Source organism: Dermacentor andersoni, chromosome 7 (genome assembly GCF_023375885.2).
Source record: "Dermacentor andersoni chromosome 7, qqDerAnde1_hic_scaffold, whole genome shotgun sequence".
NCBI classification, from domain to species: Eukaryota; Metazoa; Arthropoda; class Arachnida; order Ixodida; family Ixodidae; genus Dermacentor; species Dermacentor andersoni.
The window spans coordinates 97,226,508-97,370,686 of NC_092820.1; the positions used below are offsets into that span (position 1 = coordinate 97,226,508).

At 47.5% G+C, this 144,179-nt stretch overlaps 1 long non-coding RNA gene across 1 annotated transcript; it reads left to right on the top strand.

Annotated features, from left to right (window-relative positions):
* The first annotated feature begins 32,573 nt into the window (after positions 1-32,573).
* LOC129385436 (uncharacterized) lies at positions 32,574-107,179 on the top strand. Its single transcript, XR_011895480.1, has 5 exons — positions 32,574-32,712; positions 46,076-46,241; positions 75,232-75,377; positions 75,441-75,532; positions 106,926-107,179. It is a non-coding gene; the product is annotated as an uncharacterized lncRNA (long non-coding RNA).
* The last annotated feature ends 37,000 nt before the right edge of the window (positions 107,180-144,179 follow it).

Here is a 144,179-nt window from a genome sequence, read left to right on the forward strand (position 1 = left end):
TAGTCCAGTCGTTGTGATGGGAGCCTCTCCTCTTGTCCTTTGTGTTTTTGAGTAGTTTTTCCGTTCAAGTTCATGCATTTCTAAGTTTCCGTGAGGCCAGTGTTAACGATGTGGGCATGGCAATCCTTGGTCATGGACATATAGTTATAGGAGATAAGTATGGCTACCTTAATACACTTCCGCGTTTGGTTCCATGGGAGGCGGCCATACCTGCGTGACAATAAAGTGCCTCGAAATATCAGTCTCACGAGTGACCGCAAGATAGAGCGATGAGCAAAACGTGAACAAGGTGAATGCAGGAGCCAACGTTTCGACAAGTAGACTTGTGTGGACAAGCGGACAAGTACACTTGTCGAAACGCTGGCTCCTGCATTCACCTTGTTCACGTTTTGCTCATCGTCTTGAATTTCCATCTCCCGCATTCCCAGTCTTTTCTCCGCAAGATAGAGCGAGCATTTATAAGAGAGCGTCTGCCAGAGCGTGCGAAGAAACGAGGAATTTGCGCACTATGCTGCAGAATACGGCATGCCGGAGAAAAAAACATACGAGACTTTATAAAACTTCTGTTGAAGTATTCAAACTTCAAAGACTAATGGAAGTGCTACGAGGAGGCCACTTCAGCTCATCACAATTTCGCGCACACGGCGAGCATCGGCTGTGTGCCCCATTATGCAGCGTTTGTAAAGAAACCCGTGTCCTCCCCCCCCCCCCCCCCCGCCTTGATTAACAGCTCGGCATTGCTGAGCGCCTATATATGTCCAAGAAGAGGAAAGCTGCGGAAACGTTCCTGCGATACCGCGAGGATAGTGCCCCAACAAAATGGCCACAGTCAAGTTGCGCGCCCATCGCCCTTCCTTTTGGACACTGTGCGCGCCGTACCCTGCTGTAGTCCAGTGACAACAGGCAGCGATCATCGTGGCACGAGTAGCCAGTTGAGTCCGGCGCGTATGCGCCACGCGCACGAGGGATGACGTGAGGAGAACGCCGAAGACATTTCGCGCCCAGTTTCGGAGCGCGACTGACGGGCGTTTCCAGGAGAGTAGGGTCTTTGAGTTGTGGGACTGTTTCACACTTCAAAAATATATCGTTGTTTTAATAACCTGTGTTTCTCAACGTCACCAAATATCAAGAAACATCTGTACCAAGGCTACAACACGCGGATACCCGTATTTAGCTGAACAATTTAGTTGTTCCAGCTCTTCCGGGTAGGAAGCAGGTGTACTTGGGAACGTATCACCTGATGCCGAAGGCATTGCAAAAATGCGTTCTCAAGAGACTGGTTACGTCAATGATAACGACGTCCTCGAGTTTGCAACCAATGGGATCCTTCTTTTACGTATTATTCAAGGAGACATCAGCGTTCAAAAGGGGGGGGGGGGGGAGTGTACATGGAGGTTTAAGGAGTTAGAGAGGGTCTTAGCGAAGGCGACGAACGGGGCAGGAGGTTCGGAAAAAAGAAGATTCCTCACACGATAGTCTACCCCTATTGTGTACATTTACATACTGTAGAATGGCACAGGAGCGCAAAACTTTCGATTACTTCTCACACGAACATTGACCTGCAGTCACTATTATTCCTAGCATTAGATCTAATTTGTTCGTGTTTGTACTAAAAATGTATGTTTACTATGTAGGCTGCTGAAGTGTAAAGCAAGTGCTCATATATAAAATGAATTGGAATACACAATGAAACTCAAGCAGCTACAATGTATTTGATGCGCGACTAATTAGGGGAAGTGCATATGGAATATGTACGGACGTATGTTCTCATGACTGCCACATAAAATAAAGTTCAATCTCATTAGCTGCTCTTCGGCACAAGAACAGAACGCGAGAAGCACTGACGTTTCTCCTGTAATGTCGTTGCCTTCTGGTCTCATATGGAACCATCATTATATCAGCACGCTGTTAAGCTCAGCATCCCTGTCTGCAGAGTTCAAAAACACAAGTAGCGACTGAGTTATAGAAAGAAATGTTACCTTTTTAGGTAAATTCGAATGGCATTCTTTGCCCACTTCACCCGTTTTCAGCCTACCTGTCTGTCTGCCTGTACATCCATCTATCTGTCTGTCTATCTGTCCATCTGTCTATCTGTCTATCTGTCTACCTATCTACCTATCTACCTATCTGTCTGTCTGTCTGTCTGTCTGTGTCTGTCTGTCTGTCTGTCTGTGTCTGTCCGTCTGTCTGCCTGTCTGTCTGTCTGTCTGTCTGTCTGTCTGTCTGTCTGTCTGTCTGTCTGTCTGTCTGTCTGTCTGTCTGTCTGTCTGTCTCTCTGTCTGTCTGTCTGTCCTTCTGTCTATCTGTCTGTACGTTGTCAAACCTACGACGGTATGACAACGTATGCGTAGTAACCTATGTGACAACGACGTAATCACGACATTATTATCAAAATGCTGGAATGTACATGAGTGAATGAGGAGAGCATGGTTTCGGTAAAATGAGGAACAAGAAATTAGGTCGAGGATCATCGAAGGTCTTATTGCAGTCTTGCAGTCGTTGTTGTGCGCCTTTGTACGCGTAGTTCAATTACTGTTACACCATCGTCATTCTGTCTTCCCTGCATCGTCGTCATATAATCATCGTGCCACCTTGGCACGCGATTGCCATGACAAAGCTTATTGTATCACTATATGTGGCGAATATACGAAATCAACGAATGTCTGAGAATTAGCACTACACGTGTTAAAAACTTGACTTCTGGAATAAAGTATGTCCCTGCATTGCTCGATTGCTATTAGCATTCCAGTCGACAGTCATCGCGAGGTTTGTTCTGCCGCAATTCTCTCTCGCAATAAACGACAAAGAGAAATCTCTCTGCGTAATATCGAACACGTAGCCTAAGACAACACTACAATTGTCGGTGCAGGATTTATGCATAAATCTATCTTCGGTATCAAAAAAACGCAAGAATATGCAACTCAAGTTTAAGGTTCCTGACTGAAGATCGTTTCTGGAAAACTTAGACTTTGCAACGAGAGCAGCATGCATGCACACATCGCAATCCAGTTTTTGTATATATCATTCAGCTACACAATATGAAATTGCTAGGTAGACGTCTAAAGACTATTAATTGACACCGGGTACATAACTGACAACCAGACAAACTAACCACCCTATCGCGTTGGCTTCTATTGATTACATGGCGTCGCATTTAGAAACACAAAGCTGGCAGTTCAATTAGCGAATGCATGCGTGCTGTGCATTCACCTTTTAATACTGTTACGCAGCAGTTTGTGCCCCTACCGAAAGGTGTTGTGAGGAGAAAGGGACGATTATTTGACAAAAGCATCGATGAGTGCTATCGGTCGTCCCTGTGGTATAAAGCTACGTATTCTCTCTCTCTCTCTCTCTATATATATATATATATATATATATATATATATATATGCTCTTCACCGTTCTATTTCGCGGAGCTGCTTTGTAACCTCGCCACAACCCAAACCTGGATTTTCGCTGAGGACGTCAGGTTTCTGCTGCTGCCGTGGCTAATGACGTTGCCGCGCCCACTTTATCATCTCCTGCCCACCTGAGCCGGGAACCTTTACTGGCACCGCTGACGTCGACGTCGAAGAATGGGTGGCGCGGTACTCAGGCGTCAGCAACCACAATATGTGAGATGCCCCAGTCATGCTGGCAAATGCATTTTGCTTCCCTGGAATCACGAAGGTATGGTTTGAGACGCACGCATTGAACCTTAGAACTTTCGCGCATGCCACGAGGAGCTGCGCGACCTTTTCCAAAGCCTGTTGGACGCCTGTTTTCACCCAATAAATTGCTAGCATCTCGTGCCCAGACGTCCACGGTATCGGACGTCTGTTACATTCAGGACCTCGTAGTGAGGTCTGCGTCTGCAGGCGTTTGATTGTTATACTACGCTACATACCCGAATACATAGCGGCTGAATCCTCCCGCAGGTGGCCGTGTGTGACATAGCCGTGTCTGGTGAAAGGGGGATGTATTTGGCCGGTGACCGGTATTCGGACCCTTAAGGCACCTCGGAGGGGGCAACACACCTCTATCGCCTCTGCTTCATACAGATGATGCTTCCAGGCTGAGCCACCTGGAGGAAATCTGCAGACACATTTTTCGGCACCCTTCCAAATTTTTATCTTTCTCTTACACTATTTTACCTTTCGGTCTCCTACTTACTTGAGTTCATTTCTAACTTTCAGTGCGGCCAGTGTTAAGCATTCGGGCATGGCCATCTTTGCTCATGGCCGTATTGGTATAGGTGTTACGCATGGCTAGTTGTCTTTAAAACACGTCCAGCTCGGGTTCCATGGTAGGTGATGATATCTCCCTGACAATAAAGTTCCTCGAAGGGTCAGCCTCACGAGTAATCTCAAGGTAGAACGATTGCCAATCCTACCGAATTTACATAGACGGCAGGTGCGGTGATGGACATGCCCGTCGTTTTAACGACTTAATGTTTCAAGCAACGCGGACTCGTACGTTTTCACATAGCGTCAGAAAATGCATGTGGTCTTACTAAAAAGTTTAAAGGAGAGCCCAGAAGTGGTTATCTCTGCACGAAATCTATTTGTGACCTCTGAGAAGCCCGGCGCATAAAGAAGATAACAGCGTCAGAATAAGAAACATTGATCAAGTAGAACAGGGTTTTGAATCATCTTGCAAACCGTTATTGTTTGTATAAAGAAGTCTGTGTGGTCTTGCCTTACCACCACAAAAACTTCACCCCTTTACGCGCTGGCTCTACAAAAGAACCGTTGAGTGATGGATGTGGCTGGCAAATTCTCTGCAAAGCGCACTTCCAACATTGCTCATCAGAGTGACTTCTCGCTTCTCGCTTGTTCAAAAAAGAAAATACCGTTCAGTGCTGTCCAGCAGCAGGAAGCTAATTCTCTTGATGTTAAATACAAAGCCTGTCCTCCATTTCTCTGAAACAGCAGAGACGTATTGTTGTTGCCGTATTTTTTCATGCAAATTGGAGTATACAACGACTAGTTCGCAATCATGTCGCGCAATCTGCAACATTTACATCATGCCAACATTAACCCATATCGAAGATGAAGAAAAAAAGTGCAAGAAATATCAGGTATTAATATAACTTGTTTTTTATCGAACTTCTAGCCTCAGCTGTAGAAAACATTGCTTGTTCTCATATATTGTGAGCACAACGGCTTCGTCTGATCTTTCAAGGATTTCCAGTAATATCTGGTGTTGCAGCTAAAGTATGCATATAAACACAGTGCAAGATACGGTTATGAGAGATTTGGTGCTCGGTAGTGAGACTCGTGACGAAGGAACATCGCATAATTGTAGTTCTATTTTCCACAAACGTTTGTTCTTGATTTATCAGAATTGGCCTAATGTTAGCTGGGATACGTTCTGTAAACTTGTAGCAGGTAACTGTTGGGCGAACACTTATTGCAGAGGTTTACACGAGGTTATGTTTATATATTTGTTTAGAGTCTGTTGATCTATGGAATATTTTTATACTACACACAAAGATTCGACTGCAAGAAATGATAAAAGCTGATGTACATTTGCTTTCAATATGAACTAAATTATGAGCGGCAAGTTTCTGACAACGCCGCGATACATCATTTCATGTTGTAACCGCATTTTATAAGAGATTTATGGTGCGATTTCCCAACATGCCCAATTTTCTTCGAAAATCAAATGCTCCCGTGTGAAACAAGGATTTGTGTATATTATAAAGCAGCCTATTTGAGAGCCGTCTGTACCTTCTAATATTTCTTTTAACTTGCGGTTCAATGCAATCAATTCTAGTTAAACGTGCTACACGGTCGTTCAGCATGATACAGGCATTGCGGCTGTAGACAACTTATTAATCGAGTTAATACATACCAGAAAGAGCAATCAAAGTTTATTTGGCCTTAATGTTTATAGTAACCGAAGAAACAAACGTCCCAATTTTCGATTACTTCTCCGCAAGGCTCTCACTATCACAGAAGGCAGAGCCTCAGTGATTGGGGGCGATTTCAATGTTCAACACGCGGCATGGGGATACAAATTTGAAAACCCCAAAGGTAGGCACCTATGGCTAGACGCACAACAAGGGGGCCTTACCCTCATCACAGACCCAACAACACCTACGAGGCGGGCGTCTAGTGTTAGTGTGGACACTACGCCAGATCTCACCTTTACAACGAACATTAAGGATGCGATATGGATTAACACCCAACCGGATCTAGGCAGCGATCATCACATCGTCGAAATCACTGATGAAGCGGGGCCACGCAAATCTATGGGCAAACAACTCAAAATTGTAGACTGGGACAAACTCAGGCAAGTTCGCAAGAAAAATGATAATACTATCACAGACATCGTGGACTGGAGCACGCAGCTTAAGCACGATGTTAACGCAGCCACACAAGTAATCCCCCAGGAAGCCTAAATGGAACAGGTAGACAGTAAACTCCTACGTATGTGGGAAGCTAAAGAAGGTCTCTTCAGGAGATGGAAAAATCAGAGACACATCCAGACGCTCCAACGTAGGCTGGCCCGGCTTAACAGAGATATAGAAGCATACGCGGAACAGCTCTGTAACCAAAAATGGGAAGCAACATGCGCCAATATGGATAATCAAATAGGAATGTCCAGAACGTGGAACTTCCTCAGGTACCTTTTGAATCCTGAGGAAAGTAAAGCCACGTACAGACAAAACATAAACAAAATCTTACATGCATATGACAAAACTGAAGCAGCTTTTATCGACGAGATAGCCGCAAGGTATTTATCTCTGGCTAAGCCAACAATTCACGCAGAATACACAGGCACCAAAAACAGACAATTAGACGAAGAGATGAGCGAGGTGGAATTGAGAGCAGCTCTACAAATGCTTAACACTACATCCGCGCCGGGATTGGACAGAATAACAAACAAGACGATCTGAAATCTCGATGATGCCTCTCTAGAACAACTTACCAAGTATATGAACGAATGCTGGTAATCCGGTACAATACCACAACAATGGAAAACGGCCCACATGATTCTAATACCTAAACCAGGCAAGCGCCTAAAGTTGGAGAACCTGAGACCCATTTCACTCACGTACTGTGTGGGCAAGCTAATGGGGCACGTTGTCCTAACGAGACTGACCAACTATCTCGAGGATAACAACGTTCTCCCTACTACAATGTTGGGCTTCCGGAGAAATTTGTCCACACAGGATGCAATGCTCCGACTTAAGCATCAAATTATAGATAACACAAGTCTGAACGCCAAAGCTATCCTAGGATTGGACCTAAAGAAAGCTTTTGACAGTGTTACCCGCGAAACAATACTAAACACAATAAATGAGCCAGGCCTAGGCCAGCAAGTATACAGTTATGTACGAGACTTCCTTACCAACAGAAAAGCACGCATGAAGATAGGAGACCCTAATTCCGAAGAATTACAGATTGGAAGCGCAGGTACGCCCCAAGGTTCAGTAATATCACCGATGCTGTTTAACCTGGCTCTTATTGGATTACCAGCAAAGCTACAGAAAATCGATGGCCTCAATCATACCATTTACGCTGACGATATCAACCTCTGGGTGAGCGATGGCAAAGAAGGTCAGGTTGAAAACGCATTCCAACGTGCCATAGAACCAGTTAAACAATACCTAGCAGGAATCAGGCTGGCGTGTTCGGCAGAGAAATCTGAGCTCCTCATTTATGTGCCGTTGTGACGTGGCCGAAAACCACGCAACTTCGAGGAACGAAACAATCCAGAAATTTACCTAACTACGTAAGAAGGTACCCCCATACCAAAGGTTGACGCGATCAGAGTATTGGGCCTCATCATTGAAAGTAACAGCTACAATGGAGAGACCATACGCAAATTAGACAATATAACATCTCAAATCATGCGGCTACCTAAACGAATAGCCAACAAACATAATGTAATGAAAGAAGGCAATCTGATTCAACTAGTCCAAGCGTTCGTAATAAGCACAATAATATACGTGGCACCGTACCTACGATAGTACTCATCAGAAAAATACAAATTAGACTGTTTAATCAGAAAAATATACAAGCAGCAATCGGACTCTCCATCACCACCAGCAACGATAGACTACTGCAAGTAGGTCTCCGCAATACACTGGATGAGCTAATCAAGACACAACGAATAGCACAATACGAACACCTGTCCAAAACTAAAACAGCAAGGCAGTTTGTATCACCTAAGTATAAGGTATCATACCCAACATGGCGTCAAAGTAGATATGCTCAGACACATCAGAGACATGATAACCATCCCTCCAATACCCAAGAATATGCGTCCTACCCACCATCAGGGTAGACGGAAAAGCAGAGCACGCAATATAGAGAAGAAATTCGGTAACAACAAGGATACCACATTTGTAGACGCTGCTAGATACAGACACAAGCGCGCCTACACAGCAGTGGTGATAAATTACAAGGGAAAATGCATGACGAGCGCTACAGTCAACACGCTACATGCAGAAACCGCAGAGAAAATAGCTATTGCGCTAGCCATAGCACAAACTCCAGCGGGTGTAATCATCAGTGATTCCCAGACTGCCATACGAAACTTTTCCAATGGTCGAATCTCCCCAGAGGCACTACGACTCCTAATATTAGCGACTAACCGCGCCAAAAGTGTCGATCTTATCTGGACACCCGCTCACACACTACCAGACGGTAGCAATGAGGTGGCGCACCGCATGGCTCAAGAACTTACGGACCGAGCCTCGGTTAACCCCGCCTCACCGACTACCGATGAATGGGAGTGGGAAGATCGAATGACCAGATTTCACAAAATTACACAACACCATAGTTTGCAGAGACGTACATTCCGGCCGCCGCACTCGTAATTAAGCAATAACCAGTCTGTAGAATGGCGGCAGTTACAGACCAGATCCTATCAGAGTCCAGCTCTTATGCATCTAATACACCCAGATTTATATCCAACGGACAAGTGCATACATTGCAACTATGGAGCCACCCTGGAGCATATCCTATGGGAACGTACGGCTGTAATACAGGCTAACGCTGATGCAGCCTCAAACAGCGACAGCCTCCGTGCGCGTTGGGAGTCTGCGTGGCTCAGCTCGGACCTGCAGCACCAACTCTGGGCCGTCAAGCGAGCCGAGGAAGCTGCCAAAGGCCAACAACACTTGGCTGAAACCTACGCTGTGTCCAGGCCCACACCACCAAATCGCAGGGCACTGAATAAAGTTATTTGAATGAATGAATGAATAAAATCGAAATGACAACTGGCGTACGCACTAAGTCAATGCAGATTGGTGCGGGTGCCTTTATTTACTTTGTATAGAGATTTAATTATAATATGGATAATCATCCTAGCATCAACTTAGCAGCATTCAACAGCACCAACTCTCTTGCAATCACCTAACGGGTTATCGTCGTCCTCTTCGATCTGCCACCGAGAACATGAGGCGCGTCTGCTTCATTCCATTTACCCCGGGTAGGAAATCGAGCCATCTTGGCGACTCAGCAAGCAGAAAAAATGAGAACGTCTTGTTATGTCTTCAGGCGTACAACTTGCACTTCCTCGCGAGCCCAACAACGAAGGTGCGGTGATGGTGCGGCAGGTTCAACAATATAGTTCAAAGGCAAAGGGGCGCCGACAATGCGTCACGGGCCATGGTATTGCGCCCGCTCAAGTAGTTTAGAAGAAAGGCCGTTACTATGAGGCGGTATCCATTCCCAAACAAGGGTGCTGGCAGGGAAGATTGAGAAGGCTTGATGACTGTAACGTTGTGTTATCTGGCGCTCCTGATCCTGGCTGGTCAGGAAAGAAGCCAGCTGGCATCTATCTTCAGCGTAGCAAGCGACTTCTGAAACTGTAGTGCACGAGAGGCGTCAGGAGATAGGGAGGATAGCAGCCAGCCGTTACGAAGGTTCGCGTCTATACGAGAGAAAAAAGTTGCATAACCAGTGCTTGCTTGCGTCGCGGTTGTGTATGAGAACTTAACGACGGGGAATACGGTGACCCGATTGGTGTGGTCGGACGAGATTTACAGCTTCAACAGGTTGACGAGTGTTCGGTTGAAGCACTCTGCGAGACCATTCATTTGCGGGTGATATGCGCTCAATTTCTGGAGAATTATGTTCTATTCACGAAGGACGGATTGTATTACTTTTGACAAGAAGAAACGACCCTTATTGTTCAATAGTTTTCGAGGAGAACCATGGCGTCGGACGTAGTTACGAAGAATGAACATCGCAGCATTGCGCTCGGTTGCCGCGGAAAGGGCCGTGTTCTCAGCGCGTTAAGTCACGTGACCAGCGCCAACAATATTCCAGTGCTTTCTACACCAGCTGTATCGAAGGCAGCTTTAGAGTTCGATGCTGATGCGGTCAAACAGGACGCTGTGGTTGCTGCAGTGCGCCAGGACATGCATTATGGTGTGGCGTTTATTCGTTGCTGGGCAGAGGATGGTCGACTACGTTTGACCATGCACCGACATCATTACCCTCAACAAATGTATTTTGCTTGTGGTTATATTAAAAATGTATCTTTACTCTGTAGGCTGCGGCAGCGTACAGCATCCCCTAATATATCAAGTGTACTTGCAACATACGTTGAGACTCAAGCAGCTATAGTGCATCGGATACGCGACTAAGTAGACAAAGCACATATTGAATTTTGCAAGGCCGAAGTTCTAATGACTGCCACATACAATAAGGTTCAAGCTCATTAGCCGTTCTTCGGCCCTAAACAGAACGCATAAAGTGCTGACATTTCTCTAATAATGCCATTGCCTTCTGGGGTCATATGGGGCCCTTTTGCGCTCAGCACGCTGTTAGGTGCAGGATCCCCATCTGCAAAGTTAGCGCAAACACATATTGACTATGTTAAAGACAGATAAGTTAACTTTTCACAAAATTCGAATAGAATTCCTTGTCCACTTCACCGGTTTAGAGCCTACAAACATACCCACCTTTATGTCTGTCTGTCTGTATGTATGTATGTCTGCCCGTCCGTCTGTCTGTCTGTATGTATGTATGTCTGCCCGTCCGTCTGTCTGTCTGTCTGTATGTATGTATGTCTGCCCGTCCGTCTGTCTGTCTGTCTGTATGTATGTATGTCTGCCCGTCCGTCTGTCTGTCTGTCTGTATGTATGTATGTCTGCCCGTCCGTCTGTCTGTCTGTCTGTCTGTATGTATGTATGTCTGCCCGTCCGTCTGTCTGTCTGTCTGTATGTATGTATGTCTGCCCGTCCGTATGTATGTCTGCCCGTCTGTCTGCCCGTCCGTATGTATGTCTGCCCGTCTGCCCGTCCGTATGTACGTCTGCCCGTCTGTCTGCCCGTCTGTCTGTCTGTCTGTCTGTCTGCCCGTCCGTATGTATGTATGTCTGTCTGCCTGTCTGTCTGTCTGTCTGTCTGTATGTATGTCTGTCTGTATGTATGTATGTCTGTCTGTCTGTCTGTCTGTATGTCTGTCTGTCTGTCTGTATGTATGTCTGTCTGTATGTATGTATGTATGCCCGTCCGTCTGCCCGTCCGTCCGTCTGCCCGTCCGTCCGTCTGCCCGCCCGTCCGTCTGCCCGTCTGTCCGTCTGTCCGTCTGTCTGTCTGTCTGTATGTATGTCTGCCCGTCCGTCTGTCCGTCTGTCCGTCTGTCCGTCTGTCCGTCTGTCCGTCTGTCCGTCTGTCTGTCTGTCTGTCTGTCTGTCTGTCTGTCTGTCTGTCTGTCTGTCTCTCTGTCCGTCCGTCCGTCCGTCTGTCTGTCTGTCTGTCTGTCTGTCTGTCTGTCTGTCTGTCTGTCTGTCTGTTGTCAAACCGACTACGGTAGGACAACGCATGCGTTATAACGTATGTGACAACGACGCAATGACTACAATGAAATGAAAAATGTGTAAATGACGACGGCGTAACAATAACATGCCGTCTTTGCTCTCGCCGACATACCGTCTGGGTCTTGCCGTCATTGCCATTCCAGTATCTTCATTCGGTGGGTTTCTTGCAGTCATAATGCGCTTTCATAGTTCAGTCAGTCTCATACCATGGTCATTGCTTCGTCCCTGTGTCGGCGTCATGTAGTCGTCGTCGTGCCACTCCTCTCATGGGCGAGCTTGGAATGCGATTGCCATAAGAATGCTTACGATATCGGAATATGTGGTATAAAGACGAATCCACGAAAGTCTCAGAAGAACCACTACACGTTTTAAAAAAACGTGACTGGTTTGTCACGTTTTTTAGTACCTCACTACATTGCTCGATTGCTATTAGCACTCCAGTCCACAGTCATCGTGAGGTTTGTTCTGCCGCAGTTTTCTCTCGCACTACACGACAAAAAAAAATTCCTCTGCGTAATATCGAACCCGTAGCCTAACACAGCTCTACAATTTTCGGTGCAGTATTTATGAATAAAACTGTCTTCGGTATTAAACAAATTAGGAAAATGCAACTCCATTTCAACCTTCCTGACCGAAGATTACAAAAAACGCAGTCTTCGCACAAGAGCCGCATGCGAGAACACTTCGTGCTCTAGTTTTTGTAGATATGGTGCGACGACACAATATGAAATTGCTACTCAGATACCTAAACACTAGGAATTGAACCCATGTAGAGAACATGTACACCAGACAAGCTAACCACCATATCACGCTGACTCTTTGTTTATTGCTTATATTGAATCGCATTTAGAAGTACAGCGCAGGGAGTTCAATTAGTGAATGCACCCGTGTTGCGTATTCAGCTTTTCATGTTGTTACGCAGCACTTTCTGCCGGCCCGGAATGACGTTGTAGGGAGAAGACAAATATTATGTGACGCTGGTATGCATCTGTGGTATCGTTTGTCGTTTGCTCTAAAGCTATCTATTCTCTCTCTCTCTTTCTCTGCAGATATATATATATATATATATATATATATATATATATATATTGTGATGAAGGAGCAGCAGTCAAGGACAAGGCCAGTCAGATCGTCTGTTTCATGCCTGCAGTGCAACCAATCGGCCAGTCGGGTCGCCAGTGCTTAGCGCGAGTGTGAACCGTTCGGGCAACCAGCTGTTGCTGCTCTGCGTCACCTGCCTTCTAGGTTACGAACAGACGCTACCATCTGGACTGTTAAATACACGACCCTACAATTCAAGAACATCTACACCCTGAAACTCCGGTCTCGGGCTCTGCCTCCCGTCATGCCTGACTCTCCCCAGCCGACGTCGACGCCGCCCTCTGTTGCCTGCTCTGGCGCTGTCCTGCAACGCTTCCAGCAGTTTTCAGCGGTTGAGTTTTCAGTGGTACGGATGAGCAGCACGTCATTGGCTGGTTGTCTACCTACGAATGGGTGAGCTGGCACAGTTGATGGAACGATACCGCAAAGTTAAATGCCTTCATCTTTTACTTTGCGAGAGTGGCTCACCTGTGGTTTAAAAATCACGAAGCCGACTTTCACTCATGGTCCACGTTCAATACCACCTCCGCTGACGTTTTCGGTCGCCCCGCCGTTCACAAGTTGCGCGCCGAGCAGTGGTATATCGAAGAGGTTGTCAACCTATGCAAACGTGTGGATGCTTCTGTGCCCGAAAATGACAAATTGACGCACATTTTTAAGGGAATCGCCGATGACATTTTCCAAAACGTATATAGCCAAGAGTTCGCTCACCGTAGCAGAGCTCATAAACTTGTTCCAAAGCTACGAGGAGTTGTGGAGGCAGCGCGATTTGACCAGGTGCCCCACAGTGGGTGACGAGGCTCTCTCTTCCACGACACTCTTCTCTGATCGCTCCCCCCTGCTCACACAAATCCAAGCTATCGTGTGGGACGAAGTCGCGCGTCAGCTTTCTCTACTACCCTTTGCTGAGCAACCCCAAAAGCAGCCGCTGCCGCAACAGCCTCCTACCCAGCTCGCCCTCCGCTTCTGCGGGTTATTGAAGACCAAGTTGCTGAGGCTCTATCAATGCAGCATTAGCAGTACCATGTTTCCGCGCCACTTAGTTACGCATTCGTCACCGCGCAGCCTCCTCGTCAACCACTCGTTGCGCTACATCCACGGCCGCTACTACCCGTTCATCATCCCGTTCATCGACCTGCTCCTGCCTTTGCTAATCCTTGGCGCACGCAAGATAACAGGCCCATATGTTATACCTGTGGTATTCCAGGGCATGTTGCACGACTCAGCCGCCGCCGCATGCTGCACTCTGATGGGTTTGTGCAGTCGCCTCCCTACGCCGACGCGCAATCTTTTCACGACACTTATTTTATTCGGCAGTCAAACATGCCACCAGCCGAGCGCCCGGTCCTTACACGCCGTTCACCTTCCCCGTGTCGCCGCTCGTTGTCCCCCGTGTGTCGGCGCCCTTCACCCACGGAAGACGAAAATTTAGCGCCGCAGTTCAGGAGGCAGGAACTGCGTCGCCATCGATCTTTACAAGTCCTCCCTTGTAGCCTTCGAACGTTGTCTGTCTTACTATTGACGGCGTCCCTACCGTTGTGCTATTTGATACTGGAGCAGCCGTGTCTGTCCTGAACGAATGCCTCTCTCGCGCTGTAAGAAAAGTTACGATGCCACTTTCTGGGTTTTCTCTTCACACAGTAAGTGCCCAGCCAGTTCTGCCTTCAGCAGCATGCACAGCTGGATTTAATATTCAGGGCGTTCTCTGTATTGTGGAGTTTATCGTTCTGCAGTCCTGCTCTCACGACGTGATACTTCGGTGCGTCTTTCTTTCGCGAAATAACGCCATCGTCAGTTGTGCACGTGCTGAAGTCGAATTATCGCCTCTGTGTGACGTGCTCCTCGTCGGCGCCACTTCTCTTCCCACTAAGCTAGTCCTTCGGGAAGACATCGCCATACCCCCGTACTCCTCTGCCGTTGTTCGCGTCTTCTTGACGCTGTCTCTGAAGGCGCTGTCCTCTTTACTCCTCCGGAGCTCTTCATGACCCGCAAAGATGTACACCTCTCTTTCACCACGTTTGACAATTCAGTCAGTTTCAGCTCCATCGTCGTCTGCAATTCGCTTCCTACAGCCTGAAGGCTCTTTACGGAGAAGCACTTGGCCGTGCTCAGCCTCTTGATGACATGTTTATAACCGACGTACCGGATGCTTCGTATGCAGAGCTCACTGACTTCTGTGCACTTTCCACTTCAGCTCCGCCATCACCTGAATTATTCACAACTTTTATTGCCGATCACCTTAATTTTGAGCAGCGCTCCCAGCTTATTCACCTGCTTGCCCAGTTCCGTTCTTTTGATGTCGCTCAGCCTACTCTGGGTCGCACGTCAACCGGCAACCACCACATGGACACTCGCTCTAACGTTATCAGCGGTTTCTCATGTTAAACGCATCTTTCTAGACTACAATTTTCAAGCGCGCGCTTTCAAACACATTTAAGCTTCAAACCGGCAGTCATTCCTTCCTTTCTATCAGGTACCGAAAACTCAATGCGGACCATTGTCATCAGCTAGAAAAAAAAATGCTGTCAGGGTGAACCTTCTTTTGCTCCTAGGGAGATGCTTTAGAGAGGCTTTATAAAGTACGTATATTAAATATAATTAAAATATACCTGATGTGTGAAATACTTTACAGATGACTCAAACAGCAATGATAATGTACGCGCTGCCGTCACATAAATAATTTTAAGAAATGAGACTTCCATGTCAGGCTCCATTCTTTGCTGATGAATTCTGTGTCATTTCGTCAGCTCTTCACGGCATCCTTAATAAAGAAAATGACTAATCTGTCATATTTAGTGACTCATTAACCTTTCTTCAAGCTCTCCCATCTAGAGTGCAATCGAGCATCTGAGGAAACTACAAAATGAATACACCTAATGTCACACCAGAGCTTGAAATGTCGCTTATTGCTGGGTTCATAAAGATGTAAGAATCCTCCGCAACGTAAGAGCAGATTTTATGGTAGCTGGCTTCAAATATCTGCAGCTATGCGACGCCTACTTACCTTAGCAAGATTAAAAATGCGCATTAAAAGGAGCAGTTGTCAAACACTAACAAACAGTGGGGTCAGCAAGAACACAACAAGAGAGATAAAACTTTATTAAGTCCGTCATGGTCTCCAGGGATGGCGGGGGTCCCGAGACTAATTCGCATTCGCCCCCTTCCTCAGAGGCCGGCCAGCTCTTGCTTTCTGGCGGCATCTTCGGCCATCCGGATGGCCCAGAGCTGCTCCTCTGGGTGCAAGCTGAGCATCAAGGAGTCCACTGCTCGGCCGAAGTTATGATGCGTATATTGATAGTGCGGGAGGTTTTGGGGGTGAGGCTTTGGGGCATTGCCAGATAATGTGATCGAGGTCAGCGTGGGGAGTGTCGCAGAGTGGGGAGTGTGCATCGGAGTAAATGCAGGTTGCATAGCACAGGGCTCGGGAAATCTTCAGCGTAGAAAGCCTGTTTCACGAGAATGGCGCAGTTGTCGTCCATGACAAAGATTTTACTAAGTAGTCCTGCGTCACCTAAGGATGGGTCACACAAGGTTGGCATAGCTACCTAATCAATTATAAGCCACAACCAACATGCCAGCACTGCGATGAATCTGAATGTGTCACACATTATAATAACATGTCTCTGCTTAGAAAAATGGAGACAAAGTTATTTCAGTTTTCTTACAAACAAAGAATTCCTTTTCATCCCGTCCTATTATTCAGCAATAACACGCTTCTGCGACATGAATATACATTTAATTATTTAAAGCCCACAGGAGCCATAGAGAAACTGTAGCACATTTCATACTCTTGTATTTGTACTTGGCCATTTACACCATCCTAGGGCATTTGAACAAATAGACTACTTCGAGAAACATATGCTTGGCGCATTATAGCCTGCGCAGCTGCTGCCACGACACTCCCAAATCATCATCCCATTCAGGATGTTTCTGGCCCTTGCGCCACTAAACACCCCACATTGATTCAGGATGTTCTTTCTGTTTTACGCAAGGCCGGTAAGAACAAGTGGAGGCAGATAAGGCTGCCCACATGTTAAAGGCCATCGCGGACGATGCATCCAACTTGCGTCTATGCAACAGCTGTGCACTTTTGCAAGAGCTTGCAAGCTGAGTCCATTACAATGGAGTGCTTGTGTTTCCAGAAAGCTAAAAGCAAGCATATCGCACAGAGCTTCGATGGGCTTCCCAATACGGCTGCCACCTACCCCTGAGGTGACCAACCAATGCTACGTCAAAAGACAGCATCACCGATATTGACGCAGGTAATCGGTCGCGAGCTAGAGCCCATGGCTACAAGCACTGACGCTCTACAGGCGCGCGACAGCTTGACAATCTGGCTAGTTCAAGCCGGCGTCCGGCTAGAGATTGCAATTATGAAAATTCCGCACACTGTTCGCCAGCGTTCTATCCATACTGCCTCTTTGCTTGCAGGTACTGTTCTACCCAGTCGAAATTCTACCCAACGTTGCAAGAACCCAGCTCAGAAGCGATCACCGGATGCCACAACTATTTGGTTCGCGTGTTTTGGGATCGGCCACTTCCCCCCCCCCCCCCCCCCCACCGCCACAGTAGCTTGTCCTTTTAACCTCGACCGTATGTTGACCGCCGCTTCGACCGTGAATGTCGGCCGCTGTCCCTCTCGATGAGACCTGCAATATCAACTTTACCACACGGAGGAACACTACCAGCCGTTCGTACTCACCGCGACGCCTGCATTCCAGTTCTGCTCCATTTTGATTGTCCCCTTCCCCCCTTTTTTCGGGCATATTTACGAAAACCAAGCAACGCAGCTCAAGAAGGTGAGGCTGCATTGACGATCCGGATTGCAAAACCACTGTAGAAAGTGGCCCCAGAACAAACCTAAATAGCGTTTTTGTTTAAGTTGTGCATGTTCGCGATCAAGTCTCAGTAATGCACTCAGGTCAGCGTAGTCGTCTCCGGAATTTTCTAACACCTGCCGAGTCGTCTGCCGTCCGAGTAGCCACGGCAGCCCCACAGCAGTGATGGGAATGTGTACCGTCCACGTTACCATTGCCGGCCACCCAACATCCGATCTCTTTAGTGTACTCGCCAAATGCCCTCAAGAAGTTCTTGGAATAGACTACTTGACAATCCCTTCTGCATGAATTGATTGTCCAATCTGTGTTCTTCGCCTTGAGCTGCCTGAGTACTTTGTCAACACTGCCGCAGACTAGTCAACTTCGCTGCGTCATATTTGACCGGCTACAGCCTCATGCTGCGACCTACACACCCTTGTCTCATTTCCCACGTCTTCGTTGTGACCATTATGTGGTATCTCCTCCCCATGACATTCTCCTGACATGACCAATATCCCTGCTCAATGGTGTTTTTCACTGGTATCAGCAATGGGACGTGGCTCCCCCTCCTGAAGTATGGATCGCCTCCGCAGGTTCTTGCTCCTGCTGTAACAGTCGCCAAGCTGCACCCGTTGAATGACTTCGTGGTTTCTGCTTTAACGCCTTATCTATCATCTGACTCTGCTGAATATTTGGCACAACCCACCTTTGGTTAAGACGAGCCTGCCAAAATGACAGCTCCCAACTTGCGTCCTGCCTACGCCGCTGCACTCCGCCGCGTATGACTGTCCTACCAAAATCTATTTTATTTCAGCAGTCATTCGCTACCACAAACCAACGTGGTAAATCATTCGATGAACAGCAGTAGCGCTCCTTCTATGTACAGATGGGCTTATCGCGTGTTAACAGCTGAACGTCTTGTTAAACAAACAGCGGTGGAGAAAATGCTATTCAAAAACATGGCTGAACTCTCGTGAAAAGCGTCGGAATCAGCAGTCGTCCTGTCCAAAAAGAAAGACAATACCTGAATGTTCCGCGTTGATTTTAGTCACCTGACGAAGATTATGAAAAAATATATCCATTTCTGCAAGTAGATGACTTACTAGATGACTTCCACTGCGCCAGTTAGTCGTCTTTGATCCATTTACTTTCGTGCTACTGGGAAATTGCTGTAGATTAGAAGGTCCGCGAGAAGACGGAATTTGTAACCCCATATGGCCTCAACCAATTTAATGTGATGCTTATGGAACTGTGTAATGTCGCTGCTACGTTCTAGTGTATTATTAACTTTATTCTACGTGGTTTTAAATGCTCCATATTACTTGTTAACTTCATGATGTAATTGCTAATCTAGACGTTCGAGAAGCATCCCCATCGACTCTTTACCATATTTACGTTTTTCGGTGGGCAAACCTACAGCTCAATTCCATCAAATGCTGTATGGACGGTCGTGAAACACGAGTACTCGGACATTTGGTCGATGCTGCTGGTATTCAGCATGACCCTGACAAAATACGCGCTGTCAGCCTATTCCCATCTCCTCGTTCGTCCGCGCATGGGCGTAGTTTCCGTGGGCTGGGTTCATACTTTCGACGCTTCATAATGAACTTTGGCGATATCGCTTGTTCACTCATCAATTTCTAGAAGAGGGCCATTAGTTTCTGTTCGCAACGCGAACAAGCTTCGGCATTTTAATGTTTTCTTCACGCCTCATAAATCCACCCGTTTTGGAACATTTTGATAATTTTGCTTTCACGGAAGCTCGCACTGATGGAAGTGGCCAAAGCATGAGCGCTATGTTCTCCCAATATAAAAAGAACGCAAATCGCGTAATCACTTACAGTAGCCGCTTATCCAGCCGCAGAATGGAATTAATTACCGAAGGCCAACGCCTTTCTCTCGTTTGTACCATTGCTATGCTCCGCCCTTACCTGTTGGGCCAACGTTTTTGTCTTCATAGATAACCAGACTTTATGTGGGCCGTCCTCACTCAAAAACCCAAGAGGCCGTCCTGGACGGTGGGCTTTACGCTTACAATAGTACATATCCTCTATTCCCAATCAATCTGGGCGACTACATAAGGATTCCGACTCGCTCTTCCGCTATCCTACCGGTCCACGCGGTGCCGAAGAACTTGAAGCCGATGCCTGGGCTGATCGATCACCGACTTCCTGAACGTCGCCGTTGAGCAGCGTCGCGAGCCGTCTTTATGATCCCATATCCAGCTCCTCACCTCGGAAAATAACGAGCGTTCGTTCCGCCTGTTCCGACTTCAAGATGGCACGTTCTTCCGGCCCAACATTCAACCAGAAGGGGATGATCTGCTCCCATCCTCTGCGTTTTACTGTTCCCAGGAAGTAGTACGATGCCCCACCGCTGGCCATTTTGGTGTCTGCCGCACTTACGATCCAATGCCGCTCGTTGCGACGGGTCATCGTGGCTTGCGAGCTGTCAATGCCGCAAGAAGCCTCATTTGTTTCTTGATGGGTACCTTCATCCGACAGAAATTCCAAGTGAACGTTTTTACCTCGCCGGTTTGGACCTGCTTGGTCCCTTTCCATCTTTATCCTGGTAACAAGTGGCGGGCCGTCCCGGCGGATTATGCCACGCGTTACTCCATTACACCAACTTCTCAATCTAGCTCTGCAACTGATTTCGTCGATTTTCTTCTTCACGAAGTGAGCCTGCATCATGTCGCTCGTCGCTAACTGCTCACTGATCGGGGCCGTTACTGTCTTTGAAACGTTGTTGACGGCCTTCTCCGCTCCTGCGCTACAGCTCAAAAATTACCCATGGCTTAGCATCCCGATTCAAAGTGACGTACTGAGCGCCTCAACCGCACACACCCCACAAGCACTCTTTGTCCGTCTCCATTGACCACAGGGATTGGGATAGAAGTTTCGCATATGTGATGTTTGCTTACAATTCGTCACGCCACAATGTTACCGTGTAGTCCCGCTTTTGTCTGCTCTAACTCTGCGACCGGCTCCAACCTCTAGGCGCTCTGGTCCCTCCCAATGCCAACTCCACTAATTGCTACGCTCACGATGCCATTTTTCCGGACGCCATAGCATATCGCATTGCCCGTGGTTAACTTGACATGTCTCAGACTAAGCAAAACCTCTTTGTGACTATCGCCACGGAGTAGTTACCTTCAGTTCTTGGTGCCTTGTCCCAGTCTTCCGGATTTCACTTCCGGATCTGCCTGGGCCAAAAACTGCAGTTGCGATACCTCTGGCCTTGCCGGGTCCTGTGCCGAATGAACGAACTAACATATGATATGTAACTATTGACTCCGAAGTCTTCTTCATATCCACCAGCGACTGACATAGTACACATTGTCCAACTGAAGTCTTGTAATTCAAACATTGATTAAACAGACTAAAATGAACCGACACATCGCTTCTGCCACCGGTAGCTAACGTTACGCAGTTTGTGACGCTATGGAAAGACGTTGTGAGGAGAAGGGACATATTATGAGTCGCTGGTATATATATATATATATATATATATATATATATATATATATATATATATATATATATATATATATATATATATATATATATATATATATATATTGTTGGGGTTCGTAGCGACCGCCGGTTCTACGATGCACAGAGCAGTTCCCGAGCTCGAGCTTCTGCTGCGCGCTTGATGCTGCCGATGCTGCTGACCCAGTGCGCACGTTGGTTATCTTCCTTACAATGGCCCCGCGGAAATAAAGGAGCCATCCTGGCGACTTAGGTTTCTGGAAGGACAGTAGAATCGTGATACGGCTTGAGACGCTGAACGTGAACGACTTCGCGGTTACGACGTCGCATGTCGGACGGCGGCGTTAGCGGCTCAATCAGGTAATTCACGGGTGATGTTCTCTCGAGAGCGCGGTATGGCCCGTCGTACTTCGGAAGGAGTTTCGAAGCGAGCCCAAGCGTGCGGTGTGGCACTAACAACCAGACGAGAGCGCCCGGGAGAAAATTGGGAGTCGAGTTCTGGGCATCGTGAATGGCTTTTTGATGGTTCTGGTCGTCCGAGGTGAATCGGCGGGCCAGCTGGCGACATTCCTCGGCGTGTCTGGCGGCTTCCGAGATCGGCAGGCATTCGGATGGGTCTGGCCGGTAGGGCAGAATGGTGTCGATTGTGTGCGAAGGATGACGGCCGTAAAGAAGGTAAAATGGTGAGAATCCGGTAGTGGCCTGAGTCGCGGTGTTGTAGGCATAGGTGACAAACGGAAGAGCGAGGTCCCAATTAGAGTGATCAGGTGAAACATACATGGCGAGCATGTCACCAAGAGTTCGATTAAAGCGTTCCGTGGTACCGTTAGTCTGTGGGTGATAAGCAGTGCATTTACGATGAACAATAGCGCATTCAGCAAGCAGTTGTTCGATGACTTCAGATAAGAAGACGCGGCCTCTGTCGCTTAAAAGTTCACGTGGACCTCCATGACGAAGGAGAAAACAGTGAAGTATGAAATTGGTGACCTCTTGCGCTGTAGCATTTGGTAGAGCAGCCGTCTCCGCATAACGGGTTAAGTGGTCTACCGCAACGATTATCCACCTGTTGCCGGTAGGAGTCAACGGAAGTGGCCCGTAGAGATCTATGCCCACGCGATCAAAGGGTTGGGATGGGCCTTGCAGAGGCTGGAGTTCACCGGCAGAGTTGTGTGGTGGCGCTTTACGGCGTTGGCACTCACAACAAGAGCGGACGAACGTTCGAATGAAATTGTACATTCCTCGCCAGTAATAGCGGTGTCGAAGTCTTTCGTAGGTTTTGAAGACTCCGGCGTGGCCACACTGAGGGTCGACGTGGAACGAGGAGCAGAGCTCTGATCGCAAGGTTCTCGGAATGACGAGTAACCAGGTGCGTCCCTCTGGGGCATAGTTGCGTCGATATAGTAGCTGGTCTCGAATCGCAAAATGAGGAACTTGGCGCCGAAGCGTACGTGACGCTGGAACTTTCGATGTATCCGAGAGAAGGTCGAGCAGAGATGCAGTCCAGGGATCATTAAGCTGTGCAGCAGCGATAGTGTTAACGTCCAGAGAGGATAATGTACTCTCGCAGGCGGAGTCGTCACGGGCCTTCGGGGGAAGCGGCGATCGGGATAGCGCGTCAGCATCGGAGTGCTTTCGCCCGGAACGGTAAACCACGCGGATGTCATATTCTTGGATTCGCAATGCCCAGCGGGCAAGGCGGCCGGATGGATCTTTGAGCGTCGACAGGCAACATAGTGCGCGGTGGTCGGTCACTACGTCGAACGATCGGCCGTATAAATATGAGCGAAACTTGCCAAGCGCCCACACAATGGCAAACACTCCTTTTCTGTAGCGCTGTAATTGGTTTCCGCCTTGGTTAACGTGCGACTCGCGTATGCGACGACGTATTCTGTGTGGCCAGGTTGACGCTGAGCCAACACAGCGCCAAGGCCTACACCGCTTGCATCGGTATGGATTTCGGTTAGCGCTTGAGGGTCAAAATGGCGAAGAATGGGTGGCGTCGTGAGAAGATGGCGCAAGGTTGCGAAGGCGTCGTCACACTCTGGAGACCATGATGAGAGATCTCTAGCGCCACCAATTATCTGCGTGAGAGGCGATATAACTTACGCAAAGTTTCGAACGAATCGACGGAAGTAAGAGCAGAGGCCGATAAAACTGCGTAGCTCTTTCATAGTGGTAGGTTTTGGGAATGCAGTAGCAGCACGTAGCTTCTCGGGATCCGGGCGAATGCCCTCCTTTGACACGACATGGCCTAAAATTGTGAGCTGACGAACAGCAAATCTACACTTCTTCGGGTTAAGTTGCAACCCGGCGTTGGTCAAGCAAGTGAGTACGTGCTGGACACGGAGCAGATGCGTTGAGAAATCAGGGGCGAACACCACAATATCGTCAAGATAGCAAAGACAGATTTTCCATTTGAGGCCACGTAGAACATTATCCATTATCCTTTCGAACGTAGCAGGAGCGTTGCAAAGTCCGAAAGGCATGACGGTGAATTCATACAAGCCGTCTGGTGTAACAAAGGCAGTTTTCGGGCGATCGGCCTCTGCCATCGGAACCTGCCAGTAGCCTGACCGCAAATCCAGCGAAGGAAAGAACTCGCCTCCCTGTAAACAGTCCAGAGCATCATCGATGCGTGGTAATGGGTAGACGTCCTTCAGCGTGATCTTGTTCAAGCGTCGAAAATCAACACAGAAGCGGATGGAACCGTCTTTTTTTGGGACGAGGACCACGGGAGAGGCCCATGGGCTTTGGGAAGGTTGAATGACGCCTCGACGGAGCATGTCATCGACCTGGTCTGCAATGACGCGACGTTCCGTAGCGGACACGCGATATGGTCTTTGTCGCAGCGGTGAGTGAGAGCCAGTGTCGATGTAATGCTCGACCGTCGATGCGCGGCCAAGAGATGGTTGCGCAACGTCGAAAGAACGGCGGAAGTGCTGAAGGAGTGCGAGAAGTTGAGATCGCTGCGAATGCGGCAGATCTTCGGCGATGAATGGGCTGAATACACCAGTGCATGTTGAGTCGGGTACGGAGAGGGCACTCAGCTCATGGACGGCAGTAGCAGGCGCTTCGTCGAGGACGGAGACAATTCGTGTTGAATCGACCGACTCGACGTAACCAAGGCATTCGCGGCGGAGCAGTGATAGCGGCGATTGTCCGGCGTGCGCCACGGGTTAGTGACGGCAGTGGTGGTACAGGGTACGGGAGGGGGAGGGCGGTGCACAGGCTGCTGGAAGCGACGCACGGGCACAGTGCTAGGGGCCATTGCAGCAACCGTAGCATAAGTGAGTGGTGTAGTCACGACATCTTGCTGGTGAACAGCCGGCAGCGCTTCCGCGACCTCTTCATGGATCACGTTATGGAGATGAGACGTCCAAGTGCTGGAAGACTCCTGAGTAACGGACACCAGAGATAGCTGTCGTGCAACTTCTTCGCGGACGAAATCCTTGATTTGGGTTATCAGGGAGGCTTGTTCTGGGCCGGTGGTCAGGCTGCAGAGTGACGTCGCATTTTGTGTGGGATGTCGCCTTGTCAGAGCTCGCTGCTTACGCAACTCATCATAGCTCTGGCACAAGCTGATGACGTCGCCAACAGTGCGTGGGTCCTTGGCCAGAAGCATCTGGAACGCGTCATCATCGATTCCCTTCATGACGTGCTTGATCTTTTCCGCTTCCGTCATGGCAGCGTTCACGCGCCTGCACAAATCTAAAACGTCTTCTATATAGCTGGTGAATGTCTCACCCGTGTCCTGTGTGCGTGTACGCAAACGCTGCTCGGCTCGGAGTTTCCTGATGGCGGGTTGGTCAAAGACTTCGGTAATCGAAGTCTTGAACACCGACCACGTTCGGATATCCCTCTCATGATTTCTGAACCAGAGACTGGCCACGCCCGCGAGATAGAATGATACGTAAGCCAGTTTATCTGAGTCATTCCATTTGTTATGAACGCTCACCCGCTCGTAGGACGACAGCCACTCTTCCACGTCGTTGTCGTCGGTTCCGCTGAAGATGGGAGGTTCCCGTTGGCGAACGGTACCAGGGCAAGAGACGGGTGGTGGTGGAAGAGTCTGCTGGTCGGCGTCCGGCATGGCAGAGGGTAGCGTCCGAGAACGGAGTTCCAGGATGGTAGAGTGGAACGCTACCCAGCACGGCTCCACCACTTGTAAAGGAGATTTATTGGGGTTCGTAGCGACCGCCGGTTCTACGATGCACAGAGCAGTTCCCGAGCTCGAGCTTCTGCTGCGCGCTTGATGCTGCCGATGCTGCTGACCCAGTGCGCACTTTGGTTATCTTCCTTACAATATATATATATATATATATATATATATATATATATATATATATATATATATATATCCTCAGCAACCAGCGTTGTTGGCTTAGTGGCTTTGATGTTGGGCTGCTAAGCACGAGGTCGCGGTACCGAATGCCGGCAACGGCGGCCGCATTTCGATGGCGCCGAATACACCGGTGTACTGGTGTAGGTGCACGTTAAAGAACCCCAGGTGGTGCGAATTTCCGGAGTCCCCCACTACTGCGTGCCTCATAATCAGAAAGTGGATATGGCACGTAAAAAGCTGTAAGTTCTTTTTATATATCTTCAGCAAACACTCTGCCCCGTAATATGACGTGAAAGAACAAAGTGGGAAAAGAGAAATATATTGTATAAACGCCTAATGACCAAAATAGTTTGTGAGTTTCCGCAAAATGCGAAGGCGGCCCTACGCTGCAGAGGTAGCAGGCTTGCACAACATCACAAACCGAAATAATATGTCCTAAATAAGTACTATTATGGAAAATTTGAAAGGAAACACAGGAACGCGTAGAAAACACCCTCAGACCCAGCTATGGGAGATATGAAGCGGCGGCCGTCGGAAAATAAGTGGAAAGGGCGACGCTGTTCTAACAACTATTCGCACTCGCGCCGTGCGTCTGCAAAGTGCGGAACGCCGCATAGCCAGCAGACAGTGATACCAGTGTTAGATATTGCGTCACTGGTAACTTTCTGCGCCGAAGCGTTACAAAAGGTAGCATTGTTCCTTACTTCGATATTGATTTATGAAAAATCTTGTAAATCGGGAAAAAATGGGCTGTAGGGGTGAGCTCAAAATAAGTTTATTGGTGCTTTCGGAATATCAAAAAGATATTGAAGCAAATGAAGTAAGGCCTTTCATCCCAGCTTATGCCCGTCCTTTGTTCGTTGGTGGCCTAATAACGCGTCATGCCACCGCCGATTTGAACGACGGCCTCCATTCTTTGGGGCAGAGACGCGTAGAGAGCCTCGATGAATGTGGTATCACGTTCAAGGTGCTTCCGCTCATGTCCTATTTCTAGTTGTCCTATAGTTGGTCGGAGTCCGCCAATTCTAGGGATCTCTTCGAAAGGTTCACTTTCATACGGCCCCAAATGTGATATACAATGTTCATGTCGGCACCCTTCCCGCACCGCTGAAGTCGCATTACCCCTCGCTCTTTTGAAAGGCGGGCCACGTCCTTCGATGTGCGAACGGTAGACAAGTCCTGCTGGAAAAAAATAACACCCAACCGGGTGCTGCCCGTTCAACACATAGGGAATCATCAGGTGCTCGAGCGGAGTGCAATACGCAGCACTGGTGTACCTCCCATCAGATCTCACCAGTGGGCCTAGGCCTTCGTGGGAAATCGTCCCCAGACGTCCACAAGCACGCGTCCGCTGGCGGCCACCTCCTGGATATTCAGCTCACTAAAGCGTGTGTTTTCGGTCCGCCACACTCTCTTTCGTTGGTTCCAGCGGCTCGAGAACGTGAACTCATCAGGGAAAACCACATACTTCCAGTCGCTGCCGCTCCAGCTGCGGTGTTTAGTAGCGAATCTCAGGCGAGCCCCCTTGTTGGCTGCGGTGAGCAGTCGTTTCTGTGTGGCGATGCGACTTCGTAGTCCTGCTTCTCTGAGCCTTCGTCGTACCGTGCCTTCGCTCAAGTTGTCCAGGCCAACAGCAGCTCAAACGTCCTCTAAACTTTGAAATGATTTGTCGTTGACGGCAGCCACGATGCAAAGGTATTGGTCGTTCATTGTTGATGGGGGTCGTCTACCATGCGGCGCATCTTCCACACGTCCTTGGTCTCGCTAAGCCTGGATAATCCGGTTGACCGTTTTCAATGGGCGGCTTGTCCCGAGAGCAATATTGCGCTGCGTACAACCCATTTTAGACATTTCTATTATATCTTCCCGCTGTTTAAGTGGCACTGAGGCATCTTGAGGCTACAAAATCACAGCCGACTTCTCCGCGTGGGCCACTGCAGTGTGCTACATGAATTTTTGTGAACAAAGTTCGTGCAACAATATCGCATGAGAGACAGTTTGTCAATGTGTGCTTTTTCATTTTTATTCATTCTGTTTGCCTCTCGTCATTGGCTTGAGCTCCGCCGCAGTTCAAGGTGCCACTGATTAAAGGGTGCGTCAATTCAAATAAGGAATCGGTTTGAAATACAGGGCAAGCTTGGTCTAAAAGTACTGCCAAGTGGTGGCGCGAAGAAAAAATAACAGAATGGAAGAAAGAAAAGAAAATGAATCGGTGCAAGTAACTGCAACGACTACTGTTTAACCGGCTGTGAGACGATACCATGTTATCGGCGAAATGACGTAAGCCAACAGTTAGTGGAAGAACACTCTCCTCTCTCTCTTTGTTTTTCACAATGCCATCCGCGTATCGGTCTGAGTCTGTTTCTAGGCTGTTTGCAACGCGTTCCTGCCTTCCCTTTCATATTGCTCATAATAGTGCCAGAAGTAACCAATCTTTCCTAACTTACTGTATACATAGGTTGGTTAAAGGTGATTCAACTGTGATTCAATGCAGCTGCCCACCGACTGCCTCAAGTCAAATATGTTTCCCGTGCTCCGTGGTGATTCCAAGAGTTGCGTTTTTGAAAGGTGGAGAGAATGGCCTGAGTGAAGTGCCTCTAGCCTGCTACTCCACACTCGGGAGGGCTTTTGGGGAATTAGTGAGATCGGATGTGAAGAGTATTAACGCGACAGCGTTAAGGAGCTCGTGTCGCAGAAAAGCCGGTGTCGTCGGTGTCGGCGTCGGCGGCGTTGGCAGTGAGCGATAAATCCCGGCAGGCACTTCATGAATAAAAAACAACTTGGAAGGTTGGCTGGGTGGGAATCGAACCAGGGTCTCCGGAGTGTGAGACGGACACGCTACCAGTCAGCCACGAGTTCGATGCTTCAAAGCGGTACAAAGGCACCTCTAGTGAATGCGGTGCTGCCTTAGAAACGAGCTGTAGAAAGCTATACTGTGGTGTATATCGGTAATTATTAACATGTAACTTACAGAAGTCGCAGTTACACGAGTAGCGAAGTGCGTTTCCGCTAGTTCTTCTGCGCTTTCCGCACACGCAGAGCCATCTTGCGGCAAACAATGAAGACCCCTTCCTCTCAATGTACGGCTCTGCCCCGACAGGTGGCGAGCCATGCACGCATTGGGGCTGTGCGGGGACTGGTGCGAGGCGCGTCGCGGCCCAGACTCCCTCTACCCTGACGACGCTTCGCCTTGCTCCCTCACGAGTCGCAGAATCGAGCGTCCTCCTTTCTTTAGATCGCTATCTGTCTATCTCTCTGCCCATGCCGATCACGACGTCTGGCTGGCGTGCATCGTTTCCCCCTCCGAGACACCGAGTTCTTTGGTTCGTTCCGCTTGCTCAGGCGCACGTTTCGTTGCCGCGCCGAACGCTGCATTGCTCGACGCTCACCGCGTCCGATGCGGGGCGCCTCGTAAGTGATCGCTGCGCCGTAGCCCATTGTCTTACATCCCTTGGCGGGTCGACGGGAACGCTGTCGTGTTCCACTCTTGAAGGCGAAGCTTAAGCGTCTTCCAAATTTTTACCGTCTAAACAGGCGTGTGTTAATCGCCCGTTTCATACATTTGTCTTTATTCTCTTGCGAACTGCCATAGTGATACTTTATTATTTAAATTTATTAAGCAGACATAAGGCAGCCCAACGAAGGGATTCACTTGTGTAGTTTCACAAAATTTACAAACATTGTGTACCACTTGAATTGAGTAATCCCGCGTTACTCTTTTGTGCGCCCTGAACTCGAAATACTTATTTTAGTTGTGGCCCTGAAAGTGCACAGTGTAGTCAGACATGTTGAAATTGAAGCAGCACCTAATAACAGTATGGCTGATTTCATTTTTAGCTCGTCATGTGATATATACAACAACATGTTGGTTAGCGGGAGTTTTCCTCATAGCGTAAAAATAGCCATAGTAGTAGCTGTACACAGGTGGCGATTCTTCATTGACCTATATACTCCCACACGAATATGTTCCTTTCTTCAAGAGACGTAGGCGTACCTTTAAAGATCACGGCCTCGCAGAAAAAAAAAGATTTTCCTCTGAAGTATTGTTTGTTACCGGCTGGACGCTAATAATTTGTCTGTCATCCCGATTCGCTTGCATATGCTTTTGCTAACAATTGTAGGTTGGGAAGGTTTTTGAGAATAGGCGATCCACATTATCAAAGTTTTTCTTTTATCAACAGGCAGCGCTTGTTGATGATGCGAAATGTTTTTTTGAAATATTATATCAACAGAATTCGCATTACCTAGCATTAAAACCTCAACTTCATAATTTTGAAAGTATATGGGGACCGGTGGGACCCTTTATTGACGTCAGGAGTGCTTTTTATTATATGATGCATCATTATTTTTCGCAGGTTTCCTCTACGTGACATAAGGTGGTTACTTTACGTATCACTCCTATTGTCTGGCAGGCTTACATTTGTAAACCACAATGGTGCTTGTTTAACGTGCACGGAAATGAAGTTCAGCACACAACAAGGGTTCATTATTGGTTCGCTATGCTTTAGCATTTATTTAAATGATACTATAACTACCTCTGACACCTGAAATTTAGTTTTGTGCTGATGACACCAGTTTGCTTTTCTATGGTCAGTTTAGCTCAATTAGAAGAGCGACAAATCTTTGTGGGAAAAATTTACCTTAATAATCTCTCAATCAGCATCAGCTAATATTTCCTAAACTGAGTACCTTGCGTTTAAGCAGAGAATCAAACCGTCATGACACTTATATTTCTCTCTATATTCTCACTTCTGAAATTGAACGCGCCTCTGTCAATAAATTTGTGTACTTTCTAATATTGATTTAGTTGCACTACTCACGTAAAAAGATACATTTTACTTCTATGCCATAAATCATAGTTTGTACGATCCCGTAGGTGGTACCAATTTGTTTAAACCCTCACTTTTATTATTTGCTAATTATTCTGGATCCCCACTATTCCTCGTTTGGGGTATCAAACAGAAAACAAGCTTATAAGTTTAACCGTCCTTCAAAAACACGCTTTGCACAACAAGGAAAACCTCGGACGACCTGATCGAACAAATGAATCATTTCCTCTGATTAGATCACTAAGTCTTGAACAGTTATGTAATGTGAAGCCCTATACGTGCATTCATGCTGAAATATTAAAAAAAATATTGTGTGTGCATTTGTAGACACCTGCGTACAAAGCACGAAGCAATAGAGAATAGCATATAGCCACTCTCATTTACCCTCTTGCCAGATGCAATTTATGTATAAAGCACCGAAGTACAAGGTACTTAGTTTCTTTTTAAATCTACCTCCGCATTATCCCGCCTACTGTTGAAACGCGTATGTCGTCGTGTTCCTTCAAAAGTGTTGCTAAATGTTATCTGTCGTCCTGCACAGACGAAAGGAATATCTTTGATACATATTATATGGGTACTGTAAGAGTAAAAAACAGGACAGTGAATAAGGAATATTTATGGCGTAGGGCATGCACATCTTCGAAAAAACTGGTGTTTATTAAGGATGCCTCTATGGTTTGTTGGATTTCAATGTTCATTCGTTCTATATTGTACTGTAGTAAGGCACTCCAAAAGACATGCGCTCTCTAATTAGAGACTAGATGAACTTCAGCAGTTTTCATATATAGGTATGACACCTAGTTTTTTGCAGCAGCTCGCATGTTTTTTGCGAACTCCTAAAAATACCTCGAGAGTGCGAAAACAGGCATTGAAGCCACGTGTAGTGCATGTTCCTTGGTGAAATTTCAGCCAGTGCGACAAAGAAAACATTTCGATACTCAACCCAATAACCTGCCGACACAAATTCGTGACATAGTTGAATGAACTTACCTCTCTAATTTACCGTGTAAGCTGGCGCTTCAAAATCATTGGCGCAAGCGTCAGATCGCATTTAGACTATTTTGTTGCGCGAGCTGATAGCGCACCTGTTTACCTCGTGGCAGCTGGTGCTTTCGCGGTATGTGTCACCTTGCATAGCCTTCGATATTGATGCAGTTAACCCTTGTACTACCTCCGTGATCAGCCAAGGTTGCAACAACAGGTTCCCGCACTCCTTTAGTCGTCCTAACAGCGTCTCGCTCTTGACGTCACTGTCAGCCATCGTCGTCACCAACGTCTTATGACTGCACCAGACACGGTGGTGTGTTGTAGGTAGGTCAAGCTAGGACGTGTAAATGGAGCCAGAACGTTGTCGTGGCCTAGGGTTTCTGCTTTGGTGTGCAGCACCTTCGATCCAAGCCAAGTACAAATGGTAGGGCGTATCACGTTGATCAGTTTTCCTCGAAGAAAATGAGAAACACCCTCTAAACACAGTTGAGACAGTAGAAGAATAGGGCATTCTCGTTTACTGGTACAACCTAGTTAACTTTGAAAGGTTTCTTGTTGAAAAAGTTTCGCTGGTTGCACAGTATATCTAACAGGCTCTCGTTCTGGTGTCCGTTTCCTCGTGTGTCGAAAGCGCCACGTATTTAAGTTAAGAGAAAAGTTGTCCATTTAAAGCACGTGCAACTTTGTTGCGTAAGTTATATTAAAGTTGCCTTTAAGCACGAATGCCCTTCCACGTCAAATTCCGCGGAATTATTAGAATATTAGGATATATGTGCAAATATATTAAGATTGTGCGACTCGAAGGATATATCAGCCATAAATACGCAATGAGAGGCATCAGGATAAAACTGACTTGGTACTTTGAACCATTTTCTCTCACAGGTTCAAAGCTTTACTTATGTTTTCAAGTTATTGCGCCGTGCAGATAATTGGACCTTTATTCTGCATATGTTAATTATCAGAGCGAGAACGACCTTTGAAAGATACGACAGATTTAATTACCCGCGCTATCACCAATCTGTTCACCTTTATCACGCAGCGAATATATTGTTTCGTCTCTAGGTATAAAATCAACCTCTAATAAGTAAGATCATCTCATTATTTGAAAATTGCAGGTGTATTGCTATGATGGTCATTAAACATGGAGCGGAATAAATTAAACTGTAAATAATTTAAACTTCTACACGTTATAATTGTGTTCTCCGCTCTGCGATTAAATAAGGCTGCGGGTTTTGACACGGAAACATCAGCCATTTTAGGTGAAACGTAGGCGGAAGAACTTTTCCACGACTTTCTCTTGGGCTCCTGCAGTTGAAAGCGTATTGCCCACAATCAGCTCTTGTCAAGAAAGCATCAACTATTTAAATATCTAAAAGGTACGTTTCCTCTGCAGAACATTACAAAAAATATTGTACTGATGGAGTGCGCTAGATAACGGCGTATTAGGGAAGAATTGGGAGGATGATTTTTTTAAGATAAAAGAGCCGGACCTCCGGCCCCTTGGATATATTTATCCCAGGCAGTTAAAACAGGCCGCGACAATGTAAGATTGGCTATTGCCAAATGTACACAGGTCAATTCATCTTTGGTAAAGTGCAGAGCTGGCTGGATTACATTCACAAGGTAAACAGTTCTCGTATCGTTCTTGCTAACAATCCTAGCTTGAAGAGAAGGTACTATTGGCAGTAAAAATAACAGTGACGGTATGGAGTCATATTCTTTCAGTCGTCAAACATGGTTAAACTGTCATCCATGGTGTCATATATGGCAAGATAACGTTAATGGCCCAATTTGATAGGGGACTGGAACAATTCATTAAAAGTTACAATATGGTCGGTACTGTTTGTTATGGAGACCTGTTATGGAGAACTACTTTTGTTATGGAGACCTGAGGGTCCCAAGTGAATGCATGTATCCCACAAAAACGACAGCGACGGAAGTTCGATTTGGCTGACGTGCATGATGAATACTTTTTTGGTGCTGTTGAAAAGCTGAGATGAAGTTACGGTTACGGTGACGGCATAGCTCTACTTGACAGCCGGCTTCGGACCTTGGGGTACACTCATATAGAACAGAAAGGTATGCACAAAAGTGTCGATGATGTAAGATGGGTGGAAGAAAAAAAGGTAGAGACAAGTAGTAGCTTGAGTGACATTTTCGTGGGCATCTGTGAGAACCGAAAATCCAGGTTCTAACCAAAGTGATCAGATCTAACGTATATATGAACTTAAGACCTACCAAAGATTGGAATCAGGCCCATATTTCCGAATAAAGCGGCAAGTAGTGGGATAAGATTAATTTTATCACTGTGACGAAATGGTAACTAGAGCTTCAAAGACTACACATGAAGACTAACAGCAAGAAAGTGACGTTTTGGCAAAATTTGTTGCACATCAATAGTCTAACATGATCGCCAAACACGCGTCTAGATAGCCACTGAAAGAAAGTTTGTTCAAATCTGCGAAGGATTTCTCAAAGACGTCAATCCTTCAAAAAATAATCAACATAGTGTGACTAACTGTTCTTCTTAAGGTTCAATGTGAACTTTATACAAGAACTGCTTGACAATCTACCATGGGAAGATCTTGTCAGACTCAAGGGTACAATAAGCAACTTATTCAACCACAATGTATAAGACTTACGAAGTGACTATAGTATACGAGTAGTGAATACTTTGCAAACACTCTGTGCACTCATTCGAAGTGACCAAAAAATCCCATGGCGACCATGGTTTTGACCTCATCAGTCTCTTCATTGTAATCGATATACTTTAAAAACGATGCAAAAATAGACTAATTTGATCCGTGACTTGCTGGATGGCGATTACAATCACAGCCTTAAATTGCTAGTTCTACGATTTCTGCTCGTGCTTGCAACAGCTACAGAAACTGTTAGCAATAATACATTGCCAGAGTACGTCATGCTTAACTTTATTTTCGAAGCCATTCATCAGCTGCCTGCAGGCGAGCATTCTTGAGCACATTGTCGCTTTGACGCTGTCCCGGTCTTCATAATCCTTGTAAGCTATAGAATGTATGGGGAACCAGGCCTTAGATTGTGCAGTTTTCTATTGTAGACAATGAAATGGCATTGAATGGCTATGGAATGGTTCTGTCCACTGGAACCACTTCTATGTTCTCATAATTCTTGTTTCAAAAAGATAACTGACAGTTTTTAATCTTCTTTTCCCGCTTTTACCGCTACCATTCTCGTTTTATTTGCTATCAATGGCAAATAAAAAGTACTGAGCACTTTTCGCCCTCTCTTTCTCGTTCTGTAGCTAAACAAAATTGAGGTAAACCAGCTTAAACCTAGTTGCAGAACACTCGGAAATTAACGTCTTGTTTCCGTGCGCCCAGTATGTTGTCTAGTTCAGCTGGAATCATAGTCGTCGACGTCTTTCCTCACAGTGTCCGACATAAATATGCTCGATATTTCTATGATAGAGCGAGCCATGCGAGAAGATAACCTTAAAAAGGTACTAAAGAAAATGTTGAATGCAAAGATAACCACATCATCGACATGAGCGTTCGCGTCACCCATAAAAGTAGTTCCAAAACAAGATAGATCATTGCGTCTTTGTACTGACTTTCTTTTGGTAAATCGACAAAGGGAACTTTTCCCATTTCCCACGCCCCCCGCTGACGAAATCATTGATGAAACTGGTGAATTTATATAGTAATCATCAAATGACCTATGCCGAGAGTATTGGCAGGTGCCCTTCACAGAAGAAACCGAACAATTCACTGCTGTTCTAATGCCCCTTGGAGTCTACGAATGTAATAGGCTCCCTTTCGGTTGGACAAACAGCGCAGCCTGGTTTTAGAAACGGATAAACAAAGTGTTGCTGAGCCTATTTTGTAGTTTGTATGTTGCCTGCTTACTGGACTATTCATGAACGAAAGAAAATCATGACTAGTACGTCACGGAAGTAATCACGGCTTTGAGCGAAGCTGAGCCAAACACCAAGAAAAATGAGTTTTCCTAAAAAACGTCGTATTCAAAGGAAGAATATGAAGAATATGATGGCCGCAACAAAAGCGCGACAGAAGAGTGAGTTGAACGTATACGCCAGCTGGTGAAGCCCATAGCTGTCTGCTTACTGGATGTTTTTCTTGGATTAGCAGAGCACTTCAAAACTTTCATTCCATGGTACGCCACAAAGACTAAATGCCTGACGGTCCTACTGAAAAAGACAGTGCCCTTTGTAAAATCAAAGCAATGCGACGAGACCTATAATTACTTCGTACTAACCATTTTATTGGATCCTGTTCTGGTTTTTTCTGATTTTCAATTTCTGTTGGAACTCTGCATGGAGGCCTGAAATTGCGAAACTACTGTGGTGCTGTATCAGAGACTTGATGGAGCCATGGCATCGTCAGATGAAGGTATTTGATAATAGCCTTATGCATTTTCGAAAGCTGAAGACAATTACCTTTATGCCGAAAAAGAGCCTCTAGCAGTGGTCATCACTCTTAGTTATTTCCGGCCGAACTTGGACCAACGCCATTTCAAGTTATTCACCGATAATCAAGCACTGAGCCACCTTAGGTTTAGCGCAACCGAAGGAACGACTTGTGAGATGGACAGTCGAAATACATCAATTTAATTTCGACGTCGCTTATCGACCTGGTTAAAAACTCCCGGATGCAGAAGGCCTGTCAGGATTCCCCGTGCAGGCAAAGCACCAGCATGAGAGCATACCCTAATTGACTTCTTGGGAAGACACTAATAATATGAAAAAGCGGAAAGATAAATTCATGTTCCCAAATTAAAAGTCCCGAATATTCTAGGAGTTTCTCATGACAGACCCGAGTCAGATGGCTACGGTCCTTTTAATTCTTCCTTTATTTATTAATTTATAGATACTGCGATGCTTTACGATATCTTAGCAGGATGGGAAAATACAAGTACATTCATACAAACTTGTAGTTCAAGCAATCATGCCGACGCTTGAATTGGAGCAAGGCAAAATGACAGAATGAATGAAAGAAGGAGCAAAAAAACTATATGCGGCTGAGTCATGCATGCAGCTGCGCCTGAAAACGGTATAAAGAGTTTAGCGTAACAACTTCATCTGGAAGTTTTTTCCAAATAACTATTGTTCTTGTAAAATAAAACTATTTGAAGCAGTTGGTAGACACTGTTAGTGGGGTTACGTCTGGGGAGTGTTTATGACGAATAGCATAACCAGTTAAAGGTGTTAGGATGGGCCAGGAATAATATGGTAGTGGTCATTTATTAGCTGAAAAAAGAATTTTAATCGCGCAACACGATTTTGCTCTGTAATCGAAAAGAAACCTCTGCACTTAAGGAGATTTTGTTATGGAAGATTGACCGTAAGAATTGTAGATAAATCGGACAGCTTTCTTTTGAACCCTTTCTAACTTTTCAATATTTCTTTTTTAGAGGGGTCCCAAGCGATTATCGCATATTCTAAAGTAGAACGAGCTATTCTACTATATGCCAGGAGGCGGACAGCTGGTGTGGAGAATTTTAGCGACCGTCTGAGGGTGAACAGTTTGCGAAGACAATCAGTCATTACAGTGTCAGTATGTTTTGCCCAGGAAAGATTGCGAGATACACGTATACCGAGATATTTATAGGGAGATACATCGGGGATATAGGTGTTCTGGGCAAAATAGTGGAAGAGAGAAGGCTGTTTCCTTAGTGTTATTCTGATAAAGACGATTCTTTCATAGCTAATAGCCATTTGCCATTGATGGCACCATGCAACTATTTTGCCAAATTCACTATTTACCCTGATCTTATCTTCAGGTGCGTCAATTTTGTCATATAGTATACAGTAACCCGCGTAAACCCTAATTTTTACAGATAGATTATTACCAGTGTCAATTATATAAACCAAGAGTAGTAGAGGACCCAGCACAGATCCCTGGCGAACACCAAAAGTGACAGGTAATGTGTTGGAGGAAGTCTGGTCTATCTTATCGAATCGGAAACGGTTGGTTAGGTACGTTTGTATACATTTCAATAACTTATCGTTTCTAAGTATAACACTTAGTTTGTAAAGTAATGGATGATGGATGTAAAGGAATGGTTTCTGGATAAACCTACTCAATATGTCGAGCAGATTTACATGGGACACTATGAAGATATACGTCAGCAATTATATCGACTTTCCATAATTGCCAACCATACAAGGCGAAATATAGGACACACGGAAACAAGATAGTAATATTCGAGTATTCTGGGACTCCACTCCGGGTGGTTCACCTCGATTTTGGTGAGCTACAGGAAAAGAAGGATGAAGTGAAAAGTACTCAATCCTTTTTTCATTACCATTAATCGATGTACGAGAATGGTGGCGGCAAAAGTGGGGAAATAAAATTCAAAAACTGTAATTGACCTTCTCGAACGCAAGATGCTTGAGAACATAAAAGTGTAAGTAGCCCATAATGGTGGTGCCTTTTAATGCAAACAACTCGCAGAATGGGCTCATAGAAAGGATTGAAACACCGTTTTCCTGCTACATACCACGTGGAGGTAAATGAATTGGCACAGAACGTCATGCCTGACAAAAAACAATACATGCCTACGTAGCCCGATTTCGACAGTGGGTGTAAATGCCCTTCTGAAGCCGCCGTAACCCATCACAAAACTGCTCATGTCACTGCTCTCGACTGTAGTAGATACTTTCCATCCAGTGGAAAAAGTGAGTAGCTTTCTGCCGAAGTTGGACTGACCTTACCGAAGCTTACAGTGCTCAAAGAAAAAAAAAACGATGTCACCAGACAACCATCAACGATACCGCAATGCAGTGCAGTAAGGCTTCAATAGACGTCGTGGAAGTCCTATGCAAGATATTCAGTCAGTTGCCGACAGCCTCAAACGTAGCATAATCCGCCCTTCCTCAAGCCTTTGGTCGTCACCTGTCGTTTTGGTGCGTAAGAAAGACGGCTCAGTGGAATTTTGCGTACACTACCATGCCTTGAACAAAATAGCCCAAAAAGATGTATATCCACTGTCCCGCATCGATGATGTGTTAGTTCATTACAAGGTGCGGAGTATTTCTCCAGCCTTGATCTACGCTCCGAATACTGGCAGATCCCCATGCACAAAGCAGACAAGGTAAAAACTACCTTTGATGGACCTTACGAATTTAACGTAATGCCTTTCGGCCTGTGTAATACTCCCACCACATTTGAGCGGTTGATTGACACTGTACTACGGCGCGTAAAATGGAAGACTTGCTTTGCTACCTTGACGACGACATCATATTTTCTTCGACCTTCCATCAATACTTGCACCGCCTCGACGATGTCGTGACATGCCTCTCAACTGCAGGCCTTCAGCTGAATGCACAGAAGTGCCACTTCGCCAACAAAACCACTTAAGTATACGGAAACCTTGTCAGCAAGGAGGGCCTTCGACCACACCGCCATAAGGCTACCGTTCTCCTACCGAAGAAGCACGCGAGCTGGCGCGCTTCTTCGGCTCTTTGTTTGAACTCTTTTACATGTTCGCTGGCCGGGCTAATATCAGCCAGAGGTAGCATGGCGTCAAGTGCGGACGTGACGTGGCGCCCGTATACAAGGTCAAAAGCGTAAACTATGTAGTCTCCAGTAAAGTAATGTTATACGCGAAGGTCACATAGGGCAAAATCTCGTCCCACGTCGTGTGCTCTACGTCGATATACATGGAGCCAGCGTTCTGTTCAGGCGTTCCGTTAATCTATTGGTTTGAGGGTGATACGCAGTGCTCTTGCGGTGAGAGCAGTGCGTCAGCTGGAGAACGTCCAGCTGACGTCCGGCGAAGGTCGGCTGTAAATGCTGTACCGCTATCGCTGATGACAACAGACGGTGCACCATGTCGTAGGATGATGTGGCGTACAAATAACTTTGACACTTCATACGAGTTTGCTTGCGGAATAGCTTCGGTTTCGGCGTACCGGGTTAAGCAGTTGGTAGCGACGTCTATCCATTTTTTGCGCGAAGAGGTCTCTGGGAATAGCCCAAGTAGATCCATTCCTGTTTGTTGGAATGGTGCTTAAGGAGCGTTCACAGACTGGAGAAAGCCAGCCGGTTTAAGTGGTGGTTTCTTGCGGCACTGACAATTGCGGCAGGTCTTCACGTGCCATTTCACAGAAGAAAAAAGCCGGGGTCAGTAATACTTCTGTCGTATCCTTGCTAACGTGCAACACGACAGGCAGTGCAATAGTGCACAGAAATTTCTGGTGCAACATGAGAAACTATGTTAGCATAGAATCGCAATGGTCACATGTTTTCAATGGTTCTGGCGTTGGAGACATAAAAATTTTCCGTGTATACACGTGCTCTGCTTTGAATGACATGTAATCGCATAAGCGCGGTGGTTCGAGTAACTACGTTATTTTGCACAAAAAAAAATTATCGCAGAGCCTTTACAATGATACCGATGTGCGTCAGGTTATTTTGACGTCGTATTTTGTAAGGAGATACGCCATCCGTGTTACTTTAATTTCGAATAAGGTTTCATGTAAATATTCCATAGTTTTGCTGTCAAAATCAGTTTTTCATGTGCTGAAGTCTTTTACGAGTATAGATTTAGGCAAGAGCCTGGGTCCTGCACTTCGATATTATTTTAGTATGACTGCATTCATTAAATGTAAAAAAAGGTTTCGTTTGAACTTGAACATATATTTTTAATAGCAATGTTGGCATGTGAAACGTTCTACTCCTTGAGCTACGTTACTCTGACATGCAGTTCATATTTGAACAAGAAATGAAACTAAATATTTGTTTGTAAACATTGTTTTACTATTTAACGTTTAAGCTAATAACATTGCGCGAAGTATGGCAAGTTACAAATTATAGTCGGTCAATTTTGAAGTCCCATCCATTTCGAACCGATTATGAACACGAAACCGGTTTTGAATTTGTGCGACCTAGTTCACTGGGGTTCCACAAATTTTTCAGCCTCAATCAATAAGAATATGCGGCGTTAAAAAAGTTAGTAGAAGAACAATCCGCGTATGTCAAAATCGGTGCTTATGTCAAAATTCGGTCGAAGTGGCTACGACTTACTAAGTGAATGGCTTCAATTCGTGCCGGCCAACATATGCGTTAAATTGATTAATTATACAGCTAATCCTTCAAGTTTCGTTATTTAGTTCATTATTTGTATCGGTTACCAGTGTAAGTAATGTATACCACTACGAGTGTTACAGCTAAATTAGTACATTTGTTTTAAATGTCAGAGGAGATGTTTAAAAATGACCGTACAAGCATGCCGCGCAGTTGGTTAACCAGCAGAGCTGAAAAGTGGGGCCTCGTTGCTTATCATTGCGTTAATCCCGGCGGTTCAATAAACGACGGCTTGGTAGGCTGCCGCATCCTCAGTGAGCAGTTGCTGCTTGCACTAAGCTGCATGAGCCTGTACGTGTGACCGGGCTGCAGGACTGGCACGGCGTAGACGAGCTCTTTCCGGTGTCTGCTCGCGGCGCTGCTGATCGAAGGCTGCCTGCCACTTAGGAGTATGCATGACCCGTAGCCTATCCATTTCGTAGGCGCAGAGAAACTGCTGTGCGCGCGCTCGGTTGCGATGGAGAGCCACGACGTCAATACTGCACAGCCAATCGCGCACCTCCCTGTCACTTTTTTTTTCGCGCATGTGCGTGAGGTTGCAATAAAGGAGTTTTTGGCGTACAGGCGACAAGTGAAAGGATGGACGTATCAGCTAGACACAAACAATTTTGCTGTAAAAAGTTTGGTAACCATAATATAAAGCCCCTGTATACATACGTTGCACAAAGCCATAAAATTCAAGTTACACTACAAAATTTAAGTTTTTTTTTTTTGCTTATCGTAAGCAACTATACTTACACATAAGGGAATGACAGACAGCAAAAACCGTGTCCTGGAAATTTTGGGAAGTCTACAATATGTTAAAATCTGTTTTAGCAAGTACTGCCTTCCGAGGTAGGCGGAAATGCATCTTCGTTATAATTGCTGTATATTGTCCACGAAAACATATAACACTGTGACAGGCATCACTACTTCGTGGCATAAAATTGAGCTGTATACCGTTTCGTCCTTACCGTGTTCTTTATCGCGACAGCGTCGTCACATGCATGGTATCTGCCAGCGTGCTACTCTTGGTGGTGTTAAACTTTATTGAAAGGGGGAAGGTAAAGAGGGACGTGGCTGAGGGTTAGGCCTCAAGTAAGGCCCTGGGCCTGCTTGGCCTTTTCCGCCCAGTCCACCAGTTCAAATTGTCGGTCGAAGTCCCCGGAACTGAGCCAGGCTGTCCAGTCAGTCTCGCTGCTGACGGGGGGATGAGAGAACGGTAGCGAGCTGCATTCCCACATTATGTGTGTCAATGTTCCTGTTTCTGAACAGACCCTACATTTGTCGCTTTCCCTGCCCCCTGTGATTTTGTTAATGTATTTTGGATGTGGGTATGTATTTGTCTTAAGTCGCCGAAACGCGACCGATTGCGTTTTGTCGAGTTGCTTGGCCGGTGGTGGGAGCATGCGACGCCTCAAGCGATACCGATGGGCTATTTCATAATAAGTCTCGCAGGGTTCCTCGTGTCTCTCCTCCTCATTCACGCCGTCCGCATCCGCGGACGAGGCTCGGCGCGCGAGATCTCGAGCCAAACTGTGAGCCGACGCGTTGCCGGGCACAGCCGCGTGAGCGGGGGTCCACACGAGGGTTTTCAAGCCGCTTAGGGGGCGTCGTGTGAGGACATGGTACGCCTGTTTGCAAATTCTACCACGGACGAAATTGCCGATGGCCTGCTTGCTGTCGCTGATGATGGTATTCGCTTCCGCATGCATGGCCATGGCAATCGCGGTTTCCTCCGCTTCCACCACTCGGCCAGCCGTGATTGTTGTATGTTCTATCAGTCCTCCGTTGTGATCCGCTACCACCGCGATCATGAGGTCGCCGCGAGGGTGTCTGGCTGCGTCTGTGTAGACCACTCCATCTTGCGAGCCGTAGCGTCGCCAAATGGCTTCACTACGGGCCTGCCGACGGCCCTGATTGAACTCGGGGTCCATGTTGCGGGGTAGAGGTGGGGCATAAATGTGCCCCCTGATCTTTCGCGGAATCGTAATGTACTCTGTAACCTCGGGGATAGCCTCGAGACTGAGCTTCCGGAGGACTGTGCGGCCAGCCGGGGTTAGCGAGAGACGACGGACTTGGGCTGTGTGGTGAGCGTCTCAGAGCTCCTCGATGGTGTTATGCATGCCTAAGGCCTCTAGCCTTGCGGTGGCCGTGTGGTCCGGAAGGCCCAAGGCTGCCTTCGTGCTTCGTCGGATCATGGTGTTTAATTTGGCTAAGTCCGTGGCAGCGAGTTCGACATATGGTGTCGAGTACATGGTTCTGCTGGTTATGTATGCCTGCACAAGTCGAAGCAGATCGCCCTCGCCCATGGCGTGGTGCCGATTAGCCACCCGGCGAATGAGCTGTAGTGTGTAGTTGGTCGCCCTCTGGAGTTTCTTTAACATGAGCCCGCAGCGCAGCGTGTTCTGAAAGTTTAGCCCCAATATTTGGATACTGGGGCGCTCCCGGATGGTAATTTCTCCGACCTTAAGTCCAAGAAAGCGCCTTCTCCGTGGTAATCCCCTGAGACAGCTACTTCTGCCGGGCTTGATCAGGAGGTATTCGGATTTTTCCGGTGAGCACGTCAGGCCCCTCGACTCCGCATAAGCTTCAGGTCCAGGTTGCGTAGGATCTTGTTGGTAACGTGGTCCGAACCCGGCGCCGAGTTCGTCCGCAGCTTGTAGGCGGCTGCCGACACCTCAGCGAACGTAATGTCTTCGTCAATGTGCGCGTTCGGCCGGCCCTGGTAGGCCGCAGGTAACGGTGTCTTGAGTTGCGGGCCGATGTACTTCTCTCGCATCTCGGCCAGGAACGCCCCCGGGTGCTGAGCATGCCTGTGGATTAACTTGGCCATGTTTCTTCTGCCTTCGGCCCTGGTGGTGTCCGGGTCCAGGAGGTGGCGTAGGAGGTGCCACGACCGGGCTGCGCTGAGGCGTCCCCTCATGCGATCACATATTTGGTACCATTGCTGCCGGGTGACCTCGGTCGCTTGATCGGAGATCTCTGCGTCGAGTCGAGTGATTCTTTCTTTTAGGGCTTGGTTATCTTTCCCCTGCGGTCGCCAACGCCGGAACATGCTCGATCTTGCCTGCCACATGTGGAGCAGCCTGCTGTCGACGTTGGAGGCTTCGGGGGCGTCTTCCGGGTCAAGATGTTCCGTCTGCTCTTCCACGTCGGCCAGGAGTTGGCTCGTCCAGGATGAGATATTGGCAATCGATCCCTCAATGGCTCGCATTCTTGTGGACTCGAGGAATTTGTCCCAGTTTGTAACCGAGAAGTGATGCTTCCGCCGACGCTTGCCGCGTGCATAGATTTCCGTGTGAAGGATGCAGTGGTCGCTTGCCAGAGTTTCGCCGGTGTTCGTCCAGGCGTAGTCTTGCGAGTGGACGACGAACGTCAGGTCCGGGTTAGTGTCTACCTGACCTCGGCTGCCGATTCTGGTGCGGGCGGTAGTATCGTTGATTAGCGTGAGGCCCAACTCTTGCGCGGCTTCTGCTAGATGTCTACCCTTGCGGGTGTCGCCAAGCTATCCCCACAGAGTATGACCGGCGTTGAAGTCCCCAAAGATGAGCAGGGGGCAGTCGCGGCTGAATTTGAGGGCCGAGCGAAAAAGCGCATCGAGCTTCGGTTCTGGATGCGGGGCGACGTATACGTTGAGGATGAATAGGCTGGGATCTGACGTGCGCGTCGGGATGATCTCAACGAAAACGTGGGGGATGCCCGAGGGGGGAGAAGTTTCGATGTCGTGGATCGCCATCACCTGTTCTCGGCGAACGAGCGTAGTGACTTTCTTGGAGTTGTTACGGCAATGGAAAGCCCGGTAAAATGAGAGGCCAGCTTCCATGTTGACTTCTTGTAGCGCTATGATATCAGTTTTGTAGGATTCTTGCTGTGCCGTGTTATTAACATGCTGGTGAAGGTTGGCCTTCTTCTTTTTTAATCCGCGGCAGTTCCACTGCAAAACGTGATAGGTGTTATTGGTTGTTACAGAAATGTTGATTGTTGGGGAGTGTGTGGACGGCCAGGTCCAGGCGGGAAGGGTGAAGGACCGCCGCTGCGCTGACGGGTGCCACCTGAGGAACGACCGCGGGGTGAGGGAGAGTCTGCTCCAGCTGGACGGGCGCTAATTTTGGGATGTATTGTGCGATTTGTGCGACCTGTGCGGCTAGCGTGTTGTGGTTCTGTTCGAGTGCCGTCATGCGGTTCTCTAACTGCTGGAAGTGTTCAAAAATCGCAGGGAGGATGGCGTCCATGGCCGCCTTGACCGCGCGTTCAACGTGTTGCTCTACGCGTTTCATTAGGTCTGCGTCCTCAATTGGGGCTGTAGTGGGAGTCCTGTGAATGAGGCTGGATTTTCGTTTGTTCGGTGGACCCTGGGAGTCCATATCGGACTCTTCACTTTCGGTAGTTGTTGGTATGCTAATAGGCACCGAAGTCGGTGAGGGTACTGATAGGGTGCTGGTTGCCGTGCTAGGGTGTCGGTCCCTGTCCATTGGTTGTGGGAAGCAACCCCTCTCGTAGGCGCGGATCTTTGTATCCTGTTGTGCGATCTTTGTCGGCATGTTTTGGATGGTTTGCTGTAGACTCTTAACTGTGTCAAGTGTAACTATTTCGGGGTGCACCTCGCTCCCCCTCCCTGCCACTATGCTTGCCCAGTTTCTTTGGGACGTCACCTGTGATTGGGCTGCTTGTTGGTTTCGTTCCTGATGCTGCTGTTGGCAACGGCCTCCACGGTTGGCTTGGCCCCCCGGCTGCTGCCTCGGGGAGCTCCGCGATCTCGACCGGCCGCAGCGGCTCCGGCTCCGACCTCGGCTCCGGCTCCGACCCCGGCTGGTTGACCGACCGGCCGTGGCGCCGCCGTCACCGGTCGACTCCCCGCCCGCGAAGGAGACTGACGACGAGCGCCTCTCCCTAGAGCGGCTGCGGTGGTCGTCGCCCCGTGGCTGCGGTGATTGAAGCTGCTCTTCCCGCTCTCGAGCCTGCCGATCGCGGCGCTGCCGGATGATGAAAGGGGTCTCAAACTTCTTCCGGCACTCCCGGCTTCCCGTGACGTGGCTCTTGCCGCACAATAGGCAATGTGGCGTGCACTCGTGCCCGTCGGTCGTGTCGGGTGCTCCGCATTCTCTACACTTTTTGGTCGTGCCTCGATTCGGACAGACGTCTTCTCGATGCCCGGTCTGGTAGTAAATCAAGCAGGCTTGTACTCTGCGCCGGAATAAATTGCATCGGTGCCATGCCCCGCCGTACATGACGTAATCAAGAACTTCCTGTCAACTGAAGACTCTTACTGCAGAAAAGCAGTGGTCTGGCAGCTTGCGCTTTGACATTTCACGTAGGGGTCTCAGAACTTCATGTGATGGCCTCCAGCACAACACTGACCCTTGATATCACATATGATCATTTTCGTTATTTCACCAATTTCACGCACGAAGTACCATGCTGCTCTAAAACTAGAAAATTCACTGTGACATAGTAGGCTTGTAATATAATAGCAGCTTATATTTACACTTACATATTCAGGAATGCCACCTAAGTAAATTCATTTGAGCCTGCTGGAAGAAATATTTACTGGTAATAAATATGAGCATTCAATTCTGCAAGCGTTTGTTCCTACAAGCATATCGGGTGAGAAATATGACTGTGCTAGGTTGATAATTTGTCTATATATAACTCTACAAATATTCATTTGCAGCCGCTACTATAAGACTTCAGGTACCGGTACAAGGAGATCAGGAATTGTGAGCTGCAATATGGAAGAACAAGTTCTGAAGGTATCTTTTTGGGCTGCTTTATTTACCAGCCTTATGTGTGGACGAGTCACAGCTGCAAAAAGTCCCACCTTGTTGAATATTGCACAGGTAATTTTTTTTGCTCAATGGTGTGCACGAGTATCTCTATACCATTGTACCTAAACATTGGTATTGATTATATCTCAGAAGCTGGAAAAAAGCACTGGTCATTGCCAGCATGCTTCTTGATTTTGTATTTAATGGGAATTGCATACTAAGGGGTAATTTACAACGGTGACGCAGTGTTTCATAAGTGAGGCAAGCATTGTTCGTGATTTGCAACAGTATAACCCACTGCTACTTGGTGTGCATTCACACTGTTACTCAAGAATCAAGAGGTGAAGTTCTACCAAAATTTTTGAGGTGGTTTAGTTGAAGAATAACCACACATACCGGGATGTACATTTTGATACTACCCAGTTTTATTACGTGAGACGCATGAGCGCTCAATTTTCAGCCTGCAAACTGCTATTGCGCCAGAGATATCATCATTTGCTTCATTTGAAAGTTAGATGCTAAAGCGCTGGATGATTTGTTAGAATTTTTTTCAATGTTATCTTATCGAAGCCTGGGCAGCAAAGAGTCCAAGGAAATTTTCGAACCACTGGCTTTAGTAGATAACCCATCTAGGAACAGCACCTGTAATTACTATGGGGGGGAATCAGAAAATATTTGCCCCTATTTTTCACAAACGAAATCGTAGATACAGGTTATTACAAGTTACGTGCTGTTTTACGTACCTTACACTAGTTTACACTAGTACCTTACAATAGTTTTACGTACCTTATACCAGCTTAGACATCCTTCCCATCGCAGCTGTAAGTTCGAGATACCCCTGCGGTAGAATTCGTCCGCCTGCCTGCGGAACTGCTGTCTTCGCTTCATCGTTGCATGTGAATCGCTGTCCAGCCAGCAACTTGTTCCGGGGACTAAAAACATGGAAATCACTGGGAGCAAGGTCCACAGTGTTTAATGATTGGTCCAGTCATTCCCAGTGAAATGAATGGACCTTGTGGGCGGTTCTGACTGCCACATGTAGCATCGCTTTGTCGCTGTCCGCACCGAGAATTCCTCGGTGTTTTCGCCTGATTGCCGCCGGTAGACGTGGAAGTGTGGAACAATACCTGCTGGCATTGATGGCTGCACCTCATGGCATGAAACAGAGCAGGACCGGTCCTCTGCGATCCTAGAAGACCGCTATCATCACTTTCCCAACAGATGACACTGAAATAAGTTTTTTGTCACAGACGAACACGGATATTTCCACACCGTGCTCTGGTGTTTCGATTCCAGCGTGAGGTATGTGCTAGAGGAGCTTAACTCGACTTCAGTGATAAAAAAGACCGGTGAACTCGTGGGGAAGCGGTAACTGATACTGATATCGACATATGCCACCGGGTGCCCACGGCCCGCAGAGAGGATAAGAACATCGTTGTACGGTTCATATCGCGAACCAAGTGCAACACGTTTCTTGCCAAGTAAAAAAAAAAAGAAACTGTTATCTGAAGATGTGGGATATAAGGGCACAGACATCACTACCATTTAGGTGAATGAGCACGTAACACGACAAAACAAGCAACTTGCTGCTGCCCTTGCGGAAAAGAAAAAGGATGGATGGAAATACGTCTGGGTCAGCGCGGGTAAAATTTTGGCACGGAAAGATGAGCAGACCGATGCCATTCGAATTGCAAACAAAGAAGATATCGTCCGCATCAAATAATCTTAGACGTCAATGTGTTGGTCTGGGTTTTTCATTTAATCAGTATGATGCTCAACTCAGCTTCTTTTAGTACTGAATCGCCCACACTAAAATTCAAACTTCGATATATACACCCATGTTCTTCCTTATTACACTTAAATATCCGTAGCATGAGGAACAAACAAGATGAGCTGGACATTTGGCTAAAGTCCCTGCAAGTTAATTTTGACGCATTCATGTTCACAGAAACATGGTTAAGCAATGATGACCCTTCCCCTTGTTTTACTGATTACGTGCCAGTACGATTAGACAGAACTGGTAGAGGTGGTGGCCTGATTATTTATCTACAAGGAAAGTATGCATATCATGCTGTTGATGAGTGCACAGTTATGAATAGGGATATAGAGTGCCTAATGGTGGAGACGAGCACGTTTTTAATTGCTGATCTGTACAGACCACCGACTGGATACAAGCGGCATTTCCTACAGCATTTAGAAAATGTAATAATCTATTGCATTATTACTAATAAGCAATTCTTTCTCTTGGGAGATGTAAACATCGACACGTTGGCCGACGACTCTTCTGCGCGCGACTTGATGAATCTCTGATCCTCTTATGGGTGCGAAATTGCTATTTCTATGCCAACCCGAATCACTTCACTATGTTCTACTTCTATAGATATACGTGTTTTAAACCTGAATGCATCAGATTTCAAAGCAGGGGCATTATCATGCGACAACAGTGACCATCTGCCTATATTCTTCGCCACACAACACACCCTAACCACGAACTATAAACGCAGCAGGCTTGAACATAGGGTGGTGAATGACTCCTCCTTAAGCTATTTTCATTCTTTAATTGAGCGGGCTGACTGTTCAAATGTGTACTTACAGCAGGATGCAAATTCTGCGTATGAGGCTTTTCTTCGGGTCTTCTTTAGTTGCTACAATGATGCATTTCCACTGAGAAAGAATAAAAAATGGAATCAGAAAATTAAAAAGCCCTGGATTGACACCGCACTACTAAAACGCATCAAGGAGAAAAATAATATGTTCCACAAATTCATAAAATGCAAAGACGGTGACTTGTTCAAAGAACTTAAAAAATATCGCAATCAACTAAACGCTGATATAAAGAAAGCCAAACTTGCATACTATGAAGCAATGTTTGCTAGGATAAGAACGGACTCGGCAAATATCTGGAGACAGCTAAATTACCTTACTGGCAGAAACCCATCACCAGTTAAGGCTGACCAAATATTAATCAATGACTCTATAGGAGGCAAGACGCTAGCAGATGAAATTAACGAGTATTTCATTATTGCAGCCGTACCCCAGCCGTCTATTCAACAAAGTGGGCTCTACTGGCCTTCTCGTCGAGTAAATTCATTCGTTTTGGGTGCCGTTACCGAAAGAGAAAGCAATGGTCTTATAATACGCTTAAATATAATGTCGCAAGTGGATATGATGAAATTAAAGTTGAACCTGTAAAGGGAGTGTCATTAGTTATCAGTCCTGTCCTGCCTATCTAATTAGTCTCACATTTTCTACTGGAGTCTTCCCAGATAAATTAAAACTGGCGAAAGTATTTCCAATACACAAAGGAGGTAGAATTGACGACATTAGGAATTACCGACCAATCTCAGTGATACCGGTGTTTTCAAAGATTTACGAATTGTCAATCAATAACAGGCTGTCAAAATAGCTAACCAAGTATCATAGTGCTACGGAACAATATGTTCGATCATGAAAAGGCGAGGTGTGAAGACGACGACGACGATTAGGAGCTAGCGCGGGCTGTTGCCTGTTGGCCAAGCGCAGCGTATTTTATTGTAAATATACTTGTACATAGCTTTTCGTCTGTGTCTTCCTACGTAACATATCTGGTGGAGGTGGACGTTCCCTGTACCTCGTCACGGAGCTTCGCAGTGGACGGTACGTCGAGCCTTCCTTCATGGCTCGGGGTGACGACAACCCGACTCCGCCGGCTCCGACACCTGCTGCCACTTCGACGACCTACATCACTCTCCCCGCTCCCCGTGATCCTGGCGTATTCTCGGGCAAAGATGGGGACGACGGCGATGACTGGATCAGCCTGTATGAACACGTCAGCCGCAATAGCCGGTGGGACCCTACTATTATGCTCGCCAACGCAGTCTTTTACCTCGGTGGCACACCTCGAGTTTGGTATCGCACGCACGAAGATGAGCTCCCCCGTTGGGATTCACTTAAGACACAGCTTCGAGACTTGTTCGGCAACCCGGACGTATTGACCAGCAGTTTGCCCGTCTGCCCAACACCCCAGCGACATCTTCCTGTGCCGACACTCCACGTACCAACAACACTGCCGATGTTACCAGAATCGTCCGGCGTGAGATCGAGGCCGCCTATGCGGCTGCCTTCGACTCCAGTCCCACGAACACATCTGCAGTCACGGTCTCACTGATCCAGACAGTTGCCCGCCAAGAAATCCAAAACATGGGTCTTCACACCATCTGCTCAGCCCATCGTCCTGATACCCGCCCGGCTTCTTCGATTCCGCCCCGTCCCGCATCTTCTTACCAACCACGTTTCCGCAACCCATCTGACGACACCCATCTGCTGACGACAAGCCCATTTGTTTCCACTGCCATCGAATCGGGCACATTTATCGGCACTGTCGCAGTCACTGGAGTTCCACGACCCGGTCTACTTATACTGTCTACTCTCGCCCCCCAGGTGGCCCTTCTCGTCCCTATGCCGCACGCTCCGATAACGCCGCCGCTGATTCTTCTGCACCGAACCGCTCCTGTTCTCGTTCGCCTTCGCCCCAACGACGAGAATCTCGCTCTCCCCAGCTCCGTCGCTCCTATTCGCCGACTCCCTTCGGACGCCGCTCCCAGCCGGAAAACTAGACGATGCAGCGCCTCGAGGTGACGCTGCATTGCTCCCTACGCCGCCAAATCCTCTACTGACGTTGCCCACTCATCTGAACCTTCTTGACGTGCAAGTCGACGGTGTTTCTGTGTCGGCACTCATAGACACTGGGGCGCATTTGTCCGTAATGAGCGCTGACCTTCCTAACAGGCTCAAGAAAATTATCACGCCCGCCACGACGCCTGTCGTCCGTGTCGCCGATGGTGGAACAGCCCCCGTATTTGGTATGTGTACCACCCGCGTCTCTTTCGCCGATCGCTCAACAATCGTGCTATTCGCAGTCATCGCCCACTGTCCCCACGACATCATCCTCGGCTTAGACTTCCTCTCCGCACATTCTGCTCTCATCGATTGTTCCGCCAGTACTCTCCGCCTTGACCTGCCTGTTCTGCATCCTGCTGAACCACACCCCAGTCGCCTCAGTTCCGTCGACTTCGTTCGCTTGCCACCTTCGGCACTGACCTACGTTGACCTAGTGTCATCCCCCCTAGTTTTATCTATTACGGCGAATTGCGTCTGCCTGCCAGTGGTCAACTTTGGCTTGACGACACAAGTGCTGCCACGCGGGATGTCTCTGGCCCAGCTTTGCTCATTCGAGGATCACTCAGTAGCATCCATTGCAGTAGACGACACTTCATCCGATATTCTTCTACCATCGCAGTCAGCAAATTGTACCATCGCTGACTTACAGAAAATGATTGCGACCGACTTGCCGTCCGAGCACGCTCGTGAACTCTACCGCGTTTTGTTTTCGTACCACCATATTTTTGACTTTAACGATCATCCTTTGGCCCAAACTACAGCTGTCAAACATCGCATTATTACCGGCGATGCCCCTCCTATTCATCGCCGCCCGTATCGAGTGTCTCCAGCTGAGCGTCAAGTTATTCACGCAGAAGTTCGCAAAATGCTTGCCAAGAACATTATTGAACCATCATATAGTCCATGGGCGTCACCTGTTGTACTGGTCAAAAAGAAGGATGGCTCATGGCGCTTTTGCGTGGACTATCGGCACCTTAACAGGGTTACCAAAAAGGACGTGTATCCCCTACCTCGGATTGATGACGCCCTTGACTGCCTCCACGGTGATCGCTATTTCTCCTCTATTGACCTTCGCTCCGGCTACTGGCAGATTGCCGTGGACGATCTCGACCGCGAGAAGACTGCTTTTGTAACACCCGGCGGTCTTTATCAATTCAAAGTGATGCCGTTCGGTCTGTGTAACGCCCCTGCCACTTTTGAACGCGTGATGGACTCCCTTCTTCACGGTTTCAAATGGTCCACTTGCCTGTGCTACTTGGACGACGTTATCGTATTCTTCCCAACGTTCGCTACGCACCTCGAGCGCCTCTCAGCAGTCCTGGACGTTTTTCGTCGAGCCGGTCTGCAACTCAACGCATCGAAGTGTCAATTCGGCCGTCGCCAGATTACCGTCCTTGGACATCTCGTTGATGCGAACGGAGTGCAACCGGACCCAGGCAAGATCCATGCTGTTGCGCACTTCCCTGTTCCGAAGTGTGTCAAGGATGTGCGCAGCTTCATCGGCCTTTGTTCATACTTCCGCCGTTTCGTGAGAAATTTCGCCGCCATAGCACGACCACTAACCGAGCTTTTGAAAAAAGACACCCCTTTCCAGTGGGGCGATAACGAGGCCTCTGCATTCTGACATCTAATCGACATTCTCACAACGCCTCCCGTTCCGGCCCATTTCGATCCTTCTGCGCCTACCGAAGTCCGTACTGATTCCAGCGGTCACGGAATTGGCACGGTACTGGCACAACGCCAGCGTGGCCACGACCGTGTTATCGCTTACGCGAGCAGGCTCCTCTTACCCGCGGAGCGCAACTATTCCATCACTGAGCGTGAGTGTCTGGCCCTATTTTGGGCGGTTGTGAAATTCCGCCCATACTTATATGGCTGACCCTTTTCCGCTGTCACAGACCATCACGCGCTTTGCTGGTTATGCTCACTGAAAGATCCTACAGGAAGACTTGGTCGCTGGGCCTTACGCCTCCAAGAATATTCGTATACTGTCACCTATAAATCTGGCCGACTACACAAGGACGCTGACTGCCTGTCTCGCTACCCGGTCGACGAGCCTGACGACGCCGACAGTAGTAGCGCCAACGGCATTTTCTCTGTGTCTGCCTTCGCTAACATCGCCGATGAGCAGTACCGAGACCTATCGCTGCGAGCACTTGTCGAGCGTCTGCGCTCTGCACCTACCGACGCATCTGTTCGCCGATATGTCCTCCAGGGCGGCATGCTGTATCCAAGGAACTTCCTCCCTGACGGCTCTGATCTTCTTCTTGTCGTGCCAAAACAGCTACGACAGACTGTGCTCTTTGATATGCATGACGCACCCACTGCAGGACATCTTGGGGTAACCCGCACGTACGACCGCGTCCGCCGCCGCTTCTATTGGCCTGGTCTCGCTCACTCCGTTCGACTCTATGTTGCTGCCTGTGATCCCTGCCAGCGCCGGAAAACACCTCAGGTGCTACCTGCCGGTCATCTCCAGCCGATCACCGTCCCTTTGGAACCATTCTTTCGTGTTGGATCAGACCTGCTCGGTCCCTTTCCCACGTCATCCTCTTGGAACAAATGGGTAGCCGTGGCGACTGATTACTGATTACGACTGATTCGACCGTGGTCGAAACTTCCTCTCGAAAGTTACCGCTGACATTGTGCGTTCCTGCTCCATTCAACACAATCTGACTACGTCATACCATCCTCAAACCAATGGCCTGACAGAGCGGTTAAACCGTACTCTTACCGATATGCTGTCGAAGTACGTTTCGAAAGACCACCACGGCTGGGACATTGCCCTTCCTTACGTAACATTCTTCCCGGCACGACACCGCCGGATTTTCTCCATTTTACCTACTGTACGGTCGCGAACCTACCTTGCCCCTAGACACGGCACTTGCTCCTGCTGCGATCTCAACAAGCGAGTATGCGCGCGACGCCATCGCCCTCGCCGACCATGCACGCCAGCTTGCCCGTGCTCGACTGACGGCCTCACAAACCACTCAGCAGTGTCAGTACAACGCCCGCCATCGCGACGTACAGTTTTCGCCTGGTGCGCTCGTGCTCCTGTGGTCGCCCTCTCGTCACGTCGGACTTTCCGAGAAGCTCCTTTCGCAATACACAGGGCCCTACCGCGTGCTGCGCCAGGTGACGCCTGTGATTTACGAAATTGCTCCTGTGGGTTCAACCTCGTCCTCTCCTCTGGCTTCTAGTGATGTCGTGCATGTCAGTAGGCTCAAGGCCTACTACACTGCTTCCGAGTCCGATCTTTAGACGCTCCGGGACGGCGCTTTTGCAGCCGGGGGTAGTGCTACGGAACAATATGTGCGATCACGAAAAGGCGAGGTGTGAAGACGACGACGACGATTAGAAGCTAGCGCGGGCTGTTGCCTCTTGGTCAAGCGCAGCGTATTTTATTGTAAATATACTTGTAGATAGCTTTTCGTCTGCGTCTTCCCACGTAACAATATAATATCACCCTCACAGTATGGTTTTGAGAAAAATAAGACAACTCAGGACGCTCTTGCCGTCAAGCAGCAAATAATCAGAAATTTTGAAGATCAGCTCTTCACCTTAGGAATATTTCTCGATCTTCGCAAAGCTTTTGATTCTGTTGACCACGAAATCTTAGCTATAAAATTAGATTGCTATAGAATTCCAGGTATCACATTGTACCTTATCAAGAGCTACTTATCGTTTCGGCGTCAGTTTGTTAAAATAGACTGTAGTTCTTCAAAACAGCTTGACATTAAACTAGGTGGCCCGCAAGGTTCGATATTAGGCCCGTTACTTTTCCCCTTATATGGAATGACATTACGGAACTACAAAGAACACCCACAATAACCATGTTCTCAGATGACACTAGTTTATTCTTCACAGGTAGAACACTGCATGACATTGAACAATAGGCCAATTGGTCTTTAAATGATTTAGTCACATGATTGCAACGAAACAAACTTCAAGTGAATGCAGTAAAAACAAAGTACATGGTATTTAAGCCAATCAATAAGCATACAAAAATGATTAACTTACAGTACAGAGGACATAACTTAGAACAAGTAAGTGTACAAAAGTTCCTTGGAGTATGGTTTAGTGAAGAGTTGTCTTGGACCCCTCATTTCAATCATCTGCTCTCCGAACTCGCGAAGTCTGTTGGATGTATTAGAAAAATAGCTCCTCTTCTACCTCTTTGGCTAAAGCAATCACTATATTACTCCCTGTTCTATTCTAAACTTTTGTATGGCATTCTGGTGTGGGGGACAACGACAAAATGGAACTATGGTAGGCTACAACTGCTGCAAAATCGTGTCCTCCGGATTTTTGTGAAACACCGTCCCTATTAGTTTGTGGCCGACGCAACCACTTTTTTCCAGATTCGATGTTTTACGTGCAGATAAAGTCTATTTATGGATACTGGCACAGCGAATATATAAAAAGAAACTCCTCAGTATTTACACACCTGTCTTGGCGCAATATGATATCCGTAACCCCAAACAAAGAAATAAAAAGTCAGAACAAATTATGGAAAACAAAATCTGGAATATAAGGTAATAGACACGCTAAATAACTGTGCTTCTATTTTGGATTTTCGCCTACCCAGAAAAACGTTCAAACGTGAACTGCGGTCAAATTTGTGTTCCGTTGATTTTGTTTTCCGTTGAAATTGTTAAGTAACAACGATAAATGTAAATTTCCGTTTCAATTGTTGACTTCCTTCTAAGTATTTTTGTGATATGAGCGAATCTTCAATGTGATCTTTAAAAATAAACTGTCCATAGTGCTTAAGTACAGCCACATTGTATAGGATGTATGATGTATATATGATGTAGGATGTATGCGTGTACTCTTTGCAACGCCGCTTCTCGTTTTTTACCAGCTCTCTGCTGTACTGCTGTAAACTGCTCCTTTTGTTACGGGGGCAGAGACCTCGTCAGGCAATCATGTCATTAGTCTCTGCCACCCGCAGGATGATGTGATTTTCCTGCAAATGAAAACTGACGGTCTGACTGACTGACCGACTGACAAATGCAGTATCAACATTTCATCGCCAGAAACAACACAGTCCAGGGAACTTTCACCCTCATCGGCGTACCGTTGCGGACGATTGAGTGAAGCAATCATTCTCTTGCCTCTCATAATGTCATCCAACTGCTTAGACACCCCCGACATGAAACCATTTGCTATGCTAAGGACCAGTGAACGATACTACAATACTCCCATACAAAATATCAAGCACCAGTGAACTGTCCTTCAGCTGCCCACGTGGATCAGCTTTTACTAGTGCATCCAAGAGGTAAGTGTCATCAGACAGCGACGCATGCGGTCTGCCCGAACGGTCACTGTCGCGCAAGTCTTCGCGGCCTTTTGTGAACTCACTGTACCACTACATCATACTTCTGAAAGTGAGACATATTTACCCATAAGTTGGTTGCATTTCCACGGTAAATTTAAAGGCATTTCTTTTCACGCTCCACAAAGAACGAATCAGACTTCATAACTCGCTTACCATGGACGTTTGACGTACACCTGCCATCTTCCACAACTGACAGCAGCGCCGGGCCGAGGAGATATTGGCATATGTGGCCAGGATGGTACAAGATAGGTCCACGGTTGGGAATGGATACGCTAGCTTTTCACATACAGCCGCAATTTGGCTAAAAAAAGAAACTAGGGCATGGACTTTTTGACTCAACCTCTTACTTTGCTTACAGCGATTCATAGCAAAACATAAAGCCAATAAAACTATCAGTTACAAACCAACAGGATAATACTGGTAATCGGTGACTTGATTCATTCGCAGATTACGGCGATCACTTGAATGGGCGCAGTCGTCATCGTCATCGTCTTCATCGTCATCATCATCATCATCATCGTCATATTTACGACCACTGCAGGGCAAAGGCCTCTCCGATACTTCCAACTACCCCAGTCATGTGCTAATTGTGACCACGTTGTCCCGGCAAGCTTCTTAACAACATGCGCCCACCTAACTTTCTGCCGCCCCTTGCTACGCTTCCCTTCCCTTGGAATCCAGTTTATCAGCCGTTCTGATTACATGTCCTGCCCATGCCCATTTCTTTTTCTTGATTTCAACTAAGATGTCAATAACTCGCGTTTGCTCTCTGACCCAATCTGCACTTTTCTTATCCCTTAACGTTAAACCGTTCATTCTTCTTTCCATAGCTCGTTGCGTCGTCCTCAATTTAAGTAGAACCCTTTTCGTAAGCCTCAAGGTTTCTGCCCCGTACGTGAGTGCTGGTAACACACAGCTGTTATACATTGTTCTCTTGAGGGATAATGGCAACCTGCTGTTCATGGTCGTTGTATTCCAGTGAAAAAGATAATAGCACTTGCATTGTTGTTAGCCACTATTTCCGCAAAAATACCTTACAAGACGGTCATCTCGTCTTGCGTACGGGGCACCAGTGGCGCAGAAGCGAAGTTTTTGCGAAATCTTATACATACTATACCGACACTCTGTGTTACTGTCTCTCAGCTCTCTTTACTGCACTAAGCTAGTTCCCGATGGCTACGAACTCACTGTCGCTCAAAACAGACAACTCCCTTATGCCAGTGCCTCAATGACATCTTAGCAGGGCCATTGTAATTCTTTCAATGCATCGTCCCCCTCGCTGGCGTGCCAGAATAGTAGCACCGTGGGGTTCGAAGGCGTTCCACATCTGAGCTACCCCACTCTGCCATGGTTGCATGTCCGTTCGTATGTTTTCACAATAAATGGTTTTCTTGTACGTCTGATACGTCTAAGGGTCCGCACGCACTGTTGTTGGCTCAATGACGGTCGTTCAGCTCCCCTTGTCAATGTTGAATGGAGAACGTTTGAGTCTCGGTATTGGTACAATATAGCTTGTTCGTCGCTCCTCGCAAAATGCTTTATTCAAAACTCTGCATTTTCATATTTCATAAGGGTTGCTTTAGTTGCCTTCATATGAAGCTATCATTGAATGAAACCAAGAGAAAGCTGTTTATTATGGGACATGTATGCAAAAGTGGAAGCAAAATGAGTGTAGATGAAAATGCGACTGGTTTCATATGGAAGTTGAAGCCTCCGCTCTCACATTATCTGTGGGATGCCCTACCAATAGAGTTACGGCGGCTGCTGTTTTCCCATCGGCTTCATTAGTATGTTTACTGGAGGCAGAATTTGGAGAGTATTGAACATGACGATGGGTGCAGAACACCGTTTCAACCGCTGGCGTCACGTAGTACGCGCACCTAAAATGGGCAACTGACTAATGAGCCCGTTTATGCAAATTTATAAAATAAATACTACAGGAGCCGATATTCTCACTTTGTATTCAGCGAGCGAACCGCTGGGAATAGAAAACTGGATGAGTTCCCGGTATCAAGGGAAATTTCGTGAAGTCAAAGATGGGAAAAAGGGGATCGTGGAGGTCTATTGTTTGGTAATCACAAGCGCATCAAGTCGACAATGATTTCAAAAAGAGATATGGGGAAACACATGTTTATTGCTATTATTTAAAAGCTAGAAATGACAATCTAAAAGCAAGTCAGAGTAACGAATAAGAATTTGCTTATCTTCGCAATCACTGACCTACCTATGCCGCTGTAGCGACATAGTTTCGCATTGTAAGAAATTCAATTACATCGTCTGGCCCCCACATGGCGGTCATTGCCCTCTGCGCTTTCTTGGATGGGAGGTGGCTGCCGCACAGGTGTGCTCCCACTGCCCCTCTGCAAACCTGATTTTGCTCTGGAATAAAGCCAGGGGTCTCTTCGTTCTCAACCTGTCAAATCGTGTATTACCTTCGCGAAACGGTGCTCCCATCAAGTCATGACCTAGGACGCTTACGTGTCTTTTTTTGAACACTGCCATGGAACACCGCCACTGCCTACTCTGCTGGCAGAGAAGACGGCACGATTACGTCTCCTGTCTTCGCTGCAGAGCTTCAGCTTCCCAGCTATTGGCGCAAGAATGCTCGAGTTTGGTTTGTGCAAGTACAGGCCGGTTTTCAATTTCGGCGCATCACCTCACAGATATCAGGGTACATGCGCGTGGTCATCGCGCTACCCTACCCTGCGACATCGCTGGTGCCATATTCCGCCGAGACGAGTCTTCATCAGCTGGCTGCACTCGCTGACCGCATATGCGACTGCTCGTCTTTGCCACAGCTACCTGTGGCCAATGCGAGAGTCTCAGAACCAGTAAACTAACTCTCGCAACTAGAGGAAATAGTCAACCGCCTAACCAGTGCACAGGAGAACATGATGATGAATGGCAACACTGGTGACCAACTACGGCGCCACTATTTGCCGGCACAGTCTCCCAGCGCACCTAGAGACTCGCCGCGGCAGTTGTACTGGTGTCGCCGTCGCTTTCACGGAGAAGCAAGTCGCACACCCAGCCCTCTTTGTGGACGCGAAACATGCCGGCCAATCGCTAACTGCAGCATGCGAAATCGGCCCTCGCACAAGAAGCCTATTCTTTGTAGTCGACTGATTCACCGGCACCCGCCTTCTCACCGACAATAGAGCAGATCTGTCTGTCGTTCCAGCCACCGCCACAGATCGCCAACATGTCATGTCCACACCCACACTGTACGCAGCAAATAACATTGCCATTGCATGACATGTGCTCCAGTCAATAACTCTGTGCATCGGACTGCGGTGCTTGAACAGATGGGTGTTTGTGATTGCGGACGTACGTTTTGCCATATTGGGAGCGGAATTATTCAGCCACTTCAGCCTAGATGTGAGTCTTCATGATCTGGGCCTAAGGATAAAGTCACATCCCTCGATGTACTTGGTCTGCAGTCTAGCCTCACCTCATCTGCCATTTTACGTTTCGGCGGGTCTCAACCTACGACGAAATATATGCTGAGTGCCCTTAACTCACGAAACCCCAAAACAATGTGCTGCCGGTGAAGCTCAAGGTGACCAATCATTTCACCACCACAGGCCCACGTGTCGCCACAAGGCCGCGGAGGCTAGCTGGACGAAGGTTGCAATTTGCCCGCTGTGAGTTCCAACACATGCTTCAGCTTGGTGTTATTCGTCCTTCCTGCAATCGCTGAACTTCATTTCCCCAGTCTGGTTCCAAAGCAGGATAGTGGCGATTGGCGGCCTCAGTGATTACGTAGCTTTGAATGCCCTCACTACTTCAGATCAATATCCCTTTCCCCACATGCATTACTTCAGCGCTCATCTCGCAGGAACCAAAATATACAGCAAAATCGATTTGATGGGTACGTACCACCAAATGCCTGTTGAACCCAGCGATATTCCAAAGACGGAAATCACTACTCCATCTGGTCTACTTTAGTTTGTCAGTATATCATGCGGTTTTAATAATGCGGCACAAACTTTTCAGAGGTTCTAGAACAAGGTTACGCGCAGAATTTGGTTCTTTTTTGTCTACATTGACGACAGTCTGGTTGCAAGTGCCACGCACAAAGAGCCCAAAGAACGCCTTCGCATTTAATAAGAGTGACAGGATGAACACGGCCTAGTCCTAATGCCCCAGAAATGCATTTTGGGAGTTGAAGCTCTCGATTTTCTGTGCCATCGCATTTCACCGCAAGGGATCAAGCCACTGGAATCACGGGTGGAGCAATCAAGGAATTACCCTTTCCAACGTCCTTCCGGAAGTTGAGCCAGTTTCTGGTAATCATAAGTTTTTACACGCGCTTCATATCATCATCTGCACAAGCATTTCACCCGCTTACGGACCTGCTGCGTCGTGACTCTATGAAATCCCCTACGTTCTACTTATCCTCAGAGCAATAACACCCTTTCCAGGAAGTCAAAACGCGGTTAACTATTGCGGTCCTGCTGATTCACCCGTTGACCGATGCCTCAACTCACGTTATGGCAGACCCACTGACCACTGCAGTCGGTACAGTACTACAGCAGTACGATGGCGCCCACTACTGGCACAGGCTTCTGAAAGCGCCTCACACGTACGGAAGCTCGCTACAGCACCTTCGGGAGAGAGGTGTTAGCCATCTATTGCGCTGTCAAACATTGCTGCTTTTTTTTTTGATGGCTATAGCTTTTGCATTCTGACCGACTACAATCCGTTCACCTTCGTTTTCAAGTACCTCGTACTCAGAACGTGAGCTTCGGCAACTTTCAATTAATTCTGAATTGTCTATGCACATCCACCATATATCAAGGACTCAAAATCAGGCAGCTGACGCACTGTCGTTGATTGGTACTATGCCTGCTGGCCCTTTGATTTCCACGATGTAGCCTCCGCCCAGCTAAACGACCTCGAGCTGCGCCAATTGCGGGTAAAAAGCTCATCGCTCCAGCTTGCTAAGGTGCCCCTTCCTTACACAACAACATCGGTCACTTGCGATACATCGCAACGAGCTGCTCGCCTGTTCCTGTCCCATCAGTTTCGGCGGCCAGTATTCGATTCACATCATGAACTAAGACATTCAGGCATCAGAGCTACACAGAGGCTCACCCAGGTTCACTTTGTTTGGCGAGGGATGAATAAAGACGTGCGAAGCTGGGCCAGAAGATACCAAGCCTGTCAAGCTGCGAAAGGACCCCGGCACACGTGTTCATCGGTGCAGCCGTTTCGACCGCCATAAAGCCGTTTTGATCATGTGCGTTTAGACTTAGTGGGACCTCTTCCGCTTTGAGAAGGTTTCAGAAACCTCCTCGCGTGTGTCTACCGCTTCTCAAGGTGGCCTGAGGCGATGCATCTAGATGTTATCACGGCCGAAACAACATTTGTTGCTACGTGGGTGTCGCGGTACGGTTGCCCTTTGCGAATAACTACTGACCGAAACTGACAACCCCAAAACTCGATTTTTTCTTTTCTTTGGAGGCTGCTCGTCAGGGGCCTTTATAACATCACGGCTTAGCACCCACATAGCAAGGGCATGGTCGAGCGTCTCCACCAAGAACTGAACGCGCCATTGACTGCCACGCTCGACAGACAACAATAGGTAGATAGGCCACCGATAGTACTACTGGGGCTGCGAATGCCAATTAAGGATGACCGATGAGTCAGCGCAGCCAAGATGCTTTATGGGTCAGCGATCCGCGCTGCAGGCCAGTTTTTCGCCACCTACCAAGGCACTCCGCGATTGGCCGCGCAGAACATAGCGAGGATACATTCATGGCTCGACCAGCTTCGACCTACACCCCCACGTATCGCCGTGGGAAGCTTGTGTTTAGTTTCTCGACCGTGGGCACAACCACGCACGTCTTTCTCCGGCGCTACTCTAACCAGTCAATGTGGAGTCATTCCTATGAAAGACCCTTTCAAGTGGTTTCGCGTTCGCAGAACACCTTGAAGATTGACGTACGCGGAAAAGGAGATACAGTGTCGTGTAACCCCGCAAAAGCAGCCTATCTTGAACATTACCTCTTCATTCCTTCCGTCATTCATACCTAAGCCTCGAGCATTCTAGGGAGGGAGCCCATCGTTCCGCCGTCCGTCGCTATAAGTTATCGCCCACTTCTGGAAAATTCAATTACCGCGCTTGGCCTCCCCTGCTCTTTCTGGAATTGCGGTGGCTGCCCGACAGGGGCACCCCCACAGACACTCGGCCAACCTGCTTTTACTTCGGAATTTAGAGCCTCCGCTAAACCGAGCTCCGATGACTGCCGTGCTATTCTGGTAGTTCGCAATACGTTTTGCAGAGCAGTATTCACCGCTGCAAGTAACTAGTTCTTGCTGTAATTTCGTAATCTCCGGATGCCGTTCGAGATGTTGTGTGGACTTGGTACAGATTCATAAATGCATTGCGTCGACAAATATTTGACAAATTTCGTGTACTGCCATTTTACAAAAAATTAAAGTGTCATATTGTGCACTAACATCAGTAAATCAGCACGTGAAAAACAAGAACATTAGAATTTATGTATGCTATCGAAATTTAGGTAGGGAAGCCTAGGTCTGAAATCTTCTTTTCTGAAATAAAGTTCATTCCTCCTCCCAGTTATAAAATGTGGACTTCGTTTGGCAAAGCGAGGGCCTTTGCTGCGCAACCAACTTGGCAGATCGATAAACAATGAAAAGAAAGCAACTAGTTACATGCCTAAGAAGACAACTTTCCTTCCACAACTCCTAGGTGACAACATTTAAAGTGCAGCACATCAAGAACTACTTGCCTACAACCCCTGGGCCATATGTTAAAATATTAGCTTGATGTACCTGCGTTTTTCAGATGTTTGCAGCAATTTTATGTTTCAGCTAAAGTTTGCTCTGCCAACAAACTAATCTGTAAAGCGGTTTTCAGGATTAGTGGTGATATTGTGATGTGCCAAGAAAGGTGCCTAGCTGTAAGACGCAATTTTTTGGCTGCAGTAGTCTCCAGGGCCAAACTTCTTAGTATTCCGGTTCTTTGAAGCACAACTTGTTTTTGTGGTGCAGGCGTACTTTTTGTTTGCATGGTCTTCAATATTTGCGGACTATATCTATACAGTAAGTAAATTTTCTCAGTGTCTTCTACATAACTAGGGCACTGTCGCAATTCGGTTCTCTTTTACTACGCTGACTTGGTATTGCCGAGTGCTTGGTATATCTTTTGGGAACATTAAGTGTATTTATGTTTGCTGACCGAAGCATGGTTGCTAGGCAAAGTTCAGCCCAGGCCCTACTCGACGCGCAATTTCGTAGCGCTCACTCACCTTTGTCTGCCTCTTCCGCATCCTGGTGAAAATTAATTCATTATTTACTCCTGCTCCGCGTGCGTCACGAACTTGATCATAACAGACCCAACATGACAAGTGTATTTCGAGTGTAGACCATTGGACTGTAAAGGCACTAATGATGTAGTAAGTATTAAGGTAGTAAGGAAACAGTAAATGTTCCGCAGACCATGCATTTACGCTGAACCGTCACGAAAGCTGGCGGTTCTAGATCAGTAGTATGAATGTCCTAAAGAAAAAGATATCTGGCGAGTTTTGAATATCTGCAGTACAGAATGCCGTGGCAGGTTGATGTAGCGCTACGCTACTAAAGATGACATCACGGATTCGATCGAGCCTCGCGGTGGGCGCATTTGCGCAGGCGCCAAATGCGGAAGAGCTCGTGTCCCTCCTCGGGTAAAGGCGACGTACAATGCGAACGACAACGACTTACCAACTAGCCCAAGCAAACACGCTTGTTTTTCTTTGGGTGTTGGTCACACGAAGTTGGTCAAGGTAAAGTTAAGGTCAAACGCTTGCAAGCGAGCAATTATGACTTGTTGGAATCAGTGGCCAAAGTGTTAAATATACACACTGAACTTAAAAGCGATCTTGAATTGTTGACCAAACGCGTACACGAGGTTGGAGGTAAACTTGAGTCACTTTCCTCACAGAAACCAATCGTCAATTGGTCTCTGTGAGAGCAATAAACAAGCCAAGACGTTAATCTAAGAAAAACGGTAAATCAAATCCAGGATTTAGAATCAAAGTTTGCATGACGATTGTCGCCACAGTCTTGCAGCAGCAGCGAGCATGATATATCGATGATGCGCGACAAAATAGACGATTTCAAAACCGCTCAAGGCGCTATAGTCTTCTCTTTTATGGCGAACCAGATACGGGTGAATCCAGAGACTGGGAAACCTCCGAGCAAATAGTAACAAAATTTGGCGAAAACCAATTAGGAATATCAACAGCTTCAATCGCACGGGCGCATCGCCTTGGACGATTTTCAAGTGAACGCACTCGACCAAATATTGTGAAATTTTTCAACAATAAAGAAATCAAAACAGGCTACAAGCTGAAAGATACTGACTTTGGCATTTCTCGTGATTACTCCTAGCCGGTTCGCGAAAGTAGAAGTAAATTAAGGCAATCCGCAAAAACAATAAACAAAGAAAAAGACTGTGTCGGGCTTGTCTATATCAAACTAAACATTACCAAGCAAGTGTACGTATGGGACACTCGAGCAAATTTTGCGGAGCTTGTTCCTCCTTGTGTGTCTAGTTTGATACGCCGCTGGCCTTTTACCTTCACCTAAGCATCCACAAACAGCACAAACATGAACAAATAATACAATTAGTAGTGAGGACAGTTGTTGCTTTTTATACACTAACATTACAAGCGTTATTTCTAAATATGTCGCAATATTTTCACTTATCGACTAAAAATCGGCAACAGCAACAGCATAAACTGAAAGTTGGTTGAACGATGCTGTTTCTAATGAAAGCATATTTATTTGTGAAACTGATTTTAATATATTTCGTTGCGTAAGGAAAAATCACCGAGCTGGCGCTGTCCTCCTCGCAATGGACAAACAGTATATTGTAGTTCCCGTGTTTATTAGCACTGTCCTTGAATGCCAAGTAACGTGTTTTAAGCTAAGATCAAATAAAGTTATGGCTGGTGTCTTTTATCACCCACCGGACGTCACTCATGGGTTCACAACAGAATTTCATTGCATTTTATCCAACTTACCCATCGGTTTACACATTCTATTGTAATTATTTTAGGTTAATTTATTTTTTCTGACATAGCATGATCTACATAATCAACTAATAGCCGAAAGCAAGAGTCCGATGAGTTCCTCCAGTTTTCTCTAGATTTCAGTTGAGCCCAGGTAATTTCAAGCCCGACACAATGCTCTGCACACTCTCCTAATATTCTTGATTTGATCCTAACTAACAATCCAGATATATGTTCTGAAATACCTCATATTAGAGGTCTATCTGATCATGATCTCTTAACTGGTCACTTCGTTCCTTCACCTATCAAAGGCAAACTATCAGCAAGCAGATTAGGTGCTACAAAAGAAGCCGAAGGGAGCGGATGCACTGCACGTCGGCTCCGTCTTTCGTAAATGATTTCCCAGTGTTTTTGCAAAATATCTCTGCAATTTTGCACCATCATCTCCCACAAGTTATCCTGACTCTTCCGATATTCGTCTTCAAGGTGGGAACTGCTTTTTCGCCGCTTTATTGGGCCATTTCTGCCGAGCCGCTGCGCCGCCGAGCTAAGCTTCCTGCTAAGCTTTGTGCTCCGGCCGCTACGTGAGCCGCAGTTACGGCTGCGCGTCAACTTTCTCCAGGCCGCCATGGAAATACAAGTTGAAGGAACTGATATCTCACCCAGCGAGACTTCCGAAGAAGCAGGATGGTGCACCATTGGCCCGCGCGAACGACCTTCTCCTTGGGGCCAGTGAGCTAACCGTAATATTGCATCAGCCCCCGAAACCGGCGTTGTAGGCACGAACAAGGCGCAGCGAGGCCCGCGCGCTCACAAGCAGCAAGTTCAGAAGGCAGGGAATATGCCCACCCTTCCACGTGATCACCACAAAGTAGTTATCAGGCCACGGGGCGGCTTGAACGTTGCAGCAGTAGGGGTCCTCCGCTTCGCTTCGCCCATGGAAGACATTGTCTTGGCCATGGAAGGCTCCACCGCCATGGAAGACATTGTCTGCCCAAATATGCAGCAAAACATCATCCTTGTGAGTACCAACGTGGGTGTACTACGGGGTGCTATGATCAGGTGTACCTTGTACAGAAAGCAGATTCACGTGTGCCACCAGTGCGGACGCGTCAGCCATCGCATGGACGTCTGCCCGAACTCCCAAGACCGTGTGTGCAAAGGCTGCGGAGCCTCGAGCCCAGACCCCAATCACACATCCTCGCCAAGGTGTCACCTTTGTGGGGGAGTGCATCCCACTACGGACAAGACCTGCAAGGCTCAATTCAAGACTCCCTATCTTGTTAAGAAACGACGCGGGGACTGACAGAGGGCAGCGGCGGAGGCCGCCCTCGAGCTACAGCAACAGAACTAAGACGAACATTTCCCACGTGCCCACAGCCTCCATCCCACCGGCAGAGCAGGTCTCGGGGCCGGGTGCGCAGCAAAACCCCCGGACCAAGCCGTGGCCGTTCGAGCTCTCGGCGTCCGATGAAAGCCGGCCAGCAAGATTCGGACCTACCTGGCAAGGTGAGCTGGGCAGATGCGGTTAAGGGGTCGCTGAGACGCAAGGCTCAAGGAGCTACTGCCTCAGAACCCAGTAATAAGAGGGACCTTAGGGATGTGGCATTAGAAGCAGTGCAGCGCGAAAACGCACAGTTACGTGCGATCGTGCTAACATGAACCCAAGAAATTCGAGAGATTAACCAGTTGATGGCGCAGACATCTATACCTAAACCTGCTTTAGTCCCGACTCCCGTCACGAACGTTAACGACAGTGCGGCGCCGCCCAGAAAGAAACGCGCGGCGGCCAGTTCCGAGTCTCAACAGCTCGAGGACCTCGAATTAGCAGTAAGCGATTGGCGCAAAGCACAAGTCACGATAAATGACTAGCGGAAAGAACAAGAAGAAGCGAGGAAGCTTCACTCTGAAATTCAAACCGGGATCCGCAACATCGGCGTTGCGGTCGATAACCTCACTGCTCGAACAGACAGGGTTGAACCCCACCCACTATGGTGGGCTTCCGGTCACACCTCTCCCCTGAAGACGTCCTGCTCCAGCTTTACCACCAGATTATCAATGACCCAACTACTGGCAACCGGGCCATCATCGGCCTAGATCTGGAAAAGGCATTTGACAATGTAGCACATGCAGCAATCCTGAGCCGCATAAACAAGCTCAACTTGGGTGAGCGAAGCTACAACTACGTCAGAGACTTCATGTCGTGCCGCACAGTCCCCCTCGCGGTCGGCAGCATGACATCCGACGAACATGCACTAGGAAGCACCGGCACTCCTCAAGGGTCGGTCATATCCCCACTCCTTTTCAACCTCGTGATGCTGGGTCTCCCGGCCTACCTCGACGAGATCGATGGCCTCCATCACGCCTTGTGTGCAGATGACATCACCCTGTGGGTCAACAAGGGCAGTGACGGTCAGATACAATGCACCTTACAAGCAGTGGTCTCTGCAGTCAATCCCTACCTCCAAGACACAGGTCTCCGACTATCTCGACTGAAATCGGAGCTGCTCGTCTAGTGCCCGCGCCGCCGGCCCAAGCCTACAGCCGAATCGCACCAATGTGACGACATAATCCTCTATACGCAAGACGGCTCCTGCATTCCTCGAGTCCCGAAGATACGCATAATAGGCATGCATATAACAGCGAACGTGTCAAACATAGAAGCTATTCGCAAAATCGAAGGCAAGGTTACAGCGGCTACCCGCCTGATCAAACATATTACGCACACGGGCATCAAGCACACGGGCATGAAGGAGGGCAGTGTCATGCGCCTCATATACTCTTTCGCAATCAGTCGCATCACTTATGTGGCTGCCTTCCACAACTGGACTATCACCGAAAGGGAGAAAATCAACACCCTTATACGCAAGATTTACCAGATCGCCCTTGGCCTACCAGAGTCCACAAGCACTGCTCGTCTGCTACAGCTGGGGGTATAAAACACGCTTGAGGAAATTGTGGATGCGCAAAGAACCTCTCAAATCGAACGCATGTCTTTGATAGCCACGGGCCGGTACCATCCCGCAGAAACTCGGCTTCGACTACCACGTCCAACACGGCCAGGAACAGGTCATTCCACCCGACCTCAACAACACGCTGATTTTCGCCCCTATCCCTCGAAACATGCACACCAAATTTAATCGGGGCCGACGCCAGGCCCGTGCCAAGGCACTGCTGCGCTCCATGGGTGGAAAAGGCGTACGCGCTTTGTAGACGCCGCAGAATACACACGAGAACACCGGTTCACAGCGGTAGTCATAGATGTTAGCTCCCGGCTTACGCACGCGTGTAGGGTCGCAACGCAGCACCCCGAAACAGCGGAAGAGGTAGCGATTGCGCTTGCGCTTACCGACCCCCCGTGTGAGGTAGTTTTTAGCGACTCACAATCCGCAGTTCGCAACTACGGCGGGGGCGCATTTCCTCCAGAGCTCTCCCCATTCTAAGGAAAGCTGGTCGACAGCACTTCGATAACACCTCGATCATGTGGTTTCTAGCGCACGTCGCCACTCCCACTGATGAGGGCCCCCCTAACTTGAAGGAGGTAGCACACCGCTCTGCGCGAGAACTGACCCGCCGCGCGGAATCGGAGACCGCCTCTTCGAGTTCGCAACTCCTGGTTCAAAACACGCGAGAACGCTTGGTCACGTACAATAACATCAGTAAGCCCTACCAGCTAGGCAGGCGGTTGCTGCCCCCACCTCACCCCATGCTGAAACGTCGCCAGGCAGTCGTCTGGCGACAATTGCAAACACAAACCTTCCCCAGTCCGGTGCGATTTCAGCACATTTTCCCCGCGCAATACCCGATTGCTCTTTGCAAATTATGTCAGGAAATTAGAGCGACGCTGTCACGCATGTTGTGGGAATGTCGTGCTACATTAGCTACAATGGCAGTAGCTCCGGAGGCACTTGCGTCGAAGTGAGCCGCCACTCTGAGCAGCTCCAACCTGAAGACACAAGAGTGGGCTGTCCAGCAAGCCCGAGAGGCGGCGACGAGGCAAGGCCTCGAAATTCCCTCATGGGAGACCTGAGCCCGGGTCGTCAAATTTGCCGGATTCAAAATAAAGTTGTTTCCATTCATTCATTAAAAATGAGCTATCGCTTCTTTCTGTCGACTTTCAGAGAGGTTACTTGTCGCGGTCAGTAAAGGAAAACTGGTTTCTAAATAAAAATTCACTCACTAATCTCACAGATAAATTCATCCCGATCATTTCCATAAAATTTGATAACACTGGTCCTTGGTTTTCGCAGAACCTTCGTCACCTAGATAACAAGAAAAAAGGACTATTCAAAGAAGCTGACAAAATAAAACATCTGAATCCTGTTGTTGGTACTAACCATGCTGCAAATAACAATGTTTACTCAAAGCCGCGCAAAGACCATTCTATAAACGGGACCTATTATCGATGTTAACAACTAACCCTGGGCGTTTTTGGCGTGTCATTAATTCCAAGCATAATCCTGACATCGTTCTTACTGATCATGACGGCGGAGCGATAACTGAGACTGATTGTTCCCAACTACGGAACAAAACATTTTCATCGGTATTCGCGCGTTAATGTTTAAAGCCGTTAGACACCCTAACTCGCACTGATTCGTTTATGCCGGAAATAATAATTACCAATTTTTTCATTGGTTCTCTCCTTGCTAATAAAATTTCATCTTGTGCTGACAATACTGGCCTAAACAAAACAGTTCTGCAAAATATAGTCCCAAGTCACTTCCCAATATTGTCCGCCTTAGTTTCACAATCACTATCAACAGCCATTTCCCCCCACGATTGTAAGGTGGCTAAGGTAGTGCCTTCTTCAAGTCTGGGTATCGTTCTTCACTGCTTAACTCTCGACCAATTTCTTTAACAAGTACCATTTGTAAGTTAGCCGAACATATTTTACACTCCTAGGTTATTAACTACCTTGAAAAACATAATCTCATATTTAAGCAACAGCACGGTTTTAGCCGAGGTTATTCATGTGACACTCAGCTCGCTGGCTTCATTCACGACATACATTCATCAATAGAAACCGGATTTCTCGTGCATGCCTATTCTTAGGTTTTTCAAACGCATTTGACCGTGTCCCTAATCGTCGACTTATTCACAAGCTTACACAGCTGAACATCGACCCTACTGTTGTCACATGCATAAAAGATTTTATTTCTAACAGGATGCAATTCACATCGGTTATCAATCACAATTCATCTCTAGTCCCCGTAACATCTGGTGTACCACAGGGAAGTGTGCTTGCGCCTCTACTTATCCAAATTTATAATAATGATCTACCTGACTGCATACAATCCAATTTCAGATTATTTGCTGATGACTGGGCCATATATCGTAATATTCACTCTAACTGTGATCATTACATCTTCAGTCTGACGTAAACGCCCTCAACGCATGGTGTTTAACCTGACTAATGCCTCTAAATCTTGCAAGAACTAAATTCATGTATGACTAATCAGACACTTAGAAATTCAACATCTTAGATGTTAAACGGCAGCCTTGTTGAACAAGTTTCCAGCTACAAATATCTTAGCGCACACCTAACTCCTAACTTGACATGGAATAATCACATTAACCATATTCTCGCAACTGCAAACCGTTCGCTCAATTCACCTGCAAACCGTTTACTCCTTAAACGTAACCTTAATCATGCTCAAGTACACGTACGCAAATTGCCATAGGCAACCCTAATACGCCCTTAAATAGAGCACGCTTCAGTCCTATCGAATCTCCATCAGACATACCTAATAAGTGACTTAAAAGCCCTGAAATAACGCGCTGTACGCTTCATCGTTTCAGATCATACACGACAAACCAGTGTAACAGCATTAAAAATAGCGCCGAGCTTGAAGCCTTGTCCCTTAGTCGTAACAACTCTCGTTTAACACTGTTCCATAAGCTTTACTATCACGTATCTCTTCATAACTAGTTCATGTGTCCACCTTCAGCTATTTTTGCACGTCGGGATCATTCTTGCAAATTAAAATGCATGATGTGTCGTTCTCTCGCAGTTGGTCAATCATCTGTACCTCGCGTATACAGGGTGGCCAGTTTTTCTAGAAAGAGAGAGAGAGAAAGAATAAATGGTTATTGAGCTCTTAGTAAAAGTTGGTGTGCGCTGGCATCATTCTTCAACAAATCTGCTGTTACCTGATTCTCCCCAGCTGCTTTTCCCCTTTGTATAGCTCCCAAGGCTTTCTTCTTCCAGCGTTACTTGTGGGATTTCAAATCCCACTAGACTATTCCCTCTTCCATTATCGTCACGGGTGCCACTGGTACTGTATAGATCTGTATAGAACTTTGATTCAGTCGACACCTTAGCAGTCATGCAGGCATTACGTAATTTGGGTGTAGACGAGCCGTGTGTAAAAATACTGAAAGATATATAAAGCGGCTCCACAACCACCTTAGTCGTCCACAAAGAAAACAACAGAATCCCAGTAAAAAAGAGCGTCGCGCAGGGAGATACGATCTCTCCAATGCTGCTCACAGCGTGTGTACAGAAGTTATTGAGAGACCTGGATTGGGAAGAATTGGGCATAAGAGTTAATGGAGAGCACCTTAATGACTTGCGATTCGCTGATGATATTGCCTTGCTTAGCAACTCAGGGGACCAATCGCAATGAATGCTCACTAACCTGGAGAGGCAAAGCAGAAGGGTGGGCCTAAAAATTATTCTGCAGAAAACTAAAGTAATGTTTAGCAGTCTCGAAGAGAACAGCAGTTTACGATAGATAGCTAAGCAGTGGAAGTGGTAAGGGAATACATCTACTTAGGATAGGTAGTGACCGCGGGTACGGATCATAAGACTGAAATAACCAGAAGAATAAGAATGGGCTGGGGTGCGTTTTGCGGGCATTCTCTGATCATGAAGCGCAGGTTGCCATTAAACCTCAAGAGAAAGTGTATAACTGCTTTGTCTTACCACTACTCACCTACGGGGCAGAAACCTGGAGGCTTACTTAAAGGGCTCGATATAAATTGAGGACGACGCAATTAACCATGGAAAGAATGATGAATGCAACGTTAACGGAGGGATAGCAAGAGAGTACGTTGGGTGAGGGAACAAACGGGAGTTTTTGACATCTTATTTCAAATCAGGAAAAATAATTGGGCATGGGCAGGGCATGTAATGAGGTGGGAAAATAACCGATGGTCAATAATGGTTACGGAATCGATTCGAAAAGAAGGGAAGCGTTGCAGGGGGCCGTAGCAAATTATGTGGGCGGTTGAGATTAAGAAGTTTGCAGCGAAACATGGCCATAATTGGCACATGACCGCTGCAGTTGGAGAAGTATGGGAGAGGCCTTTGCCCTGCAGTGGGCGTAGCCATGCTGAAGATGATGATATACCTGGCACCGCGATAGAGTGGAATAATCTACCATCGCACATTTGCACGGAAGAAAATGGCTCGAAATTTACAGACGCTCTGCGCCGTACCATGCATACCTCATATATAACGTTTCAATCTCTCATTTGTAAACTGAACTTTTTTTAATGCGCCGACAACCAGTATCCGTGACGTGGTCATAGTTTGTGCCATCATTTAAAGTTGCTGCAATGATAGCTATATTTATTTCTTTTTGTGGCTTCTGTTTTTACGACGATGCCGTGTAACTAAATTTACGCCAGTTTTTTCTGTTGTATTTTCATTTATGCACTGTTATTTGCCTCAGCGATGTAACCTTTGCCTTATGTAATACACTTCCCAGAAGGCCTAGAGGGTTATTGTGAAACAAATAAATATATAAATAAAGAAGTCTCGCCTGCTGCAATGTACCTTACATTCTCGTAATCGTTGCTACAGCTAAATCTTTACAATTTATATTCATAGCGAATAGCATCCTTTACCTATTTCAGCCATGTTAAACCTATCTATCTATCTATCTATCTATCTATCTATCTATCTATCTATCTATCTATCTATCTATCTATCTATCTATCTATCTATCTATCTATCTATCTATCTATCTATCTATCTATCTATCTATCTATCTATCTATCTATCTATCTATCTATCTATCTATCTATCTATCTATCTATCTATCTATCTATCTATCTATCTATCTATCTATGCGCTCACGCTAACCCAGCAGCCCCAGTTAACCCACTTGAGCCACTAGGTCTATGCTCCCGGTCGTGATACACTCATGGTCATTCCGTTGTCATTATTCAAGCTACGGGATACGTAATTCTCGTCATCCTGTGGTCATCACGTTTTCTGCTTTGAACTAGTCGCCAAGTTCTGAATAGATTGGGCTACAATGTACGGGCTGATGGACGTGATGGCGTCATGGTGGTTCCATCTCCTTTGTTCTAACTTTGTGATCTGACGCTCGTCATGCCGTCGTCATGACGCCATGGTTGTCACACAGAAATCATCACAGTGTCGTATCATTATGATCACTTCAGTAGCGCCATCCAATTGTCACGACGCCGTCGTCACAGCGTTTCTTCATTCCACTGACATCAATATTTCTTCGTCATTGCATTGTGATAATACTGTCATGAATAAATGGTAATTATTTCACCCTTGTCATGTCGTCCTTGTCACTTAGTTGTTATAATGCCTCCGTTGTCAGACCATAATAAATGGGAGCAGGTGATTGATTTGTGCGCCTTTGTAAACGTATGAGAAACGTTTCTGTAGGATTTATTTGAGGATTTAGAAGATATACTCATCGACAAACATAACATAGATAATATTGATATAGCAGAACAAACACGTTGCGACTATCCTTAAGAATGACAGCTCTAACTATTTATCACCAGCCCATAAAGCTATCTAAGTTTTATTTTCTAGTTATTCGGCAAGAGACATTCAGAATAAGCATCATCAATGAAAAGAAAGCGATATTTTACGAAGAGTTTTATAGAAAGTGGAGGAAAACACTGCAGAGAACTGGAAGCCGAAATCCGCACAAGCCAATAACGGCTTTGCTATCGATTCTGCAAACAGCTCAAGTCCTAAATCACCCCAAAGTTGATGTGTCATGTCCCCGCAGGAGTGTCTCCATGGGAAAGAGTTTGGCGTGTTGCGACAACATGGACACCAGCACACGAGGGTCGGAACCTCTCGCGCTTATCCGTGTGCAGGTTAGGAGTGTCCGGGGAAAAGCGAATCCTCGGGGTTGAGCCGATGGCGGGAGTTTATAGTTTGATGGTTCTCCGGCCCAAGCAACGCAGTGCTTTGACCTCTGCTTCCTGTAGACGGCACTGCGGGATTGATGCACCCGGGAGAAATCGGTAGTCGCCATTTCCGCTCTCTCTCATCTCTCTGCCGCCTTCCTCTTTCTCCAGCCTTTTAAATCTTTCCTGTCTTCTCCTCACTTCCCTTACCTTCGAATTTCCGAGGCAGCAAGGGGGTAACCTCGTGCTTAGGATCCAACCTTGAGCATGCTATATTGGGTTATAGTAGTTATGTACAGCTTGCGTCTGCGACTCCACCGGGCCTCGTAGCGTCATCGTGTTGCGCTCGGTGGTGGACTGTGTGCATCGCTACTGAGTGAAAACGTGATTTTATTAAGGTATATGTAGATAATGTCTCATTTGTTACTGCTGCCAACGGAAGTGGCGATATACTGTATACACCCCATACATGGGTACGCAACCAAGCGCCGAATTCCTGGGCGGAATAACGCATGTATAAATATGCCTAAACTAGAATAATGTAAATAAAGGTTGTTACGTACATAGTCCAAGCTTATCACAACCATCAAATTGCGCAAAGCAATTTTAGCCATATCCGTTTATTTGATTATTGCTAGACTGTAAATACGTAGTAAATACGTATTACGTAGTAAATACGTAGTAAAAAGGCTGTAAATGCGTAGATATTTCAATTTTAATCTCCCTTCTCATCATAAACTGCATCAAGACCACTAGCTATAGATAGCACATGGTTTGCATTATAATATTCAGGGAAACTTTGTGGTTATGGTATGACAAAGAGCATACCCTGCAACAATAGTGGCACCTAACTGTACTACCACTCACTCTATTTTCTTTTGACAGTGCTCAATTTTTTTTTCGATTGCAGTTCTACAATAATCAGGGAGCATTATGGATACTTCAGTCGCAAACGACAAGTGGGCCACGAGGCATTTCATGTTTGGTGTACAGTATTACGGATGCCTCTAAAGAATCGTTCAAGTTTAAGCAGTTCTTTTATGACAATGGCCAAAGGTGAGATAAGAAAAGCTAATTACAAATATTGGTGACAAAATTTAATTTCTTCATACAAATCAGAACTGAATGGAACATGGAAGGAAAATTTGTGAAATCGCCGGCGGGTAGGAGCAGTAATATTTTCGATACACTGACGGTTGCCCCGCCTGAAGGTAAGTACTTACGAAAGTCATTGTGCTCACTGACTGAAGTCTAGGAAGATGTCCGTCGTTTCGGAGGAAAGTTTTTTTAATTTCGATAGAACATAGGTTGTTTCGGGTAGAGTGACATGGTCATATTTGCACTGCTTAGATCAAACCAGCATTTTTGTAAATGGAATAAAGCATACAGAGTCACTAAGCTTTTTAACAGATTACCTGAGGAGTCAGACATAGGTATAGCAAAAGTCGCTGGGAACAGGTGGTGATCCAACGAACAGTGATGTTCACTGGAAGATGAAGGCTTGAAGTGATGAGCAGTGGTGGAACGTTTCGAGAATTAGTAAATGGGTGATGTTTATTGACGCATGGGCCAGGTATGGCCAAAGAGCGCCATGCTAATGTTATGAGTTCGCAGTGGACTGATGAGTTCTGTGAAGTTCATGTAACGTAGCTTTAAAGGGGCCTAAAATTGTTGCTGTAAATTGCATAAAATCAAGGTGTACTAAGATAATGGCAATGACTAGTGAAGTTTACAATGAGGATTAAAATGCATTGTGAAATAATGATGCAATATACGAAATACGTTAGATGCTAAAATTGCCTGGAGCACAACTGCCTCCCCAGAGCCCTTCAAACACAAGGGTCTACAGGCACATGCTACATAAAACAACTATCATGGCGGCATCCTCTGGAAAGTGGATGCGCTACGAACTAAATGAGCTATAACATGTATCACAACATAAACGAAGAAGGCGAGGACTGCTCTGATCTTAAAAAGCGGTTCTTCAACAAGAAACATAGCCGGATGAAGAGGGACACAATAGCGGTATCAAGAAGAAAATGTTTTCTCCTGTCTCTTTTGTCTTCCTGACACTCAAGGAAGATGTGGAGGACGGCCAGTCTGTCTCCACGTCTACAACGGGTTGGAGGCTCGTTAGCAGTCAAGAGAAACCTTTGGAGAAGAGAAGGTGTCTTGTGAAGAGCAAAGTAAAAGAGATTTATTTAGAAGGCAGCCACAGGGGGGCGGGGGGAGGGAGCTGCCGTGTTTTCCGTGCGCAGTTGCTGCTTGCACTAGGCTGCACGAACCTTTTCTTGTACACGGGCTGCAGCATCGGCATAGCGTAGACGAGCTCGTTCCCGATTCTTCTGGTGGCTTTGCTAATCGAAAGAGCTGCCTATTCATCAGGAGTACGTTTGATGCGTGGCCTACCTATTTCGTAGCTAGAGAGTGGCTGCTGTGCGCGCGCTAGGCTATGACAGAGAGCAACGACGTGGCTACTGACGGAGTCAATCGCGTGGCTCCATTTGTCCTTTTATTACCGCCATGCGCATGGGGTTGCACTGGAGGAGCTTTCGGCGTATAGTCAACGGACGGGCGGACGAATTCGCTAGCCATAAACAGCGTAGCTGTGACGAAACTCATTTTGTATACAAAGTGTGATAACACTTTACCTGAGCGCAAATAACTGCCTTCGTGATTGCTGGCTCCCGCTATTTTATCATGCTCACATCAATCACGAGCTGTAAAGCCGACTTCGTCTGCCTTTCTGAAGCTTTTGATTAACAATGCGCGTTTATAGTCAATTGGGAGAAACTTATCGATAAAGTAGTCGCAATTATATCGCAGACCGTACTGCAATATTACTAAAAATAGCTGTTAACTAAGTAGAATCATTTTTCACGACACCGAGCAATTACTCTCTAAATCTAGACAGAAAATTACTAGACGGCAATAGTGCCCAACGTTAGCCAAGACAAAGAATGGGGGCCGTTCCTGTTGGCATGTGCCACTATTCAATAACCACCTTTTACGCCAACTAGGGAATGTGCCGCTCAATGTGTGTCGTGGGGCTACTGGTTATGTACCACTCATTATGCTGCTCTTCAGTGAACTGGTTTAACACCAACGTGGCAACTAGGTAATGTGGTCGTCTGTGTATGTGCGGTTTAAAATGGGGATGGATCCCGAACGTGGTGTGGTTTAAACCTGTGAGCTGCTCACACACGCATGTACCGCTTAGCACGTGTCGCTCTTCTAGGAACGTGTTTGACGGCCACTTAAATATGTGCGTGTAGGTGATGGGTAGTTGATGCTCTTGAATGAATCTGTTTGTTGCCATATCGAATGACTGGCTATCCCAACAGTAAACGCAGTACTTTGTACAGCGCATCAATTCACCACTAGGGGCAGAAATATTACCCGATTATCGATCAACAGCTATGCGATTCATTATATCCATTTCCACCAAACTGTGACTGCTGTGCATTACGTAGATGTTACCTCAGGTTGAGTGTGTGTCATTTTTTAAGCAATAATTTCTAATTTCTCCTCCTATTGCACGGGCGCCACGTTGAAGTTTTTACGGCTGCGGTAGTAAAGAGCAGCCAGCACCATGGTCTACTAAGAGCGTAGTAGCGATCAGATAGTATGATAAGTAGTACCGTAGGATTAGTAGCGATCATATAACAAGGGCGCCGGTGAGAACGCACATATGTCATCCCGAATGAATCATCACAAACAGCCTACAAATATACCCTTCTTACATATAAATGTTATGAGGACTGGAATATTCAGCGTTGATATCATTGACATAACAGTTGCTCAGATGGTCGGGCATCTGGAAAACATGATTGTATGCAACAGTGCAGCAATTTATAGCAGTAGTATATGCTACGGTACTTCAATTCAGATTCCGCACCAGAAATGGTCATATGCTTCGCGAATCCTATTTCATTCACAGCCTTAACACTGCCGAGCCTGTGAAAAAAAGCGAAGGCAGGGTACCAGCTTAACCATAAAAATCTGAAGAAAAACTCAGTGCCACTCCACTTTGTGAGAAGGATGACCCGCGAAACTGTGTTTGTGGGCAAGTTAATGGCGAAATGCTCCCGCGCCTCTGGTTGGCCCGGCATTTCACTATCTTCAGGATTGGCGCGCGTATGCGGAGTGCTTAACGCCTGCTTCACTGCCTCCACAGGTCACCCGGTAATCAACTATCTTGGGGATCGGCCTCGCATGGGGAGTGCTTAACGCCTGTTTCACTTTCGCCGCAGCTCGCCCGGAATTCCACCATCTTCGGGACCCGGGCACGTATGCGGAGTGCTTAACGTCTGCTTCACCACCTTCACAAGTCCCCCAGTATTGCACTAACTTCGGGATCCGCCTCGCATGGGGAGTGTTTAATGCCCGCTTCACCTTCCCCGGTGGTCGCCCGGCATTCCACAAGCTTCGGGATCGGGGCACGTATGCGGAGTGCTTAACGTCTGCTTCACCACCTCCGCAGGTCACCCTGTATTGCACTATCTTCGGCATCCGCCTCGCATTTGGAGTGCTTAACGCCTGTATCACCTTCGCCGCAGGTCGCCCGCCACTCCACAATCTTCGGGATCGGGGCACGTATGCGGAGTGCTTACCGCCTGCTTCACCGCCTCCGCAGGTCACCCGGTAATAAACTATCTTCAGGATCGGCCTCGTATGCGGAGTGCTTAACGCACTCAAGTGCAATATGGGGAGTGCCTAACGCCTGCTTCACTTTCGCCGCAGGTCGCCCGGTATTGCACTATATTCGGGATTTTGTGTCTACAAACGAACACGATTCTGCGGGAACTGGCCATTAAGAGGTTCGCTGCAATGCGCCGGTTAGATAACTGTTAGATCATTGGGGTCACAGAATGAGTATCAAAAGAAGGGATACGCCGTCGACGACAGCAGAAGACAAGTTGGAGTGATGAAATCAGGAATGTTGCCGGTTGGCGCAGGACAGAGGTAATTGGAGATCGCACGGAGAGAGAGGCCTTTTTCCTGCAGTGGACATAAAACAGGCTGACGATGATGATGGTGATAATGATGTAAAAAGCGTTGCGTGATGTTATTTATTTTTTGAGCCGTCGCGATGAACTGCCAGTACGTGACGAGGTAAGTAAAGGAACGATACAAAATACTGAATGCATGTCTGAAATTTATCTTTTCTTCTGAAACACAATTATTATTGCGTGCGCGCGTTGCAGTAACTGATATTTTTAGGCCTGCAGTTTGATTCTACGTTTAGTGCTCTGGTTTTCTTGTGTTGTAACATTCTTTAAATAAAGTACTGTCCTAATTAGTGCATGTGTATATTCTATCGTCATGGTCATGGCGGCGTGTAGCACTTATTGCAAATTTCTGGTACTGCTGCTTACCGTTGCCTAATGTTACTGAGATAGCACTTCAATGATGGGATAGATGCTTTCGCGCCAGTATAGCAGGTATGGCCACGATTGTCCTGTAAAGATGTCGGTGCGTATGCGTGCGCTGCAGGGGAGGATTACCAGGCGTTCTGGTACACCCGTTGCGATCGCCTGTAAAACCGACGAAGCCATGAGGATGAACAATCATGCTCCGCCCGCTCAGCTCTGCAGTAGTCAGGGCAGCATTTGGAACTCTGGTGCTGCCGTGAACACTATGCGCACAAACATTGTCTTCCCAGCAATAACTTTCGACATACTTTCGTCAATCTAGGTAAGCGCTTTGATGGTTAAATTGGGTTTATTGGCGCAAAAGTAACATAGGCTTTGCTGCGCCAGAATTATTTTGAATTCAACTGGTGCCACGAGCACTGTGCACACGCCCACTATCCTTCCTGATCAACAACTTTCGACATACCACACCTTAGGGAATACACTGGTGTGAGCGAAGTAGACCGCAAACTCCACGCTAAGCTGCATTAATTTTATCTTCAAGTTCTAACAAACTGCGACGATTTTCGCTGAATCATAACATGTACCTCACAGAGGTGAAAAGCCTGTAAGTCTGCTACCGGCATCACTAAATTAAAAAAAAAAATATTCAATTACATATCAAGACCAATACTATAATATGAGACACGCCTTAGTGGGGGACTATCGGTGAACGTAGACCAACTGGGATACATCCCCCTCAGTGAATTCATTCTAAACGGACGTTCTTTCATTTCGTCCCCATTAAAACGCTGTCCCCGAAGCCATGATTCAATCGCACGTCCTCTGGCTGAGCAGCGCAACGCCAGAGCCGCTACGCCACTGCGGTGGTATGTGGTCGGCATTCCTCAATAATACTGCTCCTTGAGATGCATTCACCGCCACTTAAGCATTGTTATATTTCGCAAGATCGCTAGCTGTACAGAGGTGCTGCCGATTTTTTTGGCAGTACAACGGACCAACAACAAAAGTTGTTTTTTTCACAAAAAGAGACATTTGTTGTGCAGGAAATAGAAAACTCTAGCTAAGAAATAGTGTTACTCATTGCAGTACAAAACGAGCAACACCCTACACGAAAAAATGAAACTGTATACATATATTATATATATATATATATACAGAGAAAGAGAGAGAGAGAGAACTTGAGCGATTCCCCAAGGTCAACAAAACAAGTATTTCACTTCAACAGTTTCGACCAGTGGACCGATCTTTATCAGATTGAAGATCAGTCCACTGGTCGAAACTGTTGAAATAAAATGCTTGTTCTGTTGGCCTTGTAGCATCGCTCAAGCTCGTTACTTTTCAAAGGTAGCCTGACAGTGACAGTGACAAGAACTTTATTAGAGTACCCTGAGGAACTCGATTCGGGGGAACCAAAGGCTCCCCGATCAAGTTGGTGGTTCCGCCCACGACGGGACAGGGAAGTGGTGACTCTCCGCGACATAGCGGGCCCTCTGGACGGCCTGTAGTTTGTTTGTGAAAATTGAGCTCTTCAGCAAGGCGTCCCACTTGGGCTTGTTATGAAAGTCAGAGCCCGCGTTGTACGGGCACAGCGAGAGCATGTGGTCGAAGGAGCAGCACGCGTGTCCGCGTTTGGAGCACGATTGCGGGAAGTTCGGGTCTATCCAACTAAGCGCTCTCGGGGTGAGGTAGGATCTCGTCTGCAAACGCCTGAAAGTAACAGCCTGAGCCCTGTTCAGTTTGGGGCTGGCGTGATGGAATTTCCTCCTGCTGTGTCTGTAATGTGACGTAATCTCGTGAAAGGTCGTAGGATTATCTTTGAAGGGGCAATCCTGCGGGAGTGCTGGACCGTTAGCTCGGGCGCGGTTCGTGAATTCGCGCGGCAGGCAGTTGGCCCGCTCGTTAGGGTTGGAAACCGCTTGGTTCGTTACATCGTTCACGTGCGCCGGGAACCACGCTATGGTTTGACCTCCAGTGTCTTCTCGCGTAGTAATACGAAAGGATGTGTTGACGATGTCGACTGCGTGTTTGCAAACTAGAGCAGACGAGAAAGCCCTGACCGCCGTGCGCGAGTCGGAGAAAATGGTCGCCGGGCCTTTTGCGGCTTGAAGAGCCAAGGCTATCGCGGTTTCCTCCATCTCGTTCGCGTGTTTAGCGTAGATTGATGCGGCGCTGATAAGTGTTCCGCGCGCGTCAACGACCGTGATTGCAAACCTGTCTTCGCTGCCATATTTGGCGGTGTCGACGAACAATGCATCAGCCCCGTAAGGATCGATTCGTCGAAGGATGGTTCAAGCCCGCGCTCTTCTGCGACCTTCGTTATATATTGGATGGATGTTCCTCGGTACGGGCTCAACCTTAATACCTTCACGGGCTAATTTAGACAGGGGGTGCCTGTCGAGCGGTGCCTGTGTAGGGAGTTGACCAGCTACATCAAGAATTTTGATTCCCGGCTTAGTTGACGAAAGCCTGAAGATCTGTGCAATAAACTGGGCTTCAATGAATTCGTCTGTGGTATTGTGAATTCCGAGTTCAAGTAGTTTTACTGTGCTAGCGGGTTGTGCAATACCGAGTATTCTTTTGACGCTGGACCTGATGAGCGTGTCGAGTTTGTTCTTTTTAATTTTGCTCCATTTGAGATATGGTGCCATGTAAGTAATGTGACGGATGAGGATAGCTTGGAAGACCCAGAGTAGGTTGTCCTCTTTGAGGTTGTCCTCCCCCCCTTTTGCTTGCGATTCTAGTTATGAGTCTTAGTATATTTTTCGCCTGCGCACCTAGCTTGTTTAGAGCTTGGGCATTACAGCCTTTGGCGTTGACTAAAAGTCCTAAAATTTTGATGGAGTTCACCCCCGGAATGGGATGCCCTTCTCGTGTTGTAATTTCGACTGGCAGCGTTTCCAGAGGCTCGAGGTTCCTAACGCCCTGCACCGACTGTCTGTAGAGGAATAGTCCGGATTTGGTTGGTGAAAGCTTGAGACCCGTGCATGTAAGAAATTCGTCCATTACATCTATGGCCGCCTGGAGATATTGCTCTAGATCAGCCAGAGATCCCCCCGGGGACCAGATTGTGATATCGTCTGCATAGATTGCGTGGCCTATTTTTGGGAGTGCGGCCAGCCTTTCGGAGAGTTTATGCATGGCGATATTAAATAGTGGCGGGGATAGGACCGAGCCCTCAGAGGTTCCGCTGTTGCCCAGTTTGTAAGGACCGCCCGAGATCGTGCCCAGTCGAAGAAACGCTTTCCTTTCCGACAGGAATGAGAGAGTGAAATTAAAGAATTTCCGCCCTAGGTTGAGATGGGAAATTTCGTTCAAGATGTGTTCGTGAGCCACCTTATCAAAGGCCTTAGGGAGGTCGAGTGCAAAGATACCTCGTACGTCCCGCGTCTCGTTATCGAATATAGATCTTTTCAGAAGGAGCATTGCGTCCTGTGTGGAGAGTTCCTTTCTAAAACCTATTAGATTATGCCTAAATAGTTCGTGGTTTTCTACGTGTTCAACGAATCGGTTGTGTATTGCATGTTATGCCACTTTCCAAATGCACGATGTTAGAGAGATGGGACGCAGTTTATTTATGTGCGGAGGTTTCCCCTGTTTGGGGACGAGCATGGTCTTGGCGGTGCGCCATTCCGACGGGACTTGCCCCGAGCTCCACACCTCGTTTATCTCTGCCGTTAGAATTTCGATGGCCTTATCGTCCAGGTCCCGGAGGAGCTTGTTGGTGACCCCGTCTGGCCCCGGGGCCAATCTACCATTTAGGTTGAAGAGTACGTCTCTGATTTCTGAAATCGTAAGAAGGTTGGTGTAATTTTGGCCTGTCTAGCCCCGTGTAAACCGCTCTCGCGCTTATGCCTTGCGAATCTCCTTCCTTGACGGGTAGGTAAGCTCGCACCATCTCGTTGACAATTACATCGTTTGTGGGGCCCGAGGTGACCTGCTTATGTATGAGCCTATCGACGGCGAGATTTACTGCATTCCGGGACTGTTTGTCGTTTAGGAGGCTTGTAACCAGATTCCATTTACTACGTCTTCTCATGCGGCCGTCCGTTTTGTTGCACGTTTCGTCCCCCTGTTGCAGGGCCAGTTGCTTGGAATAGCACTCTAGTTCCTTGTTTAGTGACGTTAGTCTTGCTCGTAGCCGGCGATTTAATTTCTGTATTTTCCACCACTCTCCAAGAGTGTGTCTAGCCTCCAGGAGATACGCTAACCGCGAGGCCATTTTGGGGACTTCAAGTTCTGCGCTAATTTCTTGGGTCGCGTTCTTGACGGCCTGTTTAAGTTTGGTACTTAGTTCTTTGAAGGATTCGCTTGAGGGGGCCGTTTCTGCTCGAAATTTCCGGAAAACATCCCAATCGACGTATTCGTATTTGACCGGAGGTTTGGGTTTGACCTGCATCGCGATATTGAGAACGTAGTGGTCACTACCCAAGTCCTCCTGGAGATTATCCCACGCGCCCTCGATATTTCGGAAGAATGTGAGGTCTGGCGTTGTGTCTCGACTGACGGAATTACCCCTTCTATTGGGAAACCTAGGATCTGTAACAAGCGTGAGGTTAAAATCGGCTGCACATCCGGCTAAGTGTGTCCCCTTCTTGCTGGTAAAGCCATATCCCCATTCCGTGTTCGGAGCGTTAAAGTCCCCCGCAATTAAGAGGGGCGCGTCTCTGCCTGCCCAGATTGCGGAATGGAATAGCGCATTAAAGTCTTTGTTCTCATCTGCAGGCGAACTGTAGACGTTAAGAATAAAGACATTCGCGTTGCTCGATCTACTGGGCACGAGCTCGATCAGTTGTGCTTCTAGTCCACTACGATATTTTGCAACAGTGTGATCCACAAAGGAGACGCTCTTTTTAACTAAGGCGGCGATGCCTCTCCCCGTTTCGCCTTTGTACGCTACTGCGCGATACCCCGACAGAGTAAGCTCCGTCTCCGCGAGCGTCTCCTGCAGTAAAATGGCTTGTGGCTTGTCTGGAAGCTAGCGCAGTTGCACTGCCAAATTTGAACGGTATTATTATTTGTGATAGCCATCTTGTTTACTGTGAAAATTTAGAAATCTTCGGCGGCCCCGTCAGGATTTGATCCGGTCGGGAGCGGTTCATTATGTCTTGTTTGTCTACTTTTGGGCTGAGCCTTAGGTCTTTTTAATAACGTTACTCTCTACTCTGTGGCGGAGAGCATTTCCATAAACCTACTCAGGGTCTTTTCCAGTTTACCCTCGTTTTTGACGGGGGAAGCCGAAGTGGCGGACTGAGTGTCGTTGACCTCGGTTATGTCGCCCTTTTCTTCCTCTTTTGTGCTGCTAAAAGGTTCCGGGTTGAGCGCCTTGCGTTTCGACTGTCCGGCTAACGGGCCTGGGTAACTGTTGTTAACCTGATGCCGCTTTATAAATTTTCCTTTCGTGCTGTTAAAGGATTCCTTAAGCTCTGCGAGGTCGCGTCTAAGTTCCCTATTTTCCGCTTTGAGCGCTTGGATACGGGGATCGATTCTATGCTCTGGCTGTGCCTCACCTGTCGTTTCTTTGCTTGATGCGTTCTTCTTCCCAGACGGCTGTGTCGCTCCCTTGACCTTATCGGCCCACGTGGCCCGCTTGACGGACTGGGAGCGAGACCGGGATCTTGATCTGGAGGAGCGTTCTCCTTGCCTCGGTTTGGTTTCTCTCCTTCTCGAGCGTGAGTGCCCTCCGGATAGAGATCGGTACCTAGGATGGAAGCGCTCCGCGCAGCTGGTGCAGCCAACGAGAAGTCACCAATTGCATCGGTGACGTCAGATTCTTCGTCCAGCTGTGCCTTCCTTGCTCTTTGTCGGCGTCTTCGGCGTCGGCGTCGTACGATTTATGGGATTTCATAGCGCTTTTTGCAAGTTCGGTCACCGGTGACTTAGGGCCCGCCGCACGCCTCGTACTTGGGGGTGCATTGATGTTCTTCTCCGTCGTCCGCTTTTGCTTTTTCGCAACCGCAACATTTACTTCTCTCTTCCTCGCTGCTGATGCAAACGTCGGCACGGTGGCCTACGTGGCCGCAAGCATGGGAAACCTCGACTTGGCGTCGGTATAAAGATCATGGCAACAACGCCGTGCCGCCGATTACGTGGTTGGGCACACGTATCCCTTTGAATAAAATCACGACTACATGCGAGTTCTTGATTCGTCTGGCTTCTAGTGCCGTGGGATTTCTTTCGTTCACAATCAAGTTTCTAAGCGTGCCTTCATCGTTACAGGTGTCGATGTGCGTTATTACGTCTTTGCACGTATCTTCGGGGGCGGCGACGTACGCCGAGATTGCGTAGGTGCCGTACTTACTATGGATTTTATTTAGTCTCACATAGGCCCTCGTATTAGAGGCGTGCGGAGTGCTGATGATTAAAATATGCTGTACCTTCTTTGGGCACATGGTGTCTTCCTTCATTTGATGCTCAGGCAGGGCCGGCGCCATGGCCAGGGCTTGATTGAGCCAGCAGTACTACGTCGGCTTTTGATACGTCGAGGCCTCCCTTGGGGCGCACGATAACCTTGATCTGTTCCTTCGGGAGCTTCGTAAGTCGCGAAGCTGCCATTACTTGTGACAACAGACTTTTAGCCGGTCCCTTGGAAGTGCAGTAGCCAGCCGGCTTGTTTACGGAACCACGTTGGCCATCTCGTAATGGCGGCCTCTTCGTCTCCTGCTTTTTACGGTTGCTGATGGCGGTGATCCACCCCGCACCATTGAGATCTTCCTGGGTTACGTCCATACCTTTCACAGTTACGACTTCGGGCATGGCGCCGCTTTCGATGAACGCACGTGTCGTCGTTTCGGTCGCGCACAGAGATGGGAAAACGCAAGCGCGGGACTGCCTGCACAGGCAGGCCTGCTTGCACCACCGCGCCGAGAGCAGGCTGTCTCCGTTAGGGCTAGCTCCCTCGTCGGCGTGATAGTAGAGCAAAAGCCTCGGGAGGTGACGAAAAGTCCACCCGCCGATAAAACTCTGGCATCGGCGGACTCCTTCAAACTTGGCGGTTCCGATGAGGTATATATATCCAGGTCTATACGATGAGGTATATATATATATATACATTAGTCATATCTTAAGAAGCCAACAAACAATGACACCAAGGACAACATAGGGGAAATTACTTGTGCTTAATACATGAAATAAAGAAACGATAAATTAAGGGAAATTAAAGTGGATGAAAAAACAACTTGCCGCAGGTGGGGACCGAACCTATAACCTTCGCATTTCGCGTGCGATGCTCTACCAATTGAGCTACCGCGGCGCCGTTTTCCCATCCACTTTCTTGGGTATTAATGTGTACTAGCAGAGCATCGGTAGAGCATCGCATGCGAAATGCGAAGGTTGTGGGTTCGGTTCCCACCTGCGGCAAGTTGTTTTCTCATCCACTTTAATTTCCCTTAATTTATCGTTTCTTTATTTCATTTATTAAGCACAAGTAATTTCCCTATGTTGTTCTTGGTGTGATTGTTTGTTGGCTGCTTATGATATGACTAATAAGAATCGGGCTCCTAGGTTAATTCCCTTTCTTCTCGTTTATATATATATATATATATATATATATATATATATATATATATATATATATATATATATATATATATATATATATATATATATATATATATATATATATATATATATATTATGGATGCGCCATCTGCATTTAAACTTGTTCACAGTATGTTTACTAACCGTCGCTAATTGCTCAAAAGGGTCGAGCGGTTATAGTTTTTGTTTTTTAATTACGCTGGCAGAGTATAAGAGAGAGACTGTGCCGTCTGATAAACTGAAGGTGTCGAAAGTAACCCCATTTCTTCATGTCTAGTTTGCGGAATATGTTTTTTTTTTTTTGGCGATTTCTGCTAGATGGCCCATATAAGTTTCGTCGCTTTGTGAAACTCAATAAAACCGGTAATTGTATAAAGTAAAGACTGCTAGTATTACATTTTTACAGAACAGGTCACCAGCTATGCATATCAAAGGCCTGTTTCGAAGAAGGGGTACTATGGAGAGATTAATCTTACGTGTACAAAGATGATTAAAGTGTTATTAACCAGCAGCCTAACTTTAACAGGAATAGTAGCGGCCAGGCGTTAAATAGCGACTGCTGAAGATGTTTTTGATATGATAGCCTCAACATGATCATCGGAAGTAAATTGCTTCCAAAATATGACGCCAAGGATTTCGACAGGATCTACAAGCTCTACAATATCACGGCTTAAGAACACAATGAATGGCCTGTATATTACCTTCCCTTTTGCAAAGTATAATATTCTTTTGATTTTCTTACAAATATCCTTCAGACTATTTCCTTTCCTCCACCTATTTGATGTATGTTTCTTACCTAGTGTGTACTATTTCTTGCACAACGAATGCCTCTTTTCGTGTAAAAAGCAACTTTTCTTGCTGGTGGGTTGTACTCTGTCCAGCTTACAACCTTTCCAAATGTAACAATGCTTAAGTGGCGTTGAATGTATCTAAAGAAATGTACTAGTGTTGACGAACGCGACCACATACCGCTGCAATGGTGTAGAGGCTCCGGCGTAGCGCTGCTAATCCAAAGGACATGCGATCCAATCCTGGCTTACCGCGTTTCAATGGGGACGAAACGAAAGAACACCCGTTTACCATGAATGGGATGAGGGTAAAGAACCTCAGTTGGTCTAAGTTAACCCAGCGCAACCCACTACGACGGGTCTCAGTTTACCATATTGGTCTTGTAGGTAAGTGCATAGATTTTTTTTTAATTTAGAGGCGCCGCTAGGAAACTTACAGGCTTGTGACTCTGTGAGGTACTTGTTATGATTGAGCGAAAATCGTCGCACTTTGTTAGGACTTGAGATTAAGATTAAAGCAGCTTAGCGTGCAGTTAGGTATCTACTCCACTCACACCAGTCTATTCACGAAGGTGCGGTATGTCCAAAGTTGTTCATCAGGAAGGATAATGGGTGTGCGCGCAGTGCTCGTGGCGCCAGTTGAATTGAAAATTATTCTTGTGCAGCAATGGCTATGTTTCTGTTGCACCAATACACCGAATTTAACCATTAAATGGCTTATCTGTATTCACGACGGTGTTGTATGTCGAAATATGCTGCTGCGAAGACAATGTTTGTGCGCATAGTTCCGTCTCGTTCGAAAAGACTTCTCCGATGCATGAGACAGGCAGCCGAGACCGTGAACTGTTTAATGTAACTCCCTACAGACGCGAATCGGGAATTCGCGGCAAGTGCTGAAATTAGTCATTTTCTAATTTTCTTTCTTTTCCACACTACTTGTAAGTGCTGTTAAATTCCGCCGACAATATATCGTGCATCTTGACGCGTTCATGGCCGCTTACGTATGGGACACTCCGAAATCATAATGTTAGAACCATCGAGAAATACTGTGCTCTGCCAGCTGCAGCGATCATCAACAACCCGTACAACGCGGATAGTTGAAGGATATTTTCAGGCGTCTGAGATATACTAAATTGACTTAAACTGACTCTACCGTCATGCATCGGGCTGACATTCTCATGAGAGCCCCCCTCCCCCCCAAAAAAACTTGCAGTGCTAAAGGAACAGAAAAAGTGATGAGAAGGTTTCCAGTAGCCTTCAAATAATAATAACTAAACATATGATCGGCTCCCAGCTTTCCGCCGAGCATCGCCCGATGGTTGGCGCGCTATCAATTTTGCTTGGGATTCCGCTTCATCTGACAACACTTCACTTCGACCTTACAACAACGCGCATGTTGTTCATTTGATAGAAGCCTCACATCATGTTTTTTTTCCTTCCATTCTCAAAGCGTCTCGCTGCTTCTTTAGTCGCGGCCCGCTTAGACGTTCTGAAATCCATAATCTCTAATTGAATGTGGCTCACGTACATTTTTATTTGTTCATAGCTTCATTTATAAAGCCTAAGCTATTCCTCATCTAGCGTATGCCCTTCTTTATGCTCCTTGCGAGACTTTCGTGTATTTAATAGATCTCTTATGGATCTCGCAGCAGTCGCGGAAACTGTGAAAGTATTACCACTAGTACTTAAAAACTTCACCAAAGCTAGAAAGTACACGAAGGCCCTTAGAAAAATGTGAGATCGCCGCGACTGCGGCCAAGTGTGGCTGCGACGGCTTCTTCGTGGGTTTTTCATTTCTCAGCCACGGATCCACGCATGCGCAGCGCACGAGGCAGACCTCGATATCACTTGTGAAGCGCTTGGTTTGATGATTGCCTTCGTGTCAAGCAGCCGCAGAGATTACGCCGCAGGCTGATATGTGTTGTCCCCTTCCTGTCAGAGTACAAAAAGGCGCTGATAAAATTGCGATCGCCATTACTACAGCTGACAAATTTGGGTTTCAAAGCATGTGTTCTTCATATTGTGATGTGATGCACTGGTTCTGTGAATGTTTATCGCTTATCTAACTTCTTATGACCACGCGCATTTTAAAGACACCTGCAGATTCCCGAATTATTACTGCCGAAAAGGCTTGTCTGCCAACGAACATGTTGAGAAAATACAAGTTTGCAAAAGTTATTCGGTGTTTTAGGCATCGTGATGCTTATGAATGGTGGGTTTGACGTTGGTAGTCTGCACAGTGGATTATGGATGACGCCTTCAAGGAGGGTACGCGCATAAATTTCACAACTTCGCGTTTTTCACCGTCCGTCCACTGCATGTTAGAACAGCGGTTTTGGATTTCACTCCATCACGATGCAGCCCTGATGGCCCAAATCACATTTTGCACCTCGTGCTCATCAGCTCAACGCAACAGCCACATAGATACCGTAGAACGTTTATATATATATATATATATATATATATATATATATATATATATATATATATATATATATATATATATATATATGAAGACACACACCATGAACAACATTGTATTGATTTTTTGTATTGCTCTCCGAGTGGTTAACCAAGGGGGTCTGATTTTTAGTATTCATATTGACTCGTGTACTTGTTTGTCTTTATCGGGCGACACGTTTCACCACCTAAAATGTTACCGCACCGCGCAAGACGCACCTGCACGTATCAGAAGTTTCTGGAATGCTATCGATACTTCAATCCGCTGTCTGTGACCGAACTTTGGGTAATCTGACTGCATGTATGCGCGATGCGAATAATAAAGAACTTTGTGGAAGGCACGTGGGTCCCAGCGATTACTCTTGAACGTTCGACGACTGATGTATAAAAGCAGACGCGTTTGACCCACTGATCAGATTTTCGAAGATCGCCGACCGGGTTCGCCGCTATCGTTGTGCTATAAGTGTAGCCTGTATTTGTGGGCACAGGTCAGCCCAATCAAAGTTAGTTTTGTCTTTCACAGTATTGCTACTCTAAGAAGAGCAGCTGCAGGCGTGGGGTAGACGTAGAGCATCCGCCTCGCGTGCTAGAGGTCCGCGGTTCGAATCACGGTGCCGCGCAATTTTCCACTATATTAAAAAGAATCAGCGTTTAGATAATAAAATTGCATAAACAGGCCAGGAGTGCGGCCTGATCCCGGTGACTAGAACCGGTAACTCACTCCCTCACCAGAGCAGGATTGGCCACCCTGGTGCTGCACTTGGCCACGCCCTCCAATATGAACAAGACAATCAATACCTGACCCTCAGTGATGGCGGTCAGACCTGTGACGCAGCAGAGGGTTCTAAGGTTCTCTCTTTCCGGACAGGCTCCCATTGGAATCTGATCCTGGCAGCGTTTAACGCTAGGACGTCATCTAGTGAGGCGAGTCTAACAGTGCTATTGCAGGAATCAGGGAACAGTAAATGCGATATAATAGGGCTCATTGAGGTCAGCAGGACAAAAGAAGCATATACAGTGCTAAAAAGCAGGCACGTTCTTTGCTACCGGGGCTTAGCGGAAAGACAAGAACTAGGAGTTGGATTACTGAGGATAGAGCTGGCAACCTACAGGAATTCCAAAGCATCATAGTATTGTTGTCTATTGCATTACTTGAGAACAAGATAATATTGCCTAAATGATGTCTGTAGCATTACAGTCTTCTTGTGAAACTTAATAAGAGGTACAAATTGAAGGTCGTACGGGTCATCGTCCCCACAAACAGTCATGATGACCTGGCAATCGAAAGCCGCTATGAAGGCGCAGTATCGGCCCTGGGTAAAGTCAAAACAACATACACTATACTGATGGGTGACTTCAATACCAGTGTAGGCAAGAAGCAGGCTGGAGACAGGTCAGTGGAGGAATATAGCATAGGGTATGGGAATAGCCGGGGAGAGTTATTCGTAGAGTTTGCAGAACGGAATAATTTGCGGATGATGAATACCTTCTTGCGCAAGTGGGATAACCGAAAGTGGACGGGATGGATGGATGGATGAACGGGTGTTATGAGCGTCCCCTTTTGAACGGGGTGGTGTGTTGCACCAACAAGCGCCGCCATGCAAGGAGCCTGAATGGCGACACTACAAATGAAATGCTGTCATCATAGAAGATGTGGGGGTGCTTGGCAAGGTGCACTGCAGTGACCCTAGAATGGTAAGATGTCAAATTAGCCTAGACTTGAGGAGCGAAAGGAAGAAACTGGTACATAAGAAGCCGATCAATGAGTTAGCGGTAAGAGGGAAAATATAGGATTTCCGGATGAAGCAACAGAACACGTGTTCGGCTTTACCTCAGGAAGACAACCTTAGCGTTAAAACAATGAACGACGATCTTACAGGCACCGTTAAGGATGGTGCGAAAGAAGTCGGTGGTAACTTCGTTAGGCAGGATGCCAGTAAGCTATCACAGGAGAAGAAGGATCTGATTAAGAAACGCCAATGTATGAAAGCTTTTAATCCTACAGTTGGAATAGAACTTGCAGAACTTTCGAAGTTAATCAACAAGCGTAAGACAGCTGACATAAGGAAGTATAATATGGATAGAATGGAGCATGTGCTAAGGAAAGGAGGAAGGCTAAAAACAATGAAGAAGAAACTAGGCATAGGCAAGAATCATATGTATGCGTTAAGAGAAAAAGCCGGCAATATCGTTACTGATATGGATTAGATAATTCAAGTGGCTGAGGAGTTGTATATAGATTTATACAGTACTAGTGGCACCCACGAAGATAACGTAAGATGGAATAGTCTAGAGGAATTTGACATCCCCCAAGTAACGCCTCAAGAAGTAAAGAAAGCCTTCGTTGCTATGCAAAGGTGGAAGGCAGCTGGGAAGGATCAGGTTACAACAGATTTGTTGATGGAAGACGGACAGATTGAGAAATGTTGGCCACCCTGTATACGCAATGGCTCATGACCTCGAACGTACCGGAATCTGGGAAGAACGCCAACATAATCGTAATCCATAAGAAAGGAGATCCCAAAGACTTCAAAAATTACAGACCGATCTGCTTACTGTCCGTTGTCTACAAAGTATTTCTAAGGTAATCGCAAATAGAATCACGAACACCTTAGACTTCTGTCAACCAAAGGACCAGGCGGGATTTCGTAACGGCTAATTAACAATATACCATATTTACACTATCATTCAGGTGAAAGAGAAATGTGCGGAGTATAATCAACCCTTATATAAAGCTTTCATTGGTTACGAGAAAGCGTTTGGTTCAGTCGAAACCCCACCAGCCATGCAGGCATTACGGAATCAGGGTGTAGACGATCCGTATGTACAAATACTGAAAGATATCTACATCGGCTCCACAGCCACCGCAGTCTTCCCTAAGGAAAGCAACAAAATCCCAATAATAAATGCGTCAGGCTGGGAGATACGATCTCTCCAATGCTATTCACAGCGTTTTTACAAGAGGTATTCAGAGACTTCTATTTGGAAGAATTGGAGATAAGTGTTATTGGAGAAACCCTTAGTAAGTTGCAATTCACTGATGATGTTGCCTTGCTTAGTAACTGAGGTGACCAACTGCAATGCATGCTAACTGACCTGGACAGCCAAAGCAGAAGGGTCGGTCTAAATGCTAATCTGCAGAAAACTAAAGTAATGTTTAACAGTCTCAGAAAAGAACAGCAGTGTATGATAGGTAGCGAGGCACTATAGGGGATAAGGGTATAGATCTACTTAGGGCAGGTAGTGACCCCTGTTCTGGATCATGAGAATAAATAATCAGAAGAATAAGAATAGGCGGGGGTGCGTTTGGCAGGCATTCTCAGATCATGAACAGCAGGTAGCCATTACACCTCAAGAGAAAACTTTATAACAGATGTGTCTTACCAGTGTTCACCAATGGTGCAGAAAGCTGAAGGCGTATGAAGAGGGTTCTACTTAAATTGAGGAGGACGCAGCGAGGTGTGGAAAAAGAATGATGGGTGTAGCGTTAAGGGTATGAGATGAGAGCAGATTGGGTGAGGGAACAAACGCGAAGTAATACATCTTAGTTGCAACCAAGAAAAAGAAGTGGGCATTGGCAGGGCATGTAATGAGTAGGGAAAATAACCGGGGGTCAGTAACGGTTAAGGACTGGATTCCAAGAGAATGGAAGCGTAGCAGGGGTCGGAAGAAAGTTAGATGGACCGATGAGATTAGGAGTTTTGCAGGGACAGCATGGCCACAATTAGCACATGACTGGGGTAGTTGGCGAAGTGTGTAAGAGGCCTTTGTCCTGCAATGGGGGTAGCAAGGCTGATGATGACGATAAAGAGATAACAAAGAAAGAAAGATAACAAAGAAAGATAACAAGAAAGAAAGAAAGAAAGAAAGAAAGAAAGAAAGAAAGAAAGGAAAACACAGGCGAAATTATTTCTACCTAATAATTCAAATAAAGAAATTCTAGAATAATTGAGTAGAAAGTGGATCAAACAACAACTTCAGCAGGTGGGGAGTGATCCCACGTGTGATCCCATCCGTGGCCCGCGTAGCTCTATTGGTAGAGCATCGGATGTGTACTGCGAAGGCGCGGGATCATTCGCCCTGCGCCATGTACTTTGTTCATTCGATTTCAATTCGTATAATTTATAATCTCTTTATTTCATTGAGTAAGTACAGATAATTGTCGTTGTGTGGTCCTTGGGGTCTTTGTTGGCTTCTTATGATATATATATTGTCACGTGGTGGTGACGTAGAAGAACACAGTAGCAATACTGTGAACGAGAAAACTAACTTTTATTGGGCGAACTTGTGCCCACAAAAGAGGCTACACTTATAGCACAACGAAAGCGGCGAACACAGTCGGCGATCGTCGGAAATCTGATCAGCGGGTCAAGCGCGTCGGCTTTTATACAGAATCGTCGAATGTTCCACACTAATCGTTGGGACCCGCGTGCCTTCCACAAAGTTCTACACCATTCGCGTTAGGCGAATAAATCAGATAACGCAAGGTTCGGCGACAACAGACTGCGGATAGAAGCATCGATAACATTCCAGAAACTTCGGATACATGCAAGCGTGTCCCGCGCTCTGCGATAAGATCTGTTAGGCGGCGAAACGTGGTCGCCCGATAAATATAAGTACACGTGTCAATACCCCCCTCTAAAGAAGCATCGTCCCGATGCTGCAAATGTAAGAGAGCGAAACACAAAAGGACACTTATTAAACATAAGTAACAAAACAACGAAACGAAATCAAGTCCAAAGGTCAGTTACGCGAAGTCCCAAAGTTCGTCAACGCGGGTGGTACGGCTTGAGTCGCACAACGTGGACAATTTCAGGTCGTGAGCGACGCCGCTGTGACAGCGAAATGCCGTCTGGCACGACCTCATAGTAAAGTGCGCCAATACGTCGGATGATCTTGTACAGTCCGAAATAGCGACGCAAGAGCTTCTCGCTCAGTCCTCCTCGGCGTATAGGGGTCCAAACCCAAACACGGTCACCGGGCTGGTACTCGATAAAGCGTCGTCGGAGGTTGTAGCGTCGGCTGTCGGTCCTCTGCTGGTTCTTGATCCGCAGGCGGGCGAGCTGTCGGGCTTCTTCGGTGCGCTGGAGATAGCTAGCGACGGCAAGATTTTCCTCGTCAGTGAGGTGCGGCAGCATGGCGTCGAGCGTCGTCGTCGGATTCCTGCCGTAAACCAGCTTAAATGGCGTGATCTGTATTGTTTCTTGCACCGCCGTGTTGTAAGCGAATGTTACGTACGGCAGGACGGCATCCCAGGTCTTGTGTTCGACGTCGACGTACATTGCTAGCATGCCGGCGAGGGTATTGTTCAGGCGCTCCGTGAGACCATTCGTCTGCGGATGGTAGGCAGTTGTCCTCCTGTGACTTGTCTGGCTGTGTTGCAGAATGGCTTGGGTGAGCTCTGCTGTAAAAGCCGTTCCTCTGTCGGTGATGAGGACTTCTGGGGCGCCATGTCGCAGCAGGATGTGCTCGACGAAAAATTTCACCACTTCGGCTGCGCTGCCTTTCGGTAGAGCTTTAGTTTCAGCGAAGCGGGTGAGGTAGTCCGTCGCCACGACGATCCACTTATTTCCGGATGTTGACGTCGGAAACGGCCCCAACAAATCCATCCCAATCTGCTGGAATGGTCGACGAGGAGGTTCGATCGGCTGTAGTAATCCTGCTGGCCTTGTCGGTGGTGTCTTGCGCCGCTGACAGTCTCGGCATGTCTTGACGTAACGGGCGATGTCGGCGGTGAGACGCGGCCAGTAATACATTTCCTGTATTCTCGACAGCGTCCGGGAGAATCCGAGGTGCCCAGCGGTTGGGTCGTCGTGTAGGGCGTGCAGTACTTCTGGACGCAGCGCTGACGGTACAACAAGAAGGTAGCTGGCGCGGACTGGTGAGAAGTTCTTCTTCACGAGCAGGTTGTTTTGTAGCGTGAACGAAGACAACCCGCGCTTAAATGCCCTAGGGACAACGTCGGTGTTCCCTTCCAAGTACTCGACGAGGCCTTTTAACTCCGGGTCTGCTCGCTGCTGTTTAGTGAAGCCTTCCGCGCTTATTATTCCAAGGAAGGCGTCGTCGTCCTCGTCGTCTTGCGGTGGGGGATCGATGGGGGCACGTGATAAGCAGTCGGCGTCGGAGTGTTTTCTTCCGGACTTGTATATTACCGTGACGTCATATTCTTGTAGTCTGAGGCTCCACCGGGCCAGCCGTCCTGAAGGGTCCTTTAAGTTAGCTAGCCAACACAACGCGTGATGGTCGCTGACGACATTGAATGGCCTGCCATAGTGGTAAGGGCGGAATTTTGCTGTAGCCCAAATGATGGCGAGGCATTCCTTGTCAGTCGTAGAATAATTACCTTCCGCTTTTGACAGCGACCGACTAGCATAAGATATCACCCGTTCAAGTCCGTCTTTCCTCTGTACTAGGACGGCACCGAGGCCTAGGCTACTGGCGTCAGTGTGGATTTCAGTATCGGCGTCCTCGTCGAAGTGTGCAAGTACCGGCGGCGACTGCATGCGTCGTTTGAGTTCTTGAAATGCGTCGGCCTGCGGCGTTTCCCACTTGAACTCGACATCACATTTCGTTAGATCTGTTAGCGGCTCCGCGATGCGTGAAAAGCCCTTGACAAAGCGCCTATAGTAGGCACACATGCCAAGGAATCTGCGCACTGCCTTCTTGTCGATTGGCTGCGGGAACTTTGCGATGGTAGCTGTCTTCTGCGGTTCGGGGCGTACTCCAGATTTGCTGATGACGTGGCCTAGGAATAGAAGCTCATCGTAAGCGAAGCGACACTTTTCCGGCTTCAGAGTGAGCCCTGATGACTTGATGGCCTCTAATACTGTCGCAAGCCGCTTAAGGTGATCGTTGAAATTTCCGGCGAAGACGACGACGTCATCCAAGTAAACAAGAAGAGTCTGGCACCTAAATCCTGCTAAAACCGTGTCCATCACGCGCTGAAACGTTGCAGGCGCCGAGCACAGTCCAAATGGCATAACCTTGAATTCATAGAGGCCGTCTTGGGTGATGAAGGCGGTCTTTTCGCGATCCCTTTCGTCGACTTCTATTTGCCAGTAGCCAGACTTGAGGTCCATCGATGAGAAGTATTTAGCATTGCAGAGTCGATCCAATGCGTCGTCTATCCGTGGGAGGGGGTATACGTCTTTCTTAGTGATTTTGTTCAGTCGACGATAATCGACGCAGAAACGAAGGGTTCCGTCCTTTTTCTTCACTAAAACAACTGGAGACGCCCACGGGCTTTTCGACGGCTGGATGATGTCGTCGCGCAGCATTTCGTCGACTTGTTGTCTTATAGCTTCGCGTTCTCGCGTCGAAACTCGGTAAGGGCTCTGGCGTAGTGGTCGAGCGCACTCTTCGGTTATTATGCGATGCTTTGCGACTGGTGTTTGTCGAATCCTCGATGACGTCGAGAAGCAGTCTTTGTATCGTCGAAGCAGACTTCTGAGCTGTTGCTGCTTAATCACGGGGAGACTTGGATTTATGTCGAAGTCTGGCTGGGGAACTACGGTCGTCGGGGTAGATGCAACAGAATCCTAGAGGACAAAGGCATCGCTGGTTTCCTGAATTTCCTCGATGTATGCGATCGTCGTGCCCTTGTTGATGTGCTTGAACTCCTGGCTGAAGTTTGTCAGCAACACTTTCGTGTTTCCTCCGTGCAGTCGAGCGATCCCTCTTGCGACGCAAATTTCACGGTTGAGCAGCAGATGTTGGTCGCCCTCGATGACGCCTTCTACGTCAGCGGGTGTTTGGGTGCCGACGGAAATAACGCTGCAGCGCGGCGGGATGCTCACTTGATCTTCGAGCACACTCAAGGCGTGGTGACTACGACAGCTCTCCGGCGGTATCACTTGATCTTGCGACAGCGTTATCGATTTCGACTTCAGGTCGATGACTGCGCCATGTTGATTCAGGAAGTCCATGCCGAGAATGACGTCTCGTGAACACTGTTGGAGGATAAGGAAGGTAGCAGGGTAAGTCCGGTCATGAACGGTAATTCTTGCCGTGCAGATCCCAGTCGCCGTAATCAGGTGTCCTCCAGCGGTCCGAATTTGAGGGCCTTGCCATGCAGTCTTAACTTTCCTCAACTGGGCGGCGATGGGTCCACTCATGACGGAGTAATCGGCTCCTGTGTCTACTAAGGCGGTGACTGCGTGGCCGTCGAGAAGCACGTCGAGGTCGGTGGTTCTTTGTCTTGCGTTACAGTTAGGTCTTGGCGTCGGATCACGGCTGCGTCGTGTTGAACTGAAGCTGGAACGTCGCGTCGTCAGGTCGTCTTTCGTCGCCGTATTCTTTGCTTCCAGACTTCGTCGGGACGGCGGCGTGTCGTTATGTCGTCGAGGTGGTTTCTTCGGCGTCTTCGTCGGCGGCGGAGGATCTTCGTCAGTTCGACGAACAGCAACCGCACCTCCATCGGTTGCTGCTTTTAGTTTTCCGGATATGGGCTCGCTGACCGGCCCCGGGCTGGGCCAGTGTATGGTCGGCGCTGCGGCGACAGGTAGCGGCCTGGTGATGGCGAACGCGACGGTCGTCGAGAGCTCCACTGAGTAGCGGCGAGGTAGTCGGCGATATCGCGAGGGCGTTCACCTTGCTGCGGGCGCGGAGCGTTGACGGCGAAACCTCGCAGTTCCATCTCCCGGTATGGGCATCGTCGGTAGACGTGACCCGCTTCTCCGCAGTGGTAGCAGAGCGGGCGGTGGTCAGGAGCGCGCCAAACGTCTGTCTTCCTCGGGTAGCTGCGCTGGCCGACGGGGGGGCGTGCTGGCGGCGGCGGTGGTGGTCGACGGAATTGCGGCGTTACGGGGCCCTGGCGCGGTGGTGGAGGGGGACCCTGACGGCGGGCGACGGCGGCGTAAGTCATCGCTTCTGGCTGGGGCTGCGGTACTTGTGGTTGCACCTCAGCAACACCAAGCGATCGGCGCACCTCTTCTTTCCCGATGTCGGCGATCGAGGCCACTTGAGGCTGCGACGATGGCAAGACCTTGCGCAGTTCTTCGCGCACAATGGCCCTGATGGTCTCGCACAGATCGTCCGTGGCCAGTGATTGAATTCCGGCGTAGCTTGTCGGCTTGGTGCGTCGGTCGAATTGCCGGTTCCGCAATTCCAGTGTCTTCTCGATGCTCGTCGCCTCACGAAGAAACTCGTCGACGGTCTTCGGTGGGCTTCTTACCATTCCGGCGAAAAGTTCCTGCTTTACACCACGCATCAGTAGGCGTACTTTCTTCTCCTCGGACATTTCTGGGTCGGCGTGGCAGAACAGACGGCTCATTTCCTCTGTGAAGATCGCGATCGTCTCATTTGGCAGCTGCGTTCTGGTCTCCAGTAGAGCTTGGGCTCGCTCTTTTCGCACGACGCTTGTAAATGTTTGCAGGAAGCCGCTTCGGAAGAGGTCCCACGTCGTCAAGGTGGCTTCTCGATTCTCGAACCACCTCCTGGCGGCGTCCTCCAATGCGAAATAGACATGTCGTAGCTTGTCGTCGCTTGCCCAGTTGTTAAACGTAGCGACCCTCTCATACGTTTCCAGCCAGCTTTCCGGGTCCTCAAATGTGGAACCGCGGAACGTCGGTGGTACCCTGGGCTGCTGCAGCACGATGGGGGACGCTGGGGCTGCCATTGGGGTTGCCTTGGCCGCAATCTTCTTGGTCTTCTCAGGTAGAAGTCCGTGCTCCGGAGGCAGCTGTTGAAGACGGCGGCTAGCTCGATGGTCCGGGAGTACGTTGGTGTTCTTTTTTGCGGTCCGGGCTTGAATTACGGCTTGTCGGGGGCGTCCGGTACATGAACGTAAAGCACCTCCACCAGATGTCACGTGGTGGTGACGTTGAAGAACACAGTAGCAATACTGTGAACGAGAAAACTAACTTTTATTGGGCGAACTTGTGCCCACAAAACAGGCTACACTTATAGCACAACGAAAGCGGCGAACACAGTCGGCGATCGTCCAAATCTGATCAGCGGGTCAAGCGCGTCGGCTTTTATACAGAATCGTCGAATGTTCCAGACTAATCGTTGGGACCCGCGTGCCTTCCACAAAGTTCTACACCATTCGCGTTAGGCGAATAAATCAGATAACACAAGGTTCGGCGACAACAGACTGCGGATAGAAGCATCGATAACTTTCCAGAAACTTCGGATACATGCAAGCGCGTCCCGCGCTGTGCGATAAGATTTGTTAGGCGGCGAAACGTGGTCGCCCGAGAAATATAAGTACACGTGTCAATATATATATATATATATATATATATATATATATATATATATATATATATGCACGTTTTTGCTCTTTATGAGTTTATACAATATAAGCCTGCTAAAATTCTACAGGAGGAAGTCCTCAAGTCAAAGACCGCACAGGAATTTCCTGTACTTTCTAAACCACGAGATTGAAAGGAGAGCAGCAGTGATAACCTGGAAATGCGTAGTAAGCAGAAGAGATACTCAAAAACGAGAAAATATATACGCAATAGCACAAAAGCGGTAACAGTATTATGATTCAGAACTTGCTGTAGGAACACAGACAAGAAGAAAGAAGGTATTTAAGAGAACATATGTAGTACACTAGAACCTTAGACACAGAGTACTTAAACGGAGGGAGAAAGAAATTCGGGGACAAAGAAAAATAACCATTGTGAGTCACAATGACATGAATCTCGGTGAGAAGGACGTAAAAGAAGAGATAGGGCAAATTACATGCTTCATTGGAACGTAGAGATGATAAATAACAGCAAATTAAGGCGGACGAAGAAAGAACCGGTTCGTGCAGCACCGGCGACCGGTGTGTGTGTGTGTGTGTGTGTGTGTGTGTGTGTGTGTGTGCGTGCGTGCGTGCGTGTGCGTGTGCGTGCGTGTGCGTGCGTGTGCGTGCGTGTGCGTGCGTGTGCGTGCGTGTGCGTGCGTGTGCGTGCGTGTGCGTGCGTGTGCGTGTGCGTGTGTGTGTGTGTGTGTGTGTGTGCGTGTGTGCGTGTGTGCGTGTGTGTGTGTGTGTGTGTGTACATTCATTTTTCTTCGTTTATTCTTCGGGCATTCCACATCAACATTGTAATTCACTGTCTGCTTTCTTTTGGTCATTGTATGTCGGTGTCACACAATTGTGAGTAACAAATATCTGGTCGTTCAGTTCACATCCTTCTTGTTCGTTACAAGCTGAGGATCTGGACAATGGCGACGTTCATGCCTTCAGGTAGCATACTAGAGTGTATGGGCCGGTCGGGTTGTGCGACAATAACATGTCACGCGAGGCCTTGCGGTAGAAAGAATGTTGCACACCCTACGCCAATGCCGTCAATTGTGGTGTTGTCTAGAATTTGCTGGCGTCGATCTAGTGCACATATATTGCTAAAAGAACTGTGGAAGAGAAAACGGCACCGAACTAGCTCATTCGCTAACAGCTTCCTGCGCATAATTCAAAGGCCTAGGTTGGTATCCGACCGGTAGGCACTTATTTTCTTGGGCAATTTCATTTTCATTTATGCACCATGTCTACATTTCAATTAAAACATGTCAGTCAGCCTAAGCATTCTTTTGGGTCTTTGACTATTGTCTTCAATAAATTACCTCATATGAGTACATATATGTTATGGTGAACTAGCGCTGACAGTTTCTTTGCTAACAGTGGAAACAAGCAACGTAATTTACACTGGGAACAGTTTTCAACAGCATGGACATTTACTTCGTGTCAGCTAATTGACCACTCATATTCAGGCACATCTGCGAATCTCCTGGCTTAATTGGTCAGGGACAATCTAGAACGCAGGTGCCTATGCGTTTCTAGTAATACGTGTGGCCAAGGATGCGAGTTGGCTAATCGCGCCTGGACAAAGAAAACGTTCATGACGGCACTCTTTGGCTATTTTCTCAAAGGTTAGTCTACTTTCTTGACCTCTCTACTGGATGGGAGCAATATTCTGTAGTTTAATTCAAATTAGCATAGTGCATTTCGTCGAACACTAGTAGCACATGCGTACAAATGGTTTATAGAATTAAAGGGCCTAATTTTTCTAATTTGAATAATGAGTATGCGAGCCAATCTATTATATGAAACAACCAATTTCATTACACCATCGTGCCATCAGTATGCTACCATTTTTGCTAAGGCTTATAATTCGTTCCGCTTCGTCTTCTATAGGTCAGTTTCCCTTCAGCGAGTATCTGCTTTACAGGAGTGATGACGAGAATTGTGGCGTGTTCTACATAAGAAACAGCGCTGCTCGTACGTACACATATTATCGTACAATAATATTATTCGGAATACGACTGTGAAACGACAAAATATCGATATTAGGTACGTCAAAAAAGCCTAAGATAGAGGAGACAGTAATTGTTTCAAGTGAAAGTGAACGTAGAAAAAATTGGCGAATATATTGTAGAGCTAGCATCCCCTACGCATTATCCCACCAGAAAGCTGAAATAGGTATTCAGTAATGCTTATCTGGGCACTTTTATAAACTGTGATCGGAAATAAACAAAGGTGCTTTCTTTAATACCCTGTGAAAATAACATCTTGGAAAATTTTAGGAGAAATACTACAGCACGTTACTGTTTGTAAATGGCGACAAATTTTTCACGTCATTCCCACGTGGCCGCAACGGTACATGAATGCGCATAGAAACAAGTAGTAAAGTGCGTTATGGGTGCTTTCAAAGTCGCCAGCATGTACTGCTTAATACATGGAAATTTCAATTTAGCGAGTTTTTCACGATCTGGAAACGTAAGGTGAAGGCATGGCACCAATTCGCATTACATGAGTGTTGTACCAAAAATAATAATGGAGATAAATGTACAATTATCAAACCTAGATTTTGGTAGAGGCAGTGTCACGTAATGTGTTTTGAAGGAAAAACAACGCGTGTTCTTTGCGTTTGAATTGTGCGTGCATTTTGCTTTCTCATAGTTACAGATCTTTCAGCTGAATTATTTAGCGAGGTATACTACACGCAGGAGTATCCAAAACACCTAATAACTAATTAACAAAGTTTGACTAAAGACTTTCTTAATAATTACTTTCCAGCACTCATTGCAATTAACGAGTTGTATCCGATTAGTTTACAAGGAAGGAATTTCCTGAATGACCCTAGTTTCAAGGTATGGGCGGTCAAATTCGCAGTAAGAATGATACGGTTGTTCCACTTACTTTATTATAAAACGCTCTGTTTTGCTCTAAAGCATAGAAGTAACTGGAACGCCAATGCATTTCGTCCAAGAGTTTCGGACATATCATGTCGAAACTGCTACAATCCTGGAAATACATTTATGTTTAATGAACCTCATCAGTTATTATTAGTAATTTCAATATGTACCGGAAAATCATTAATTAAAGAGGTAGTTGGTTCTCGTCGTTTAGTTGAAAAAGTCGCCGTTTCGTCTGGAAGGCGATGCACAGTTTGCGATGGCAATTAGTAGATCGCTATAAAAAGTAAGGCTAGGAGTTTCATGGCCCGTATAACTTGTGAAAATTCGCTAACCAAATTATCAGTGAGATAATATGTTAGCGCGGCCGAATGACGACGTACAAAGAAAGAGACAAGCAGAGGGAGCACTGTCTCTCTGCGTCTCTTGCTTTCTATGTCCTTATTCTATTGCAACTACGCATACTAGCATGGATTCAAACCAACTAACCTACAAAAGGATAGAAAGTTGGGCGAGTTGGTACAGTAACATGACCTTGGATTGTAGCGCCAAGTCACACGGACACAGACGTCGCGTCTGCTTCTATGCTTCTAGTCTGTGTCCGTGTCACTTCGAGCTACAATCCAAAAACGACTAACCTGCCAGAGTGTTTAAAATAAATTAACAACCACGTTGTCGTGCGCGCACAGATAAGCCAGAGCACATCTCGCTCGATGAAGCCAGAAACTCGCTGCCAAAATGCTGGAGTGAAGATTCACGCCCGCAGGAGCGATCTACTTATTTATTTATTTATTGTAATACTTTCAAGGCCCGGGGGCATTCCACAGAGGAGTGGTGATTATTACAAATCAATTCGTGAACAATATTCTTGAAGTTTGTGGCGTCAGAAATGGCAGTGATGGAGGCAGGGAGGCGGTTCCAGTCATTCGTCGTTCTTGGTGAAAAGGAATCAAAATAAGCGTTGGTGCGACAAGTTGGACCTTCAACCTTAGAATGATGATCCGTGCGTGACGATATGTATGATGGCGGGGAGATTAGTTCATCCTTAAGTGTTTCGTTAGAGTAATAAATCTTGTGAAAAAGGCATAGGCGAAAGTATTTACGACGTAGCTCTAGGTTAGGCAAGTCAAGGGTTAGTTTCATTGATGAGACACTTGCATGACGAGAACAATTCGAAAGAATAAAACGAGCAGCTCGGTTTTGAATGGATTCGATGGTGTTTTTTAGCTTTAGAGCAGAAGGGTCGAAAATGGAGCATGCATATTAAAGTTTAGGCCTCACTAAGGATTTGTACAGAAATAACTTGACAGCTGCAGTTGCCGATGGAAAATTACGCCGTAAAAACCCAAGCATGCGATTAGCGCTACCGTAAATGTAATTTATATTAATGTTCCATGTAAGATTGTGTGTAATGTAGATACTAAGATATTTGTATGATGATACATTTTCTACAGGTATGTTGTTGATATTGTACATAGGAAGGGTAGTATTTCTTAGAACACGGGACACACGCATCGCCTTACATTTATTAGAAATGAGCTTCATTTGGGATCTAGCACACCATTATGCTACTATGCCAATGTCTGATTGAAGAGTATCGCAGTCGCCAGAGTAAGAAATGACACGATGGAGAACACAGTCATCGGCGAATAACTTAATTGATGATTTAATTTGGTCTGGGAGGTCAATAATATGAAATTAAAAATAACAATGGTCCTAGAACCGAGCCTTGCGGTACACCGGAGGTTACTCGACCATTGGAAGAGAAGTATTCGTTAGCATAAACAAATTGGAAACGGTTAGACAAAAAACACTCGATCCAAGCAAGCACGTTAGGATCAATGTTGAGGTTACATAATTTAGTTAAAAGTAATTCGTGTGAAACAGTATCCAATGCTTTGGCGAAGTCTAAAAAAATGCAGTCAATAATAACGTTAGCATCCATCGCCTGGAATAAACCATTAGTGAATGACAAAGGCTAAGTTTCGCAGGAATAGTGTTTTCTAAATCCGTGTTGGTAGGGGGTGAAAAATAAGTTTGACTCGCGAAATGAAACCAGGTGTAAAACGTGCTCCATTAATTTGCAGGGAACGCTGGTTAGGGATATAGGTCTGTAATTAAGTGGGGAGTACCGACTGCCAGACTTATGTACGGGAATCACCATCCCTGCCTTCCCATCATTCGGAAAGATGGTGGTTTGAAGTGACTGAACAAAGATTTCGCTCAGAATTATAGATGAATAAGTAATTGTTCCTTTAAGAAATTTCGTGTTGATGCCATCTATTCCACTGCATGCAGAAACTTTTGAGGTCTGTATCAACTTTACAAGTTGATAGAGACCTCATACATACATACAGAAGTTATCGAGTTAAACTTCGCGAATTTCTCCCTTGGAAGTGAACGAAATGGCGAAAGGACAGCGCATACGACGCTAGCGTCACGACGCACACTCTGCAAATATGGTACATCGCTCTGAAGTCAAGGCCCCCTGGAACGCCAATGCATTTCGTTGGACACTTTGAAGATTATTATCCCGGCACTAGTGCTGGTCAGAGAATTCGTTTGAAGTGAATACACCACGCCAATTCAACGGCTATAACTCGTAGAATAATATTTGTTGGTTAAAATAATTTAAAAAATCTTATTCGATTAAGTACATTACTTATGCAAATGAACATTTTTATTTCCCGTAGCATCAATGGCCCCCTCATTGAGTAATTTAGATCATGGATTGCAATTGTGCTGCTTGCCATAGGGAATCGTTAAAACAATTGGTGCAGCTATTGATAAAAAACAAAAAAACATCCTGTATTTTTTTCCTCGCCGGACGAGTTTTCGTCGAACACTTGACTATACCCTATGTGTGTGTGCGTGTGTTCTTAGGTGTGTATACATCGAACACAGGTTGGTTATTTGGTATAAAGTGGTGTATTATTGAATAATAATAGGTAAGTGGTAATTGCTATTTAAGGTGAAAAAGCTGGTCCCACGAAAAAAGAAGCTGCTTACACGTGAGAACAAGGGATGTCTATTTGGGACATGCGTTTAACGTTGATGGTGTCTAAAATGGCTTCAATATCTGGGTGCTTCACCTTTCGGTTTTGAAGATGCCTCATTTTTTGACAATGATTGCTTCATTGAAAAGATTTGCACTTTTAGCGGGATTCTAATGAAAAGTCTCAGAAGAAGTCGTGTTGATTTTTAGAGTTTAGAAATATTTACCTGGGTAATAATTACCCTTTTCATTCGCACTGTAGCCAAAACATTTTCATTATCATTGATCGGACACTCTAATTTCATATTTTTCTCTTCTTCAGATGTATATTACCAACTGCGTCTGCGAAATTCATCGGTCGAGAACGTGCCCATGGATTGCGCAAAATACTTCCTTCAAGCTTTGCCACAAGGAAGCACGATAACGACATTTTACAGTAATTTATGTCAGGATATTTTTAAAATGTTGAAATGATTGTAATTCTTCGTAAAGAGCTACTCAATTCGAGTTTGAGTAAGCCGTAAATACTTCCGCAGCCTCTCGGAAGGTTCAATAAAGAAATACATATTGCCTTTATCTGACGTGCTCATCTTCACAGCATTACGTGACCTATATAATAAATTTATCAATAAGCGTCTAATAGAATGAAACAGTTACAATAGTGTCACGTGGTAGTGACTGTGGAGGACACAGCAAGAAAACTGTGCATGGCGAAACTAACTTTATTGGGCGAACCTGTGCCCAGAAAAACAGGCTACACTCAATGCTCAACGAAAACGGCTAACACATTCAGCGATCGTCGAAAAATCTGAGCAGCGGGTCAAGCGCGTCGACTTTTATACGGCAGGTGTCCAACATTACAGACTAATCGCTGGGACCCGCGTGTTTTCCACAATGTTCTACACCAATCGTGTTACGCGATGAAATCAGATAACACAAGGTTCGGCGACAATAGACAGCGGATAGAAGCATCGATAACATTGCAGAAAGTTCCGATACATGCAGGCGCGTCCCGCGCGGTGCGATAACATTTGTTAGGCGGCGAAACGTGGTCACCCGATAAAGATAGGCAAGTGCAGGTGCCAATGCCGCCAATCATAAAGAAAGCATCGACTCGATGCTGCAAACAACCGAAAGTAATGAAGAAATACACCCGTAGCAAAGGAACAACAAAACAACGAAGTTCGTCAGCGTGCGTAAAAGGGTTTCCACGCAGCATGTGAACAACTTCAGGTCGTGCGCGGCACCGCTGTTAATGCGAAATGCCGTCTGGCATGACCTCATAGTTCAGTGCGTCAATACGTCGAATGACCTTGTAGGGTCCGAAATAGCGTCGCAGTAGTTTCTCACTGTGTCCTCGTCGGCATATTGGGATGCAAACCCAAACACGGTCGCCGGGCTTGTACTGCACTTAGCGTCGTTGGAGGTTGTAGCGTCGGCTGTCGGTACGCTGCTAGTTCCTCATCCGTAGGTGGGCAAGCTGTCGGGCTTCTTCGGCGCGCTGGAGATAGCTAGTGGCGTCAAGATTTTCCTCGTCAGTGACGGGCGGCAGCATGGCGTCGAGCTTCGTCGTCGGGTTCCTGCCGTAAACCAGCTTAAATGACGTGATATGTGTTGTTTCTTGCGCCGCTGTGTTGTAAACGATTGTTACGTACGGCAGGACCGCATCCCACGTCTTGTACTCGACGTCGACGTACATTGCTACCATTTACAGAAGACAACGACGTCATCCAAGTATCAAGACATGTCTGCCACTTTAATCCTGCTAGCACCTTGTCCATTACGCGCTGAAACGTTGCAGGCGCCGACTGCAGTCCAAATGACATAACTTTGAGATCGTAGAGGCCGTCTAGCGTGATAAAGGCGGCCTTTTCACGATCTCTCTCGTCCACTTCTATTTGCGAGTAGCTAGACTTGACGTCCATCGACGAGAAGTATTTAGCGTTGCAGAGCCGATCCAATGCGTTGCCTATCCGTGGAAGGGGGTATACGTCGTTCTTCGTGATCTTGTTCAGTCAACGATAATCGACGCAGAAACGTAGGGTTTCGTCCTTTTCTTCACCAGGACAACAGGAGATGCCCACGGGCTTATCGACGGTTGGATGATGTCGTCGCGGAGCATTTAGTCGACGAACCTCGGTAAGGGCTCTGTCGGAGTGGTTGAGCGCACTCTTCGGTTATTATGCGATGCTTTGCAACTGGTGTTTGTCGAATCCTCGAGGACGGCGAAAAGCTGTCTTTGTATCTTCGGAGAAGACTTCTGAGCTGTTATTGCTTGCTCATAGGGAGACTTGGATTTACGTCGAAGTCTGGTTGCGGGACCATGGTCGGCGGGGTAGATGCAGCAGAATCTGACAGGACAACGGCATTGCTCGTTTCTACAAATTCCTTGACGTACGCGATTGTCGTGCCCTTGCTGATGTGCTTGAACTCTTGGCTGGAGTTGGTTAGCATTACTTCCGTTTTCCCTCCGTAGAGATCGAGCCATCCGTCTTGCGACGAAAATTTCATGGTCGAGTAGCAGATACTGGTCACCCACGATGACGCCTTCTACGTCAGCGGGTGTTTCAGTGCCGACGGAAATAACAATGCTCGAGCGCGGCGGTAAGCTCACTTGATCTGTGAGCACACTCAATGTGTGGTCACCACGAGAGCCCTCCAGTGGTATCGCTTGGTCTTGCAACAGCGTCATCAAATCATATTCGACTTCAGGTCGATGATTGCGCTGCGTTGTTTCGGAAGTCCACGCCAAGAATGACGTCTCGTCAACACTGTTGGGGGATAACGTAGACGGCAGGGTATGTCCGGTCATGAACAGTAATTCTTGCCGTGCAGATTCCAGTCAGCGTAATGAGGTGTCCTCCATCGGTCGGAACTTGAGGGCCTTCCCAGGCAGTCTTAACCGTCTTGAACTGGGCGGCGATGGTTCTACTCATGGCGGAGTAATTGGCTACTGTGTCTACTAAGGCGGTGACTGCGTGGCCGTCGAGAAGCACTTCGAGGTCGCTGGTCTTTTGTCTTGCGTTACAATTTGGACTTGGTGTCGGATCACGGCTGCATCGCGTTTACCTGTGGCTGGTACGTGGCGTCGTCAAGTTGCCTTTCGTCGGCGTATTCTTTGCTTCTGGACTTCGTCGGGATGGCGGCGTGTCTTTGTTAAGTTGTCGAGGTAGTCTCTTCGGCGTCTTCGTCAGCGGCGGATGATCTTCAGTTCGACGAACAGCAACCGCACATCCATCGGCTGTTGCTTTTAGTTTTCCGGATATGGGCTCGCAGAGCGGCCCCGGGCTGGGCCAGTGTATGGTCGGCGCTGCGGCGACAGGTAGTGGCCTGGTGATGGCTAACAGTCGTCGAGGGCTCCACTCAGTGGCGGCGAGGTAGTCGGCGATATCACGAGGTCGTTCGTGAAGCTGTGGTCTAGGCGCGTTAACGGCGAACCCTCGGAGTCCCATCTCCCTGCATGGGCATTGACGGTAGATGTGCCCGGCTTCTCCGCAGTGATAGCCAACCGAACGGTGGTCGGGGGCGCGCCGAACGTCAGCTTTCCTTGGAATGCTGTGTAGGGTGACGGTTTGGCGTGCTGGCGGCGGGGGTGGTGGTGGACGAGGGAACTGTGTCGTCACTGGGCCCTGCCGTGGACGCGGATGGCGAGCGTGACGGCGGGCTACAGCGGCCCCTCAAGGACGGCGTCGGCAATTGAAGCCCCTTCAGGCTATGATGAAGGGAACAGCTTCTGTAGATCCTCCCACACGACAGCGCAGATAGTCGCGCGCCGATCGTCGCTGGCAAGTGACTGAACTCCGGCGTAGTTTGTCGAGTTCGTGCGGCTGTGGAATTGCCGGTTCCACAGTTCCGGTACCTTCTCGATGCTGGTGGCCTCGCGAAGGAACGCGTCCACGGTCTTCGGTGGGCTGCGCACCATTGCGGCGAAAACTTCCTCCTTTACACTACGCATCAATAGGCGGACTTTCTTCTCCTGGGACATTTCCTGGTCGGCGCGCCGGAATAGGCGGCTCATTTCTTTTGTAAAAATCGTGGTGGTCTCATTAGGCAGCTGCACTCGGGTTTCTAGTAGTGCTTGGGCTCGTTCTAGGCGCACAACGCTTGTGAATGTCTGTAGGAAGCCGCTTCGGAACAGGTCCCACGTCGTTAAGGCGGCTTCTCGGTTCTCGAACCACGTCGCAGTTCCAGTTGTTAATGCAGCGAGCCTCTCATACGTCTTAAGCCAGGTTTCCGGGTCCTCGAATGTTGAACTGCGGAATGCCGGAAGCTCCCTGGGCTGCTGCAGCACGATGGGGGACGCTCGGGCTGCCATTGGTGTTGACTGGGCACGAGCTTCCTGGTCGTCTCAGGGAGAAGTCTGTGCTCCGGGGGCAGTCCTTGCATCCTGTAGCTACCTCGCTGGTTCTTGGCGACGTTGGTGTTGTCTTCTGCGCTCGGGCTTGGGTCACGGCTGTCTGGAGGCGTCCGGTACATGAACGCAGTCCGCCTCCACTAGATGTCACGTGGTACTGACGGTTGAGGACACAGCAAGAAAACTGTGAATGGTGAAACTAACTTTATTGGGCGAACCTGTGCCCAGAAAAACAGGCTACACTCAATGCTCAACGAAAACGGCGAACACAGTCGGCGATCGTCGAAAAATCTGATCAGCGGGTCAAGCGCGTCGGCTTTTATACAGCAGTCGTCAAATGTTCCCGACTAATCTCTAAACCCGCGTGTCTTTCACAAAGTTCTAGACCATTCGCGTCACGCGGTGAAGTCAGATAACACAAGGTTCGGCGACAACAGACGGCGGATGGAAGCATCGATAACGTTCCAGAAACTTCCGATACATGCAGGCGCATCCCACGCTGTGCGATATTATTTGTTAGGCGGCGAAACGTGGTCGCCGATAAAGGTAGGCAAGTGCACGTTTCAATAATATTTTGCAGGATGATGCACAAATTTGACACTATAAAAGTGTAACTTAAGAATAATATTTTTTAATGGGCAACCTTGCACGAAGCAATTTACGAATCGCGGTTGAAGAGCGGTGCTAGAGGCATTTCCAATGACGTCAACTACTTACATGCAATTCCTGAAAACTTACGGCAGTTGCAATCTCATGAAAAGTATTGGTGTGGTAACTATAGAATAGAATATTGGATAATCATGGAAAAAGAGCATTTGCTCTTAGTCGTAAGCAACATTTGCTTTTCCTGGGACAGCACTAACGGTTTAAAAACGTAAGATAAGATATCGCAGGCTTCAGTGGCTCTTAGTGGTATGTTATAATATTCTAAATTCAGGGCGCTTTTTTATTGCGATAACAACTATATCGACACTCCAGGCGCATTAATGCCCTCGTAGTGAAGTTATGCATGAAGTTCAAGGGCCATAACACCGTCGTCACTAGTCGTCTAATGTATGTGCGATCAAGTTTTCACCCTCTCTTTTTCCCAGGCGCCATCTCCCGCGCTTGGACCGAAGACCGACTCAGTCGCCGTTAACAGCATCTACTTTTGATCCTAAAACCCAGCCTTCGATTAAAACGCCACTTGACAGACCATTGCAAATAATGATAGCACGTAGGTAGTGTGGTTGTGCGCTCTTCTGGGTAGTCATCAGAAGGAAGTAAACAATTTATATAGCGTTAATTCTCTACATTCTCTGTTTCTCACTTTTTCTCTAACCGTTCGAGCACTATTCTGTGTTATCAATAACGATGATACACAGAACTGACCTGCAAAGAAACTCCGCTATTCCTGTGCTTTTCTGACGAGCTTGAAGCAGAATATGTTCCACCTTCGGTTGGAGGTATGCGCAGTTATGCTCGCCTGAGTTAATCAGAATGTGGTGAACGGTTGGATTACAAAATAATTTGACCTATGTCGCCTAGTTTTAGCGCACAAATAATTATTAATATATGAAACCGTGAGAAATTTAGACCAATATGACAACAACCGTCAAGACAACTGCATATTTGCTTCGATGGCATGCACTGAAACCCATGTTAGCGGCAAAGAAAACACACACAAAAAAAGTGCCCACATTGGCGTATCCGTTGCGAACGCAGTTGTTGGCAATGTGTTTCCCTTATGTGTGTGCCCTCTTAGAAGCAAATGTGTCCTTTAAAACACATTTGACCACGCATGTCCAACTTGTATATAGGGGGTTTTTGCGAATTTATATTGTCACGTGATGGTGACGTTAAGAACACAGTGGCAATACTGTGAAAGGCAAAACTAGATTTTATTGGGCGAACCTGTGCCCACAAAAGAGGCTACACTTATAGCACAACGAAAGCGGCGAACACAGTCGGCGATCGTCGAAAATCTGATCAGCGGGTCAAGTGCGTCGGCTTTTATACAGCAGTCATCGAATGTTCCAGATTATTCGTTGGGACGCGCATGCCTTCCACAAAGTTCGACAACATTCGAGTCACGCGATGAAATCAGATAACATAAGGTTCGGCGACAACAAACAGCGGATAGAAGCATCGATAACTTTCCAGAAACTTCGGATACATGCAGGCGCGTCCCACGCTGTGCGATTACATTTGTTAAGCGGCGAAACGTGGTTGCCCGATAAAGATAAGTACACGTGTCAATACCCCCCTCTTAAGAAGCATCGTCCCGATGCTACAAATATAAGAGAGCGAAACACAAAAGGACACTTATTAAACATAAGTAACAAAACGAAAAGAAACAAGGTCCAAAGGTCACTTACGCGAAGCCCCCAAGTTCATTAACGCTGGTAGTACGGCTTGAGTCGCACAACGTGGACTATTTCAGGTCGTGAGCGGCGCCGCTGTGATAGCGAAATGCCGTCTGGCACGACCTCATAGTCCAGTGCGCAAATACGTCGGATGATCTTGTACGGTCCGAAATAGCGACGCAAAAGCTTCTCGCTCAGTCCTCGTCGGCGTATAGGGGTCCAAACCCAAACGCGGTCACCGGGCTGGTACTCGACAAAGCGTCGTCGGAGGTTGTAGTGTCGGCTGTCGGTCCTCTGCTGGTTCTTGATCCGCAGGCGGGCGAGCTGTCGGGCTTCTTCGGCTCGCTGGAGATAGGTAGCGACGTCAAGATTTTCGTCGTCAGTGACGTGCGGCAGCATGGCGTCGAGCGTCGTCGTCGGGTTCCTGCCGTAAACCAGCTTAATGGCGTGATCTGTGTTGTTTCTTGCAGCGCCGTGTTGTAAGCGAAGGTTACATACGGCAGGACCGCGTCCCACGTCTTGTGCTCAACGTCGACGTATATCGCTAGCATGTCGGCGAGGGTCTTGTTCAGGCGCTCCGTGAGACCATTCGTTTGCGGATGGTAGGCAGTTGTCCTCCTGTGGCTTGTCTGGCTATATTGCAGAATGGCTTGGGTGAGCTCTGCTGTAAAAGCCGTTCCTCTGTCGGTGATGAGGACTTTTGGGGCACCATGTCGCAGCAGGATGTTCTCGACGAAAAATTTCGCCACTTCGGCTGCGCTGCCTTTCGGTAGAGCTTTAGTTTCAGCGAAGCGGGTGAAATAGTCCGTCGCCACGACGATCCACTTATTCCCGGATGTTGACGACGGAAACGGCCCCAACAAATCCATCCCAATCTGCTGGAATGGTTGACGAGGAGGTTCGATCGGCTGTAGTAACCCTGCTGGCCTTGTCGGCAGTGTCTTGCGTCGTTGACAGTCTTGGCATGTCTTGACGTAACGAGCGACGTCGGCGGTCAGACGCGGCCAGTAATACCTTTCCTGTATCCTCGACAGCGTCCGGGAGAATCCTAGGTGCCCAGCGGTAGGATCGTCGTGTAAGGCGTGCAGTACTTCTGGACGCAGCGCCGACGGAACAACAAGAAGGTAGCTGGCGCAGACTGGTGAGAAGTTCTTCACGAGTAGGTTGTTCTGAAGCGTGAACGCAGATAATCCACGCTTAAATACCCTAGGGACAGCGTCGGTGTGCCCTTCCAAATACTCCACTAGGGCTTTTAGCTCCGGGTCCCCTCGTTGTTGTTCGGCGAAGTCTTCCGCGCTTATTATTCCAAGGAAGGCGTCGTCATCCTCGTCATCTTGCGGCGGCGGGTCAATGGGGGCGCGTGATAGGCAATCGGCATCTGAGTGTTTTCGTCCGGACTTGTATGTTACAGTGATGTCGTATTCTTGTAGTCTCGGGCTCCCCCGTGCCAGCCGTCCTGAAGGGTCCTTTAAGTTAGCTAGCCAACACAACGCGTGATGGTCGCTGACCACATTGAATGGCCTGCCATAGAGGTAAGGGCGAAATTTCGCTGTAGCCCAAACGACGGCGAGGCATTCCTTCTCGGTTGTAGAATAATTGCCTTCCGCTTTTGACAACGACCGGCTAGCGTAAGCTATCACGTGTTCATGTCCATCTTTTCTCTGGACTAGGACGGCACCGAGGCCTAGGCTACTGGCGTCAGTGTGTATTTCGGTATCGGCGTGCTCGTCGAAGTGCGCAAGTACGGGCGACGACTGCATGCGTCGTTTGAGTTCTTGAAATGCGTCGGGCTGCGGCGTGTCCCACTTGAACTCGACGTAACATTTAGTTAGCTTTGTCAGCGGCTCAGCGACGCGTGAAAAGTCCTTGACAAATCGCCTGTAGTAGGCGCACATGCCAAGAAATCTACGCACTGCCTTCTTGTTGATGGGCTGCGGGAACCTTGCAATGGCAGCTGTCTTCTGCGGGTCGGGGCGGACTCCAGACTTGCTGATAACGTGGCCTAGGAAGAGAAGCTCATCGTAAGCGAAGCGGCACTTTTCTGGCTTCAGAGTGAGCCCAGATGACATGATGGCATCTAGTACTGTTGCAAGCCGCCTAAGGTGATCGTCGAAATTTCCGGCGAAGACAACGACGTCATCCAAGTAAACGAGACAGGTCTGCCACTTCAGTCCTGCTAAAACCGTGTCCATCACGCGTTGGAACGTTGCAGGCGCCCAGCACAGTCCAAATGGCATAACCTTGAACTCGTAGAGGCCGTCTGGGGTGATGAAGGCGGTCTTTTCGCGATCTCTTTCGTCGACTTCTATTTGCCAATAGCCTGACTTAAGGTCCATCGACGAGAAGTACTTAGCGTTGCAGAGCCGATCCAATGCGTCGTCTATCCGTGGAAGAGGGTATACGTCCTTCTTCGTGATCTTGTTCAGACGACGATAATCGACGCAGAAACGTAGGGTTCCGTCCTTTTTCTTCACCAGAACAACAGGGGATGCCCACGGGCTTTTCGACGGCTGGATGATGTCGTCGCGCAGCATTTCGTCGACTTGTTCTCTTATAGCTTCACGTTCTCGCGGTGAAACTCGGTAAAGGCTCTGGTGCAGTGGTCGAGTGCACTCCTCGGTGATTATGCGATGCTTGGAGACTGGTGTTTGTCGAATCCTCGATGACGTCGAAAAGCAGCCTTTGTATCGTCGGAGCAGACTTCTGAGCTGCTGTTGCTTAATCACGGGGAGAACTGGATTAATGTCGTAGTCTGGTTCGGGAACCATGGCCGTCGGGGTAGATGCGGCGGAATCTGAGAGGACAAACGCGTTGCTGGTTTTCAGAATTTCCTCGATGTACGCGATCGTCGTGCCCTTGTTGATGTGCTTGAACTCCCGGCTGAAGTTTGTCAGCAACACTTCAGTTTTCCCTCTATGCAGTCGAGCGATCCCTCTTGCGACGCAAATTTCACGATCTAGCAGTAGACGTTGGTCGCCTTCGATGACGCCTTCTACGTCAGCAGGTGTTTCGGTGCTGACCGAAATAACAATGCTGGAGCGAGGCGGGATGCTCACTTGATCTTCGAGCACACTCAAGGCGTGGTGACTACGAGGGCTCTCCGGCGGCATCGCTTCATCTTCCTACAGCCTTATTGACTTCGACTTCAGGTCGATGATTGCGCCGTGTTTGTCCAGGAAGTCCATACCGAGAATGACGTCTCGTGAACACTGTTGGAGGATAACGAAGGTGGCAGGGTAAGTCCGGTCATGAATGGTTATTCTTGCCGTGCAGATTCCACTCGGCGTGATGAGGTGTCCTCCAGCGGTCCGAATTTGAGGGCCTTCCCATGCGGTCTTAACTTTCTTCAACTGGGAGGCGATGTGTCCACTCATTACGGAATAATCAGCCCCTGTGTTCACTAAGGCGGTAACTGCGTGGCCGTCCAGAAGCACCTCGAGGTCGGTGGTTCTTTGTCTGGCGTTGCAGTTAGGTCTTGGCGTCGGATCACGGCTGCGTCGCGTTGACCTGTGGCTGGTATGTGACGTCGTCAGGTCGTCTTTCGTCGTCGCATTCTTTCTTTCCAGACTTCGTCGGGACGGCGGCGTGTCGTTATGTCGTCGAGGTAGTTTGTTCGGCGTCTTCGTCGGCGGCGGAGGGTCTTCGTCAGTTCGACGGACAGCAACCGCACCTCCATCGGTTGCTGCTTTTAGTTTTCCGGATATGGGCTCGCTGACCGGCCCCGGGCTGGGCCAGTGAATGGTCGGCGCTGCGGCGACAGGTAGCGGCCTGGTGATGGCGAACTCGACGGTCGTCGAGAGCTCCACTGAGTAGCCGCGAGGTAGTCAGCGATATCGCGAGGGCGTTCACCTTGCTGCGGGCGCGGAGCGTTGACGGCGAAACCTCGCTGTCCCATCTCCCGGTATGGACATCGTCGGTAGACGTGACCCGCTTCTACGCAGTGGTAGCACAGCGGGCGGTGGTCAGGAGCGCGCCATACGTCTGTCTTCCTCGGGTAGCTGCGCTGAGCGACGAGTGGGCGTGCTAGCGGCGGGGGTGGTCGACGGAATTGCGGCGTTACAGGACCCTGGCGCGGTCGCGGAGGAGGACCTTGACGGCGTGCGACGGTGGCGTAGGTCATCGCTTCTGGCTGGGGTTGCGGTAATTGAGGTTGCACCTCCGGAACACCAAGCGACCGCTGAACCTCATCTTTGACGATGTCAGCGATCGAGGCCACTTGAGGCTGCGACGACGGGAAGATCTTCTGAAGCTCCTCTCCTACGACTGCCCTGATAGCCTCGCGCAGGTCGTCGGAGGCCAGCGATTGAACGCCGGCATAGTGTGTAGAGTTGGTGCGGCGGTCGAATTGCCGGTTTCGCATCTTGAGTGTCTTCTCGATGCTAGTGGCTTCGCGAAGAAACTCGTCGACGGTCTTCGGTGGGCTTCGTACCATACCGGCGAAAAGTTCCTCCTTTACACCACGCATCAGTAGCCGGACTTTCTTTTCCTCGCACATTTCCGGGTCGGCGTGGCGGAATAGGCGGCTCATTTCTTCCGTAAAGATGGCCACGTTCTCGTTTGGTAGCTGCACTCGGGCGTCCAGCATAGCTTCAACCCTTTCATTGCGCACGACGCTTGTAAAGGTGCGCAGGAAGAAGCTACGGAACAGGTCCCACGTTGTCAAGGTCGATTCCCTGTTCTCAAACCAAGTTCTGGCGGCGTCTTCTAAGGCGAAGTAGACATGCCGCAGCTTGTCGTCGGAGTCCCAGTTGTTGAACGTCGGGATGCGTTCGTAGGTCTCCAGCCATGATTCCGGGTCTTCAGTCGCTGCTCCATGGAAGGTTGGTGGGTCCCGAGGTTGTTGTAGGATAACGGGGGACGCAGGGGCAGCCATTGGGGTTGTTTTGACCACGATCTTCTTTGTCGACTCAGGTAGAAGTCCGTGCTCTGGGGGCAGTCCTTGCAGTCTGCGGCTAGCACGCTGGTCTTGGGCGATGTTGGTTTTGTCCTCGGGCTTCAGGCTTGGATCGCGGCTTTGCGGGGGCGTTCGGTACATGAACGCACTAGCACCTCCACCAGATGTCACGTGGTGGTGACGTTAAGAACACAGTGGCAATACTGTGAAAGGCAAAACTAGATTTTATTGGGCGAACCTGTGCCCACAAAAGAGGCTACACTTATAGCACAACGAAAGCGGCGAACACAGTCGGCGATCGTCGAAAATCTGATCAGCGGGTCAAGTGCGTCGGCTTTTATACAGCAGTCATCGAATGTTCCAGATTAATCGTTGGGACGCGCATGCCTTCCACAAAGTTCGACAACATTCGAGTCACGCGATGAAATCAGATAACATAAGGTTCGGCGACAACAAACAGCGGATAGAGGCATCGATAACTTTCCAGAAACTTCGGATACATGCAGGCGCGTCCCACGCTGTGCGATTACATTTGTTAAGCGGCGAAACGTGGTTGCCCGATAAAGATAAGTACACGTGTCAATATGAGCAGCTAATATATCAACCACGGAAGCCGCTACGGAACAGGTCCCACGTTGTCAAGGTCGATTCCCTGTTCTCAAACCAAGTTCTGGCGTCACCACCAGATGTCACGTGGTGGTGACGTTAAGAACACAGTGGCGATACTGTGAAAGGCAAAACTAGATTTTATTGGGCGAACCTGTGCCCACAAAAGAGGCTACACTTATAGCACAACGAAAGCGGCGAACACAGTCGGCGATCGCCGAAAATCTGATCAGCGGGTCAAGTGCGTCGGCTTTTATACAGCAGTCATCGAATGTTCCAGATTAATCGTTGGGACGCGCATGCCTTCCACAAAATTCGACAACATTCGAGTCACGCGATGAAATCAGATAAGATAAGGTTCGGCGACAACAAACTGCGGATAGAAGCATCGATAACTTTCCAGAAACTTCGGATACATGCAGGCGCGTCCCACGCTGTGCGATTACATTTGTTAAGCGGCGAAACGTGGTTGTCCGATAAAGATAAGTACACGTGTCAATATGAGCAGCTAATATATCAACCACGGAGGAATAATTGTTGTGAAGGTGCCTGTTCATTGCCGAAATTCTCACCCTCAAGAAAGAATAAATAAAAATCAGCACGAGCATGTTTGTTAAAAGCTAGGCAAGAATTCACGAAACCCGATTACGGAGAAGTCTCTGCTTAAGAAAATTGGAGATATGTAAATGTATATTTAAGCAATGAAACAAAAAAACCACAAAATAAGAACGTTCCGAAATATTTCAAAAGAATGGTATTTAAAAACTTGTTCGCAATAAATGGGTCTGTTCTCAAGCAATACTGGAATATTTGGTGGTATCCTGAATTTCTAAGGTACCCCCCGAGGAGCAGTTTATAATAACGGTGATTCAAATTTGTTTACTCTTAAAGAAAATAGAAATTTGAAAAATTATGTTTTCTATGCTCCAGTGAAACAAGACTCGTGTAGACATAGGAAGCCTGTTCTTTTGTATTACCTAGTGTCCGCAAGCCTTCTCCACGCTCTCGCATACCGTAGCCTAGACACCATGGGACCTTTAAATCATGAGCCCTACCAGCTGCTTTTCTTCCTGCCTGTCCTGCAGTTCTGTCCTGCAGCAATTCCAGTGGCATAAGCGGGTTTTGTGCATTGGCTGAGTTAGCGAAGTCATGTGTATAATCAGAAATGTTGCAAGCAGTGTGTCCTACGTAAGGACATTAGACTGTATGACGCTGACTCTCTAGCTTGAAGCAGGGCATCCTCCAGAAGAAGTGCTTGAGATATTTAGTTTGAAATTTCAGCGTATTTAGCGCCAAAAAGCTGTCTCATGGTTTGGAGACGTCACCGCAGCTGTTTAGTTGCATTGCCCAGACCTTGAGAGGGATGTTTTGGATAAGCATAGCATGTGAAATTGTAGGTGTGCAAAGGCATAGCTTAATAAAAAAAAAATCCTTCCAGACATTGTTGACAATTAGTTCTGGTTCCTGGCAAATAGATCACAAAAAAGCAACCAAACTTGAAACAAATTCGCTTAAGGTATGAGGGCACTCTGGAAGTAGCAGTTTTCTTGAAAAAATTGCGCTTTTCACCATCATGCGTTTTTTCTTCAAGCCCGCACACTAATGTGTATATAGCGAGAAATTGTGCCTCCAACTTGTGCAAACCATATGATACAGGTTAATTTAAAGCGTACACGTTACCATTCAATTTAACTTGTTTAGTTTAGTTAACTCTCTTTAAAATAATATCTGCATAAAGTCTTATTTTTTACTCGCTTCTACAATATGATTAAAAGAACGTAATGCCTTAAGGAATTTTGCAAGTGCTTACTTTAAAATTTGCATGAGGGCGCTTCAATGACCGGATTTGGCGAAAGTGTAAACAAGCCTCACATTGTAGGATAGCAGGAATTGAAATCGTATGGAAGCATTTCCTGAAGCATCAATCCATCAAAGGAAGAGATGTTTGAGGTATTGGTGGCAAATAAGTTATGAAGACATTGATACGGCTCAAGTCGTTACTGGAACAGGTAACCACACAATATTGAGGTATGGATTTTGATGAATAAAAAAAAAGATCGAGTAAAGGTAACCAAACACCTATAGTGCGAGTTTCCGTAAAAACTCAATAAATCAGGCAGTATCGACGACTATTTGTGGCAGCCCCACTTCAAAAAAGCACTCGTGAAATGCATAATCGTAGTCATTGGGGATTGGTTCTAGAAAAACGTCTCTGTGTGCCTGACAATCCTCACATTTGCCTCCTTTTAATATTTCTTCAACTTTAACAACAACACAAACGCAATTTTCGATCCTTTATGGCAAATCATACCGGAATAGTGAAAACGAATCTGAGCTTGTGTTCTTTCTAGATCAATCCAAGAGGACAGCGTTTTATTGGTCTTGTGTTACAGCCCTGCGGGTGAAGAGCCGATGCTTGCGTCAGCGGTTGCTCGAATTTGACGTCAGCAGATTGGAACAAAAACATATAAGGAATAGCTTGAAGTTATAGGGCCCGTGGTGTGTCGCGACATTTTTTTGCCGCCGTCGCACTTCCACGCAGAGATTCGCCCAGAGAACCCGTATGGTGCAAGAGCTGAGGGGTAGGCGCCAGCTAGAGAGACCCGCAATGGTACCAGGAGCATTCGCCTGAGCACGGTCTAGACGGAGGATGGGGAACTATATGAGCGTCGTGAAGATCAGCAAAGGTACCGCACGGAGGGGCAGCCATCAACATAGTTGTAGGAGGAAGGTTCGTTTAAGGAAAAGGAAGGTTTTTACCCGTCAAACGAAAAAGGTGGTCGTATGGTGGTCTTTTCAGGTACCAGCCCTGCTTTCTCGGCCATCGAAGAGCATGAAACAGGAGCTGGCAACACTGGCTATGCCGGAAGAGCATGACACGCGTGCTGCCAATGCTGGACCTCTTGCAGTACTAGCTCGCAGATCAAACCGGCGTGTCAAGGCGCCAGACTCCTTCTAGAGCTCTCCTTGAAGGGACGAAATTGATATAACGCCTGTAATTCATGCATCCCACGAGCGCGTGCGTCAGTACAGGAGTGACATCATGGAACGCCAGAGTTGACTACTTAAACGACTAACTCATGTAACCTGCCTTCATTCCTGTTTCAGCCTCTGTTAGTTCAAACCCTTTATTAACGTCCCATAAAATGCCTGAAAATTTTTATTTCCGCCTGCATGGGCAAGACACATTCAAAATACTTCCACAGAGGCGCTTAACATTGCTTACGTGTCGGAATTAGAAAGCATTGCAGTCGCTTTAGGCAAATAATTTTGCTTAGGTATTCACCCATATGTCGTCGTGCACGCCGTAAACTTGCACGACATTCCTTTTTCTGTTCCTTTGCCTCGTCTTCTGCGGCGTGCTTCCGAGGGCAACCACGTTTCACAGATGAAGCTCAGGTAGACGCTCCGCCGTAGATCAATGTAGACACAGCCCATCTACAGTCCACAGAGCAAGTGACGCGCGGGAGGCAGCGACGTGACGTGTGCAATGACACAAACTTTATCCACTCCTGTTTTAGCGCCAAGAGTGCATCGCAGTAGACACAGGACCGACGAAATTCGAAGACGAGGTGACATGTGGGATGCAGTGACGGAGGCAGTGACGTGTTGTGTGCCACACCAGGTACAGCTTCATGTTGAATACCAATAATAGATGCCGATCAAGTTTCTCGGCCCTTTATGCAGCAATCCTATTCCAATGGCAAAATGAGAGCGTGGGTTGTGTGTTCCAATGGAAGATTGGAACGAGCCACTTATTTCGGATCACTCTGCGGAGGAAAAATATTTGCTTCGCCGATGGACTGCAAAACCGCGTGACGTATTTCCGTCATTCGCCTCTGCTTCATCTCACGCTCGCCTCTTTCCGGTCGCGGGCAGCTATCAAGGACATGGAAAAGATGGACACTATGTAGAGCCGTGCGCTTTTGATCCTACTCCTGGATCGGGACAGCTCCGACTCGGAAACTGTCAGCTCCAAGTCCAGTGATGATTCTTGCAAAACGGTAGAATAACAAACGCACGGAAAGCTGGTACGCTGGCTAGAGCCACCGTAATGCTGGGATAAATCATATCATAGTGATGATGGTGATCAGGCTTACCCGATCCCCGTCTATCTAGTTTAACTCCCTGTCACTTGAGTTCCCTGTACAAAGAGCACCCGTAGAAGCGCACGAGAAGCCCTCCCCCCCACAAGGATACGTGCCTGGTTGGCACCCAGGTGGAGCGGCTGGACAAGCTGTCAGCGCTCTGGCCCTCAACCCGAGAGAAAAAGAACACCTGTACGTCGCACCTCTGTCTCAAGGGGTCCAGAGGCTTCTGCTGGAGCTGGCGGCAGCAAGTAGGCGTTAGAGTACACAAAGGTCTCCATATCGATGCCGAAGGACCGGTTTCTTTTCAAGAAAACGGCACCTTCTCGAAGCAGCAATAACGAGGAGTGCCCACAGGGCGCTGAGATTATGGAAGTTTGCCTTTCGGACACAGATGAAACGGAAGAGCCTAAATCTGGGAAGCAAACGAAACATTCTGCTATACCCCCTAGAAAACAGAAAAGGGGTAGACTTCCGGTTCCTGCCCCTCCAAAGGGCACGGGAGCTCAACGGCTATTCCGCAATCTTTGTGCTCATTTACATGTCATATTTGTGAAGTGCTGAATAATCCAAACTATCAAATATAGCTGACATTGTACAGGGGAACTGCCGCGGCTCAGGAACAAATCTTCACGACATTTCTCATCTTTGAGAAGATGCTGAGGCTTCTGTCAAGTGTTTGCGAAAAAGTAATTTGAATTGTTGCCATAACAACATCTGCGTCAATAGAGCATGTTTCGCAAATATAGAGAATAGTCCGCAGTCGCGTGCAGAAAAGTCGCTATACTGATCACTCAAGGAATCTCAGTGCGCAAAGTGAAGCTTCAAACCAACATAGAAGCGGTTACGGTAAACGAATACAAAGAAAACAAAATAAATTACAGTATGCTCTGCGGACTTACCACGAGGTAAGAATATCACAACAAACGAGCTAAAAAACCTTGTAAAAATACTTCCGGTACTTCCTTTTATCGTGTGATTTTATTGCCCATAACAGAATGTGAGGCTGAACCCACAGCGATGCGACAGGAAGACTAGTGAAAAAATTTTTGACCACTCTAATGTGTACCCTTTTAACGGTGGAAAGCGGATATATATTATAGTACAATACAAAATATTCTTCAAGCCCTATTCTCTCTTGCGGCACACCATCACTTGCTGCGTTTTTTTTCTTGGGACTTAAGAAAAAGCCCACGTGGCAGCGACCACGACGATAGAGTGCTTAAACCAAATGATGCGCCTCGAACAATGAAATACGAAGACAGAGACGGAAGTTGGGTAAAGCAGGCTTGTATCTTTTCGTTTAGAAAGCTTTGAAATAAGGATTGACAATATCATCGCACTAGATATTATTACGGGGTTAAAAACACTCAGACGTATATTTACACAATATTTACAATGATTATAGCAGCTGACAAGATGGTAGACAGCGCGCGATGACCAGAACATCGTCTTTTTCCGACGATGATTAAAACAGCTTCTACGTCAGCGTGTCACATGACCCCCAGCGGCTGAAGCACCGGCTCGGTGCTGGTTACGGGCCAGACTTTTGCGTTCGGTGATAGAATAATTGCTCTCCGCAGAGGAAAGAAAGCAGCTGGCGTAGGCAATAACACGTACGTGTCCTTGTTTTTTCTGTGCCAAGATAGTTTCAACACCGTGGCCACTGGCATCGGTACGGACTTCTGTTGGAGCTGATCCATGAAAGTGAGCGAGAATAGGCGGGTATGTAGGCAGCCCAATCAGCTCAGTGAAAGCACCAGCTTGCTCAGGGCCCCAAATGAATTCAGTATCTTTCTTGAGCAGCTGATTGAGAGGGCGCGCAACATTCGCAAAATTTAGGATGAACCGACGGAAGTAGGAGCAAAGGCCGAAGAAGCTGAGAACATCCTTGGCACATGTTGGCACGGGAAAGTCTTTGACTGTACGTATTTGATCGTGATCAGGGTGTACACAAGAAGAATCCACGAGAGGCCCGAGCACAGACATTTCACGACGACCGAAGTGGCACTTGGACAAATTTAGTTGTAGCCCCGCCTGACGAAAAACAGATAGGATCGTCGACAGGCGTTCGAGCTGTGTCGCAAAAGTCGGCGAAATAACGATCACGTCGTCCAGGCAACAGAGGCAGATGGACCACTTGAAACCATGTAGGAAGGTGTCCATCATTAGTTCAAATGTGGCCGGGGCAATACATAAACCGAAAGGCATCACTTTGAACTGATACAGGCCATCAGGTGTAATAAAAGCTGTCTTCTCGTGGTTCATTTCATTGACGGCAATTCCCCAGTAGCAGGAGCGAAGGTCTATTGACGAAAAATACTGTGCTCCATGCAGGCAATCCAAGGCATCGTCAATGCGTGGTAGCGGATAGACGTCTTTCTTTGTTACCTTGTTGAGGTGTGGATAATTGACGCAAGATTGCCAGCTGTTGTGCTTCTTTTTAATTAGTACAACAGGGGATGCCCATGGGCTTCAAGAAGGTTCGATGATGTCTCGAGAAAGCATCTTGTCAACTTCGTGTTGGATGATATGTCGCTCAGTAAGACGCAGTAGGGTCGTCGATGGATCGAGCTCGCATCACCGGTGTTTAGTCGATGTTTTGCGTTAGATGTTTGTCCTAGACGGGGTTCTCCAAGGTCTAATATGTACCAGTATGAGGCAAGGAGGCAACGTAGTTCTTGAGCACGCTGGGGAGGAAGCTCGGGAGCAATCATTTTTGTTAGGGCATTCAAGTCTGAAGGGACAGGGGGCGGAGCAACAGCTGAACAGGAGGAGCTGTCACAAGTTAAAGCAGAAATATGGTAGTGTCTGGATGGCGTTATTTGCGCTCGCTGTGTTCTAAGTTTCGTTTGTAGAGGACATTTCCTCGCAGACAGAGCAAGGACGGGCCTCTAGAGAAAATACGCAGGAGTTTATTGTCGAGTCTCTCCAGTCACTGTATAAGTGGCAACAATTCCGGGTCATCTCGTTGTTGTTTGGCGATTTTTGACGCGCCAAGGATGCGAAGGAACGGGAAGTCTTCTTCTTCTGACACAGTTGCCTCGACTGGTGCACGCGACAAGCAGTCGGCATCGGTTTGTTTGCTCTCGGACCTGTATACGACAGTAATTTCATACTCTTGCAGTCTAACGCTCGATCTTGCTAGTCCTCATGATGGAACCTTGAGATTCGCCAGCCAGCAAAGCGAATGGTGATAGCTCACTGCTCTGAATGGCCTACCATAGAGGTAGGCTCGAAATTTACATATTGCCCAAACAACTTCAAGACACTGTTTCTTGTTTGCCGAGTAGTTTGCCTTTGTTTTCAAAAGCTAACGGCTCACATAAGCTATGCCTTTCTCCTGGTCGTAAGAGGAATGAAAAGGGGGAAAAAAGGGGGGGATATGCAAAGAAATCACGATTTCTTTGGACTCTGCACTTGTGTGCAGAGTCCAAAGTTCACAAGCGGAAGGCACGACGTGTTGTCCGAAATGGTAAAGACGGTGTGAGAAAAAGCGACGTTATGGGAGAGCAGGACATCCGGATTAGGAGATGTGATGTAGTCACCGTCTGGTACAGCTGGAACGGGGGAGACACCTATGTAGGTAACGGCATGGTGAGGGAGGCGAATCTGCTCTGTGGAACATAGCCCTATCGAAGCAATATCGGGAGGGTCAATAGCCGCAGGTAGAGCGAGTTGCACAACAACAGCAGAACAGTTTATCAAAGCGGAATGTGTAGACAGAAAGTCAAGGCCCAGGATGAGGTCGTGAGGGCAGTGCTCTAGTACATAAAATAAAACAGAAGTATGATGTCCGGCGAAACTCACGCGATCCGTACACATGCCAATAACGGCTGGTGTTCCACCGTTGGCGACTTGGACCTTAGGCGCAGGGGCAGGATTGAGGACTTTCTTGAGACGATATCCGAATCTGACCGCTCATCACAGATACGTGCGCGCCAGTGGCAATCAGAGCCGCAACAGGTACACCATCCACATTCACGTTGATGAAGTTCCGATGTGTGGGCAAGGTCAAAAAAGGGTTTTTGCGTCGGGTCGGTTTGGCAGCATCACCTGCAGGTGCTGCACCCGTTAGTTTTCCGGAAGGGTACGCCAGAAGGAGCTAGGGTACAGTGATCGGCCAGATGGGGGCGATCGGGAGAAGCGGCGACGTGGCGAAGGAGAGTGGCTAGAGCGGGTAGGAAGAGAAGTGTCGCCAAAATTTGCTGGCTGGGTTTGTGGGGCGAACCGAGGAGCAGCATGAGGGCCGTGGGATGGGTGGTAGGACCAGGGGGTCGAATTCCACGAAGACCGGCAGTGACGTGAAATATGGCCGATACGGCCACAAGTGAAGCATATAGGCCTGTCATCTGGAGTACGCCATTCAGACGGGTTTCAATACCGTGTTGGGGCGTTCAGGTGGTGGGTGCGTATGACAGTGCTGGATGGAGTGTAGTCAGGCCGATTAACTGAGCAGACGTTGGTCAAGCCAACGTTGGCCAATTCTTGGCGCACGACGGAGTGTATCAATGAGACGGTCGCCAGGCGATTGTCGGGGCCATACGTTGGCGGCGTGACAGGAGATGTGGCTTCTATTTCACATCGGATGACATGGCGGATGTCGTCAGAGCGATTGGGTGTGGGCGTACTGCGGAGTTCTTCGCAGGTGGACGTAGCAGCCGTGTTGGGAAGGCGGGAAAATGGCTGGGCAGTGCGGCGACTCTTGGCTTCTTCAAACCGCCAGCGTTAGGTAATGATGGCTACAGTGTGTTAATTCTTGAAGACAAGGAGATGGAAGGCATCATCTGCAATGCCCTTAATGACATGTGCAACCTTATCAGGTTCAGACATCTTCGGATCCACTTTGCGGCATAGAGCGAGCACGTCCGGGATGTACGTGAGATAGGATTCAGTGCACATCTGGACACGCAAAGCGAGGTCTTTTTGGGCGGCAAGCTGACGTCGAACAGGCTTGCCAAACAAATCTTTGAGTTTCTGTTTGCAAATGTCCCATCTGGTTAGTTCCTCCTCGTGGGTCTGAAACCAGACGCGTGCCGTGCCCACGAGGTAAAATATCAAATTAGCGAGCATGATGGTCTGGTGCCAATGGTACCTCGCGCTCATCCGCTTATATAATTGAAGCCAGTCTTCAACATCAGTGTCGTCGGTGCCAGAAAAGGTTCCTGTGTCGCGGGGTTGTGCTAGAATAACGGTGGGCTAGAATAACGACGGGCCCAAAGCATCCTCGCCTTGAGCTGGCATTGCAGATGCAGCCAAGGAGCGCCCGCTGCGTAAATCCGTCTTGATAATGATCCCCCAACCTTCACCAAAAATGTTACGGGGTTAAAAACAGTCAGACATGTATTTACAGAATATTTACAATTATTATAGCAGCTGAAAAGATGGTAGACAGCCCGCGAAGACCAGAACATCGTGTTCTTCCCACGATAATTAAAACATCTTCTTCGTCAGCGTGTCACAATATTGATAGCTTACGTGATGCGATAACTAAACAAGTTTAAGAAGCAGCTGGAAACATCTGTGCCGCTTTCACAGGGGAACCTTCCACGTAGATCAAAGCCGTGACGGAACGGCGCATCTGATCAAGCTCCAAGGAAAGAAAATTGTGCACTGTCTCGACTAAACAGATGCAAACATTCCAAAATTTGTTTAACCAAAATTATTTAAACACAAGCGCAGTTAGGCTGTGATGGAAAGTTGTATAAGAAAAACATAATCATGGATGAAATACGTGAGCTCTGTAAACTGTCGTACAAGAAGTCAAATATTCTGGGAAAAGCGACAAAAGTTGACGGAGTTCATCGACAACACACACTCCATATATTTCATGAGAAAACGGATCATAAAGAACCAGTAGATATACTTGGAGAGCGCTTTGCTGGAACATCGAGTGTTGCTCACTACAGTCCTGAGTTTCTTACCATAAAGTGCCCTGCGGACTTTAAAAATCTTCAGATATCATTGATTACTACGAAGCCGTATTACTGGCATTCTACAAAAACGAACCTCTTCGATACGACGAGTTTAAGGAAGAGCCATTCAGCCAGCCGGGAGAGCATACACTATGAAATGTTGGGACACCTATACAATACTGCACCTCTCCAACATGTTGTAGACGAAAAGCTATATTCCAGAAGCCTAGAAGAAGGTGATAATTAAACCATTTCAAAAACATGGGAAAGAACGCTCTGAGCCGTACAGCTATTGTCCCTTACCTTAACCACCTCTTTAGGATAAACATTTGAAAGATTGGTCAACAAGTGGCTTGTGCTTTTTTGGGAAGTAACGGGTTAAACGAACAGTTCGATGTGTGCATTTAGAAACAATTGCAGTTCAACCAACCAATTAGTCAGGTTAGAAACAAGAATCCGTGAATCTTTCATCCAAATGAAACACTGCGTCAGTGTTTTCTTTGACTTCTCAAACACCTATGGTGCGACGTGTAGAGATGTAGTGTTAAGTCACATGCACAAATATAGGACGATGAGCAAAACGTGAACAAGGTGAATGCAGGAGCCAACGTGTCGACAAGTGGACTTATCTTCTTCAAGGCGACCTACGCTTTCCTCGCCATAGTACGTATAGGTGGGGTTCTTCTAAAGGGGAGAGGGTGTGAGGCAGGAGGGTGCGGAAACGAGGGAAGGTGTATTAGCGTGTCGAATTGAGAGTAAAGGAACGCTGTGCACAAGGTGAAAGCCAGGACCTCCCCCCCCCCCCCCCCCCCCGGTCTGTCAGCGCACGCGTCTTAGCCGGCGTGCAAAGGGCGTCTGACACGCAGGCTTTAAAAAATAATAAGAGGAATGGAAAGGGGGAAAAAGGAGGGGATACGCCAAGAAATCGTGATTTCTTTGCATATCCCCCCCTTTTTTCCCCCTTTTCATTCCTCTTACGACCAGGAGAAAGTCATAGCTTATGTGAGCCGTTAGCTTTTGAAAACAAAGGCAAACTACTCGGCAAACAAGAAACAGTGTCTTGAAGTTGTTTGGGCAATATGTAAATTTCGAGCCTACCTCTATGGTAGGCCATTCAGAGCAGTGAGCTATCACCATTCGCTTTGCTGGCTGGCGAATCTCAAGGTTCCATCATGAGGACTAGCAAGATCGAGCGTTAGACTGCAAGAGTATGAAATTACTGTCGTATACAGGTCCGAGAGTAAACAAACCGATGCCGACTGCTTTTCGCGTGCACCAGTCGAGGCAACTGTGTCAGAAGAAGAAGACTTCCCGTTCCTTCGCATCCTTGGCGCGTCAAAAATCGCCAAACAACAACGAGATGACCCGGAATTGTTGCCACTTATACAGTGACTGGAGAGACTCGACAATAAACTCCTGCGTATTTTCTCTAGAGGCCCGTCCTTGCTCTGTCTGCGAGGAAATGTCCTCTACAAACGAAACTTAGAACACAGCGAGCGAAAGTTTTTGCATTTAGCACCCATGGTTATCCGAGAAGAAATTTTTCATGCATGTCACGATGAACTGACATCTGAACACATGAGCTTCAGCCGTACATTCGACAGAATTCATCTAAAATACTACCGGGTTATGTTAGTAATATCAGTGCCGCACTACGTCAAAGCTTGTTGCGAATGTCAAAGGCGCGAGACTCTATCTATAGAGCCGGCAGGCTCTTCCCTAGCCAATGGATCCACCAACATCCCCGTATCAACAAGTCGGCATGAACCTCCTTGGACCCTTCTAAGCGTCTTCTTTAGGCAAAAAGTGGATATTTATAGCTACGGACTATGTGACCCGTTACTCAGAACTGATTCCCTGTACAGTGCTAACGCCAGTCGAAGATGAAAAATTTTTGTGAAGAATATCGTGCTCAGGCATGGCGCTCTCACCCTCGTTATTACTGATCTTGGAACAGCCTTTACTGCATACCTAATGCAATGCTTGATGCGAATGACTCATACTGATCAGAGAACTGCGGCGTACAACCCTCACAGAAACGGTATAGCTGAACACCTCAACACAACACTGAGTGACATGCCTTCAACGTATGTCGATGCTCAACATAGGCTGTGAGATGAAATTTTGCCGTTTATCACCTTTGCATATAACACGACCGTCAAGAAACAACACCAATCACGCCGTTTGATCTTGTATTCGTCCGCACAGTAACCACAACTTTGGGTGCTATGTTACCGTTAGCTGAAGAAAACAACAAGCCATTCGACGTAGGTGATTCCTTGCGAAGAGCTGAGGAAGCGCGACTGATGACAAGGTAACAAATACATTGATAGCAAAGCACCGACTCCAACCGGTACAACCATCGACGTAGTGAAGTACATTAGCAGCCAGGTGAGAAGGTACGTATGGGGACCCCAGTGCGACGCAGTGGACTGTCTGAAAAGATTCTCAGCCGATTCTCGGGCCCTTACAAGATACAAGACGTCGCATCTCTAAGAAAGTTGTACGTGTTCTCCGCATGCAACACTGCCGCGAGCGGTCATAATACAAGAACAAAAACGACAGGAATCCCTACTGTTTCTCAAACATCGGGTCGGTGCCTTACAGGAACACTAAAGGTAAATACTACGTCGACGTGGACTGTTTGAATACCATTCCAGAAACCTCAGAACGCTTGTTTCTTGCCAAGGAGAGACTTAGTTTGCGAGAAACATTGCATCTGAATGGTCCGAATATCTCTTTCGAGATTCAAATATGCCGCCTACCAATCGAGGGAGTGGTGACATTGCATGCGCCATCACCGCCCTTTGCTGCCGTCGGGGAGTCAAACAGCGCCCGACAGACGGCGGCACCCAGCCACGACAGAGAGGCGGATTCGCCGTTGCAGCTCCTTTTCGGTCTTCGGTAAAGTGGCGCAGACCGTTCGGGCATCCCGCGACAACGCATGCAAGTTGAAACCTCTGCTACTTGCAGTTTGTCCGAGTTTCGCGAGCCAGCAAAACCAGTGTAGAACTACGCGTTAACTACTGAAACGCGAAAGCGTGAGCGGCGCGGAGTGGAGCGATTACAAAACGTTTCGACAGCCTGAGTGGTTGTTGAGGGAAATTTAAATGAGTTATTTTTTCTATAAGTGAAACAGAACGGGACAAGTATCATTTTATATCACCTTGTATTACAATACAATGATGTTTTGTGGAACGAGTGGTTGGTACTAGCGACGCAGTTTAACTGAGGAGTTCTTTCGTCACCGGGCAAGTACTTGAATGTCCCGGGTGAGTCTCTAATCATGTCTTGCATTTACCTCTATTTCTCGATTATTAAGGCTCTCTTCACGATAGTATTGACGCCTTAGAGATTCTCGAGCACATATCTATAACTTTAGCTTGGCTTAATATGTGCCTTTAGTGTGCCTTTGAGGTTGGGGATAATGCCACAACAACTTGGCCACAGTCACGTAGCGCGCCTATCGCCCTTCGTAATGGACACTGCGCGCGCCGTACCATGGTGTAGTTCAGCGACAACAGGCAGCAAACATCGTGGCACGAGTAGCCGGTTGGGCGTGGCTTGCATGAGCCACGTGCACGAGGGATGACGCGAGGAGAAAGTAGAAGACAGTTCGAGTCCATTTTTGGAACGCGACTGAGGGGCGTTTTCAGGACGGTAGGGAGTTGTGGGCGCAGCTGCGCCCTTAATAAATATGGTTCTTTAAATAACCTGTGTTCCTCAACGTCGCTACAATATAAAGAACCATCCAGACCGCCACCACAACACACGGATACCCCAGATATAGCTGACCGATTTAGTTGTCAGGAATGTTCTTCCGGGTTCGCAGCAGGTGTACATGGAAAGGTATCGCGTGGTGCCGAATGCAATGCAAAAATGCGTTCTCAATGGAGTGGTTAGGTCAAGAATGAAGACGCGCTCACACTTGCAACCAATGGGCACGACTTTATGTGTCATGTAAGGAGGGATAAGTCTTCAAATAGGGGGAGTGTATGTGGACGTTTAAAGAAGTTAGAGCGGGTCTTAGCGAAGGCGACGAAGGGACAGGAAGTTCGGAGTAAGGAAGATCACCGACACGATAGCTTAGCCCTAATAATAATATTTGGGGTTTTACGTGCCAAAACCACTTTCTGATTATGAGGCACGCCGTAGTGGAGGACTCCGGAAATTTCGACCACCTGGGGTTCTTTAACGTGCACCTAAATCTAAGCACACGGGTGTTTTCGCATTTCGCCCCCATCGAAATGCAGCCGCCGTGGCCGGGATTCGATCCCGCGACCTCGTGCTCAGCAGCCCAACACCATAGCCACTGAGCAACCACGGCGGGTTATAGCTTAGCCCTATTGTGCATTATTACATACTGTACAATGGCACCGGAGCGCCAAACTTCCGATACATTCTTACGCCCACATCAAAATGCAGCCAATATCATTCCTCTCATTAGATCTATTTTGCTCGTGTTTATACTAAAAATGCCTGTTTACTCTGTAGGCTGCTAAGTGTACAGGAACCCCTAATATATCAAGTCAATTGCAACATACAGTGAAATCCAAGCAGCTACAATGGCTCTGATGTGCGACTAATGAGGCGAACAGCATATTGAATTTGCACGGACGAATGCTTCCATGACTGCCACATACATTAAAGTTCAAGCTCATTAGGTGGTCTTTGGCTCAAAAACAGAACTCGAAAAGTGCCGACAATTCTCCAATAATGCTATTGCCTTCTGGTTTCATATGGTGACTTTATAAGATCAGCATGCCGTTTGGCGCAGGATCACTGTCTGCAAAGTTCGCGAACACACGTAGCAACTAAGATAAATAAATATATGTTACCTTTTCATATATATGCGAATAGGATTCCTTGCCTACTTCATCCGTTTTGAGCCTACTTTTCTGTATATCTTTCTGTATGTCTGTCTGTATCTATCTATCTATCTATCTATCTATCTATCTATCTATCTATCTATCTATCTATCTATCTATCTATCTATCTATCTATCTATCTATCTATCTATCTATCTATCTATCTATCATGTGGCAACGAGGCAATGACGACAATGAAATCAAAATAGTTAAACATACATGATTGAATGACGAGAGCATCATTTCGGTGAAATAAAGAATAAGGAACCAGGTCGAGGAGCATCGAAGGTCTTATGACAACTGCATGACAATAACATGCCGTCTGGGTCGGGCCATCATCGTCATTCCCATATATTCACCCGGTCGGCGTATTCCAGTCGTTGTTGTGCGCCTTTTAGCTCAATCAGTCTCATACCATGGTCATTGCATCGTCCCGGCGTCGGCGTCATATTGTCGTCGTCGTGGCACCAGTATCATGGGCGACCTTCGCACGCGATTGCCGTTTGAGAGCTGACAATATCGGAATACGCGGCATAAAGCCGAATCCGCGAAAGCCTGAGAATTACCACTACACGTGTTAAAAAGCCCCAGTTCAGGATATAGTATGTCACCACATTGCTCGATTGCTATTAGCATTGCCGTCGGCAGTCATCGTGAGGTGGATTCTGCCGCAGTTGTGTCTGCCAATACCCGGCAAAAAAATCCATCTGCGTGATATCGAAGACGTAACCTAAAACACAACTACAATTTTCTCTGGAGGATATGTGCATACAACGGTCTTCGGTATTAAACGACTCAAGAATATGCAACTCAAGTTTAAACTTCCTGCCACAAGAGTGTTTGTGAAAAACTTTTTTTGCTACGAGAGCATGAAGCATGAGCGCTTGGTGCTCCAGTTTTTGTACATATCATGCAACCCCACAGTATGAAATTGCTACGCTGATACCTAAATCCTAGGGATTGAACCCGGGTACATAACATGATAAGCAGACAAACTAACCACAATATCACGCTGGCTCTTTGTTTATTCCTTATATGGCATCGCATTTAGAAATATAATACAAGGAGTTAAATTAGCGAATGCATCAGTGTGGTGCATTCGCCGTTTAATATTGTTACGCAGTAGTTTGTGTCGCTACGCAAAGGCATCGTGAGGAGAAGGGGAGGATTATGTGACGCTGTGATTGATGAGTTGTATGGGTCTTCCGTGTGATATGGAGCAACGTATTCTCTCGTCTCCCCCCCCTCTCTCTTTCTATGCACACACACACACACACATACACACACACATATATATATATATATATATATATATATATATATATATATATATATATATCATACGCCTGGTTACGCCCAACCCGCCGTGGTTGCTCAGTGGCTATGGTGTTAGGCTGCTGAGCACGAGGTCGCGGGATCGAATCCCGGCCATGGCGGGCGCATTTCGATGGGTGGGGGCGAAATGCGAAAACACCCGTGTACTTAGATTTAGGTGCACGTTAAAGACCCCAGGTGGTCGAAATTTCCGGAGTCCTCCACTACGGCGTGCCTCATAATCAGAAAGTGGTTTTGGCACGTAAAACCCCATAATTTAATTTTTTTTTTGGTTACGCCCACTGCAGGGCAAAGGCCTCTCCCATACTTCTCCACCTACCCCCGTCAGGTACTAATTGTGGCCATGTTGTCCCTGCACACTTCTTAATCTCATCCGCCATCTAACTTTCTGTGGCCCCCTGCTAAGCTTCCCTTCCCTTGGAATCCAGTGCGTAACCCTTAATGACCATCGGTTATCTTCCCTCCTCATTACATGTCAGGCCCATGCCCATTTTTTTTCTTAATTTCAAGTAAGATGTCATTTATCCGCGTTTGTTCCTTCACCCAATCTGCTTTTTTCTTATCCCTTAAAGTTACACCCATCATTCTTCTTTCCATAGCTCGTTGCGTCGTCCTCAATTTCAGCAGAACCCTTTTCGTAAGCCTCCAGGTTTCTGCCCCATACGTGAGTGCTGGTAAGACACAGCTGTTATACTCTTTTCTCTTGAGGGATAGTGGCAAGCTGCTGTTCATGATTTGCGAATGTCTGCCAAACGCCCCCCAGCCCATTCTTATTCTTCTGGTTATTTCAGTCTCATGATCCGGATCCGTGGTCACTACCTGCCCTAAGTAGATGTATTTCCTTACCACTTCCAGTGCCTCGCTACCTATTGTAAACAGCTCTTCTCTTCCGAGACTGTTAAACATTATTTTAGTTTTCTGCACATTAATTTTCAGACCCACCCTTCTGCTTTGCCTCTGCAGGTCAGTGAGCATGCATTGCAATTGGTCTGCTGAGTTACTAAGCAAGGCAATATCATAAGCGAATCTAAAGTTGCTAAGGTATTCTCCATCAAATTTTATGCCCAATTCTTCCCACTCCAGGTCTTAGAAGACCTCCTGTAAACATGCTGTGAATAGCATTGGAGAGATCGTATCTTCCTGTCTGACGCCTTTCTTTATTGGGATTTTGTTGCTTTTTTTATGGAGGACTATGGTGGCTGTGGAGCCGCTATAGATATCTTCCAGTATGTTTACATATGGCTCCCCTACCCACTGATTACGTAATGCCTCCATGACTGCTGAGGTTTCGACTCAATCAAACGCTTTTTGGTAATCAATGAAGGCTAAATATAAGGGATGGTTATATTCTGCACATTTCTCTATCACCTGATTGATAGTGTGAATATGGTCTATTGTTGAGTAGCCTTTACGGAATCCTGCCTGGTGCTTTGGTTGACAGAAGTCTAAGGTGTTCCTGATTGTATTTGCGATTACCTTAGTAAATACTTTGTAGCAATTGACAGTAAGCCGATCGGTCGATAATTTTTCAAATCTTTGGCGTTCCCTTTCTTATGGATTAGGATTATGTTAGCGTTCTTCCAAGATTCCGGTACGTTCGAGGTCATGAGGCATTGTGTATTTAGGGTGGCCAGTCTTTCTAGGACAACGTTCCCACCATCCTTCAACAAATATGCTGATACCTGATCCTCCCAAGCTGCCTTCCCCCTTTGCATAGCTCCCAAGGCGTTCTTTACTTCTGCCGGTGTTACTTGTGGGATTTCAAGTTCCTCTAGACTACTCTCTCTCACATTATCGTCGTGGGTGTTACTGGTACTGTATGAATCTCTGCAGAACTCCTCAGCCACTTGAACTATCTCATCCATATTAATAACGATATTGCCGGCTTTGTCTCTTAACGCATCGATCTGATTCTTGCATATTCCTAGTTTCTTCTTCACTGCTTTTAGGCTTCCTCCGTTCCTGAGAGCATGTTAAATTCTATTCATATTATAGTTCCTTATGTGAGCTGTCTTACGCTTGTTGATTAACTGCGAAAGTTTTGCCAGTTCTATTCTAGCTGTAGGGTTAGAGGCTTTCATACATTGGCGTTTCTTGATCATATCTTTTGTCTCCTGCGATAGCTTACTGGTCACTTCTATTGCGCACTCCTTAATGATGCCCATAAGATTGTCGTTCATTGCTTCAACACTAAGGTCCTCTTTCAGAGTTAAAAGCCAAATACCTGTTCTGTTGCTTGATCCGGAATTCCTCTAGTTTCCCTCTTACCGCTAACTCATTTAGTGCCTTCTTATGTACCAGTTTCTTCCGTTCCCTCATCAAGTCTAGGCTAATTCGAGTTCTTACCATCTTATGGTCACTGCAGCGCACCTTGCCGAGCCCGTCTACATCTTGTATGATGCCAGGGCTCACACAGGGTATGAAGTCGATTTCATTTCTAGTCTCACCATTCGGGCTCCTCCACGTCGACTTTCGGCTAACCCGCTTGCGGGAAAAGGTATTCATTATCCGCATATTATTTTGTTCTGCAAACTCTACTAACTCTCCCCTGCTATTCCTAGAGCCTATGCCATATTCCCCCACTGACTTGTCTCCAGCCTGCTTCTTGCCTACCCTGGCATTGAAGTCGCCTATCAGTATAGTGTATTTTGCTTTGACTTTATCCATCGCCGATTCCACGTCATCATAAAATCTTTCGACTTCCTGGTCATCATGACTGGATGTAGGGGCGTAGACCTGTACTACCTTCAATTTGTCCCTCTTATTAAGCTTCACAACAAGACCTGGCACCCTCTCGTTAATGCTACAGAATTCCTGTGTGTTACCAGCTATATCCTTATTAATCAGGAATCTGACTCCTAGTTCTCGTCTCTCCGCTAAGCCCCGGTACCAGAGTACGTGCCCGCTTTTTAGCACTGTATATGCTGCTTTTGTCCTCCTAACCTCATTGAGCCCGATTATATCCCATTTACTACCCTCTAATTCCTCCAATAACACTGCTAGACACGCCCCACTAGATAACGTTATAACGTTAAACGTTGCCAGGTTCAGATTCCAATGGCAGATTGCAATATATATATATATGTGTGAAGGAGAAGAAAGGGGGTGAACCAAGGGGCCCGATTTAATTAGCCATCTCATAAGCATCCAACGAACACTGACACCAAGGACGACATAGGGGAATTTACTTGTGCTTAATAAATGAAGGTTGTGGGTTCGGTTCCCTCCTGCGGCAAGTTGTTTTTTCATCCACTTTAATTTCCATGAGTTTATAGTTTCTTTATGTCATTTATTAGGCACAAGTAATTTCCCCTATGTTGTCCGTGGTGTCAGTGTTTGTTGGCTTATAATATGACTATATATATATATATATATATATATATATATATATATATATATATATATATATATATATATATATATATAAGTAAATAATCACGTTCTCGTGAAGCCTGCGGCAGAAAGTATGTTCCATATGCGCCGCCAACATTTGTGAGTGGCTAGCACTCCCATGCAGGGTTCTAGTACGAAACATAAATACCCAAGGAAGTGGGTGTGGAAACGGCGCCGCGGTAGCTCAATTGGTAGAGCATTGCACGCGTAATCTGAAGTTGATTGGATCTTTCCCCACCTGCAGCAAGTTGTTTTTTTTCAATCCCTTTGTTTCGCATGAATTTTTCGTTTCTTTATTTCATTTTGAAGCAGAGGTAATTTCCCTTATGTTGTCCTTGGTGTCAATGTTTCTTGGCTTCTTATGAGATGAAGAATAATATCCGGCCCCTCGGGTAACCCTCGCCTTCACGCGTATATATATATATATATATATATATATATATATATATATATATATATATATATGTATATATATATATTTATATATATATATATATATTGACACGTATGCTCATCTTTATCGGGCCACCACGTTTCGCCGCCTAACATCTGTTATCGCACAGCGCGGGTCGCGCCTGCATGTATCAGATGTTTCTGGAAAGTTATCGATGCTTCTATCCGCTGTCTGTTGTCGCCGAACCTTTTGTTGTCTGATTTCATGGCGTGACTCGAATGGTGTAGAATTTTGTTGAAGGCATGTGGGTCCCAACGATTAGTCTGGAACATTCGATGACGGCTCTATAAAAGCCGACGCGCTTGAACCACTGATCAGATTTTCGGCGATCGCCGACTGTGTTCGCCTCTTTCGTTGTGCTATAAGTGTATCCTATTTTTGTGGGCACAGGTTCGCGCAATAAAAGTTAGTTTTGTCTTTCACAGTATTACTACTGTGTTCTTCAACGTCACCACCACGTGACATCTGGTGGAGGTGCTTTTCGTTCATGTACAGGACACCCCGGACAAGCCGTGATCCCAGCCCGGACCGCAAAGAGAACGCCAACGTAGTCCCGGACCATCGAGCAAGCCGCCATCTTCAACAGCTGCCACCGGAGCACGGACTTCTGTCTGAGAAGACTGAGAAGATTGTGGCCAAGGCAGCCACAATGGCAGTCCCAGCGTCCCCCATCGTGCTGCAGCAGCTCAGGGAGCCTCCGACATTCCGCGGTTCAACATTCGAGGACCCGGAAACCTGGCTTGAGACATATGAGAGGGTCGCTGCATTTAACAGCTGGAACAGCGACGACAAACTGCGGCATGTCTTCTTCGCATTGGAAGACGCTGCCAGGACGTGGTTCGAGAACCGAGAAGCCACCTTATCGACGTGGGACCTGTTCCCAAGCGGCTTCCTGCAGACCTTCACAAGCGTCATACGCCGAGAACGCGCCCAAGCACTACTAGAAAACCGAGTGCAGCTGCCGAATGAAACCACCGCGATCTTTACAGCAGAAATGTGCCGCCTATTCCGCCACGCCGACGCGGAAATGTCCGAGGAGAAGAAAGTCCGCTTACTGATGCGTGGTGTAAACGAGGAGCTTTTCGCCGGAATGGTACGAAGCCCACCGAAGACCGTCGATGAGTTCCTTCCCGAGGCCACTAGCATCGAGAAAACACTGGAAATGCGGAACTGGCATTTCAACCGCCGCACGAACTCGACAAACTACGCCGGAGTTGCGTCACTGGCCACCGACAACCTGCGCGAGACTACCCGAGCGGTTGTACGGGAGGAACTACAGAAGCATTTGCCTTCACCACAGCCTCAAGTGGCTTCGATTGCCGACGCCGTAGGTGCGGGACTCCAACAACAACTCGGAGTGGGCCCTAAATTGCCGCAGACTCAGCCGCTAGCGATGACACACGCCGCTGTAGCCCGTCGTCACGTTCCCCCTCCGCGCCCACGGCAGGACCCAGTGACAACACAGTTCCGTCGTCCCCCACCACCCCCGCCGCCAGCCCGCCAAGCCGTCACCTAACACGGCGTTCCAAAGAGGACTGACGTTTGGTGCCCCCCCGACCACCGTCCGCTTTGCTATCACTGCGGAGAAGCCGGTCACATCTACCGCCGATGCCCATACCGGGACATGGCACACCGATAGTTCGCCGTTAACGCGCCGCGACCACAGATTGGCGAACGACCTCGCGGTATCGCCGACTACCTCGCCGCCACTCAGTGGAACCCTCGACGACCGTCCCGTTCGCCGTCACCAGGCCGCTACCTGTCGCCGCAGCGCCGACCATACACCGGCCCAGCCAGGGGCCGCTCTGCGAGCCCATATCCGGAAAATTAAAAGCACCAATCGATGGAGGTGTGGTTGCTGTTCGTAGAACTGACCAATATTCTCCGCCGCCGACGAAGACGATGAAGAGACCATCTCGACGACATCATAACGACACGCCGCCGTCCCGACGAAGTCGGGAAGCCAAACCTACACCGACGAAAGACGACTTGACGACGCGACGTTCCAACTTCAGTTCAACACCACGCAGCCGTAATTCGACGCCAAGACCTAACTGCGACGCCAGACAAAGAACCACCGATCTCGATGTGCTTCTCGACGGCCACGCAGTTACCGCCTTAGTGGACACAGGGGCTGATTACTCCGTCATGAGTGGACACATCGCCGACCAGTTGAAGAAAGTTAAGACTACATGGGAAGGCCCTCAAATTCGGACCGCTGGAGGACACATCATAACGGCGACTGGAATGTGCACGGCAAGAATCACCATTAATGACAGGACTTACACTGCCCCCGTCGTTATCATCCAACAGTGTTCACAAGACGTCATTCTTGGCATGGACTTCCTGAACCAACACGGTGCAATCATCGACCTGAAGTCGAAGTCAATAACGCTGTCGGAAGATCAAGTGATACCGCCGCAGAGCCTTCCTAGTCGCCGCGCCTTGAGTGTGCTCGAAGTTCAATTGAGCATGCCGCCTCTTTCCAGCATTGTTATTTCGGTCGGCACCGAAACACCTGCTGACGTAGAAGGCGTCATCGAAGGCGACCAACGTCTACTGCTCGATCGCGAAATTTGCGTTGCAAGAGAAAACACGAAAGTGTTGCTGACAAACTTCAGCCAGGAATTCAAGCACATGAACAAGGGCACGACGATTGCATACATCGAAGAAATTCTGGAAACCAGCAATGCGTTTGTCCTCTTGGATTCAGCCGCATCTACCCCGACGACCGTAGTTCCCGAACCAGACTTCGACATAAATACAAGTCTCCCCATGATTAGGCAACAATAGCTCAGAATTTTACTTCGACGATACAAAGAGTGCTTTTCGACGTCATCAAGGATTCGACAAACGCCAGTCGCAAAGCGTCGCATAATAACCGAAGAGTGTGCTCGACCTCTCCGCCAGAGCCCTTATCGAGTTTCTATGCGAGAATGTGAGGCTAGAAGGCACCAAGTCGACGAAATGCTGCGCGACGAAGTCCAGCCGTCAAAAAGCCCGTGGGCATCGCCTGTAGTCTTGGTGAAGAAAAAGGACGGAACCCTACGTTTCTGCGTCGAATATCGTCGTCTGAACAAGATCACGAAGAAGCACGTATACCTCCTTCCACGAATATACGACGCATTGGATCGGCTCTGCAACGCTAAATACTTCTCGTCATTGGACCTCAATTCTGGCTAATGGCAAATAGAAGTCGACGAAAGAGATCACCAAAAGACCGCCTTCATCACCCCAAACGGCCTCTACGAGTTCAAGGTTATGCCATTCGGACTGTGCTCGGGGCCTGCAACGTTCCAGCGCGTGATAGACGCGCTTTAAGCAGGATTGAAGTGGAAGACCTCTCTAGTAAACTTGGATGACGTCGTCGTCGTCTTCGCCGGAAATTTCGGCGATCACCTTAGGCGGCTTGCAATAGTACGAGAGGCCATCAGGTCATCAAGACTTACTCTGAAGCCGGAAAAGTGCCGCTTCGCTTACGAGGAGCTTCTATTTCTAGGCCACGTCATCAGCAAATCTGGAGTCCGCCCCGACCCGCAGAAAACCGCTGCCATCGCAAAGTTCCCGCAGCCCATCGACAAGAAGGCAGTGCGTAGATTCCTTGGCATGTGCGCCTACTACAGGCCCTTTGTCAAGGACTTTTCGCGCATCGCGGAGCCGCTAACACATCTAACCAAATGTGATGTCGAGTTCAAGTGGGAAATGCCGCAGGCCGATGCATTTCAAGAACTCAAGCGACATATGCAGTCGCTGCCGGTACTTGCGCACTTCGACGAGGACGGCGATACCGAAATCCACACTGACGCCAGTAGCCTAGGCCTCGGTGCCGTCCTAGTCCAGAGGAAGGACGGACTTGAACGAGTGATATCGCATGCTAGCCGGTCGCTGTTAAAAGCGGAAGACAATTATTCTGCAACTGAAAAGGAATACCTCGCCATCATTTGGGCTAAAGCGAAATTCCGTCCTTACCTCTATGGCAGGCAATTCAAAGTGGTCAGCGACCATCAAGCGTTGTGTTGGCTAGTTAACTTAAAGGACCCTTCAGGACAGCTGGCGCGGTGGAGCCTCAGACTACAAGAATACAACATCACTGCAACCTACAAGTCCGGACGAAAACACTCAGATGCCGATTTCCTATCACGCGCCCCCATTGACCCGCCGCCGCAAGATGACGAGGATGTCGACGCCTTCCTTGAAATAAAAAGTGCGGAAGACTTCGCTGAGCAGTACCGAGCGGACCCGGAGCTAAAAGGCCTCGTCGACTATTTGGAAAGGCACACCGACGCTGTCCCTAGGCCATTTAAGCGTGGATTGTCTTCGTTGACGCTTCAAAACAACCTACTGGTGAAGAAGAACTTCTCCTAGTCCGCGCCAACTACCTTCTTGTTGCTCCGTCGGTGCTGCGTCCAGAAGTACTGCACGCCATACATGATGATCCGACAGCTGGGCACCTCGGTTTCTCCCGGACGCTAACGAGGATACAAGAACGGTATTACAGGCCACGCCTAACCGCCGATGTCACCAGTTACGTCAAGACATGTCGAGACTGCCAGCGGGATTACTAGAGCCGATCAAGCCTCCTTACCGATCTTTTCAGCAGATCAGGATGGACTTACTGGGACCGTTTCCGACATCAACTTCCGGAAATAAGGGGATCGTCGTGGCGACGGACTATCTTACCCGCTTCGCTGAAACTAAAGCTCTACCGAAAGGCAGCGCAGCCGAAGTGGCGAAACTTTTCGTCGAGAACATCCTGCTGCGACATGGTGCTCCAGAAGTCCTCCTCACCGACATAGGAACGGCTTTTACAGCAGAGCTTACCCAAAGCATTCTGCAATGCTGCCAGACAAGCCACAGAAGGACAACTGCCTACCACCCGCAGACAAATGGTCGCACGGAGCGCCTGAACAAGGCCCTCGCCTATATGCTAGCAATGTACGTCGATGTCGAACACAAGACCTGGGATGCCATCCTGCCGTACGTAACATTTGCTTACAATACGGCGGTGCAAGAAACAGCACAGATCACGCCGTTTAAGCTGGTTTACGGCAGGATCCTTACGACGACGCTCGACGCTATGCTACCGCACGTCACCAACGAAGACAATCTTGACGTCACTACCTATCTCCAGCGCGCCGAAGAAGCTCGATAGCTCGCCCGCCTACGGATCAAGAGCCAGCAGCGTACCGACAGCCGACACTACAATCTCCGACGACACTTCGTCGAGTACCAGCCCGGCGACCGTGTTTGGGTATGGACCCCGATACGCCGACGAGGGCTCAGTGAGAATATATTGCGATGATATTTCGGACCCTACAAGGTTA